General features: G+C 46.9%; 3 protein-coding genes across 13 annotated transcripts; 2 read left to right on the top strand and 1 right to left on the bottom strand.

The window, feature by feature from the left end:
• The first annotated feature begins 21592 nt into the window (after positions 1-21592).
• On the top strand, positions 21593-45702 carry Ada (adenosine deaminase). 2 transcript variants are annotated; one of them, NM_130399.2, is made up of 12 exons: positions 21593-21701; positions 34176-34237; positions 37033-37155; positions 39426-39569; positions 40142-40257; positions 41240-41367; positions 41926-41997; positions 42078-42179; positions 42467-42531; positions 44259-44388; positions 44842-44941; positions 45459-45702. In NM_130399.2, the coding sequence occupies exons 1-11, from the start codon at positions 21669-21671 to the stop codon at positions 44923-44925; spliced, it is 1059 nt and encodes a 352-aa protein (NP_569083.1). In that variant the 5' UTR covers positions 21593-21668; the 3' UTR covers positions 44926-44941; positions 45459-45702. The 2 variants fall into 2 exon arrangements, with proteins under 2 accessions (NP_569083.1, XP_038960158.1); XM_039104230.2 differs by lacking the exons at positions 21593-21701; positions 34176-34237 and adding an exon at positions 36164-36459.
• Positions 45703-46361: 659 nt separating this feature from the next.
• Positions 46362-114005, bottom strand: Pkig (cAMP-dependent protein kinase inhibitor gamma). Of its 9 annotated transcripts, none has more exons than NM_001401793.1 (4): positions 113855-113961; positions 68551-68619; positions 51247-51420; positions 46362-47095 (listed from the first exon to the last, which is right to left on the bottom strand). In NM_001401793.1, exons 3-4 carry the CDS (start codon positions 51395-51397, stop codon positions 47016-47018), a joined length of 231 nt encoding a protein of 76 aa, NP_001388722.1. In that variant the 5' UTR covers positions 51398-51420; positions 68551-68619; positions 113855-113961; the 3' UTR covers positions 46362-47015. The 9 variants fall into 9 exon arrangements, with proteins under 9 accessions (NP_001388722.1, NP_001388724.1, NP_001388726.1 ...); NM_001401795.1 differs by lacking the exon at positions 113855-113961 and adding an exon at positions 113689-113744; NM_001401797.1 differs by lacking the exon at positions 113855-113961 and adding an exon at positions 77494-77601.
• Positions 114006-114022: 17 nt separating this feature from the next.
• Positions 114023-142668, top strand: Serinc3 (serine incorporator 3). 2 transcript variants are annotated; one of them, XM_063283389.1, is made up of 11 exons: positions 114023-114204; positions 122925-123242; positions 128196-128357; positions 129724-129917; positions 131991-132070; positions 133528-133665; positions 134651-134820; positions 136414-136504; positions 137221-137401; positions 140897-141121; positions 141786-142668. In XM_063283389.1, exons 2-11 carry the CDS (start codon positions 123204-123206, stop codon positions 141922-141924), a joined length of 1419 nt encoding a protein of 472 aa, XP_063139459.1. In that variant the 5' UTR covers positions 114023-114204; positions 122925-123203; the 3' UTR covers positions 141925-142668. The 2 variants fall into 2 exon arrangements, with proteins under 2 accessions (XP_063139459.1, NP_001008313.1); NM_001008312.1 differs by lacking the exon at positions 114023-114204 and having other exon boundaries at positions 123111-123242; positions 141786-142558.
• Positions 142669-143173: the final 505 nt, after the last annotated feature.

The following is a 143173-nucleotide window of genomic DNA, read 5'->3' as shown; positions in this document are numbered from 1 at the left end:
AGTGCTGGGAATCTGATCTTCTGGTCTCTGTGTTTGTGTACCTTACCCACTGAGCGGCCTCCCCAGACCCTGGGATTCTCTATATTACAAACTTTTCTTTTGACCCAGTGTGGTGATGTACACTTGTACACCCAGCGCCACCTCAAAAGAAAAAAAAAGGAAAACTTTCATTTTGTAAATCTAATAATGCACTCTATTTGACTCAATATTTCAAAATTATCATTTTTAACAAATAATCGGTATAAAAATGTTTTCTATTCTGTGGGGTGAACTCACAGCCTTGAGATAGCAAGTGAGTACGGTACCGCCGAGCTATATCCTAAGTTCCGGTCTTTTTGAGACAAGGTTTTCCTGAACTCAGGCTTGAGTTCACAATGTAGCCCAGGCTGGCTTGAAAGACTTATTCTTTAAGCTGTCATATAAACTAACATGTTTGGGTGACATGTTCACATGTACGTGTCCTTAGACTTTGCTCACATTTACACACAGCCCAGTATGTTTTCCTGTCAAAGTCTGCTGAGGCTCTTGGGGCCGCTGGTAAGGCTGCGTGAAGAGTCCTTTTTCCTCTAGCAGCTGTATCCTCTGCTGGGGCAGGTTAGAGTTGTTGAACAGGTGGCTTCCCTCAGGCTGTCCTAATGACTGTTTTCATCCGGTGTGGGGGAGTAATACGTACGTGTGCACGTCTGTGTGTGTGTGTGTGTGTGTGTGTGTGTGTGTGTGTGTGTGTGTGTGTGTGTGAGCATTTGCCTGTGCCGGCTAGCACAGAGCCGGAAACTGATGCAGACAGCTTCCTCTCTGTAACCTGGAGCTTGCTGTTTCCACTAGACTGTCTGCTCTGCTAGCCCTGGGTTCCACCAGCCCAATGGCTGACTTCTGAAGGATGTGTTCTGAGTAGAGCTCAACTTCTATGGTCTCCACAACCCCTCTGATCAAGAGACAGGTGACTTGCTACGATTGTCACTTTCTGAGTTTTGGCCGACTTGGAGGGTAAGGGCCTTACCTTACCTGACATCTCTTTAACTTTGGAAGATCATTTCTTGTCTTGGCCTTGAAAAAATGGCTGTTGGACACTCAGAATGGTTTGTCTGTCTCCCCTCCCCCTCCTGTGCTGTGTGTATGTTTGTGTGTGTGTGTGTGTGTGTGTTTGTGTGTCTGTAGGGTTTGGCTGTCTTCTGTGTGTGTGTGTTTGTATGTGTGTATGTGTATTTGTATGTGTCTGTGTGTGTCTATGTGTATGTGTGTATGTGTGTGTCTTTGTGCATGTCTGTGGGGTTTGACTATCTGTTTTTGTGTGTGTATGTTGTATGTGTGTGTGTTAGAGTTTAAATCTTTATAACTTTAACTTTGTACAACAGTAGTAGATAAAGAAGCTTGGACACATAACACACTTATGTGCATTTAGACTTATGTGTTTACAAATATACTATTTAGGTTATTACTAATAACCTAAACTAGTATTTACTTAGCTGGAGTTATAGATTAGTTAAAAGGCCTAAAGACAAAGAGAGACACAGTGGGGAGCTGAGGGGATGCATAGCTCACCGGTGAAGAGCACTGGCTGCTCTCCCAGGGGACCCAGGTCCAATTCTCAGCACCCACATGGTGGTTCACAAGTATCCTTAACTCCAGTCCCAGGGGATCCAATGCCCTCTACTGCGAGTGCCCGAGGAACCAGGCACACAACTGGTACACAGACATACATGCAGGCAAAACAACTATACACACAAATAAAATAAATATTATTCTTTAAAGGCCTAGTTTCCTAAGTAGTAAAAGCTGAAAAAATTAACAGAAACCACAAGCAATTATCTTGTAAAAAAAAAATCATTGTTGTTTGGATCTCTCTATGTGTGTGTATGTTTCACATAGGGTCTCTCTGCATAGACAGACTTTCTTTGAGCCAGATATATAGTCCCAACTAACCTCAAACTCCTCCTGCTTCTCCCTCCCTAGGGGTAGGATTACAAGCATGCACTACCATACCCAACTGAAAATCACTGTGCTCAAACACTGGCCCAAACTAACTTAGAGAAGGATGGGTTTATTTGGCCTACACATCCCAGGCACAGTCCATCACTGAGGGAAGTCGGGGCAGAAATCCAAGCAGGAGCAGTGGCAGGAAGCAGAGAGAAAATCTGCTTATTGCTTGCTGGTTTCTTCAGTGACCTTTCTCACATAATCCAGACCCACCTGCCTAGGGGTGGCACAACCCACAGTAGGCTGGGCCCTCCCACATTAATTATCAATCAAGAAAATGCCCACAGGTCAATCAATCTGACAGATGTGGTTCTTCAGTTGAGTTTCCTCTTCCCAGATGTGTCAAGTCGCCCAAGGTCAGCCATCACAGTTTTTAAATCTGTTTTTGTGAATGTCACAAAAAGCAGATATCGTTTTGTTTGTTTGTTTGTTTGTTTTTGGTTTTATCTGGAAGCAATCCTCTTTTAATCCAGAGGTATTATTTTCTTTCTATTCTTTTTTTAAAATATATTTCTATACCTAAAATTTTTAATATAATTTCTCTTCTCCCCTGCCGTGTGTGTGTGTGTGTGTGTGTGTGTGTGTGTGTGTGTGTGTGTGTGTGTGTTTGCAGGGTTGTATGTGCCATGGTGCACAACTGGAGATCAGAGGACAACTCTAGGGAGTTGGTTCTCTCCTGCCACCTTGTGGGATCCAGGAATTTGAACTCAGATTGTCAAGTTTGTGTTCAAATGTCTCTCTACTACAGAGCCGTCTCACCAGCCTAGTTGTTACATTTTCTGCCTTTTTTCTTTTTATCTTTTGATTTTTTGAGACAGGCTTTCATGTTTAGAAATTATCAAACACACCATCTAACATATACATTGTTCCTTCATTTTTTTTCTTTTGATTTCTCGAGATAGGGCTTCCTGTCTAGATACTAGCAAACACATCATATACCATTTATAAAAGGCAGCATATGTAAGTATGTATGTATGCATGCGTGTATGTATGCATGCATATATGTACATATGTGTATATATACACACATGCATACACACACACACACACACACACATGCTGAGATTATATAAACTTTAAGCTAAAACTTGAGTCCAAAGACAAAGGAATGTGGTGAGATTAATCTCCTCTTTTGAAAAGAAGTATTGGGGGGGTTGGGGAGTTAGCTCAGTGGTAGAGCGCTTGCCTAGCAAGCGCAAGGCCCTGGGTTCGGTCCTCAGCTCTGGAAAAAAAATAAATAAAAGAATTTTTAGAAAAGAAGTATTGATGCTGGGTGGTGCTGGTGCACATCTTTAATCCCAGTATTTGGGAGGCAGAGGCAGTTGGATCTCTGGGTTTAAGGCTAGCCTGGTCTAGAGAGTGAGTTCCAAGGTCAGAGAGGGCTACACAGAAAAAAGTGTAAAAAAAAAAAAAACCCAAACAAACAAGTAAACAGATAAAGCAAAACGAAAAGGAAAGCTGGAGATGGGCGGGTAAGAGTCCTGCAACCCAGTGTGAGGCAGGGTTTGCTGAGAATTCAGGCCCATCTTACAGAAGGTGAGTCTTTGTGAGTTTGAAGCCAGTCTGGCCTTCACAGCCATGTTCCAGGACATATATACAGAGACCCTGTCTCAAAAGCAAACTAACAGTAAATAAATAAACAAATCCTGAAGTAATATAAGCACACAAATAAGTTGATTTTTAGGTGGTGTAATTTTTTTTTGTTTGTTTGTTTTTGTTTTTTGAAAGCAAGAAGAAGGGTTTATGTAACTGAGGTTTCCCCAACTCATAATCTTCCTTCCTTAACCTCTCCAGGGCTGGGATATAGACTGTGTCACCAGTCCTGGCTGGAGGCCAGTCTTAAGCAAGCCTCACAGCTGCCTGGATTTTAGACAGTCGTTTTTGAACCCTTCCCCAGTTTGAGCATTTGCTCCTGTGTAGGCCGGGCTTGTGATAACCTTGTTGAAGCTGTGTTTTCAAAAGAAACAGCAGGAGAGAATAAGCTAAAAGAAAAAATGAGAAGCCTCTCAGATGTAGCCCTGAAGATGTGTGTGCACACACACAGACGCTTACACACACACACACAGGCAGGCACACACACGTGTACGCACACATGCATACACACATATATATGCACACACATGCATGCACACACGCATGTACACAAGCACACACACACTCACAGGAGTGTCAACCTAGATATGAAAGATGAGCTCAGAGTATAAAACTGAAGCAGCTGCAGATTGGTCAATATTGCCTTAAGTCACATCAGTAGAGGCTCATTTTGATGGCTGAAGCAAGAGTCTGTGTTAGGGAAGTGTTGGGGCTCAGTAAACTATGCTGCCTGAAATGACCAATAGGTCAGATATCCTCCCTCAGATGTCTCAGAAAACCACAACACCAAGGACTCTGGGGTAGCTCAAGGTAGGGACAGCCACACTCTGCGTCCTCCTGAGGGTTGCTGAATGGCTTCTAACCCAGGAATGAGATATGTGAGGCCCTGAGAGGGGGATGCATGGCATGTGGTCAGACAATCCAATGCCTCCAGTAAGACCCTAATCACCATAGTCACCCACCCTAGGCTATGATGAGCATCTGTCTCCCTTCTTTGGGATCTGAAGACCCTCATATAGATAAGTCTCTAATGGAACCATGCCTGAACCCATCAGTCTTGTTAGCCCCCATCAAGTCAGTAGTCACATTCCAAGGCTAATGTCAGCGTAATGGCAAAATGACAGGTAAACAGGCGTGTGACGTCAGCCACGATCATGAACACAGCTAAGAAACTAACAGAACACAGTCATATTAAATCTAAGAGTCTTACATACCTGCGGAAAACATTTTAAATAACATAGCATCCCTTTTAGCCACAGAGGGGTTACAGAAAACATAAACCTGGGGCTGGGGAAATGGCTCACAAGTGCTTGCCTTGTAAGCAAGAAGGCTTGAACTTGATCTCCAGAACGCATGCAAAACAAAGCCAGGCCTGGAAGTTGCACTCACACTCCCAGCACTGGGGAGGCAGACACAGACAGCTCCCTGCGGCTGGAAGATTTGCCTGCCTAGTCTAATCCATCAGCTCCAGGCCAGTGAGAGTCTCTGCTTTAAAGTAAGGCAGATGACACCTGAATAACACTGAGCTTGTCCTCTGGCCTCCACACATATGTTCACACATTTGTATCCACACCAACACACACATGCACTAGCTCACACTGTGCACCAACACATACGTGCACACACCTACATACACACACAATTATACAACGGGAAAGCACAAACCTCAACCGTGTGTTGGAAGTCGGCTTCGTGGGAAGAACATTTATACAGCCTGAGAGGATGAACAACCCAGTCCAGAAACCAAATTATTAACAGATCCAAGAGGTCTCAGACTAGACATCAGCATTCAAGAACATAAGAGAAAAAGAAAAAATAGAGAGAAAGGCTTCCTTTCCAGTATGTGACTAGACAGCCCGAGGGGGAGTCAGCGGGTAGAGAACCCGGCAGCCCATTGTGCTGAGTATGGTTTGTGTGTGTGTGTGTGTGTGTGTGTGTGTGTGTGTGTGTGTATGACTCAAAAAAGGAGAGGGTAAAGGGGACCAAAGCACAGAGTCACTCCCAAATACGGAACTCATATGACCTTATGACCATATGACCTTACCCTGAGACTTGGAGTCTGCATTCCATTTGGAGCCTGAGTGTCCTGCATGTCAGGGCCAGTGGCTATGTAGTGGTGAGGAGCTTCTGGCCTGGTCAGGGCCCCAGAGTTCTGGTGGTGCTTCAGACAGTGAGGTGCCCTCTTGCTTGATAAAGGCTTGTGTGTGTGTGTGTGTGTGTGTGTGTGTGTGTGTGTGTGTGTGTGTGTGTGTGTGACAGGATCTCTTATAGCCCAGGCTGGCCTCACATTTGCTATGTAGCTGTGAATGACCTCAAACCTCTAGTCCTCCTTCCTCTACCTCCAAGGCACTGAGAACACAAGTGTGGGTCACTATGCCTGGCCTGGGTGAGGTCTTCAGACCAGAGCTAGCAATGGACAAGAAGTGAACAGGGCAGGTTATCTGGGGACCGGCTTATTAAATGCTCTATATTGAGAATCTGAGCGAACTGTTAAGAAGGGGGAAAACCCTTACTTCAGGGAACTGTGAGGGGAAAGGGGTCCGCGGGCTGCCTCATCAGAGACTGGAGAGCATGTGCTTGTATCTGCAGAAGTCAGAATACAGAACTCCCAGAAGGGCTTTTCTGAACCGTGAATCAAATGACTGAGAAGTTGCCAGAAGAAAGGAAGAGATGGGGGTGGAGTAGATCCCACGGTCAAGTGCACAGTACAGGTAGGGTGTGGGCAGAGAGGCACAAAGGCAAAAGAAAAGCCAGAGCTTATGTGGTCCCTCCCTGCTTTCTGGGTGATTGAAGACCCACCTAAGACTAGAGGCTGCCCTCACTTGGGAGGGTCGTGGTACAGCATGGGAAGAACTGTATGTAGCATTCCTCGTTCTCAAGGAGTCCTGGGATCCAGCCAAGAGCTGATCAATGGCACTGACTCAGCAGGGATGGGCCAATGCCGCCTGGCTCGACTGCTCTTTTCACAGTGGACTTCATGGATAAGTCTCCCAAGTGCTGGGCCCTTGAGTGAATGTGACCCAAGATGGCGGTGGGGTCTCTTAGACCCTTCCAGGCCCATGCTCTCTGCGATCACTGAAGGAGCTTCCTGTGTGTCTCGCATGTGTGGAAGCAGCTGGGGCACAGGATGAAGGCTCTCCTGTGGAGAAGGTCTCAGCTTTAGGGAACTAGCTTCCTTAATTTGGGCTCCTTGGAGAGAGACTTGGCCCAGAAAGCACTGAGTTAAGTGTGTGGTTTATGGGAGAAGCTTCTTAAAGTGTCACCTCCCGGTCAAGAGGGCCTTTCATGTGTCTGAGAAACCCTGTCACCTTAGCCTGAGATACCTGAAGAGACACGTGGACAGCCTTTGCATGCACCTCCCAGACGAGCTAGAAGTTCCCTCCACCAGTCCTTCTGCTGTCTCTGTAAGAGACCACTGCAGGTCATGGATCAATGTCCCGATTCTGTGTTCTTCTAGTCTGTAAGAAGCAGCTTCTTCTCCTCCTGGAGCAGAGCTCTCCTGTAGTAACCAAACAACTAGCAAAAGAAAACAGTGGCTCACCGACCAGGGATGTATCTAATAAGTGACTGCTTATACGCGTGTCCTCAACTGGGGGTGGCAAGGCGGTTCATCAGGAAAGGCACTTTTGCTGCATAAGCATGGTGACTATAAGGTGTGGTGGGAGAACAGGAACTAAAACAGCTACATCAGCTGCGGTGGTTGACATCTTTAATCCCAGCATCCAGGAAGCGGAAGCAGGTAGATCTCCATGAATTTAGGGCTAGTCTGGTCTACATAATGAGCTCTAGGCCAGCCAGGGCTATAAGAGACCTAATCTCAAATAAACAAATAAATGATTGAATAAATAAGTAAATAAATAAAGTTTTAAAAACCAAGATTAACATGTAAAAGAAGTTGTCTGAGGAACACTGGTAGCCCTCCCTTGGCATGCCATCATCTGAATGCAAAGCCAAAAACACAAACAGGAGGTGGGGGCCGTGAAAGACCACCTGAAGCCAGATGCTATCATGGGCTCTGTCCTCACCTCATTATCCCACTTCTACTCTTGAGAGACTGTGCTATTTCTTATTTATATTATTGTTTTTTTAAATGACTTATTTTTAACATATGTGAACAGGTGTTTTGCCTGCATGTATGTCTGTGTCAGATACTCTGGAACTGGAGTTAAAGACAGTTGTGAGCTGCCATGTGGATGCTGGGAATTGAGCCCAAGGTCCTCTGGAAGATCAGTCAGTGCTCTTAACCACTGAGCCACCTCTCAAGCACACACACACACACACACACACACACACACTCCACACACACACTCACATACACACATACTCACACACACATTCACACACTCACACACTCACACACTCACACTCACACACGCACACACACGCACACACACGCACACACACTCACACACACTCACACACTCACACACACTCACACACACTCACACACATTCACACTCACACTCACACACATACACACACTCTCACACACACTCACACTCACACACAAACACACACTCACAAACACCCACACTCACAAACACTCACACACTCACACTCACACTCTCACACACACACTCACACTCGCACACACACTCACACACAAACACACACTCTCTCACACACTCACACACATTCACATACACACTCACACACACTCACACTCGCACACACACAAACACACACTCACACACACTCACATACACACTCACACACTCACACACTCACACACACTCACACATACACACACACTCACACACACTCACACACTCTCACACACACACACACACACACACGCTCACACATGAGGGTATAGTTGTCTTTGGACGTCAGAAGAGAATGTTGGTTCCCCTGGAGCTGGAGCTACAGGTGTTGTGAGCTGCCTGATGTTGGTGCTGGGAATCAAACCTGGGTCCTCTGCAACAGCAGTCAGCGCTTTTAACTCCTGAACCATCCCTCCAACCTACCTTTTCCTTCCTAAATAATTTGTCTATCTCGATCCAATTCCTAACTTAAGCGGCCTAAGTTTCCCTCAGCCTCCTTAATGGCTGCTAGGATTCTCACCTAACCTGTACTGCTTTTCTTCTAGGCGCCAATCAAATTGTTTTTGAGCTTCCATTTGAATCTATTCTAAATTCTTTGATTAATGAGACTAAGAACTTCAAAAAGGAACCTCAGTTTCTTTGGTAACAAAGGTGAGAGAACTAACTCCACAAGGTTGTATTCTGATTTGTATTCCCTCCCATCACACACACACACCATACATACACATACAGACAACATACATACACATACACACACACACCATCTATACACACATACCACACACACATACACACCATATATACACACACATACACCACACACACATACACATACCATGTACATATACACACACCATAAACTTACACACACCACATACATACACACCACATATATACACACACATACACACCACATATATACACACACATACACACCACATATGTACACACATACACCATCTATACCCACATACCACACACACATACACACACATACACACCACATATGTACACATACACCCCATCTATACCCACATATCATACACACATACACACCACATATATACACACACACACCACATACATATCACATACATACACACACATATACAGAGCACATACATATACACACATACCATCTATACACACATACCACATACACATCATATATATACATACACATACACACCACATACTTACACATATACCATACACACACACACCACATACATATATACACACCACATACATACACACATACATACACACCACATATATACACACACATACACACCACATATGCACACACATACTACACATACATACACACTACTTACATATACACACACCACATACATACACACACATACACACCACATACATACACACACATACACACCACATATGCACACACATACTATACATACATACACACTACTTACATATACACGCACCACATACATACACACACATACACACCACATATGCACACACATACTATACATACATACACACTACTTACATATACACACACCACATACATACACACATACACACCACATATGCACACACATACTATACATACATACACACTACTTACATATACACACACCACATACATACACACACATATACACCATATCCATGCATACAAACATACACACCACATGCATATACACATACACACCCCACATATACACACATACACATAGACACACATAGACACAAACACTAGTGAATAAAACAGACTATCAGGTCCTCTGCGCCTTGTTTTTGACTTGCTCGCTGGCTCGCTGGCTATCTGGCTTTAAAGAGAGGCCTTACTTTTAACTCATTGTAATGGTAGGGAAGGACCACAGTGCCCAACCCCCTACAGAGACAGAGGCAGAACTCGGCTCCTGTTGCTTCCTCTAGAGAAAGCCCAACAACAGCACAAATATTCTGACTTCCTCCAAAATATCTGGGAGGTTTGCATCTCAGGGCAAACCCATTCCAGATTCAGTCACTTCTGTATTTTGGTCTTGTAGCCTCCAAAGCCTGGTATGACAAAGGCTTGCTCCCCCAGACAAAGGCTTCACAGTGGTTCTCCACCTTCCTAAGCTGCAACCCTTTAAGACAGTTCCTCATGCTATGGTTGGGTTGCTCTTGTTTGCTTCCTGGTCACCATGATGTGGGCCACAGGCCCCACACCTCCCAAACTGAGCCAAAATCACCAAACAAAATCCCCAAATCCTTTTGTTCTCTAGGATTCAACAGCCTGAGTAGACGTCATAGTGACAGGAAAACAATATAGCTGCTTCCCTTGAAGTTAGGAAAGACAGCGTTCAAAGCTGGTACCAATTACTTTTTTTTTTTTCGGAGCTGGGGACCGAACCCAGGGCCTTGCGCTTGCTAGGCAAGTGCTCTACCACTGAGCTAAATCCCCAACCCCGCTGGTACCAATTACTACGTTTAGAGTGGGCCACCAGAGTCAAGGGAAAGCTTTATTCCACAGTCTCTCTGTGGTCATCAGAAATCTCACCCTAAAACAGACTCTCACAAGATCCTGCAAGAAACAGAGCTACCTTTCCCAAAGTCCCTACACTTCAAAAACTGAGGCAGAAGGCGCTTTAGTTTCAGGCCAAGCTGCTGTACATAGCTAACCTCTGCCAGAGAGAAGAGAAGAAAGGAAGGATTGGAGGTCTCTGTACCAACAATGAGGGTGGCTACCTGAGGGGAAAAAAAGCACGTTCTTGATTCTCAAACTAAATGTGACAAGCGGTGCCAAGGGATCTATTCTTACAGAAGAAAGGGAAGAACAGGAATGGCTAACCCTGGTTGTTTGTCCATTGCTCAGATCAATAAGAACAGATTAGTCAATGCTCACTTCCAAATTCCAAGCAATTATAGTGATAAATGAGAACAAGACATTCTCCTAATTGTTCACACTCTAATGGTATCAGCCTATCTATAGGGACCTAGATTGAAATGGCTCAAGGTCTAGACTAATTATATGATCAGACTTTGGAATCCAGAAGGCTGTAACCACTATCCCAAGACTCATATCTTCCAGCCCAACTAGGAAATCAGACAGTTTTCTTCCTGTTTCCATAAATAAAGGGTGTGGCCTCTCTGGCTAGATGACAGACGGACAGCATTTCAACGGACTTTCATCCACTGAATCACTTAGTCCTCACGGTCATCTGCTGAGGTGGAACTTGGATTCTATTCTTATTTTGTTCATGAAGAAAGTAGAGCAAAAGTACATTGAAATGGTGTGTCTAAAGAGACACAACTGGAAATGGTTGGAGCTGAGGACTGGACCAGGCACTCTGGTTCCAGAACCCACTGTGGGCCTCTCCAGCCTTTGTCATAAAAAAAAATAGGCCATGTGGGGTGGGGAGAGGTATGTGATGGCAGATAGGAAACAGTGTGTGTGTGTGTGTGTGTGTGTGTGTGCGTGCTTGTGTGTATATGTGTACGTTTGTATTATGTGTGTGCTTGTGTGTGTATGAGTACGTGTGCCTGAGTGTGTATGTGTGTGTGTGCTTGTGTGTATATGTGTGTGCTTGTGTGTATGATTGTGTATGTGTGTACTTGTGTCTATGAGTGTGTGTGCCTGTGTGTGTACTTGTGTGTATGGGTATGTATGGGTATGTATATGTATGTGCCTGTGTGTATGTGTGTATGAGTGCATGTGTGTGCTTGTGTGTATGCATGAGTGTGTATGAGTGCATGCACCTGTGTCAATATGTGTGTATGAGTATGTATGTGTATGCTTGCGTGTGTGTGTGTGTGTGTGTGTGTGTGTGCATGTACACGTGGAGGACAGAAAGGGATTTTAGACATCTTCGTCAATCACTTTACACCTTAGTTTTTGAGGCAGAGTCTCTCACTGAACCTGAAGCCCATCAATTTGGCTAGACTAGTTGGCAAACAAGTTCCGGGGATCCTCCTGTCTCTGCCTCCCCAGGGTTGGGATTGTAGGCACAATTTCACGTGGATTCTGGGAACCGAACTCCGTTCTTCATGATTTATCAACTAAGTCATCTCCCTGCTTCCCCCACTCCCGGAGTAAGCTTCTAAGCCAGGTGAGCGCCCTCAAGACGGCGCCTAAGGAGCTTTCTCTCTGGAGAAATGACCAGTTCTGGTTCTCCACGACACAGTTTTGATTTTACATTGAAAACCCTGCCCCTGGGGAAACTCTGCAGTCCAGGAATGCCGTTCACCTAGTTCTCAGCCTCTCCCCTGTAATAATCGCAGAAGGCCACTGAGGGTTCCCCGGGTCTGAGACACATGCTAACCGTACCACAGTCTACACGTTTTCGTCTTCTTGAGACAGAATCTCACTACATAGTTTGAGTTTCCCTCAAACTCATGATCCCCTGCCTCAGTCTCCCATGCACTGTGACTACAAATGTGTACCATCCTCCTGGTTGTTAAGAGCTTCTCATAGTGCCTCCTGGGGGCATGGATACTGGATTTCATCCTTACCACAGTGGGAATATACCTCTGGAAAGGGATTAGCTCTAGCATTCCAGTTTAGAAATAACATCCTCAAGTTTAATTCATCAAAGACCAAACTGACATCTAAAGAGGGGGCTAGGCCAGAAACTCATATTCGGCTGTATGGGGCTGGCCCAGCCTCATCCAGGTTCAAGGAAGAATAGTCAGGTCCTGCCTCTTAGCAGGGGCTCAGGTTAGAGCTGGGACGCGGCTATGCCTGGGTGCAGAGAAAAAACAAATTCCTGTGTGCTGAGAATGCCAAGGGCTTCCAGAGCAGACAGAGGAAGCAGCAGCCTGGGAACACAACATAATGTTCTAGAGCCCCAAGGCTTCTCTAGGCAAGAGCATAAACCAGAGGTTACTGCCTCACTGGAGCCCATTGCAATCGCTTATCTAATGTCACTGTTCTCTAGGATTCTGAGAGAATGACAAGGAACTTGAGAGCACTCCTGTACATACACATTCATGTGCGTGCACACACACACACTCACACATACACACACACAAGCACACACACACAGACACACACACACACACACGCATACACACACACACACACACACACACACACACACAAATACACATCTGCTGACTGGGACAATGACACCCTGTGTGGTGATAACAGAAGACAGGAGGAATCAACTGTACTGTGGATGCCATAAAGCCAGTAATGAGTGGAGATGGCCAAGGAACCCAGGGCCTGAGACATGGGTGTTTTAGGGGAGCCACTGGGACCCAGCCTTGCTGAGCTCCCCAAAGGCTCAGGGGTTGGAAGAACCAGGCTTCTCTAATGAACCAGAGGTGAAGGGCAGACTGCCAGTCAAAGGGCTGGTTTACTAGTGCTCTGAGGAACAACCAGAGCTCTTTTCATAATGGGCACAGACAGGATGGGATCTTCCCCACCATGACAGGAGACCGCCCCTAAAGGTTCATAAAGGGCTCAGGAGTAGGAATGTTTCTCCTCCCACAGCCTTAATGATGTTCACACCAATGCCCTCTTTTGGCTTGCTCTCTTATTTTTTCTCCTTAGTCACAAAGAGACTCAAAGACCTGTCCAGAGAAGTCACATGGGTACCAGTGTCTGGCTTCCTGCTCCCATACTGTCCCCTTATCTCTCCTCAGTACACCAGGCCATTTGATGGGACAGGAAAGGGCTTATTGCCTTGCACTGTGTAATATCTTCTTGCTTAGTTTTCTGGATGCTGGGCACAGAACCCACGGCCATACCTGTGCTAAGGAAGCACTCTACCACTGAGCTGGGTCCCCATCATGCTCTGCTGTAGTAACAGGACCTTCCTCTCAGGCTCCATTGCATTTAAGTGTGGCCGTTGGACTTCCTAAATGAAAACTGTACAGAGATTCAGGGAACCGAATCTTTAAAAGGAAGGTGTCGGTGGCTTCTTCTCTGATCTTGGAACTGCCGAGGCGACAGTCTGCACCTCAGCAGCTACAGTGGAGCATGGGGGCTTTACACTGCAGGTAACAGAACAAAACTGGGCTTAGCTGTCTTCACAGGGACGTGGCGTCATGGCCTGCCTCTGGCTTTCATACATCAGAGGAAGAGAAAAGTGTCTTACAGTAACCACTATCATTTGGGGATTTTCTGCTCTGAAAAAAATGCTAATCCTCTTTTGTAACCTGAGGTGAGGTCCAACCTCTCCGTGACTTTCTTCCCACTCAGAGATCCTGGGAGATCAGCCAGCAGGGGACCTTGGCTGTATGGAGTTCACACATCCAGGGGCAAATCTGGAACACAGATGTTTTCTGTAGCCCCTCCGAGGTTTAAAGAATTAGGAAACACTCGAACATGTAAATGTATTCTGTTGTTTTAATTCTTGGTGAGCCTTTTTGTTGTTGTTGCTGTTGGCGTTGTTGTTGTCGTTGTTAGTTTGAATCAGGGTCTCATGTACCCAGACTAGCTTCCGGGCTACCATGTGACTAGTGATGGCCCTGATTTCTTGATCTGCCTGCCTCTGTTGTCTGAGTGCTCGAGTTACAGGCAGGCCACCACTCATGGCTTATCCAGTGCTGGAGGCTGAACCCTGGGTCTTTCGAATGTTCCAGGAGCACAGCACCAGCTGAGGTACACCTGCAGACCTTGACTGGGCCTTAAACGTTAAAGCCCAGGACTCTGGGTCCTCTCTCGTGGCTGGAGGATCTGGCTGTTGGGCCAGTGTCTCAGCACAGCATAATTCTGCCTGTTTATTCACGGCAGGGTCTCATGTGGCTCAGGCTGGCCTCAAACTTGCTGTAAAGCTGAGAATGGCCTTGAACTTCTGGTCCTCCTGCCTCAGCTTCTAGGACTACAAGTATGCACCATCAAAACAAACGTTTAGATGTGGCATCTGCTACTACCTTGGGATGGTTCCTTATCAAGTAAGGATGCTCTCTTTGGCCCAAGAACAGGATTTGCCTAGGGCTCAGACTATGAGCCAGATATGTCCCCACATCAGCCCTGCACTAGGGATGGCTCTGGAGTATCCCAGGAATTAGCAATGATGTGTCATCTCCACTATGTTAAAGAGGAAACAGGGGCTCTGGGCTTGCCTGAGGCGGCAAGCCACAGGTCATCATGAGTTTTGACCATCTGTACTCTTTAACTGCTCTGTCAGCACTGACCCTACAACCCTGGGGTTTCTGGACGTGTGCACAGCCTCTCAGGGGAAGAAGATAAACTTAATGACCTTTGTCATCATGTGTCACATTAGGAGGGGACAGTTTACCTGAAGAAGCAGAGGGAAGCATCATCCCCTATTCACAAAGCCTGGCACAGAGCCAGACTAGAGAGCTATGTTTAGCAAATGAGGAGGCCACACTCTTTAGTAGCCTCATGTCAGAGCAGAACCAACAGAATTCAAGCCTCCTGCCCAGGCTCTTCCCCCAGACCTGGCTGCTGCCTGGCCTCACTTGCTCTCCCTAAGCACCAAGCACACTGCCTAGCATGTTCATGCTCAACTCTGGTGCATCTCTCACCAGCCCCTAACTAATGAGGGTCTGGCTGATTTCGGTCCTTGCACCTTGGGACTGCAGGGCCTCTGGGAGTACTAGATGGCATCACATAAGAGACCATACTTAGGGGCTGGGGATTTAGCTCAGTGGTAGAGCGCTTACCTAGGAAGCGCAAGGCCCTGGGTTCAGTCCCCAGCTCCGAAAAAAAGAACCAAAAAAAAAAAAAAAAAAGAGAGACCATACTTAACATGTGCTTAGTAAACGGTGGGCAACCTCCCCTGCAGCCACCAACCTGACTTTCCGTAGGGCTGCACCAAGGCCTTGCTCAGATAAAACTCCACTTTGTCTCGGGGGAGCCACAAGGACCAGAGCTTCCTGTGACACTCTATCATACACACCCCACAACACACAAGCTTACTTTTCTCAGACCTGGGCCTCAGCCTGGAGATCTGGAAAAAAAATAAACCCACCCACCATCTAGAAAAAGTCATAGGGCTTTCATCTTTAATTGGTGTATACTAATTGCACAAAATAATGGGAACATGCATGCAATTCGCTTTGATAATACTCCCCTGTGATTACCTTCTCCATTTTTCCTCCTCCTGACCCTCGTCTGACCAATAGCCCCTTTCATGATAATTTTTCCTCTATATCCTAGACTTAGAGAAAAGGTGACCTCCTGTGACGTACTTTTCTCTTTTAACTTGATTTATTTAATTTAATATGGAGACTTTTGGTTCTATCTGTTTTCCTTCTAATAGTATGATTTCATTCTTTTCACGGAACATTAAAAAAAAAAGAAAAAGAAAAAAGACAAAGCCTCCTGTAGCTCAGGCTGGCCTCACACTCACTGTGTAGCTAAGAATGACCCCATCCTTCTGCCTCCACTTCCCAAGGGCTGAAATTACAGGCGCGCCCCCACCACGTTCATTCTTCACAGGATGATTTTTTTCTTAGATTGTAGTGTATTTTTAAATATATATTTATATTTATTTATAGATATGGGGGGATGCAATGGAGTGAAGTGCCTGTAGAGGCCAGAATAGGGTGTTAGATTCTCTGGAATTGAAGTTACAGATGTGAATGTGAGTCAACCCACGTGGTGCTGGAAATCAAACCGGGAACCTCTGTGAGACCAATGTGTGCTCTTGAATCCGGTCCCTCACAGGGCTTTCAGACCTCAGGAAGACAACAGCAAGTCTTCTGGGAAGGGAACGCAGGGGCTTCCCCAAGGAAGGAACATTCCAACTCTGGTGGGCTGTGGATGTTACTGAACTACATTTCCCAGCTCACTCCAGCCCCCCTACATCGCTGCGACCCCTAAACCAGCTCTACCGTGCCTACTACAGTGACCTCTACTGCAACGACTTAAATGTGCTTCTTTGGAGCCTGGCTTCCTCAATCTTCCTGTTCTGACTGGCTGTGGTAAACCTGATAACCAGTGTGACCTTGAGTCCCCAGAGCTGTAAATTCAGCAGGATCAGAGGGGACCATCCACCCAGAAGATTGAAGAAGTAGGAGCTCAGGGATCAGGGACTAGGGATCAGTATTGGGCCTGGTATTTCTTTGTTATGGCCTCTTTGCTACAGTACTCACCAGTGAAAAACTGAAGAGGTTTTTTTTTTTAATTTTTTAAATTTTTTTTTTAGGTTTTAGTTTTGAGACAGGGTCTCTCTCTCTACATAGCTCGGTTCTGAAACTCACATAGACAGGTTGGCCTTTGAATTCACAATAATATGCCTGCTTCCACTTCCCAAGTGCTAGAATTAAAGCCCAGCCTAGCAGATTATAGTCCTTTTTAAGTGGAGCACACCTGCTCGCCCTCGCCCCCCCCCCACACACTAACTTTGTTACTTTGTTACCTTGGCTGTCCGGCTATTGAGTTACCAACGTTATTAGCAAAGCCTAACTTGTCTTAGCTGGAGATCACTCCTAAGCAATTTCCACAATGCAATTTTCTTTCTTTTTTTAAAAAAATATTTATTTGAATGAGTACATTGTAGCTGTGTTCAGACACACCAGAAGAGTGCATAGGTTCCCATTACAGATGGTCGTGAGCCACCATGTGGTTGCTGGGAATTGAACTCGGGACCTCTGGAAAAGCAGTCAATGCTCTTAGCTGCCGAGCCATTTCTCCAGTCCCACAATGCAATTTTCTAAGTGGAACTGGATTGACATTTATTTGAGGCAGAGTCCCACTCTATATCCCTTAGTTTTGTGGAAATCTTGCTTCCATATCCCAAGCACTAGAAATACAGGCATGAACCACTTTGTCCTGTTTGGTGAATTAGCCCTGAGCCACTCCACCCTGGTTGGGGTGAGCCCTTGAACTTGGCTTTGCACAGAAGCTAGGAGAGCCAGAGTTTCTGTGTGCTTGAGAATCTACAGTAACAAACTGTGCTATGTGCAGAATGTGTTTAGAGGAAGGCACCTCTCTCCATTCCTCTTCCAGCTCTTGGCCTGATGTGTGTTGTGTGGAGAAGGTCAAAGCCAGTTTGTATCAACTAACAGGAAGCAAATGACACACTCAAAGAGAGTATGGAAGAAAATCTAATAGAGTGTCTACAAAGATGTGGGCCATGCCTATGTGCTGGCCAAGTAACCTGGACCTCCCTCTACATGGTGAAGCTTCTTCCCACTGACACCTGAATGTCCCCAGGTCTGCTCTGTCTCTGAGGCAGGTCCTATGCATCCACTGGAGTAAGTTTAGTTATGTTGAACTAACTATGTGTACTGAGAGAATAATGAAAGCAGTCTTAAACAATACCAGAGGGACATCAGGGAAGGGGATGGGGGAATACAGTGCTTCCCTGCCATTCAAGAAACCTGGGATTTGTTCTTTGCACAGCTGATAATGGAGGAGAGTGAGTGGTTAAGACCCTGGCTCTCTGGGCCCTCAGCTCGCAGAGGCTGAGTGCGGAGTTCAGCCTCATCACCTGCCTGCTGCTAGGTTCTCTCACGGCCCTGTCTTTCTCTGTATTCTCCTCGTGGTGCTTCCTTAGATCTCTTCAAATAAGCCTCAAACTTTGTCTCAGGGTCTGCTGCTAGGAAAACCCTAATGGAGGCAGCAGAGCCTGGAAAAGCAATCAAGCATAGTGCAGTTCTTGGGGTCATTGCCTTGGAGACGGTGACAAGAGGGGAGCTATAGGGGGAGTAGAAAGGAGGGAAGCCTGCCAGAAGTTATGGCCTTGCCAGGAAGCCAGTTCTGCTTGATGACTCGTGGGGAGTGCAGGGAATAAACAGCCTCATTTCTCCATCCTGTCACCTCCCGCTCCTCTGCCTGTGAGTTCATGGTGTTGTGGACACTGTAAGGTTGCTCTGACAGGACGGTTTGTGTATCCAGTGGTGAGGCCTACCAAAGGCTTGTAGCCTGCTGCTCAGCTATTTTCGGGAAGTTTGGTCCTGCCCAGAGTGCAGACTTTCAAACACTCCAGAATCTAGAAACTTTTCCAGGTCTGGTCAGGATGGAGTCACATAGTCTGCAGGGCTGTGGCAGGTGGGGGGAGTTCCTGTCACCAGATTCGGTAGCCGATGAGAAACACCTGCTGTAGCTTTGTAAGGCATCAGGGCTGAGCTCCCCTGGACACCGAAGTGAGCTGGGCTGCTGAAGGGGTGGCTTTACAATATCTGACATGGTGGGATTTTAGGGGTGGCTGAAAGCTGGGGCTTGGCTCAACAACCAACTGGAGAAGCTGAACATGGACTTCCCACCCGTGACAATGTCATCTCAAGTTCCCCAAGAGAAAAACCAAGAGGCCCCAGTGGAAGTTGAAAGAGCCCCCAAACCCCTCTAGAGAAGAAAGTTCAGTAGCCTCTTCTGCCATGTTCTATGAGCAAAGTCTTCAGGATATCCCAGGGCAAAAAGCCAAAACCTCATTTCTATCAGGCAATGACAGGATCAGCAAAGACTTGTCACTTTTGGAGGACCAGGAAGTCATTTTGGATCGACTTTGGTGAAGGACTTGACACCGCCTAGGCTCAGCTACAGAATCAGAACCAAATTCAAGTGCCACCTCTCTCTGCAGTGCACTAATCTTCCAGGAACCCAGTGGCCTGTGCCCTCTTGGGACCTCAGCAACTTAATCTGAAGTCTGATGATAACGGCTCCTGCTGCACAGGGTGTGGCCAGATTGAATGGGATGATGTTTTCATAGCGCCTCCAGGGCACCAGCCACCGAGGGTGTGTCCACATGTGACGGTGTTGTCATGTATCTGAAGTAACAGAGAAACCTCCCACAAAGCTACAATGTGTTAGAAATGTTTCTTTTTCTTTCATTTTCTTTTTTGAGACAGAATCTCAAAAGTCTCAGTAATAGCCCAACATCCTCCTGCCTCAGCTTCATGAATACGAAGACTGTAGGCAGGCATTACCACTCCTGTCTTAGAAATACCATTTCCATCCACCCTCTCTCTCCCACAAACAACTGAATCCCAAATCTGGATTCTGCCGCTTCCAAGAAGCAGGGATGTAAATCCATCATCTTGCCCAGAGTCCTTGTCTCTCACCTGCATCCTTCCTGGTGTACCATGCTTTCTCTGGCCCCTGTCATGCTGTCCCCTCATGTCAGGACACCCAGGCATCCTTACCTCAACCTGCACACAAGTTGTTTAAGGAACTTGCTATAATACAGTCCTGCACTCCCCCCCGCCACACACACACACACACACACACACACACACACACACACACACACACACACACACCTGTGATGTCCACCTGACTAAGTTCCTAGACTTTGAGCAGCTGGAGGATTTTTCCAAACAAAGGTCTGATGCTGTCCTGAAACCACTGACAAACTTTCACTTCTCTCCAGGCTCACGGGAAGGGCCAAAGCCCACTGTAGCAAATTCGAGGATTTAGCTTCCATCTCACCTGATGGCCCCAGCTCCCCACTCTCCTACCTCCACTACCCCCTTATTTATAAGTTTGTTTATTTACAGACAGAAATTGCATCTCACCTCGTTCTGGGATGCTGCCACCAAACTGATGCTTCTAGGTGCCCTAGTCTTCCCAAAGACTTCAGCATGCCCCACCCCGGGGGATGACAGTATGAGATTTCTCCTCCCCGATGCACAGAGCTAAACACGTCTATTTTGGGTGGGTGCCCTGTTTAATGTGTTCTAGAAGTTGACCATAGTACGAAGTTTTCTGCAACTTATAATTTCTGTCCCCATTCAGTACCGCATCTGAGCACACCTGCCGTGCTTTGTAGCTGAAACTGGCTTGACTGCTGCAGTGGACACGTTGTCTATGCAGCACACAGTCCGGTGTGTTTGCCCACAGCATTGATGTGCATTCTAAATACGTCTCCACACGTGGGCACATTTCTCCAGCGTAACTAACTGCCCCAGGAGAGATGAACTATGTGTTCCTGTCCGCCCCTGTTTCTCCAGTCGCCCTGGAGCCTGGAGTCCTTTCAGACTTAGCTCCCAGGAGACTCACTCTCTCTCTCTCTCTCTCTCTCTCTCTCTCTCTCTCTCTCTCTCTCTCTCTCTCTCTCTCTCTCTCTCTCTCTCACACACACACACACACACACACACACACACACACTCTCACACACACAAAACCATGTCCTCTGCATCCCACCCGCCCTCACCTGGTGAACTCCAGCCGTCGTAGCCTCTAAATCTCCCTAATTACACACTTCTGGCTTGTGATTCTGCAACAAGTGGATCTATCCCTCAGAATCCAGCCCCATAAGGCTTCAGGGCTCTGTGCCTCCAGCTCCTGCCTGCACAAAATAGGCGCCCAAGGAATTGTGGAAGCCTCAGTACTGAAGGGGCCCGGGAAAGGGCCAGGCTCGGTGAGGACATAGGAGTTGCGACTGCAGGGATCTCACCTAGGAGTTTTCTAGGGTGTAGCCAGTAGCAAAGGTCTGGGGTCCAGAATTCTGTGAAATGCGCGCCAGGGTTGCCGGCGAGTAGAGGGCGGGGCCCGGGTTTCGGAAGGCGGGGTCTCCAGTGTGGGCGGGGCATGGGCGGGGCTGTGCCGGGGCAGCCCGGTAAAAAAGAGCGTGGCGGGCCGCAGTTTCTGAAAGCCCTCGGGAAGTGACCCTGCCACCGAGCCAACGCGGACCCAGAGAGCTTCAGCGGAGGGAGTCGGAGCGCACGCTCAGCACCATGGCCCAGACGCCCGCATTCAACAAGCCCAAAGTGAGCATGGAGGGGCTCTGTTGTCCGGGTTCTGTCCTGGGCTGCCCCGGGGCTTAGCGGGGCCCAGCCCTGACCGCTTTTGCCCTAGAAGCATGGGGTGGCGGGGCACTTCTGCAGGCGACTCCCCTCGACCCAGGCCTTAGCTTGCTTCCGGGATGTCGAGCGAGAGACGATGTGGCAGGGAGCGTCCAGAACCTGGGGGTGCCTCCGGTCGGCCTTCGGGTTCGGCTGCTGCTTATGCGAACCTGGGAGTGCCTCCAGTCGGCCTTCGGGTTCGGCTGCTGCCTCTGCCCGGTCCTCTCTAAGTCTTAGCCTCGCCGTCTGCCAAGTGGGCATCCAGTGCGGTGGGGCTGCGCAGCTGTGTGGGACTGGACTAGGACCTGGATGTCTGAACTCTAGTAGAATGGGCCTCAAGGCTGTTAAATGTTCAATGTATGGCTTTATACTGAAGTGTTATGATTACTTTGTGGGCACCAGGTAACCTAGGTTTGTGGATGCGCCCGTGGGATCCAAACCAGAAAAGGGATAGAGGCTTCAGGACGCTGGGGAGGAGCCTACACATCCTGGCCCTTTGGCCATATGGGTTTATTCAGGGGTGGAGCCGTAGCCCTCGACCCCAGAGGAGAACCCCTTGTCTGTCTGCCCACAAGCTGTGGCTTCTTGGAAACAGGTCCCCAAGGCCAGATTTGCAGCCCTTAGAGATTCCGTCCAGCGAGGGATTAGAACCAGTAGTCAGCCAGGCAGATTGAGCTGGTCAGCAGAGTGTGTGGGACTGAGGACTCAGGGGGAGGAATCAGAGACAATCAGTCCGAGACTTACCCCTCCAAGAAACAGATGCTGAGTGTCGATGGCAGACATGGCAAAGGTGTTAGTGAGAATCCAGTGTGTATATTGTGCTATGTATGTGTGCACAGAGGAGTCCGGAAGAAGGGTAGTGGGAGTGTATCCCGCCATCCACGCACTTACCATAGGGAACCCACTCTGCCCCTCCAGCTAGAGGCTAGAAGGGCAGGGCAATTCTTCCTGCCCAACCCATGCCTGCTGTACATCTTGTCTGGTGCTCTTGACCACAATCAGTGTGCTTAGACATCAAAGGCTGTTCTTTCTTTTTTTCTTTTTTAACAGCCTGAATTCTCCCCACCCTTGGTCAGGGGAGCCACCTCTCCTGACGGGAACCTAAAGGGAAGATGAAATCCCCTGTTTGGGAGTGACTAGAGTGAGTGACAGGTCACACTTCTGTGGCACCTGCGCTTTTGTAACAGCTCTTTGGCGGAGGGCCAATATGTCATGAGCCCTGGTCTTGTCATCTGATCCATGCTGTCCTGTCATTTCTTCCCTTGGGGTCTTACACTCCACACCTGGGAGAAAGGACTTCACTTCTAGGTCTGTTAGCATTGGTGTCTGGATGTTAGGAGGTGGGCAAGCAGAAAGGTAGCATGTTGGGCTGCTATGTCTGAGGTGGGACAGGTCTCGTGTCATGGTGAGGAAGGAATGCTGCTGTGACTGGCAGAGTGGAAAGGAGCCACTGTGGTCAGAGCCTGGCCAGCCTGTACGAGAAGCTAACAAGGGCCCAGCCTGTAACACCAAAACTACACATAGCTAGTGCCTTGACTTTGCGAGGTAGCCAGCGCCGTCTCCATGGATAGATGGGGAAGCAGGTACAGAAAGCTTAGTTAGGATATAGCTAAGCTGGGAGACGAGCCGGCATTGGATCCCATTCCCTAAGCCAGGCACCATAGTATACATACCTGTAATCCCTATTATCTGGAAGGCTGGGCCAGGAGGATTTTTGAGCTCCAGGCCTGAACTATATAGCAAGACCTTGTTTTGGATGAAAGAACAAAACATAAGCAGAAATTCCATGTCCCCGTCTTACATGGGTGATCTCTGCAAATGTTTTACGGATAAGATGGCATCTACCTGAGCCAGGGACCTTTGCTGGGTTCTTTGGTTTCTCATGTCTACACCAGTTAGGACTGGAGCTTGGACAACTTCAGGGTGAGCAGATGAAACTGGCCAGAGTTTGTTTTGTTTCTTATATATGTGTGTGTGTATGTGTGTGTGTGTGTGTGTGTGTGTGTGTGTGTGTATGTATGTGTGTGTGTATGTGTGTATGTGTGTGTGTGTGTGTGTGTGTGTGTGTGTGTGTGTACAGATACAGTGTCTTGGTTGTTCACCACTGGAACTCCAGGCGAGCTGCACCGGTTTTCCAGGGATTCTTCCTGTCTCTGCCTCCCATCTCACAGTAGGAGTGCTGGGATCTCAAATGTAAGTTACCATGCCTGGCTTTTGTGTGGGCACTTTAGATGTGCATTCAAGACATCCGGCCTTAGCTGGGCAGGCTGTAACTGGGGAGGCTTGGGTGGCATTGAGATACTCTTGCCATGCCCCGCAAGCAATGGAAAACTGCTGGTCCATCAGCCTGCTTAGAGAAGAAAGACCCTAGGCACGTGCTAGCTGCTTTGATTGAGTGCTTGCTACGTGTTTGCTTCTTTAGTACTTGCTGGGCACTGTAGAAGAGGAGAGAGAGAGAGAGAGAGAGAGAGAGAGAGAGAGAGAGAGAGAGAGAGAGAGAGAGAGAGTGTGTGTGTACGTGCATGCATGACCTAGTAGCCCTTATCACTCTGTGCCCACTTGAAGCAGGACTAGAAATCCCCTGGTTCCAGTTGCTGCTGTGTTAAAGGCTCATGCTGACCTCGTACCCCTGGCTGTGATAAGAGCTGAGGCTCTTTGGAGTGATTATGAGTACCAGGAACCTTTAGCAGTTTCATTCACAGAATCAGTGAATGACTGAACAGGCTGCTGTCTGCATCCCATTCACAAGTGGGAGTTGTTGTCCAAGGAGTAGAGAAGAGAAAGGTTTGCTCAAAGCAACACCCTCTGTGCACTTTACATCTCCGACTCAGAGGGAACTGGCCCAGGTCGGGAAGGCTGTTTCTAAATGGGTCTTTCCTCCTCTGCAGGTTGACAGACAGCATCAGCCCAGTGACTCTTTGCTCTGTCACACTTGGATGTTTGTTCTGTACCAAGTGTGGTCTAGCTGATTTGTATGACTTAAGTTGCCAGGGACCAGCCTCGGCTGAGGGCAGGGTCTGGAGAAGGGTGATGTAAGAGAGCGAGGGGAAGGAAGGATCACACAGGGGATGTCTTCACTTCTTGAGACAGAGAGGAAGCACATCGAGGTATGGCTTCTCCTACTCTGACAACTTTTGTGTCTTTCAAGCTTTATTTAGATATAAAATCATTTCCTCAGAAAACTTTATGCATTGATTATATAGCTTTTCAAAATGCATTTTTTCCTAAAGTCTTCCTTGATTACATAAGAATATTGAAAGAGGAACAAAGCGAGACAGGAGCTAAAGTTAACATTATGATAAAATCAATTTTCTTTAAACTCAGTTTCTTCTTCCTTAAGATCAGTGTCATACCACTTTGCAGTTACAGAAAGGCTAGGTAGGATGGCTCTATTTTAATTTGATTCTGTTTCAGTCTGGCATAAGATTAATAGATCAAAAGTTATTTCCTGCTACCTATTATATCCAACTTGGCTTTCTACAAAAGTTCAATCTCTAACCGTATCTATTACAGTTCTGAGAAGAACAGAAAAACATTCCTAAAACCGCTTACTTTTGCCTTCAGGGAGGGACCAAGTCTTATCATAAACTTGCACGATCAAAATCTCTTCCTATGGGCTGGAGAGACGGCTCAGTGGTTAAGAGCACTGACTGCTCTTCCAGAGGTCCTGAGTTCAATTCCCAGCAACCACATGGTGGCTCACAACCATCTGTAATGGGATCTGATGCCCTCTTCTGGTGTGTCTGAAGACAGCAACAGCATATTCATATACGTAAAAGAAATTTTAAAAACAAAATCTCTTCCTATTCATACAAGTTCCTTGCTTCTAACGTTGAACATTAAAAACCTAGCAATTCAATTACAGCTCGCCAACTTCTAAAATGTCCCTAAGTTTTTCTTCTTTCAGTAATTCTTCTCAAATCCCCCATCTCATGCTTACTAACAACGCTCTCTAGTGACCTAAATGTTTATTTAAGTGGTAAGTCCTAGAGACTCAATTTTCTATGTAGCTGGTTTTTCCAGGGAGCTTTCGTACATTTCACTCTTGTTTACACTAGCTTTCTGCTATCCCTGTTCTAGCTTCGTAGGGAGAGGCCTTTAACAGTAAGAAGCCTACGTGTAGCAAAAGGCGTGAGGCAAGTATCCATCAAGGGTGGGGAGGGGTCAGTCCAGATGGCCGAACCACCGGAACTTTGTCAAACAGCGCCTTGAGGACAATTAGCATCACCACTAAGTCATGTTTCATTCACGCTAGCCTCTGGGGTAGTCCTGCTCTCTTCATTTACATAGGAGGAAACTGACTCAGAACTTGCTAAATTAGCAAGGCCAGACCGCAGCTGAGCTGGCCCACAGCTCGGACTGCCCGAAAACTGAAATTGGTGCTATTGACCGCTTAGCTAATAATCTTTCATTTTCCTTTTGCTGAAAAAGCGGGGGAGGGTAGTAGGGAATGTTACAGAGCAAGGAGTCAGAATCTGCCCCTTGGCAGCTTAGGCCTAGTCAGACAGACTAGGGTAGAGCCCCCTGCTTCTCAGCTTGGCAGCATCAAGTCCTCAGGCACACCCTGAAGCTCAGCTTCCTTCCACAAGGAGGGATAGAGAAACAACTGTTCAGGGCCTTGGGGAAAAGCTACACGCCCATGGCTTCTGCTACAGTGCCTGGTGGGTAGCACAGGCTTTCAAAGGTGTGGTTTCTTTCGGAGGTTACAATGGGTGCTTCCTGGACTCTGGGGCACCCTCACTTCTTGTCTTGTGGAGACAGAGCCCCAGGTGCACCTCTTTGGGTTCTTGGGCCTCTCTTTACCAGCGCCACCTGTTCTACCCCTGGGTGAGAGCCGCTCACCTGTTTTTTGACTCGTGTGGCAGTTGTTGGGGAGGGGACAGAAGATTTGGTTTCGCAAAAGCCTTCGTTTGACAGAAGCAGAATGAAGGACCAGGAAGGGGAAGGGGGAAGGGGAAAAGGGGTCTGTGGTCACACAGGGAGGCAGGAAGGCCAGCCAGACTCCTGATTTAATACCCAGGAAGGCTGCCCTGTGAACTGAGAGGACTCTTCATTTGCTTAGGTGACCTGAGTGTCCTGTGGTGGTACCTCCTGGGGTTATGGAAGGCAGCACTGTGGGATAGCCTTGGACAAGGGGAGCCTTAAAATGAGGTTAAACGCTATTACCATGAGGCTAGGGATATGGGTGAGCCATGCCCCAAAATGCCTGCAGGGCTGAGTATCATCTACTTTCTGGTGGCCAGAGCTAGCCTGAGCTGGCTGAGTTCTGATCTCACACTTAATTACTGGAGTCAAGCAACCTCACCTTGCTTTAGTTTTCCTGTTAAACACAAACCAGACGTGTACCCGTCTCACAGACACCACGTGTGGGCCTGCTTAGAATGGGCATGCCACTGGCAGCTGCTGTCTCTAGGGACCAGAAGCATCCTGGTCACATTTGCCCATCATCTGCCTAGCACCCTGCATTGCAGGATGAAGGAAGCATATTGCTGTGAGGGTGGGGGTGGGGGACCTTCCAGCTTTAGGGTCGTACAAGTCTCTGGCTGTGACATCCATTCGTTTGTAATACTGTTGGGACCTAAAGCAAGTTCTTGAGCCTCAGTCTTATCACCTATAAAATGGGGGTGGGGGGTGTTAATAGACTGAATTTCCAGACTGTGGAGTAAGTCATAAGACTTCCCTCAGATGAAGATACTCCTTACTGACTTGGGGACTTCTGGGGAAGCTCATGAATAGCAGTGACCTTAAGGTTTCAGGAAACACAGAGGCTCCTTGGCTCCTTCCATTCTCCTTAGAGCTATAGGAGTCCAGAAAGGGCAGAGCTTAGAGGGTTCCCTGAAGGAGGTGTGGCTGAGACAGCTCATTGGCCCAAGGAAAGGTACCTTGTTTGATAGTTTTATCCTTAAAGCCAGCTGAGAGGCCTTAGGGCATGAGGAGCTGACCCTGGCCCCACCCAGGCCATTGCCTGGAGTAGAGGCAGGAAGGAGGGACTGGGGCTGGCTTTATGGACACCTGTGGCTCCTCTGTGATCTGGCCATGGTGTTGGGGGTCTGGGTGCTCCTCCTGGGCTCTCTACCAGAGCTGCTATTGTTGACATTAAGCCTGGGGTGGTGGAGGGGGTGAATCATTGACACTCGGCAGAACTAGAGCTGGACCAGGTGCTATACTAGGCACCTGAGACACAGCAGGGTGACCCAGACAGGTCCCTGCTCTCGGAGAGGCAAAAGCAGATGAAAACAGGGGGCAGGCGTGGCCACACCTTGAATCCCAGAGCAGAGACAGGTGAGTTAGAGGCCAGCTACATAGTGAGTTTGAGAACAGCTAAGGTTATATATAGAGACCCTCTCTCAAAAAAATAAATAAATAAATTAAAATTAAAAAGAGAGAGAGAGACAGAGAGAGACAGAGAGAGAGACAGAGAGAGAGAGAGAGAGAGAGAGAGAGAGAAGGAGAGAGAGAGAGAGAGAGAGAGAGAAGGAGAGAGAGAAGGAAGGGCGGGGGTGGGGGGACATGTAGAAAAGAGAACAGGGTTGTGTGTTTTAAGGGTCTGGAAGCCTGGGGACACATTGTCCTATTGGGATAAGCCATCTATAGGCCTGAACCAGATATGGGAGTATGTAGCCAAGGTGTCTGAGATTTAGATCCCTGACCTGGTTCTGTCCTCTGTCCCAACATGTCTTGTGACCAGGAATGCTGGGAGTTGTGACTGTGCCTTTCTGGACCTCACCTATGTGGCTGACATCTCTTGGTGCTTCCCTAGTTCTTGGACACAGTAATTATCTGTTAGCTACTAAGCTGTTTCCTGTCTCCAGCAGCAGTCGGAGGGCTTCCTGCTATTCTCACAGATAATGGGCAACTATGATCCAATCTTGCAAGTGACTCCAGAGAGATGCATGACACTCCTCTCCAGGGAGGTCAGGGGGCTGGACGGAGGCCAGGCCCCAGGGTTAGGGTAGTGCTGTGGCTATGAACTAGACCTGGCCTGAGAGACAGAAAGACTTGGTTCTGACTTTGCTGTCCTGCCGTGGTTCTCAACCTCACTAATGTTGCAACATTTTAATATGGTTCCTCGTGTTGTGGTGACTCCCAGCCATGAAATTATGTCATTGCTACTTCATAACTGCAATTGTGTCGGTTATGAATTGTAATGTAAGTATGTGGCATGCAGGATATCTGATATGGGACCCCTGTGGGAGTCACGACTCATTGGTTAAGAACCACTGATCTACTGCTAGTCTGTGCAGGCCTGGGGAGGTCCTTACACCGCTCTAAGCTTCGCTTCACAAATCCAGTTGCAATAGCAACTTGGCCTAGGGTGAACCTTGCCACTCTGAAGAGAGACTCAGAGTGGGGGTCTAATGACAGTGGGGGCTCTGAGAGCCTCGGCACCATTGCCATATCCTCCTGTCTGCATGAGGCCAGCAGGACAGTTATTAGGAGCTCAAGAGAAGACTTGGGTTCACTGTCTGATTCTGAATCTTTGGAGATTCCTTTAAGCCTCAGTTTCCTCTTGTGTAAAATGGGTGTGGAATCCTTGCCTTCAAGGACACAATAGACACTCAATTGTTGAACTTCCTGTCTGTTCCTTTTCCCAGAATATGGCCAGGAGGACAGGCTTGTACCTCCAAGCTTACCCCCATGGTCATCTGGGATGGTGGATTGGCTTCTCAATGGCAGCTTTCTGGAATGTTCACTGGGATACCTGTCTGGAATACAGGCTGTCTGTGGAGATGGCCCAAGCCTCTGCTTCCCTTGTCCCCTGCTCCATATGATAGTTTCTGTGGAACGTGATGGGCAGTGGATCCATTGCCCCAACCTGATTCTCTGAGACCCTTCTCTGGGAGCTGTTGTGTGTTGGAGTCCTGCTTGCCAAGCACCTACTGGGCATACAGTGTGGCATACTCTGTGCAGCCGTAGCTGGCTCTCACATTAGCAGTCATCTGTGGAGGTTTGCTTCCAGCCTGCTCTCCACCCTGGAAGCCAAAGAAAGCTTTTAAAAGGCGCCTCCCCTCTTTGAAAATATTTCTGTTGAAAGTCCATCTCTGTGAGCAATTCCTGGCAGGTTTCTTGATTCCAACAGGCGGTAACTCCATGAGCCCTGCTTCTCTCTAGCCTGCTCTGCCCTGGGTATCTCCTTCGAACCTGCCTTCTGGACATGCATTCTATATGGTACCCCCTTTTTTTTCCTTTTCTTTCTTTTTTTTTTTTTTTTTTTTTTGGTTCTTTTTTCGGAGCTGGGGACCGAACCCAGGGCCTTGCGCATCCTAGGCAAGCGCTCTGCCACTGAGCCAAATCCCCAACCCCATGGTACCCCTTGATATCTGCTTTTCTTTTTAGCTTGTGGTTCTGGATTCTGTGGGTCATTGAGCCTGGGACTCAAACCTCAGGAGAGCTCCTGTTCTGCTAAGTGGGGACAGGGTGGAGCATACCCAAGAGGGTGTGGCTGCTTCTAGAGCTGGCTCATTGGCTATCTGCCTGGAGCTTCCCAGAGCCATTCGGTTCCCATTGGTCTCCAGGGGCACGGCAGGTGGAGCGGTCACATCCTGGCTGTTGTCACCACAGCAGGGAACACTGTGGAGCCATCTTGACATTTAAGTGCTTTTCCCCAGCGTGGCCTTACCCTGGCACCCACTGGTGAAGATGCAGGGCCCAGAGACCCTGCCTTGACCCGCTGTTTGATCCCTCAGCTCACAGGCCGGAGATCCGTGACCCACAGAGCCGGTGTGATCCTCATCTTCCCCTCCCCCTCCTGGGCTAATTGTCAGCCGTTCGGAAGTATGGTTCATAGGTTCAAGATTTTCTCCACTTCCTTCCAAATCCCTGCTGTTCCCAAATATGGAATCTGTCCTTGCTCAGGCTTCTGGCACAGGGTTCCAGCCCCCTTTCCTCAACTTCGAGTGCACGTTCAGAAAAACAAACAAACAAACAAACAAACAACAACAACAAAAGATTTTAAAAACAAAACAGGACTGAGGGTGTGACTTAATGGCAGAGTGCCAGGCCTGCGCAAGGACTTAGCTTCCATATCTGGAACCCCCAAAGTACACAGGCACACGGTTGTGCCCGACATACCCAGAGGACTGAGGCAGAACTAATCCAGCTGAAGCCCAGACTTCAACAGCTTCCCAGTGCTACTCAGTGTTCTGAAAGGTCCATGCAGCCTGCGTTCTTAGACTAAGGGGTACCGATCTGTCCTGCCAGCCTTGACCTCTGGCAGGGCCTGGCTGTATGAGATTCCTGGGGCAGCTGTAACAGGCCACCACATGCTAAGTGGCTTTGAAGCCACAAAACACACCGGGCTCCATTCCCAGCATCACAAAGACAAAATAAAGGCAGTTCCACGCCTTGCCCCCAACCCACACTCTGCCGTCCTACAGGCCACAGGTCTAAAGTCAAAGTGCTGAGCAGGGCCTTGCTCACCCCACAAGCTCAGTGGATCAGTCCTTTGGTTCTCTGTCCTCTGGTAGGGTCAGGCCTTCTGGGCTTGTGGCCTCGAGGCTCCAATCTCTGCCTCTGCGGTCACATTACTTCTTGTTTTGAGCATCAGAACACTTCCGCTACCAGGACAGGAGAGCACATTTTGGGCTTGCCCAGAGTCTGGGGTAAGTTTTTCCAAGACTGGATGATTCCATGTGCTGCCGTCTAAAATTGTGCATGAGTTCTTATGTCACTGTCCAAGGTCCTTGCTGCTGGTTCTAGGGCTTGAGATATGACTCCAGCGTCCCATGGTTGGCCCAATGTTCTGATCCATGGAGGCTACTGCTCCTCCTTGATTAAGCCACCAGGACCAGCCTCTGTGCTATGTTCTCCAGTCTGTTTTCCTCTCTGGCCTCTGTTTTCCAGATTCTGCCTCCCCTGCACTAAGTGCCGGCTTAAGCCAGGGCCTGGTCCTAGACCCCAGCCTTAAACTTGTATGTGGTAGCTTTTCTCGGCCTACCTCTCTCGATAGCTTCACACCTCAAGCTGGCCCCTCTGTGCTCTCACCAAAAAAGCCCATCTTTCTGTGGTCACACAGCTCTCCTGGGTGGTTCTGCCCTACTGTTCACGGTCTCAGTGTTTCCCTTCCTCCCAAACACCCCCACTTTGCCCTGTCACAGGCTTCTGTGCGTACTGTTGTCTCCGCTGGAAGAACAACAGAAGAACTGTCCCTTCCTCACCTTCACTCGCCTGTTGGTTCCTTTGCACACTTCAGTGCATGGCTCGGATTTTCTGGGAGGCTGTTTGCACCATTAGTGTTTCCGGTGGGAGCACCTTGGTTCACACTATACATTTATTCACGTCTCTAGATTGTCCCTTGCTGGACTGTGCGTGCTGAAGGAACAAGACTTTGACCCTCTTGCTTGCTCCTGTAGCCTCAGCAACAAGCAGGGGCTTCAACTATTTTTCCTCAAATGAAAAAGTCCTCAGTGCTGGGTGTGGCGGCTCATGCTCAGAATCCTAACACCGGGCAGGCTAATGTGGGCGAATTGCAAGTTTGAGGCCAGCCTGAGCTAATTGTGAATCTTGGGCCAGCTTGGGTAATAGAGTGAGGTCCTGTCTCAGACAACAATATGAAGACCAAGAGTTCTGGAGCGTCCTTGGCTGTCTGGTAAATTCAAAGCCGGCTTGAGCTACATGACACTGTGGTTTGTTTAAGTGATAAACGGCACAATTTTAGCAATTGCTATATGCCTGGAGCTTCGTGACCAACCATCCTTGTGGGCCCTGTTCATGAAGACCTGGAGAAAGGTGTACTATTCTCCCCATGTGACACAGGAACCCAGAGGCACAGAGTGAAATATTGGAGTGATCTGGTTGTTCTAAGGTCTTACCAGCTAGAGGTTTTGGCACCTCTGGCCCCTGTTGCCCTGGACCTGGTTTCTTCTGCTGGAAGCATGTTTAGTGACAGTTTCTAGGGGCTATCCCTTGGGCCAGAAGCTCCCAAATGTTCCTCTTTCCAGCCAGGCCTGCCAACCTTCTTATCACTGTCTGGGTCTCCCTCTGTCTGGGAAGTTTCCTTCGGGACCTGGATCAGGCAGATGACAAAGTCCCTCAAGGCACAGGCTCCCAACACCTGTGCTACTTAACAGCCATTGAAATCATCATCTCCTGGAGGCACTTATAGCTTCCTTTGGGCCACACTTCTCCACATTCACTGCCTAAAATCTTTGCCGTAGTTTTTGCACAGGAGTGAGCTATCCCACACTGTTCAGTTGACACTTAGGACTTACAAGTGCAGAGCTGGGAGTCCAGACAGATGGACTCTCTACAGAGCCCCTATGTGTACTCTCAGCTTTGTGGACAAGGCGTCATACACGGGACCGGGCAAATAAGGGCTGGTCACCAAGACCCTTTCTAGAGGATCAGAGAGACTTAGTTGTCAATATGTTGCCTGCTAAGGCAGGCCTGAGTAGCATCTGTTTGTGAAACAGAGCCTGGTACTTACGTATTTACTTTGCAGTCCCAGAGTTGGGAGCACAGAGCCTTGTACACGCAAATATGCTGTACGCCCCACTGGAGTCTTTTTTTTTTTTTTTTTTTTTTTTGGTTCTTTTTTTCGGAGCTGGGGACCGAACCCAGGGCCTTGTGCTTCCTAGGCAAGCGCTCTACCACTGAGCTAAATCCCAAGCCCCCCACTGGAGTCTTTTATTTCAGTGTGTTTGTGCACACATGTGCACACATGTGCGTGTGCGTGTGTGCAGGTATTCATATGTGTATGTAGGCACATATTCGTATGTGCCTACAAGTGGAGGCCAGAGGTCAGTACCAGGTGTCATTCCTCAAGTGCCACCCACCTTAATTTTTGAGACAGGGTCTCACATGGGGGCCTGGGGGCTAAACCGTTAGGCTAGTGAACCCCAGGGACCCTTCCCTCTCCATCTCCCCTGCTCTGGAATTATGGGTGTGTGCCACCACACTTTTTATGTGACTGCTGACTGAGCTCAGCTTGAGTAGGAAGAACCTTACGAACTGAGCTCTCTTTCAAGGCCCCAGAGCCTGTGAGTCTGCAGTCGGCTTTCTGCTAAACTCAAGAGCTGAGTGAAGTGGCTCTCATGTGGTAGTGGCTGGCCCCCGCTGCGACCACAGCTGGCCTTGTGCTTCTGATCACAAACCTTGGAGTGTTGCTGCTGCTGCTGCTCCCCAGCTGTGGGAAAGCAAGGGTTGCCTCCCCGTTTCCATTGCTTGCTTGCTGTGTAACTTTGGACAAGGTGCTTAAACCTCTCTACACCCCAGTAACCTGAGCTGTGAACTACACAGCACCTTGACCACCACCCCCCCGAAAAAAAACACATACAGGTGAGCTTCGGTAAAAGCATGCTCTTAGGTAAAGAGTTTAAGAAGTATACTGAGTAAAGTCTAGGAGAAGGTGGCTTCTGAAGGACTCTGTGGCATCTCATGCTCTTTCTCTGCCCCTTATAGGTAGAGCTGCACGTCCACCTGGATGGAGCCATCAAGCCAGAAACCATCTTGTACTATGGCAAGTAAGTCCATGAACAACCACAGTCCTTTCCAGGATTGCATAAAGCATACAGCTCTTCTTAGGGCCCTCCACAGATTCCCAGGGCTCTGTCCGTTCCCCGTGGGAGTCAAGCCGGTCCCTGATGGAAGATGGTTATGTTCTGGGATCTTTCCACTCCAGCCTCCATAGGTTGAGGTGGGAAGTGAGCATCCTTCCTCCTGAGCTGTCAGGAAAAGTGAGCCCCTCCAGCTGTCTCCCACAGTCTCTAGTGTCTGGCTGCAACTCTACCTCTGTCCATGCGACAGCCCCCCCGGGTGTCCAGGTGGCACTTGGCAATTGGTCTCCCAACTCTACAGCTTGGCTCCCACTTCCCTGGGAGAGCTCTACTAGGCCTTTTCTCCATGTTGTTCTTCCTTCTAGCAGCCTCTTCCTGTCTTGGGCACAAGCACACCGCCTTGGCTGTGCTCACTGAGTAAAGTTAGTGACTCCTTCCCACAGTGAGGCAGGCAGTTCTCTTGTCCAGCCCCACCCTCTTTATAGAGGGGAAGATGGAGTCGTGGCAGCCAAAGGCTTCCTTCTGAGCACAGTGCGGGGTTTTGGTTCAGGGGTACCGCAGAGTCTGGAGTACTCTCGGCAATAAAACCAGGGATTTCTGGGAGGTCGGCCGTGAGAAACGAGACTTGGGGAATATTTAGTTTGCCCCATGAAGGTCGCTTTCAGCTGTTAGTATCAGTATTTATGGCTCTAGTGTCAGAGGGACACCTGTGGCCTTATCTCTGTGTGGCCTTTGGTCATTTGGCTGGTAGGTATTGCCTCAGGGCCTTGCTGTGCTCATTTGGGTGGGACACTGAGATGGGCTCTAGGCAGGCATTATTAAAGGGTCAGAGAAGGCTTATTAGCCAGGTCAAGAAGGCATGGGTATCCAGGTGGGGTGGAGCCTCGGTGGGCCCTCACGGGGGAGAGGAGGTTCCCCTGGAGTATTAAGGAAGTAGAGGCCCTAGCCTACAGTGTCCAAGCCAGTGACCCCTCCCATTGTCTTGGTGACTGTCTTGGTGTCCATTCTTCCTCCAGCTCCTGGGCTCCTGCTATCCATGGTGCCTCTTACCTCCTTCCCAGGCCCTTCACCATCCTGTGACTCTCTATAGAGTATACTGAGGCCCCAGGCCCCTTCACCGCCGTGGGCCTCTCTATAAAGTATACTGAGGATCCAGCCACTACCTGTTGTTATCATTGTATAACTCGGAGCCACCACTGTCCCTTCTCTTGTCACTCTGCAGACTGTCTGCAGGTGCCATAGCCTCGCCATGCACTGGGCTTTAGGGCTGCAGTCTGACCGCTGTCTCTAAGTACAGTCATCGGTGTGTCCCTCTGAAGCCTCTCCAGGAGCACCGTGGCTGTATCTGGCTTTAGGAGGGCAGCTTTAAGGCAGTCTGGCCAGCTGCAAAAAGTTTAACCTGGAGGGACCAGGAGGGGACTGAGAACCTCCCTCTTTGAGTCAGCACCATAGCAGGGACAGGTATCCTATTCCCATGGTGCATTATGGGGACCTAGGACTGGCGAGGATTCGTGACACACAAGCTGGAGCAGGGAGACATTGGTGTTTCCTACTGGGAAATTAGAGGAACATGGGTTTGTTTAATTTATTGTGGTACTGGGAATGGAACCCAGTGCCTTCTGCATGCTGTGAAGCTGCAGTCTAAGCCCCTCAGCGCGTGCGCGCGCGCGCGCACACACACACACACACACACACACCAATAATAATAATAATGATAATAATAATAATAATAATAATAGCCATGATAAAATAGAAGAAACCAAGGCCTACAGGGATCCTATGGGCTGGATTTGAGTCACAGTGGGCAGAGACCGCAGTGCATGCGCAGAAGGAGGAAGCCTCCCCAAGTTCACACCAGCTTCCTGCAGTCCACGGGGAGGCAGAACCCGTGATGTAGGAAGAAGACTCTAAGGCAGAGGTGGTGGTGCGGGGTTGGGACGGTCCTGAGCTGAGTGGCCAGCACAGCAAGCCTAGGCTGGGTGGGGCGGGCTGCTGGGACATGTCAGCCAGGAGTGCAAAGGGAAAGGTCCTGCTACCAGTTCCTGTCCCGGGAATTAAGACACCGCACAGTAGCTATTGTGTCTGATAGCTTCTCTCTGGGCATACGTCCAGATGCCTCGGCCTGCCCCTGGACCTGATGAGGAAGTCATGGGCTCGCCACAGTCCTTGCCCTGTCAGTCCCTTAAGAGGTAGTGACTTGTTCTGGCTATTCCACCCAGAGTGCACGGGTGCATTTTAATCCTGGAAGTCAAGCAGGGCCAGCCTGCCGGTTCTTGGATGGGAGATGCGTGATTTTTTTTTCATGGCTTCTGGTCAGAAGTCTTGGGGGTGGGGGCTCTGCTCTTTCTCTACGCCTTGGAGTTTGATTTCTTCAGCTGTCCCAGGGAGGAGCTAGGTGGGAGGAGCGCTCATTTCTGACTGGGGCAACGACCAGTCTGTTCCATGCTGCGCTGGGAGGCCTGGCTGGATCCTGCCCTGGCATCTCACCGTTTGTTTTAATTTATTTTTGTTAAGTGTATGCATTTTTAAAATTTCATTTTATGTGCCTCGAGTGTTTTGCCCACAAGTATATGTGGAGCACATACATGCCTGATGCCAGCAAAGGAGGCCTGAAGGTCCTGGATCCCCAGAACTGGAGTTACGGGTGGTCAAGAGCCTCCATGTGCGCCTTAGGAAACAAGTGGCAGCCTTCTGCAAGAACAGCCAGTGCTCTTACCCATGGAGCTCTGGCTGCAGCCCCTCACCTTCAATTTTATTTTTAGGAAGAGAGGAATCGACCTCCCGGCAGATACAGTGGAGGGACTACGCAACATTATCGGCATGGACAAGCCTCTCTCGCTCCCAGACTTCCTGGCCAAGTTCGATTACTACATGCCTGCCATCGCGTAAGTTGCTCCCTAACCCTTGTGTCCCACGGCAGCATCCTGGAACCCAAACCAGGCCTGAGCTGTTCTACAAGGCACTCTGCACCTCGACCCTGCTTCTTACCACAGTGAGCACATGAGCCGATTTCTCCTGTGCCTCCTAATCTTATCCCACCCAGAGGCGGCTTCTGTCTCAGGGCGGAGGAGGCTCTGCATGCTGAAGCCCTGTACTGATGTAGAGAACTCACTGTGCTCTAGACCCATGTCACCATCCCAGATCTCATAGGAAGAGCCCTAGTCCTAGATAAACTGAGGCCACAAAAAGGCATGGGTACAGAACAGAGAAGGACCTAAGCCAGGTCCCCCATTCCCCAGGCTAGACCTTTGGAAGGGAGCCAGTGCAGACATTGGAGAGGGACATGGAAGTGGGGTTGGGTCTTTCTCTGATGTCTTCAGTCACTGGGTGAGTGAAGACCATTACCAGTGTCTGAGAAGGCCCAGGAATGGTCACTAGAGAGAGTGCCAGAGAACTCATGACTGAAACCTAAGTCTGCCTTCTGACCCAAATTTACCAACCTCTCTCTGTGTCGCTCAGAGTAAACACCAAAAACCACAGGACAGGTGCACAAGTCCGACAGCTTTGAGCTCCTGCTTTCATGGATGCTGACTCCTCCCCTACCCCTGGGTACTAGCCCCCCACCCCACCCCCACCCACCCCACCTCAGATCCTCTGCCCTTGTTCTCTCAACCTGGAATACTGTTCTCTAAAAGCCAATGGTGTCCCTTCTCAGCGGGGTCTTTCTGACCATGTTGTGGCAGGCCATATGACCTCCTGGCTTTATGTGTATCCATAGCATTCCCCTGTCATAGATTGTATGACACCTGGCTCTCCTGTCACTGGGTGATGGGAAGGCTGGGATCCTAGCACCTGTTTACTGAGTACTAAGGGTCTGGGCCCACTATGGGGGCTTAATACCCACTGGAAGAATGAATCAGACTAGCACTGTGAGAGCTGTGGGTGGCTGGGACTGGGAAAGGCAGTGAGCTCTTCACTGCGGCAGAGCTGACCCCGATCCTCCCTCACCCACTGATCCACCTCCTAGGAGTGACTCAGTGCCCCAGAGGCGGGCCCTGTCTTCTCCCCAAGGGCTGTTAGAGCACTCACTTACCATCCCTAACTCCGGAGGGAATCCTACCTAGGCCCGCCCATTAGCATTTGATCACTGCCCACAGAGGCCTTCACAGGTAACTCCTGCCTTGCTCATGGAGCCCGCACTCAGCAGCAGCCACTAAAACCCTTCCGGCACGTGACTGATCACTTCTTGGCCTTTTGGCTGAGACCGAGTATAGCATTTGTCTGCCCGTCCAACTGCTGGCCCAGGTGAGGTTTCTGATGGTCCCGTACAACTCCCGTACGATAACCCTATCGAAGGGTAACTGACCAGCCCAGGATCACACACACTATGAGTCCATGACTGAAAACCAAGTTCTCCCATCCCAGAGTCCCTCTGGATTCACCATCTTCCTGCCAGCCTTGCATCCATTATTCAACCAATACGTAGCTACTCTGTCCTAGGCACTTCCTCTGGCCTCGGTATCACAGCCATAACGAGATAGATGAAGAGACCCTTGCTTCATAAGAGCCAAGGGGGGAGGGGTATAGCCCCTAAAAGGAAGCATGGGGTATCTACTGTCAAGTGGTGATCAAGGCATGGAGAAAGGATGCCAAGAGAAGGTGGTTTGAGGAGGCCTGGGCAGAGGGCCTTAAGCTGGCACTAGGTAGGGGCAAGCAGAGTGCCAGGAGACTGTGACCCAAAGTCCTGAGGTGGGAGAGACAGGCTTAGAGGTCCTTGGCTAGAGGAAGAATGTGTGACACAAGGTGCTAGGTAAGCTGGTGACTCTGATGTCCGGGCTGGCATGGAGTCAGGTCTTTCTACACAATTGGAAGGCGTAGGGGCTCAGAAGAGAGGAACAGTGTGCTTTGGTTTCCTTTAAAAAAAATTATATATCCCAACTTTTAATCATTCTCAGTGCTTTGTGGAGAGTGGAGTACTCTGGGGCAAACTGGAAGACATGTCTCTTAAAGGCGAAGTGGTCACCAAGGGTAAGGGGCCACAATGAGTTTGTAGTTCATTAGTACAGAAGAGATACCAGGGCTTCCCAGGGGGCTTGGCTCTCCTCTGCAGGTGCCCAGGCTGGGAGAGCCTGTGAGCTGGAAACAGGCCCCTCGCTTGCTATGGAGCCCCCAAGGAGCTGAAGGTTGTTGCCAACCTGTGTCTTTCCCTTCCCAGGGGCTGCAGGGAGGCCATCAAGAGAATCGCCTATGAATTTGTGGAGATGAAGGCAAAGGAAGGCGTGGTGTACGTGGAAGTTCGCTACAGCCCACACCTGCTGGCCAACTCCAAAGTGGACCCAATCCCCTGGAACCAGGCCGAGTGAGTGACAACAGTGGAGGGGCGGGGCTGAGCGGGGCTCTGAGCAGAGGACAGAGTGCTTGGAGCCCTGGCCTTGGCCTGGTCCATGGACTCAGAGGACTCAACTCAGCCATAAGCTGATGATCCTATCCCTCTCCTTGAGGTTATGTCTCTCCCCTTGGCTAGCTGCCATGATTCTTCCTGGCTTAGCTGGTAACTTCTAAAGCCATTTGCTCAATGAATGCGTCGGGCCCATTGCTGTCTTCTGGTGGACGCCCTGCTCCTTGAACCCCTTATTCCTTCCCTCTAAGCCATGATTCTGATACACCACGTGAAAAGTGAGATTGAACAGGCCCAAATCAGCCCCCACTCCATCTAGAAATAGGGAGGGCTATCTGGCATCCTCACACTGGGATCTGGCAGTGTCCAGACAGCTCTAAGGAAGTGGGCCACTGCATAAGAGCTTAGAGTCATGTCTGTGTCTCATCGGAAGACATAATTCAGGGGCGAAGCTGCCCCTCCCTGTTCCAGTTCCGTGGCTGCCCATGGCCTTCCCTTGGCCTGAAGTCCTCCTTCCTCCTCTCCCCACACAGAGGAGACCTCACCCCTGATGAGGTTGTGGATCTTGTAAACCAGGGCCTGCAGGAGGGAGAGCAAGCATTCGGCATCAAGGTCCGGTCCATCTTGTGCTGCATGCGCCACCAGCCCAGTGAGTACCGCTGCGCCCTGCCAGCTGCCTGGCCTAGCCACAGGGCTGGACCTATTCTATCCCAGTGTCCCCTGCCTCATATTTCTAGAGCTTTCTGAAAAACACCAGTGAACTTTCGGTGACTCTGAGCCTCCTTAACAGGAAATCTGGGTCTTGACAACCACGTTGACTCAGAGGAAGTCACAGCCAAAGGAACCTAGACAATAGAGAAAACATGCAATGCCACCTAAGACTCTGTGGTCTGGCCCTGTCTTATCCGGGCCATAAAGACTCTTGATAAGTCTGATTTCTGAGGCATCTGGGAATCTTTCCTCACTACTACTACTGGTCAAACCCTCAAAGCTCAAACTGCAGAGCCCTTTCTGTGACCCTGGGCAAGTCACATCCCCCCTCGTGAGCTCGTTCACACCATGTCTGGGAACAGTCACACTCACTTCATGTCCCCACCCTAAGGATTAGTGGGAGCCAAAGCTATGGGCTGACACTAGGTTATGGGGCCTGCTACAACAGGGTATGGTCTCTTCTCTAGCCCTCAATGTAGCCTGGGGACTGAACTCGGGTCTCAGGCTTAGGGCTTTACCCGCTGAGCCATTTCATTGGCCTACATCGTAATAACTTTATGGGGCTCTTAATATAAAAGCACATGAGGTATTAGCAATAAACTAATATTCCCATGAGTTATATTCTGGGCTAAATGTTAGGCTCTAATTTTCTATCTTCTCGGTGAGGTAAGTCTGCCATGGGGGTTGGTAAGTACCAATGGACTAGCCCCTCAGAAAACACTGCCATGACCTTGTGCAATGGTTGGTGGTGTCCCTCTGGGTAAGGGCACTCAGGCTTGGGTGGGGAGGATACAGCAGTCAGGATATGAAGATACTGGATCTTATATTTTCTCTGGCCTCAGATGAAGGATTAGGGCAGGGGGTGGCTGGCAGGCCCTACTCCATTCCTGTTTGATGAGGTCCCATTGGACCTCTTTCAGGCTGGTCCCCTGAGGTGTTGGAGCTGTGTAAGAAGTACCATCAGAAGACCGTGGTGGCTATGGACTTGGCTGGGGATGAGACCATTGAAGGAAGCAGCCTTTTCCCGGGCCACGTGGAAGCCTACGAGGTGGGCCTGGGGCCTGAGAAGTGGTGGGGATGGCCCTGGGGAGTTTGGATGGTGAGCTTGGGGCCTTCTGAGGCTCCCTGTATGTCTTGGCTGAGGTTAGGGACTCAGAACAGGGTATAACCTAATGCCCCCACTAGGTGTTGGGAGAGCTGCGCTTGAATCTGCAGCTGCCTCCTGGGCCTGTGGGACCTTGCGCAGGGCTGCAGTTTCTCTGGACCTCATTGCTTTGATTCTAAACTTCTTGTTAGGCCTTGGTCACGTTAACTTGACCTTCATGAGCTCCACCCTAAAACAGTGTAACAGTGTTTGCTTTAGAATATTAGACAATGTGTCTAAATCCTTCAAACAGTATCAGTGCACAGAAGCTGCAGAATAAAAAGTTTCTACTCTATTCATGACTTGGGAAACCAGGCCACACTGTCCTGTACACTTCTTGAAGTAGCCTAGTCTGATTCTGGGGACAGTCACACTTGCCAAAAATCAGATCCCAAAGTGTAGCAGAGACAGAGCTCGCTAGAGCCCTCTCAGAGCCACACCCAACCTGTGTTCCCCTTCCAGGGTGCAGTGAAGGATGGCATTCACCGGACTGTCCATGCTGGAGAGGTGGGCTCTGCTGAGGTGGTGCGAGAGGTAAGGAGCCAGTGACCCTGGGCCTCCTCTTCTGATTCTGTTCCTGCTCCTGGACTGAGCTCATCTCTGCTTCTCCACAGGCTGTGGACATACTCAAGACAGAGAGAGTGGGGCACGGCTACCACACAATAGAGGATGAAGCCCTCTACAACAGGCTACTGAAAGAAAACATGCACTTTGAGGTGAGATGCCAAGGCAGAGAGAGAGAGAGAGAGAGAGAGAGAGAGAGAGAGAGAGAGAGAGAGAGAGAGAGAGAGAGAGAGAGAGAGGTGTGTCTCTGGCTACCCCATACCTTTCAGACAGAGGCAGGACAGGCAGGCTGAGTGGGAGTGGCCACATGGTGGAGGTTTCATGGGGCCTGAGGCAAGGAAGCACTAAAGCTGTCAGGATAGTTACCTTAGCAGGTGGCTCAGCCCTGACCCGGTTGGCCCTGGGCCCACTATGCCAGTCACACACCTGCCCCTTGCAGGTCTGCCCCTGGTCCAGCTACCTCACTGGCGCCTGGAATCCCAAAACGACGCATGCAGTTGTTCGGTGAGATCTGGTTCCCGGGACCCATCTGGTTATGATCTGGAAAGGAAGGGGAGGGAATGGGGGTCCTGGCCATCCTGATTCTTAGTAATGAAGTCACTCTGACTGGCTGGGAAGCAGGCGTTGCTCTTCTTGTCCAACAAATGAGGACTGTGACGCTCAGAGGCCACTAACTAGTAAAGTGGGGCCCCGCAGCTCACCAGCCACGAGCTTCTGCATTCTTGTCACCCAACGCTGTCTCTTAGGCTGTGGGAAGATGAGGCTAGTCTGTCTGGCTATTGCTATTATTGTGCTCCCCTGAAGGCTAGCTTCAAGCTTTTCCCCAGAGCACCTCTCCCATACTACCTGGTTCCCATCAGCAACTAAGAACAGGGCCTTCCTGTCCTAAGTCCAGGTCCCTATCAGGCCCCAGGAGAGCAAGGCAGGGTACAGATGGTAAGAACTTGGGCTGACAATGCAGGTCAGCACTGGTCTGTCAGCCAAGCTTACACAGACAGAAGGACTGTGCTGTGCTAACAAGAGGCTCATGGGCTTCCTTAGTGCATGGGTGCAATGGTGCCTGTGGGACGGCCAAATGGAAGCTCTTGTGGAGGCACACGGGTCTGTAACACGCTGGCGGGGGGAAGGTTCAAACCATCTGTGCAAATACAGGGCTGAAGAACAAAGACTGGGAGATGGGGATCAAGATGAATAGGAAGAGAACCTGTAACAGTGACATTAGGAACAGGCAGAAACAGAAGTCAAAGACATGTCAAGGTGTCCAGGGCTGCTTGACAGCTCAATGGGTAAGGGTGCTTGCTATGCAAGCATGAGGCTGGAGTTCAGGCTTCTACGTAAAAGGCCAGGCATGGCCATCACACCTGTGACCTTAGTACTAGGGAGGGGAGTGGAGGCAGGAGAATTGCTAGCCTCAAAATGGTGAGCTTCAGGTTCCATGAGAGACCCCAAGTAAGGTGGAGACTGTCAGATAAAGACACCCAACGTCCTCCTCCAGCTCTGAACATGGGCATACACACAAAAAAACAAAAGCAAAAGTTTAAAATAATTTTTTTTTTAAAGTATGGGGTCAGAGATACCTAGGAATAGTGCTTTGAGAAAAGTCAAGTGTCAAATTCTGGAACTGGTAAGATGGCTCAGTGGGTGAAGGTGCCTTCCACAAAGCATGACAACCTGAGTTTGAACCCAGGAACCTATATAGTAGAAACAGAAAACTGACAGTCACAGATTGTCCTTTGACCTCCAATCATGTTCCGTGGCATGCATAACCGCATCCTTAAATCAGTAAGAATTTGAAAGTGTTGAATAGTACTATCCAAGCGAGTAAGGTTGGTGCTAGCAGACACCGGTCAAGCTCAACAAGATGGCGGGCGGGATTGTGCCGTGCCAGGAAGTTCCCATGCTATATTATAAGAGCCATGTGGCAAGGGGCTGAGGACTGACTGGGGAGGAGGGTAGGGTGCTAGCCATGCTCCAGGACTGAGAGGGGTGAGGCCAGAGCTTAGGGGTTGTTGTTTTGCCAGCTCTCCAGACCACCTTCTCTGGGGCTGTCACCTCAGGCCATTCTGCCTTTGCCTCTGAGCTGGCTATAAATCAGTTCCCAGCATTCCTCTTTAATAGGAGGGTGCAACCCTTTGTGTTGTACAAAGGTAGAAGAGGGAGGTGGTGGACTGGCAGTGATGGTTCTTGGAGTAAAGAGTCTCTCTTTTCTTCCTGCCCGGCCCCTCCCCTAGCTTCAAAGATGATCAGGCCAACTACTCCCTCAACTCGGACGACCCCCTCATCTTCAAGTCCACCGTGGACACTGACTACCAGATGGTGAAAAAAGACATGGGCTTCACTGAAGAGGAGTTCAAGAGACTGGTGAGTATGAGTGAGCTGTGAGCTTGACACTTGGCTCGGGTGCGTGCATGTGCGCATGTGCCAGCGTAGATTGCCAGGACCTCTGGAGACCAATAATGGGTTGGCCCGACCTGCCATGCTGAGCCTAGCACCAAAAGCGGTCCACAGGGATGCCTCAGCACCAGCATCCTGGCTGAGGGGCCAGGCAGCTTAGCCTTTGCTTGGGTTGAGTCCCTTAGGGGACCCCTCTGCCAACAAAGGTGTGACTGGAGATTTTTGTGACATTTAGGTTGTTCCTAGGCTAAGACCTTGGTCTTGGGTTCAGACGTCTGAGCGAATCCCTGCAAGCAAGGCCTGTGCCCCACATCCAACACTGAGTATGAGGCCGGTGGTCTCCACTACAGTGCCCCTTGCCCTTGCTCAAAAGGTCGCTCCCTCCCTTGCACTCTGACTCCACGTTTTTTTCCCTTCTAGAACATCAATGCGGCGAAGTCAAGCTTCCTCCCAGAGGACGAGAAGAAGGAACTTCTGGAACGGCTCTACAAGGAATACCAATAGCCACCACAGGCTGATGGTATGCTTCTGCATGGGCACAATAACCACCTCACCCTGTCCCTCTTTGACTTTGTGCGTGGCTTGTGGAAGAAGCCCTTGGGAGGGAGCATACCTCTGCAGGGTTGCAGCAACCACCCCATGCTGTCTCTCCACACTCTCTGTGTAGCTTGTAGCAGAAGTCTTTCGGAGAGTGGGGACAGCCCTGAGAATAACGGGGACTGTCTGGCTTCTGGGCACAGTGGTCATTGTCTTGTCCGGTTGGTATTTCCTGAGCATTATGTCACGATGGGCTCTCTGACGATTTCTCTCAACCATCAGGGCAGCCTGGAGAGCGACCTGAACAGCAGTTGGCCCAGTCCTAGTTCATGAGTGCCTTCATTTCCTTATGGCCTTGGCAAGCCACACCTTCCCTTGCTTGAAGCCTGTCCTGCTGTCTGTGGAAGGAAGTCACTCTCTGGGCCTGGAATTCTGTACTTTCTATTATGTCTTATGTGTTACAAGATCTGACCTTTCTACTTCTCTGACTTGACCTGCAGGGCAGGCCCCCTGAAGATGGCAAGGCCGCTTCTCCGAGCCTCATCCTGTGAATGGAGTCTTTACAACTCTGACATACTGACCTTCCTTCCTTCCTTCCTTCAAGACCTTGAAGTGGCCAGGTCTGTCCTCTGATTGGATGTCTTGGCTAGGCCCAGGGACCTTGACAATCATGGGCATGAATGTGAAACCTTCCTTTCTAAAGCTAAAAATACGGTGTTCAATAAAGCAGCTGGTGACTGGGAACTTGCAGCTCATGATTAATGTGGCCTCGGGGCTGCTGGCTAGGGTGACAAGAATGGACGAGCCCGGGGCCCTACACTAAGTAGCAGGCTACGAGTGGCCAGGACCTCTTTACTCCAGAAGTGATACTTTTCCAGAGGGGCTGTTAGAGCAGATCCTCCTGAACTCTTTAACCAGTCCTTTGGGTTATTTTTATTATTTTAAAGATTTAATTATTTTTACGTATATGGGTGTTTTGCCTGCTTATGTGTAATGCATCATGTGAGCCTGGTGCCAGAGGTCAGAAGAAGGCAGGCCCCACCTGCCCTGGAACAGGAATTTAGGTAGTTCTAAAGCACCGTGTGCACATGTGCACATCAGAGGACAGCGGGTGAGAGCTGGTCTCTCCTTCCACCATGTCAGTCCCAGGGATTGGACTCAGGCTACCAGGCTTGGCAGTAAATCTCTACTCACTGAGCCATCTCACCGGCTCCTTTCAGGTTATGGCAGGTGTGGGCTGTGGGTGGGTGGGGGGAGGAAGAAAGGGCTCGTGAGATGCCACATGAGGCATTGTGTTGGTCACTACGGGACAGAGGGCAGCAGTGGGACCCTGTGGGCTGAGGGTGTGGGGATGCAGAGCCCAGCTGTGCATTTGGTGGTTAAAAGGAAAGATCTTAAGCCAGTCACACAAATCACCAGCATTTATTTCCTAGGTCTAAGTATCAGTCTCTTGGTACAAAGGGCAAAGAATTGGTCAGTTAGTTTTGAGTCCAAATCCTTTCCCAAAACTGGATCTGTGAGGCTCTGTGAGGGAACTTAGAGCTGCATAGATCATCAGAACTGAGCTTAAAATGTCTTTCAAAAAAAGAAAAAAAACCAACCAAAAACCAAAACAGAAAAAAAGTGATTGTCCGCTCCCCTCTCTCTCTCTGAAAAAGTTATGTTTTTAAAAAATGTAAAAGAGGCTTTAAAAAAGGGCTAGGAAGATCTTCTCAACGGATGGCTGGCTAGAGGGGGCTGGCTGGAGGGGTGAGTGGTGGCCGGACATCCCTGTCCAGGTGACAGCCGCTCACCTAGGGGCAGGGCCTGGCTCGAGCCCCGCCCAGCTGAAGAGATAACACCTCATGGTGCTCGTGTCTCTGAAGTGCGCCTGGGCACCCTGGGCACCGTGGGCACCGTGGGAGGTGGGAAAGAGGAGCCTGTGGTGTGAGTGGAGGACTTTACTGGAGCAGGGGCCACAGAGGACTCCATGAGGCTCTCAGTCAGCCTGGCTGGCCAGGGCTCCAGTGCAGGAGGGACAGCAGGTCTCTCTCAGCCTGTGAGGACCACAGGCAGACTCAGGATGAGGTGTTCGCGTCACTGCTCTCCGGCTGGCTGCTGGCTTCCTTGTCTGGGGTACTTCCCTCTGCCTGTCCTTCTGCAGGGGAGAAGAGGAGTCAGTTCTCTTCTTTCACACATTCATATGCTGTGAAGCACAAAGTCCTGGAAGGACCGGCCAAACTGACCGCCAAGGCCAGAGAGGCACTCGTGTCTCACTTTACCATGAGAAGGCTGCCAGGGCTGCTAGGATGCTACAAAAACTCAGGAACATCAGTCAGGATTATGGACATGTGGATGAGCATGTGCTCTCTAGAGGGGAGAACGTTAAATTCCCAGCAGGAAGTTATGTGCTTAGCAAATGGGAGTTTCTACTCAACCAGTGGGCAGCTCAGGAGTACCCACCATGGCCTGTACATCCCAAGGTAGAGGATGTCTGACTCTGAATACCACTGGCAGCATCCACTCCTGCTCTATTCCAGCCAGCCAGAAAGCTGGGCTGGAGTATGGGTCGGCAGCAGGCTGAGAGAACAGCCTTGCAGGCCTGGCCTGCAAGCCCTCCCTCCCAGCCTCTCCAAAGCCCCGCTGGAGGGTGGGGCCAGCATCTTCCACTGATGCTGGCTATGGGCAAACCTCAATAATGCGGTCTCAAGCACCAGTGACCCTGGTGCCACTGAAGGTCCATGTCATTCTGCCATCAGGCCTGTCTTTGTGCCTATGTTGAGCTCTGGGTCTGGAACTCTGTCAAAAAATCCACATAGCAACCTGAAGGTGTGGTTAGGGTCAGGACGCCCATAAGAAAGCAGGCTCAGAGGGCTGAGCTGATGACCTGCAGCCAAAGGGGAGAAGCTGCTTACCGTGCAGCGCCACTGCTTCCTCAGCTGCACTCTCTGGCACTGATAGACGGTGCTGGCAGGGCGGCCTCCCACTGCCCCACACAGCAGTCCTTGGCCCTGAGTGCTCATGGAAGTAAATAGTGTGCACAGAATTTGGCACTGTGGCTCAAGTATGTGCCAATCTGAGCCTGCCTGGCCTGAAGCTGCCTCCTCTGAGGATGGTGGCCGAACCTAGGCTGATCCACAGAGTTCTTCTGGCCTCTGGAGGCCTAACACCCATGACTGCCTCTGAGGTAACATTCGCATTTGTGAAGCCCCCATAAGCTGGGACCCTTTAAACTCCCCCATTGTCTCTGCTCTGTTACCCCACTGCTAGAGACTGCAGGCAAGTCTCTTTGCAGTAACCAACCAGGCTGGGATGAAGATATTCTGAAGAGACTCTGTCCCTTACCCTGGCTGTCAGACTACTAAAACACTGGATTCCCAAGAAATTAGATATTCCCAAGGATCTCCTGGTGAAGAACAAAAGCCTAAAGCCTGAGCCAGCTAGAGGGCTGTGTCTCCAGGAAAGAGTTCTGCAACACCGGGGCTCGAGGACAGTGGGCCTGAACAATGAAGGGTCGGTGGTAGGCAGACCACACCTTGGACAGGACAGCTTAGGTGTGCACAATGCTGGCCTCTACTTAAACCTGCCCTCATGCAGGATCCCAGAGATGAAGTTGGAGGATCACCTGACCTCTCTGTCCCTCTTCCCAACATGGCCACACTGAATAAAACTGCTTTTTAAATTTTTATTTTTACTTTATGTGTGTGAGTGTTTTGCTTGCATGTATGAATGTGAACCACATGCATGTGTAGCATGTTTAGAAGTCAGATGGTATTGGATCTCCTGAAACTGGAGCTACTGATGTTGTAAGTTGCTATGAAGTGATCTTAACCACTGAGCTTAACCACCAGCTCCTAATTTGGCTGTTTTAATTGGCTTATTGAGGACTGATGTCTGAATCTGGTTCGATGGAACACAGGCTGTGACTCTGAGTCCTCTCTAACAATCATACTTCTTCTGTGCCAGCCCCAGGTCTCCCTCAGTTGGGGAGAAGGTCCTCTCCCATCAGTCCTAGGGAGGAAAGAATGTGTGCTGCCCAGGGTCAGTACACCCTCATCTCCATGGCTGACTATGCATCCTCTTCCTGTTAGGCAAAGAAAAGCAAATGTGTGTTCCATGTCTAAGACAGCAGGGACAGATAAATGTGTGCACTGCATGCTGGAGAGTGCTGACAGATCCAGCAGGCCACAGGCTTGGGGAGACCAGGTAGCTAAGACTTCTTATGCCTACCCATACCCTGTGGGGACTGCAGTCCTGTTCCACCCAGGTTATGCATCAGCCTTGAAGGCTGTGCCAGAGAAAACTCTGGGGCCCTTGGCCTGCGGGTCAGAATCTCAGGGACAGCATTTAAGGATCTGTCCTTGGTTTATGTGAATCTGCTGGGCCCAGAAATGCCTGGAGACACTTTACTGTGAGGCATCCTCACAGAAGGCTTCTCATAGCTGGTCACCTTGCCTCAATTCTATCAAAGGTGCTCCAGTCCCTGGCAGCAAGCAAGTACTCATGTCTCCTTCATGTACTGGGAGGACCCAAATACCACAAAGACCCTCAGTAAGGGCGGACGGTGCTGTAAAGGCCTGTATGGGGGGACTAGCAGCTGTGATGGCTAAGGAGGGAAGAAGGCAGCAAACAGCTGATGAGAGCCAAACAGAGCACAGAAGCCTTGAAGAAACCCTTGGCACTGTGCCTGGGTGCTAGCTGGGCCCACTGCTCATTCAGCTGGACAGTGAGCAGCCGATAAATAGGTACCTGTCACATGCCCAACACTGCTAGTCACAGAGGGCATGAGACAGCTCAGTTCAGAGGGGGTGCTTACAGGACCATGGAGACAGGGAGAAGGGGTGCCTCTGATTGAGACAAGCTATGACCAGGAAAGGCCTTAGCACAAAAGGCACCACAGTGAGAAGCAACCACCAGAAGCAAAGCCTGCGGGCCTTTATTCTAGCTGAAGAGGGAGCAAAACGTGGGGAATAAGAGTTGGGGCTGCAAAGGAGGTGAGCATTGGGCAGATGTCCATACAAACAGAAAGCAGGGTGCAGTGCTAGGAAGGCCAACAGGGCCTCAGATGGTAAACTGAGTGAGGCTCTGGGGGTAAGAGGCTCTCTCAAGGCTTAGAGACTGTCATATTGATGATGGTCATTTGCTGGGTGAGCCTAGGAAGACTCCAGTTTCTCTTGACCTCAGTTGATCTATCACATGAGAGACTTGGTCCCTGCCCCCAACATCTTCCCTGTTCCGTGTTCCTAAGTCACTTCTGGGCAACAAGGACTAAGAACTCTAGGCTGGGGCCACACAGGTAAAGGCAAGGACCGGCTCCTGGAGCAGCACAGTAGAAAGCCGCAGTGCACCATGGGAATTGATATGGCAAGCACGGTCTCTGAGCCTGCCGCAGAGAAGAAGTGGTAAGGAAGGCTTCCCAAGGAAGTTTCGGTCTATGGCTGACTGTGGACCCACACTGAGAAGAGGCCTCTGAGGACAGAGAACAAGTGGGGAGCAGGGTGTCCCAGGCAATGCTGGGTCCTCTTGGTTTCTTCATTGGGTCATTCAGCCTGTGGTCACAAACATCCTGCCATGTGCAGGTATAACAGGGTTCCTCTGTTCTGAAACTAAAGCCAAAGAAATGAGGCCTTTGAGAGTCATGTGGCTGGGGGCTAAGCTGGCTCTGGGAGTAAAGGGACAGCAGGTGGCTGCAGCTCCACTGGGGTTATTCTAGACAGAGGTAGCAGTGAGTGAGGTGAAGGCCCTCACAAGGAAGCCCTGACCCTTTATAGAGACCCAGACAGAGATGGGTGAGTGGAGGAAAGTGTGGGTAGGGCTGGGTGGGACCCAAGGCCAGGGGATAGACAGCAGTGCATGACTTCCGGTGAGCACTGAAGAGTAGCATGGCTCTGAGGTGTGACCATGGAGTCTGGGGCAGAAGCCTGATATGGCAAGATCGGCTAACTAATCCTGCTGTCTGCTGTGCAAGAAGGGCAGAGAGTCCAAGTGGACAGCAGGTAACATGGTGGCTGTGTGGATGGGGAGAAGCTAAGGCGTGGGCTCCTGGAGGTTAGGATCCATTACAGAGATCTAACAGGATTTGTTGGAGTGGGGGCAGGAGAGAGACAAGTGCCCCAGATACTCATCAGAGCCCTTAGAACCAGGATGCTGGCACACTCTACCTAGACATTGGCTGGGCTCTGCCAACAATCGAAAACAGCCCCAATTTAAATGCAGCTGCTTCCCTGAGGAAGGTGTAGGGCCTGGAGACAAAAGCTGGCAAACTACCTCCCCGTCAGCCCACCAGGATGCTGGGGCATTGACTCTGACCTGCCCCCTCAAGTGCGAGCTCGCCCATGTCTCCAGCTAGCTTCCGCACGCTCACGGCCTCCGAGTCACCCTGGATGTCAGGGACTGCATTCCGACGGCCTGTCCGGTCACAGGAGATGAAGTCCGAGTAGGAGGACTCGACTTCCATCATGCCTGTCGCATCGCTCCTCAGGCCTGTCGGAACAAGAGCAGAAGTGAGACACTGATGTCCTTTGACAAAATGACACTGTCTTTCCCACTGAGGACTAAGTGGAAGGCACAGAAAAACAAACCCTGTGACTCCAGTTAAACAACTCCCACCCACATCCTACAGAACAAACGTGAAGCCGGGCACACTGGTGCATGACTTTAATCTTAGCACTTGGGAAGCAGAGGCAGGGAGATCTCTGTGAGCTCTAGGCTAGCCTGGTCTACCTAATCAGTTCTAGGATGGCAAAGGCTACATAGAGACCCTGTTTTATTTTTAAAAAGAAAGAAAAACAAAGAGAGGGCAGTAGGAAAAGAGGGAAGAGGAAGAGAGGAAGAGAGGGAGGACAGACAGACATGCATGAGGGTCAGAAGATGGCTAGGTGGGTAAAGGTGCTTGCCACCAAGCCTGATGCCTGAGTTCACTCCTCAGACACCATGTGGTAGAAAACCAGAACAGACTCCTGCACATTATTCTCTAACCTTCACACTTGCACTGTGTACCTTGTGTACACACACACACACACACACACACCCCAAAATAAATGTAAAAATGTATAAAGAACATGCATTCCACCTTGATTCAATTCAAAGTAAAGGTGATGATCAGCTTTGCACGCTCACCACACCATGTGCCAGCATTGTCTAGGGGCACAGAGGGAACACAGGGCAAGCCAGCACCATTCCCCTGTCACAGAGCTTAGAGTTCACTGCATACCACGTCAAGACACCATCACTTAGCTCATGACTATGTGGTCAGGGCTTCAAGGGCCAGAGGGATGGCCAGGACCCAACCAATGAAAAGCAATATCAGCCAGCAGCATTCATGGGCAGTACGGAAAGATTCTGGGCATGGTAGTTTACACCTGTAACTCCAGCACTGAAGAGACGGAGGCAGGAGGATTGTTGTAAGTTCAAGGCCAGCCTGAGCTACACACTTGCATAGTGAGCTCTGGGATAATAGAATGTGACCCTGTCCCAAGTAAAACTGTAAAATGAAGAGAGAGAGGCAAAAATTGTAATGAAAGGAAGAAAGAGAAAGAGAAAGAGAGAGAGAAAGGAAGAAAGAAAGAAAGAAAGAAAGAAAGAAAGAAAGAAAGAAAGAAAGAGGGAGGGAGGTTCCCCTAAGGAAGGGAACGGCAAGTACTGAAGCTCTGAGGAAAGAAGATGGGATGGAGCAGAAGAGCAGAGAGGTCTCGCAGGAGGGACAGTGACAGGGAGGACACTGAAGGTGAGGAAGGGCGGGTTGCACCCTGGAGAGGTTTTAGGTAAGATCATGAAGACAAGCGGTAGCTGGGTAAGATAGGAGGCTTCTGGGGAGGTCAGATGTGACGCTGCCGCAGGGGCCAAGCAGATACCGAGATGGATTTTAGACACAACCTCAAGAACAAATATGTGGGCAGTTTCTGTCTGACACGGAGTTTTGGTTTCTGACAGCTATGGTGGCATCAGGAGGTCGGGGAGAAAGGTGTGGCTACTGAAATGGGACCCAGAGGAAAGCATTTGGGATGCCAGGTGGGTGGAAAGGAACCATTCAAGGGTAATTCCCTGCTGGCTTCAAGTTCCCGTGAGCCACCCTCCCATGGGAAAAGTGGGGAGGGCACAAGGAGGAGGCTGGAGTGGGAACAAAGGTGAGAGACCAGGAATGCTCACTGCCCTGTGGTGGACAACAGTCTAGAGCAAAGAGAACCATGGTTGTAAGGAACACGGTAATTATTTAGGGGCCATAGCATACATTATATTTCAGTCAATTCTGCGGAGCAAAGATCAAGGCAGGAGCAAAATTCTGTGTGAGGGAGTCCCCACTGCATCCAGCAGATGGCGCACCCCGCCTATCTTTCTTAGCTGTGGTGAGCAGCAGAGCTATGTTGAGCCTCCACCTAAAGAACTCCGGGAGGTGGTTCCCTCTGCTGGTCACTCTGCCTCCACTTCCTTTGGGGAAACTGTTCAAAGCCTCAGTACAGCTGAATAGGCTGTTGCGATGGTGAGGACACTGCCTACAAATGCTGAGGCTGCAGCGGAAAGAGTGGTGAGGACAGTTACCAGGCGCTTGCTTCGTATCCATCGCTCTCAATGGCCCCACCCACTCCATATGTAAGCACTGTGTTTGTGTATCTTTATAACCTAACCTGACTTGGAAAGATCTCAGGTCGATCCATGTGGTTACTAGGCTCAGATTTTTCCCCAGGTGAAGTCGGCTGCCCATGTAAGGTGGGTCAAACCCTGGGCAACCCACACTATCTGTTGCAGCCTCTTTCCTCAGCTCTTTTCCAGTTAGAACGTCAGTTCCATGAAAGGGGATTTGTGTCTAGATTTTCAATGCACCAGACTGAAAGGCCTGATCTTGGCAGCTGAGTCAAACTCACTCTGCTGCTTCCTTCCAAGATGCTGGGCTCGGCACCTGCTACAGAGGAGTGTGCTATAAATACACCTGGATCACAGCTTTTCATCCCCCCCACCGCCCCCACCCATTATCTTCTCCGATCCCTATCTGTGGGATGATAGCATGATCCAGGGACTGCAGGGAAGGCTCAACCTGCCAGAGTGTGCAGTCTTATGCCTGTCTCCAGGACCTGATACCAGCAGATGGAGTTACCTGCTAAGCCAGCCTGCTAGCCTCTCACTAGGACAGACTCCCTACGGCTCTAACCTTGCTTTGCTATGTCTGACCTTTGAACCACCCAGGCAGAAAGATGATGCTGTTGGCTCGGGGAAAGATCACTGCCAAGTCCCACACTCAATTCTGGAAAGCATCCATCCTCATCCTCAGGAACCGTGATTCCAAACACAGCCCTGGGGAGTCTTCTGACAATACACACACACCCACATTCACTGTCTTCCATGTCTGTATTCTTCATGCTATGGTGGCAAAGGTCTAGATTACAGCTACTTGGGATGCCAAGGGAGGATGATCTCAGGTCCAGCTAGCCTGAGGTACATAGCAAGATGCTGTCTCAATAGGCAGACAGACAAGCATGAGGAAATGTTCATGTATATTGTAAGTGAAAAAAAATCATATAGTTACATATGAGTATTTAAACTTGTTTGTTTTTCTTTTTTTTTTTTTTTTTTTTGGGTTCTTTTTTTTCGGAGCTGGGGACCGAACCCAGGGCCTTGCGCTTCCTAGGTAAGCGCTCTACCACTGAGCTAAATCCCCAGCCCCTGTTTGTTTTTCAAGACTGCTTCTCTATGTAGCCCTGGCTGTCCTAGAACTTACTCTGTAGACTAGGCTGGCCTTAAACTTAGAGATCCACAAAGTCCCTCCCTTTTTCCTTCTCTTCCTTTCCCCTTCATTTTTTGTAAAGAAAACTTTCATTTGTCCTTTTGTACCTTACTATTACTGTGTCTACATGACATAGGTGTGAGGGAGCACAATGCTCACATGCAGATCAGGGGACGTCTTTGGGGAGCTCTTCCTATGCCATTCCGGGTCTGAATTCAGGAAGTCAGGGTTTCGAGGCAAGAGCCTCTGCCCACTAAATCATTTTGCTGGGCATCCTTTCATTTTGCTTTTTCTTCATCCAAGCATATGTCTTAAAAACAAGTTCAACTTACTCTGAAACTCTGGACGATTATATCAAAACACTAAAAACATATCAAAGTCCACTCAGCCCTCAGCTGCCATCAGCAGCTGCAGGATCCTCTGTGGTCACAGCTGCAGACTTAATTACCCTCCCCCAAAGACCTTGAGTCCCTTTTCCTTAAAAGCAGAGCACCCACATCAAAGGCTCTGCTCTTTCCTGTCCTAAACCCTGCCTGGGGCCCTCCGCACGCACACTGTTCTATTTTTCCCTCCCATTTCAAGCCACCCTGTGTTACTAAAACCAAGTAGCTGAGTCGACCACCCTCAGCCCCATGCTTCACATGAGACAGACAGGATAGACTCAAGAGTTTAAAGACCACAGTCATTCTTCTGCAGTCGCCTCCCTCCAGGGTGAATACCGTCTTCTTGTCTTTGTACCATCAAGGCTGCTCCAGTGCCTGCACACAGTGGGTACTTCAAACTTACTGAATAAATAATGAACTTCTAATAGCCCGAGTCCTACTCCTGAGGGGCCAGGCTGGGTCACTGACAGCACCCTGTGCACAGGACTCCTCTACTCTCCACTTGAGAAATGAGGAACCTGAGGCTGGGGCGGGGGGTGGAACGACTTCTCAGATCACCGCCTCCCCTTCTTCTCAGCCAGCCCCTGATCTCTGGTGCCCCCACGCTGTCCTTCTGGGTTCCCTCTTGCTGCTCAGCATCGACCCTCTCGTGCTGAGATGAGACACCTGAGTGGCACCATTAGGAACAGCAACACTGTCTTCCTTCCTGGGCAAGGGGCAACCCCAATAATTTGTTCCCCGAGACAGAACTCTATGGCCCTCAGCTCAGGTCTCCCTCAGTCTCCTCTCATGAGTTACTGCACAGTACTCACTTGGGTGCATAGACCCAAGCACCCTGGTTTCCTAAACCTGCACTTCCCCCACACAAGTGGGCCTACCTCTACCTTTGGCTCACGCTCAGGTCCTCCTCCTCTGGTGGTCTGAGGGACACTCAGGGAAGTAGTCAGGCTGGTGGTCACACCTGGCTCAGAAACGTTCAATGATTTAAAAGAGTAAAGCCAAGCTGAGTAACCGACTGTGCATGCCTGCCATCCCAGCACTCAGGAGATGGAGGCAGGAGGATTGGAAGTGTGAGGTCATTCTCGAATATACAGCAAATTCAAAGCCAGTCGGCCATAGGAGCCCCTATCGTAAAGAAATAAAGTAAGGCACACACACTGAGCCATTCATACCTACTGCCATAGGAGTGTTCTCAATCAACCAGCATGTGGGGCTGCTGCTTTCTCTTCTTAGCCCTGGCCCAGCGCAGATCTCCAGGAGAGAGGGCCTGGCCTATAGCAGGTGCTCAACAAATATTTGGTCAGTTAACAAAAAGTTTATGGAGAATTGAACTGAGAGGCAGTCCAGAGTCCATCTAGAAAAGACTGCTGCTACTTGGGAAAACTGAAGCTCAAAGAAGACGGCTAGAGGGTCACCTTTAATTACAGGAGGCAGAGGCAGTGGATTTCTGAGTCTGAGGCCAGCCTGGTCTACACAGAGACACACAGACCAGCCAGAGTGACGTAGTAAGGCCTGATCATAAGTACCACCACCACCACCACCACCACCACCACCACCACCACCACCACCACCCACGAGAGTGTCTGACCCAAAGTTCTAGAATCCATAGGCCTGAATACCTAGTGCAGCGCTCACTGCTGTCATCTGTCCCTGGTGACATCACTAAGATCAGGGCTGCAGGTGAGCTGTGGTGAAACTCATCTAATGCAGCTGTCAAGCCAGCCTCCCTACTGACCACTTGGGACACACTGGACATCAAGTGTCCTTTGCCCCTGTACTTGGGACTAACCAAAGCACCCTGAAGTTCATGGGCTCAAGTGAAGAAGAGGTGAGAATATGGGCTCAGAGGGGCTGGAAAGTTCCATGAGACGTGAGAGGTACCAATTAATAAACCATCGCTGTGTCCCACTGTGGCTGAGCTATCGGTAAACCTTCCCTTCTGACATTTCACTCAGCTCCTTTGTTTACTCTGTTTAGCGGTGCTGCAGAGCCAAAAACCTACCCCTCCTTCTCCTGTGCTTCCACTGCTAGGTGAATAGAAATTCTACTAGTAGGCAATCCTGGCCAGCATGGGCACTATTTCACCTGAGACCTAGCTCACAGGCTCAGTTTAGTATGTGATGAACTATTCTGGACTCTATGGTGGAAGGAGCAAGGGATAGACCCTTGTACCACAACAGTGGTAAAGGTCTGACCCTACCCTCACAGCCTCAGACTTGCAGACGCCCCACCCCCACCCCCCAGCTTCCCAATAATGGAACAATGGAGTCTGATCTCTAAGTCTCTTCAGCCTGGACATTTCATGGTCTGCTGCTCACCACAGATATGCCCGGCACCTTGCCCATGTGAGGTACACACCAGAGATAAGACATTCACAATCTGGGCTGGAGAGATGGCTCAGCGGTTAAGAGCACCAACTGCTCTTCCTAAGGTCCTGAGTTCAAATCCCAGCAACCACATGGTGGCTCACAACCATCTGTAATGAGATCTGATGCCCTCTTTTGGTGTGTCTGAAGATAGCTACAATGTACTCATATATAATAAATAAATAAAACATTAAAAAAAGAGACATTCACAATCTGATACAAGAAAAGGCACTGAGTGGGTATGTTAATCTACTGTGGCAGATCCTAAGACTGGCTATGGAAGGAAAGGGTTTTCTAGCAGTGCACATGGTTCAGTTAAAGGTGGGAAGGTCAGAGAGGTAGCTCTGGGGTAAAATTAAAAAGATAGAAGGGGGGAAGGTGGAGAACCAGGTGTGGAGACATCTATCATCCTAACCCTTGGAAGGAGAGGCATGAACAATTCCAGATGTTCAAGCCCAGCCTGGTCTACACATAGAGTTCCATAGGAAGATCCTGTCTCAGAAATCAGATAACCAAACTAACAACACTACCTCACACAAATGAAGGTGGCGGGACCAGAGAGATGGCTCAGTGGGTAAGAGTACTTGTTGTTCTTCCAGAGGTCCTGAGTTCAAATCCCAGCAAACACATGGTGCTCACAACCATCAATAAAGGGATCTGATGCCCTCTTCTGGCCTGCAGATGTAATGCAGTAGAGCACTCATGCATAAAATAAATGGGGGGATGAAGGCAGCTAAAGAATAAAACCAGGCACAGTCAACAGCCAATGTGTCTAACAGCTTCTATCTCAGTCTGTGCTCCATGGGGTGCTAAAGACCAAAGTGTTCTGCCTTATCCCTGGAAGTTTGGGGAGCTCTGTGGGATCTGGATGCTTCTAGGGAACCTGACCTTGAACACCCAGGTTAGAAAGGAGACACCAAAACCTCTGTAGGTGCTTGTTCTTTCTTGTCCCCACAGGATGGCCTCTCCCTCTGGTCTCTCCACTGCTTTCCTTGGTTCTGTAGACTACAGAGGCCCTGGGCTGTGCCAAGAGTCTGAGTCTGCAGCTGCAGTCCTCATTGCTAGGGCAGAGTCCATTACAACTCCTAAATGCTTCCCAAATGCATTTGAAAGGTCATTTCCTGTTTTCTTTTTCCTTTTTAAAATGATGAAACACTTTGCAGGAGTTACAGAAAAAGCAAGCAGACTATTTTTACAGAGTACACGGAGTAAAGGAGTAAGGAGCCTTGTGAAAGGTTTCTTAGAGTGGGCAAAACTGCCCAGCATCTCTAAGGCCAGAGTGGGTTTAGATATCTAATAGAGAGGTCAGGATCTACTAAACCAGCAGTTCTCCAGTCATCTCTGTGAAGGAAGCTGGAAGCAGACAGGCCACAGGGCTGGCCTCCAAGTGCCCCTCCGGAATGCCCCAGGGCACATGCAGTGCACAGTGCACCCCTGTGCAGGGAGAGGCTTTGATCAGAGGCTTTGACCAGCGGGCTCCTGGCTCATGGAAGGAAAGCCCAGGCTTTCATGGTGCCGCTGTGGGACTTGCTGTGGGAGATGTTGTAATGGGAGGAAAGGGTAGGGGTTAGGCAGACAAGGCCATCAGTTAGAACTTCTCCCCCAAACCTCAGTCCCATTGCCTTCCTTTAAATACTGTTGATAATCCCCAAAGAGTTTCAAGCCTTCTTAGAACGTGTGAATCTCCCCACTTTGTATACACATTGTATCACTGGGCTTCCTCATCAACACAGCAAACATCACTGTCAAGTTATCAGCCCTCCCTCCCCTTCCCAGTTTCCCCTGTTCACTGGTGGCTGGAGTTGAAAGCTGGGAGCTTTTCTTGATCATTCTTCTCTGCCACCTGCAGTTTGTCACCAGGTTCCATTGTTTCTGCTTGCAAAACAGTTCCAGTGTGTCCACTGTCTACCCGCTAAGTGTCATGCAGAGGCCCTCAACACAGTCCTGCAATTCCTCTTACCCCAAAACAATTTCCCATGCAGCCCCTGAGTTGTTCTTGAAACAGAAATTGGGCTGTGGGATTCCTCTGCTCATTCAACATCAACAAAACCCCAACCTCTCTTGTCAGCCCCACACTCCCCCGCTGTCCCACACTGACCTTCCCCACCGTCCTTCCCAGTCTTTCACCATGTCTACTTTCTTCATGGTCTATTTCTGCTGTCACACTGGACCCTCTAATTCTCAAACCTAATGTAATTCCTGGCCTTCCCAAGCCTCTTCCCTCTGCCTGAAGCATCCTTGGACACTCTCACCTCCTGTACACTGTAGACAGACAGGTGGCACTCTAGCCTGGCATTCTTAAAGGTTCCTGCTTTGAGGTCTGCAGGACTCAAAACCACCAGGATCCCTGTCTCACTGTCTAAGTCAATAAGGCCTGGAGCCTGGAGGCTAACACAGTGGACCTAACTAGGGTGTTGGAGGCCAATGTCTGTCCCAGAGTTGGCCAACTTACCTGACCAAGGGACGAGCAAGAAACATTAGTGCTAATTACTGCCTTGCTTGTGGCTGTGGAATTTTCAAGGCTCACCAACAGCAGAGATCCCAGTGGTGTCTCTCTGGCTGTATACCAAGTCTATGACAAAGAAATCACTACTGTGACTATTTTGCTAAAGATAGGAGGTTCAGAGAGCTCAGCAGCTTGCCCAAGGTCACACGGCACAGGAGGTTCAGAGAGGGCAGCAGCTTGCCCAAGGTCACACAGCACATGCAGAACAGGAGCTGGTCTGTTACAGCTGACGCATGGAGGTGACCTATGACATGCACTCGTGTCTAATGAGACTGTTTTAGGTTTTAGAGTCTCTTTTTTTTGTCCTTTTTTTTTTTTTTTGTCCCCTGCCTACCCAGCCACCACAGTCTCTAGCCTCAAAGAAAGAATTTCAAAAAGGAGAGCAGAAAACAGGCAAGGCTCATGAAAATATTCCACTGTGCTCGCCAACAGAAACAGCAGATGCATTCACCACGCTTAAGCAAAGTTCTCTGCTCAGTCTTCTCACTTGTGGTTTCTGGTTTCCAGTCAAAGTCTCACAATGTATCCCAGGCTGACCTCAAACCTCTGATTCTCCTGCCTCAGGCTCCCTCACGCTGAGTACAGGCCGGTAACCCCCACACCTAGTCCTCTTCATTGGATTTTGTACTTGAGATCAAATTGTTCAGTCTTTTCACCAATGTTTGGTTGAGTCTATACTTTTTTAAATTTATTTATTCAATTCACTTAACATCCAAATATTAGCCCCCCTTACCCCATGTGCTTCGAAATTCTTAATCCACAGCAATAGAAAAAAAAAAAAAGTGGGATATCAATTTTAAAGCTCCACCCTTTTAGCAGCCCTGCCCTACCCAGCAGGCTGTGTTGTGACTTCTGTGGTTCTAAGGGGCCATTGGGATAAAACAGAAAACAGTCTTGCCGGACCTCTCCGTGGCTAGGCACACTTCTCCCCAACTCTCCCCACTTGTGCCTATTTAAGCTTAGTTGGGGCTCAGCTTCGAAGCAAAACTTCCAGAAAGGGGCAGCCTCCCTCTCCTCTCCTATGGAGGGGGCAGGAAGGGAAATCACTTCCAGGCAGGCTCGCCAAGGTCCCAGGCTGGGCTAAGCTGTAGCTCTGCTGGTGGCAGGTGGGTGCCTCTGGGCATGGTTCCCCAACCTTAGGGGTCCCACGTGCAAACAGAGGGAAAGCAGCCATCTATCTCAGTAGTAGTTCTATAACACACCTACATCTAAACAGCTGGGGATGTAAGTCGGTGACAGCACTGGCCTAGCATAACACAGTCCTGGGCTGCTGTTCCAGAAAATACATACGGGCACGAGGGCCCAATTGAAATCCTTTTGGATGAGTTACAAGCTGGCTTTAGAACTAACTTCATTTCTTCCATTTTCTCTCTTTCATTTTTGGGAGGCCCTGGGGATCCAACTTGGAGCCTCCATATCCTCCTGAGCTATACCCTAATCTAATGTCTAACATAAAATGAAGGCTGGCGTCTGACTCTAGGATGAAGTCAGGGAGTCTCACTCTCCTGACTCTCCTCGGACACCTTTCTCCAGCACGTGAGAAATACAGGAAGTCAGGGGCTGCCATAGAGGAGTCAGGCACTGACCACTGCACAGACCGTGTTAATCCTGCTCCAGTCACCATCTAGGTGTGCCACAAGTACCTAGGCTGCTGCTCAAAGGCTGGCCTACAGAAATCAAGAGAGACAGTAACTTCCTACTGCATTTCCACTCCTGGGAATCAGGTGATGTGGTATGCAATAGTGGAGAGCTGGAGCAAAGGAGTCACTTCCAGTTCAGGTTTCCTCTCCAGCTCCTGTCATAGTCACCCCCCAAAATACACTGAGCAGGACGAAAAAATTTATTATTATTTCTACAATAGTCATCCATTCATCCAAAAACTTACTGATCACTCACTGAGTACTAGATTTGAGACTACATGCTATGTACACAAAACAGCAGCCAGACACAAATATGGCCTTGAAGAAGCTCAAGGTCTAGCAAGGAAGACTGAAAAAAGCTTAACTCTTCACAAGTTACAGAGTGTGAGGCACACAGGAGAATTGCTAGAAGCACTGGGTGTGCTTTCAAACTTCCTCAGTGGGTCTGTAAATGACAGATGGGATGGGACATTGGTACAACAGCCCTTGGTGACATTTTACTGATGGGAAGCATGACAGCCCATATACCTGGTAAGGGGGAAGAGTTTAGGAATACTCAGGCTTTCATATATAAACCTGTCAAATGTCACAAACATTGGCAGCTAGAAGCCATAGTAAAAAGGGATAGACAGAATGACAGAGGACACCTGGCACCTTCCTCAGGTGTCTGTGTATGAGCACAAGTGTATACACACACACACATAAATAAATCTTATAAAACCTCCTGCCCCTTGCCTACATCAGTTCCAGAGTGATCTAGATCAGACACATGCTCAGAGCTTTTAGCTAATAAAAGCATCTATAAAATACATTAGGATCAACTTTCATGTCTCTAGTTATTCCCTGGGGATGGATATAGCCATAGCATCAGGATTCTCAGGTTATTACTCAAAGTGTCAAAGCCCTCATCTGGAGACACAAAGTAGATTAGCAGTCACTTGGGACAGGGGATGGAACAAGAGGGTGATGGCAAAAGGGTGCAGGGTTTCTTTATGGGTGAGGGAGATGTCTGTCTGTAGGTGATTACAGCTGAAGGGCACTGACTTGTATTCTTCAATGGGTGAATACTATGTGGTATGTGAATTCATAAAGCTGCAGGAAGAAAACACACATTCTAATTCTAATGGAGAGAAACCCTGCTCATGTAGACACTAGTGCACTGGCATATTATGCCCTAAGCCTTCCTTCAGGATTTTAGATCACTCTTATGAACGTAGTTTCTCAGACAGACAACCACACAGAACAGCCCACAGTGTCTGGGCTGTATGCCCTATGGAAAACAGTTCCTTATTTTTCTACCTTTTCCCCTAAAAATAAGGCAGGTGAGCAGGTGTGCTTTAGTTACACACTTCTGACTGGCTCACTGGCTGTGTAATCCATGCAAGTCACTCAGACTCACAGAACAATCAGTTTCTCCACATGTAAAACAACAGCACCCACTTCCTTAGGGCATTATGAGGATTAAATATGACAGCATGCAAGGTGCATTTATTGGTACCCATGGCAGTGGATGCCAGACTGAACTGAAGCAACATTAGTTTATTTTGTTTTTTTAAGCAGGGTTTTCCCTCTTCCCTCCCTCCCCCCTCCCTCCTCCCTGTTATTATTGTTGTTTTATTTGTTTGTTGTTTGAGACAGGGTTGGTCTGTGCAGTCCTGGCTGTTCTGGAACTCACTCTGAAGATCACCAGTCTCAAGTTCACAGAGATCTGCCTGCCTCTGAGTACTTTGATTAAAGGTGCACGGTGCTCAGAACCAATCAGTGCTCACAATGTACACATCAGTGTTGCTCACAACTGTCCTTGCATAGACTCAAACCAGTAAACTCATGTCATGTTCAGAGCACGCAGGGGTTGAGAGGGATGAGGTGAGAACCAGGTTGTACATTTTATGATGAGAGTCTGGAACATCCCACAGAGTAGCTGCGAGCTTCTGCAATCCTAGGTCACCAATCTCAGCTCACCCTTGGCAGAAATACCATAATCCTGGCACCTGCAAGTGCAGATGGCCTACAGTGCTGGGAATTATCTCTAGATCAAAAGTTCTCAAATTCTAAAGGTCAAAAATACGTTTGACAATTTAAGGAAAACGATGGACATTTACCAAGAAAATGTGTATCTGTAAGCATCAAGGGGTGCTCATGACTATAGGAATCCTGGAGTCCTTCGGTCTTCCCACAAAGCTCAGCAGTGTCAAGGTGGGACAGGACTCTGGCCCTCAGTGTTCCAAAAGCAGCTGCAGCAGAGGCTAAACCCTCTTAAGCTGGACCTGGGTAGAAAAACACCCTGGGAACTAACAGTTGCAAATATGCATCTAGGGGATTCCCAGAGGTCCTAAGTCAGAAGAGGACACAGCCTGGGGTCCTGGGAAGCAGCTGGCAGGCAGGGTACACAGGCTGATGAGCAGGGTGAGAGTACTATTCTCATGGGGGCTTCTCACTAGAGACGGTGGCTCTGCAAGCAGAGAAGAGGCCCAGCAGAGGGGCTGGAGGGCGGAAATGCCTCAATCCTGGGAGTTTAGAGAGGGGAGGAGCGAAGAGGGAGTAGACTGTGCCCTGCTTACAGGAGATGATGGCACTGGAAGGAGGTGGGGGTGAGCTCTGGGGAAGAAGCCGAGTCAAGAGCTCCACATTACACGGTGCCAAGGGAGCAAACCACAGACCATCCCTCAGTCTTGGGTTCTTTACTGTAAAAACAGTGCCATGGAGGACTGCTGCCAAAGTAAAGAAAATAGGTGCTACTTTCTCAAAGTCCTCTCCATCTAAACTGTGAAGAAGCACGGAACAGAAGTACAGGATGAGGACTGGAAGCTCTCTCTGCCAAGAGTTCAAAGCCTGGTCTTAGTACACAGTTATGGAGGGATGTTGAATCTCCTCAAACCCCTAGTTCTTTGCCTGTGAAGTGGGGATAACACTTCCCCACATGCTGAACTAGAAACTAAAAATATTAAGTACATAGTTCTTGGCCCAGATAAGATATTCAAGGCAGGAGTTGCTACCATCCAAAAAATGAAGTAAAAACCTACACTTTTGAGTAGATGAAAAATAAAAGGCATAGAGCTTTTTAAGAGGCCAGAATGAAATGAAATGTTGGTTGCCACCTTCTGGCTTTTGATCGTTGGCCAACTGATGCGATTTCTAGAAGCTTAGGGTTCCCACTCTGTAAACCACAGATAACAACATGAATTGCTGAGTAAGATGCCAGGAAGAACATGGCCCACGATGCATTCTTATTTCTGTGCTAGAGTGAAAACCACTTTCTAGATGGCAAAACAGCTCACCAGGGTTAAATGACAGCTTCCAATGACCTGGATAGATGTTTAAACCTTTTCACCATTATGGTGGTAAAATTAAAAAATAAAACATTATATATTTAGATATTAAATCACCTAAATGATTACCACATTTAGCTAATTACAAGTCTATCACCTCACTTTTGTGAAGAGACAACCTAAGATCTGTTCTCTTAGCAACTGTCAGGCACCCAACACATTGTTACTAGCACTAGTTGTCATTCTGTACGTTAGACTTATTATTGTTATTTATTGTATAGCTGCAAGTTTGGGGTCTTTGGCCAACACAGTCTCATTCCTCACCCCTCACTCTGTTTCTCTAAGTTTTTTAAATTCCACATAGAAAGGAAATCATGTGGAATTTCTTTTCCCCTTGTTTTTCTAAAGATAAGTGTCTACCATATCCACCCTTTCACAAATGACAGTCTACCTTTCCACTTCAAGTAATATGCATGTGTATACAACATGGCACCCCACACACACACACATACTTTCTCTGCCCATTCATCTGTCGCTGGACACTTAGATGCTAACATATCCTGGCTACTTGAACCATGATGCTGTGGTGAACATGGGACCGCAGACATCTACTTAGAAGACTAACTTTATTTCCTTAGATAAATACATGGCAGTTTCTAGATCATGTGGTAGTTCTATTATTAATTTGGGGTGTTATCTTATTTTTGAGACAGAGCCTCACTGTGTAGCTCAGCCAAGCCTCAAACTCACAGCAATCCTCCTCCCTCAGTCTCCCGAATGTGAGGATTATAGGTGTGAACCACCAAACCTGGCTACTTTTAATTTTTTGAGAACCTCTCCAGTTCTCCATAACAGCTATGCTAATTTACATTCCAACATAATGAACAAGCGCCTCTGAGTTCTCCGAACCTTCCACAGCCGTGCTCTGAACACACGTGAGGTGGCTAACTCACTCAGTTAAACTGCATTTCTCTGACGATTGTAGGCTGACATCTGTCAGCCAACTGTATGTTACCCTAAGGAATTAATTATTGGAGTAAAGCAGTGAATGTGTAGTTCTAGCTCTAGGGAGGTAGAGGCAAGAGGACTGTGATTGTAAGGTTAGCCTGGACTAATATAAAGCCCTACCTCAAAAGAGCAAAAAAAGGAAAAATTTAAAAGGCCAGGTATTAAGAGCCATGTGTGTAGCACATGACTAGTGCCATTATTTGGGAGCAGCGGGCAGGAAGGCCAGGAATTAAAGAACCTCTTAGCTGTGGAGAGAGCCTGAAGCTAATGTTGGCTACAATGTTTTTCTTGGTTGTTGTTTATTTAAAGTATCTGTAGGGGTTTTCTGATTCTAGAGAGATATTGCTCAGTAAAGTGTTTACTTAGCATGCACTAGACCCTGGGGTTCTATCTCTGGCACCACAGAAACCAGTGTGACAGTACCAGGGAGGCAAAGTCTCAGGAGTTCAAGGCCAGGGCTCAGTAGTTTAGAGCACTTATTCTTGCAGAGGACCTGGGCTTGGTTCCCAGTACCCACACAGTGACTCACAACCATCTGTAACTCTAGTTCTAAAGGATCCAATACCCTCTGCTGACCACCAGTAGTAGTACAGGCAGTAGGCATGCATGTGGTACACAGACATACATTCAGATAAAAACTCATACATATAAAATACATATAAAATAATAAACACCTTTGATTCCAGCACTCAGGAGGCAGAGGCAGGTGGATCTCTGAATCTGAGGCCAGCCTGGTCTACAGAGTGAGTTCCAGAACAACCACAGGTACACAGTAAAGGATGGCAGTGTTTACCACAAGGCTTGCTAGTTCTAAAATCCTTCTGTTAGCCATGGCCAGGCACATACCTAGTCTTTAGTCAGCATTTGTTTGCTCCTCTCTAAAGGGAACATCATTGGAGGGAGGCCCTTAACATGGGTTGCTGGCAGCTACTGAAACCCTAATATCCTTGTGAGGATTTCAGCAGTACCTTACATGACAAACAGGTAGAGGGATTCCTGTCAAAGCCCTAACTGGGCAGGTCCTCAGAGGAAAGAGACAGGAGAGAGGGAGAGCTCACCATCCTCCAATGGACAGACGAGCAGCTGTGCTCTCAGGGATGAGGGCCTCTACTTGGACTCTGCTTTACACTGAGTGACTCTCTCTGCCCACCACCTCCCCATTCTCTCCAAGGAGATCATCTCTCCCAGACTCTGTCACCATTCCTCAGCAGGGTCCACAGGCAGGAGGAGCACAGGCCCTGAGGAAAGGCTGTGATAGCAGATGGAGAGGGTAAGAAAATTAATGTGGCCCAGTTTCCAGAAAAGTCACCTTTCTAAATCTAACTCACATGGCTCCTGGAATATCACTCGGTGACTCTTTGCTTAGAAGTAACAGGAGCCATTTGCAAACTCCAGCCCTGGCCCGTGCTCTACACGACACAGGCCCATGCACACCCCTGCCTCCCTCTCCAGGCTCTGGGCCTTCCCAGTGCTGCTCCAGAAGGCTGGAGGCCTATAGCCTGTTTGTCACACTCCACTCCAGGCCCCTGTCACCTGCTTCTGCACCCAGTGCAGATAGTAGTCATTCATCTAGTGACCAGACCCTTAAGTTTCATGAGGGCGAGGACTACTCTGCTATTTCTGCTGTGGTATCCAGTATCCACCTCACACTTGCTCACAGACTGAGATAAAAGATATTTTTACAAGACTGTCTTCCTCACACATCCCTGACTGAGCAACAAAAGCACAACAGTCCAGAAGAGATGAGCCAGGTTCCCAAATCCTTTCTGACCATTCTAGTTGTGGCTTAGACCTGGTAGAAATGGTTCAACTGGGCATGGGTGGCTTTTGTTTCTTACTCCCTTCTCAAGGACACCTTCCTGAGTGGGTAGATGTCTGTGAACTCCACACTCCCAACTTGACAATTAGCTGTGAGTCACAGGAGTTTTAGATTTGTGTGCTTTAGGTGAAAAGGTATGGTGATGTACACCTTTCCTCCCACCATTGGGAGGCAGAGGCCAGCCAGGGTAAAACAGTAAGGTTTGGGGGTGGGGGGTGGGGTAGGGTGGGAACAAACCAACAATCATGCTGTCTATTTTAGATTATGTACTGCTATACCTCTCCCAGTATGCCAGAACACCCGGCTATCACTAAAACTATGAGCACTGACCTCTGCGGCCCACTTACACCAGGTGCAGAGTTTGTCTCCAAACAGAAGGTGCCTGCCCCATCCCTCCTAACAGGACTGTGGGGCTGGGCCCATTTCTTTGGACTAGGGTTTACTTTTAGTAACCAGTCTTAAAATGACAATTCCCATAACGTGCCCTGGTTGCTGTAAACACTCCTTTATAATAGATACATGCAGAAAGAATGGAGTCACACCCAGCCTTGCTGATCAGCTATGTATGACTCCCTCTGTTTGGGCACATGGCTGAAGATGCCCACTAAGGCACCGGAAGGAAGGAGGGAAGAAAAGAATGAAGGAAGGAAGGGAGGAAGCTGTCTCTCCAATGCTAGGAAGAAACTGCGTGGATGGGCCTCATGCCTGTGGCACGGCACCATGGTATTATGTAAGCGCTGCTAGGAGCCACCCTGCCTTTTCTTCAGGCGACTATAATTCTTCTCAAACTTCATTTAGAACCTATTAGCTTTCTTTCCTTCAAGCAGGAAAATAAAAAAGGAAAAAGGTGTGTAGGCAAACTTGTGATGTGGTGTACAGAGGTGCGAACTACACAGCTCCCCACCTAGTTTAATTTCGTCTTCCTGCTTGCATCTCTTCAGAGTTTTCACTCCTGATTAACCAGTGTAGAAATCTAAGGAACCAGAAGAGATAAAACAAGGTTAGCGAGTCAGACACACTCTGGGCTGTAAAATGACCACCAAGCCATGAGCACAACCTTCAAGTAGACTGACCCGACGTCAGGAATTGATTCCATGGATACACTCAAGTGAGGAGAAGGTACTGTGTGAAAATGACTGTCTATATGGGGAATGGATTAAGTTCTTGGGGATCAGTATGCCAAGATACTATACAGCCATTTCAAAGTATAATATTCACATGGAAAGATATTTATGCTTTGTTTCTTACAAGAATATTGTGAAATTGCATATATTACTTCTGCTTTTGTGTGGGGACAGTCTTCCTAGGTAGTACCAACTAGCCCCACAATCTTCCCCCTCAGAGCTGAGGTATATGACCCCAGACATGCATATGGGACAGTAAGCTGCATTTGTTTGCAGGTTGTTTGGGGAGGGGAGGAATCAAAACAGGTCTTCAAATTTTCCTGTTTTGGTTTGTCAGACAGGCTGCTGACTAGCAGGAATCCTTTGTGTTGGCATGCAGATTTCAATGACCCTAGGTCAGCCAGGGCTACAAAGTAAGGTCCTGCCTGAAAAATACATAAAGCCTAAATCAGAACACCTCCCAACCCCCAGACCATGCCATCCAGCCCTGGGAGTGGCTGACTGCTGGGAACTGGCAACTTCAAACCACAGCATCTCTGCTCACTGGGGCTGCACCCAGCAGATGCCTTGGCTTCCACAGCTGTGAGAGCAGAAGCCCAGAGAGGGGACATGTGACCGACCACTTCTGAGCCAGTGAGTCAGAAGGAGAGCGCAGAGGCAACGCTACAATAAAGTACAAGAAGCCGAGCACTCACAACAGGCGCCCAGCCCATCAGCTCCCTGGAGGGCCTCTGTGCTCCTAGCGTTTGCTTAATTGAGAATAAAGATTTCAATAAAACAGCAGAATGCCTCCATCTCTACATTTCCTAAAAGCATATTTTGCTTTGCCTCTTGCTGTACTTAACCAATGCCCTGTACGCTTCATTGGCAGCGACCGTGTAGGCCCACATCTCCAGGCCCTGCTGCACTTTTTTCCTCTTTTCCATCATCCACCCAGCCATCACCTTGCCAGTACACGTGATGAATGAATACTGGCTGACAACACAACAATGTTACCAACATGAACGGAAGGTGTACTGGCTTCAGTGCTGCCAATTTTCTGCCTTTAGGCTTGCCACCACTCTCTGGAGCCTCTCCGAGTACACAGGACAACAGGTTTGTTTTGTTGAAACAGGGATTTTGCAACAGAACGTTTACTCCTTTAGCAGACTGTGTACAATTAAAAATCTTATTCCTGGGAGGCTGGCTCACTAGTTGTGTTCAGATGCTGAGTACACACGGCATAGTTCACAAATGCCTGTGTGTCTATAACTCTGGCTCCAAGGGATCTGACCCCCATGGGCACCTACACACACACACACACACACACACACACACACACACACACAATGTGTTATGTGTGTGGTGTGTGTATGCATATATGTATGTATGTGTATTTATATATGTTTTACTCTAAGTTAGTAATATTTATTTTTTTCTAGTCATTTACTTAGTTGAGATAGGGTCTCTCTACATACCCCTGGAAATCACTATCTGCACCAGGCCTGCCTCCAAAACAGAGTTCCACCTGCCTCTGCTGTAGGAATGATGGGATTAAAGGTGTGTATCACGCCAAGCCTGACTTCCTTTTATTTCTTTAATCCTGAGAAAGCTTTTTGTCCTGGGGGGGTGTTTATTTTTAACTTCTTGTTCTGTTACATTATTATACATTTAGTTTGATATCTTTTTTGTTGGGGTTGGGGATTTAGCTCAGTGGTAGAGCGCTTGCCTAGCAAGCGCAAGGCCCTGGGTTCGGTCCCCAGCTCCGAAAAAAAAAAAAAAAAAAAAAAAGAAAGAAAGAAAGATATCTTTTTTGTTTTGTTTTTTAAAGAATTATTTATTTATTATATATAAGCACACTGTAGCTGTCTTCAGACGCACCAGAAGAGGGCATCAGACCCTATTACAAATCGTTGTGAGCCACCATGTAGTTGCTGGTATTTGAACTCAGGACCTCAGGAAGAGCAGTCAGTGCTTTTTTTTTTTTTGGTTCTTTTTTTCGGAGCTGGGGACCGAACCCAGGGCCTTGCGCTTCCTAGGTAAGCGCTCCACCACTGAGCTAAATCCCCAGCCCCGCTTTTTTTTTTTTTTTAAAGATTTATTTATTTACTATATATAAGTACACTGTAGCTGTCTTCAGATGCACCAGAAGAGGGCATCAGATCCCATTACTGATGGTTGTGAACCACCATGTGGTTGCTGGGATTTGAACTCAGGACCTCTGAAAGAGCAGTTGTGCTCTTAACCGCTGAGCCATCTCTCCAGCTCCTTTGTTTTGTTGTTTTTATGTGCCCCTGTGTGTACACTTCCTGTGTGTCCCTGTGTGTGCAACAATGTTGTGTGAGAGTGAGAGAAAGACAGAGACAGGGAGGGGGCTACGATGCTATCATCCATACACTTTCTAGGTCACAATTCAAAATTTTTCAGTAACTGTATAGTTGGCCACCATCTTGGCTGGTAACTATATATTTTAAAGAAGCTTTTTTAAAAAAGATCTAGGCCAGGGCCAGGCATAGTGAGCATACTTGAGTCCAGCACTAGGAAGGCAGAGGCAAGCAGATCTATATGAGTTTGAGAACAGCCTAGTCTACACATTAAGTTCTGGCCAAGTCAGGGCTACATAGTGAGACTCTGTCTCAAAACAAATAAATTAAAATAAAAATTAAAAGGTCATAATATCCCCCTTCATATTCCTACCACACCACCATGCAGGAGGCCTGACACCCACTGTTTTGTCTAGGGGTCCAGACCGATAGAGGTGCAGCCCCTACTGGCTCAGATGGCAGCGGTGCCTGTAGACTGCAGTCCAGAGCATGGACTGTAACAGGAGGGAGGGAGCATCACAAGAAACACTATAGAAACAAGCCAACAGAACATCATTGATGACGTTAGACTCCAAGTCACCATCCCTATAGTCACGGTTCTCAATCCGGGGCCATCCCCAGAGGGGCCACTGCACTTTGTGAGGAAGGTTTCCTCCTCCACTCCTCTGAAGCGCAGGAGACCAGAAGGTGAAGGAACAAGTGCCTTGGCTGTGGCCACAGCTTCCAGTTGCTTCCAGCACAGCACTGCAAAGCTGTAAGCACAGGAGCTGGAGGGGCAAGCATGTGCTAAGAGAACGAGCGAGGCTCAGAGCCTCTGCTGGCTCCACTGACTGAGGGACCCACAGCCTCTCCACATAGCTCTTGTACCACTTGGCACATGGCACAGTAACTGCTCACCCCACTGCTGCCATCCCTGAATCACAGGACTTGGGAGGTAGCCCCATGATAGAGTGTTTGCCTGGCATGAACTTAGTTTAAACATCAATGCTTTGGTTAAAACAAACGATACAAACAAACAAACAAACAAACAAAAAACAACAACAACCCAGGAATCATGTGGAATTTTGAGCAGGGCCTGGTATCACATGCCTTTAATTTATAGCACAAAAGAGGAAGAGGCAAGAAGATTAGGAAAGGCCAGCCTCAGCTATCTAGTGCGTTTGAGACAGAGGGATGGGAGGTAGGACACAACAATTGTGGGAACGTGATGGCAGCCCTAACCTGAGGGCACTGTGTAACTGCTTGCCCAGGAAGAAACCACTCTGTCCCTGTCATTAATGACACTTCTTTCCAGTTTCCCTGGGTGCTCTAGTTTCTATGGTAATTTATACATGACTCTCCTATGTAGCTAAGGAATTCTGGTACCAGGTACCCCTTAAATAGCCATTGACCTTTGTCCTGAAATACATGAGAGATTCTAGGGCCCTGAAAAATGGGGTTACTGATGTGAGCTAATTAACTGCTTGCACTGGCTTCTGTAAACCCACCATTGCTGTGGGATCAGATAAAATGATAAAATGTCTCTTATAGCTGTCTAAAGGAGCTGAGAACAACTAAGGGCCATAAAGCAATTTTCTTGCCCAGCTGTGGATTCCATAGAGCATGGGATAACTGCGATGCCCACTGTCAGGAACCCTTCCTTTAGCACCGTTTGGCTCTAAGACTGCCATCCTTCTGCTGGCAATAAGAGTAAGTTCATTTCATCTACATTTGAGTCTAAGCCTTCAGTCTTGGCCAGTGGATTCCAACTCCATGCAGTAGGAGAGCCCTCGGCACACATTTACTGGATGACAGAGGCCATCTATGAAGTACATAGAGCTGACCTAGAGCCCTGGGACGTAAGTGTGCATTGACCACCAGATACTTCTTTCTGGGGGGCTCTGAAGGTCCTCATCCTGTCCTAAAGAGCGAAATGGAAGCAGTGGTTTCTTCGAGCATAAACAAAGCTTCTCTTACATTGGGAATGCTGGCTTCATAGAGTGGTAAGTTCTAATCTGTACTTCACAGCTGAGTGCAGCTCTCAGACAAACCATGCCTTTTAGAGGAAGCCAGGCCAGTGCTGAAGCATTTCCGGGAGGTGGTGAGCACAGCTGTGGGCCATGAGTAATAACTGTTCCCAAGAGTTCCCGCCTCTGTCTGTGTAGGAACCACTTCTGGTGCCTGTTATTCAGCTAAGTAGACTGAGTGTGCTCGCTTCTAAAGACTGCAGCGGGCAACAGTCTCTTCCTGCAGCTGCCAGGCCAGGGTCTTCTGCTCCCCCAGGAGAGTAGCACCGCTTTTTTTGGTCTCCATGCTGATGGCTAACTTGAAGTAGAACATTTGGTGTCTAAGTGACAGAAAGCAGCCCTGAAGCCTGGTTTGTAGAGCAAGAAGCATTCCTGTGCAGACACAGAGTCTGTGCACACACCAACACTCTCCCTGGTGTGGTAAAGCAGCAGTGTAGACATGAAGCTTGGGTTTATTGTGTTGTTTTGTCATCATCTTGGTGGTGGTGATGGCGGTGTGTGCAAGTGCATGCAAGCCCACCTCTGCCATGGCGTCGTGTATGTGGAGGTCAGCCTTCCATATTCATTCTGAGAATTGAACTCAGATGGTCAGGCTTGTGCAGCAAGCTCTTTTACCCACTGAGTCACCCTGTTGGCCTTGTGTTTTGTTTTTATTTTGTTGTTTGTCTGCTTGTTTGGGGGACAGTGTCTCACAGTCCAGGTTGGCCTAGCACTCACTCTATATAGGCTTGAGGTTCAGGATAGCCTGAAATTCACGCCCATCCTCTTGCTTTAGCTTCTCGAGTGCTAGGACTACAGGTGTGCCTTGCTATGCCCAGTGCCTCTGGAGTCTGGTAGTAATGTACAGGTGGTAATTTACTGTATTTCATCCACCCCACAGCCTGCCCTGTGGACTGACCTGAGTGTGATCCCAGAAGCAGACAGGCTCTGAAGGAGGAATGAAGAGCTGCCTAGGGCATCTGAGTTAAGAGGGAGAGAAGTGGTGTCTTTCTCATCTTCTCACCGAACTCTGGACTGAAAGCATAGGCAGACTATCAGGGATCACAGAGGCCCACAGTGGTCAAGGGCCAGGAGCCAGGCAGCAGACCAGAGGGTAGACTGGGTGGGGAGTGGTAAGAAAATGAAGCATATAGCCGAAGTCATAGATTTAGACCAAAACATCACTGCCTTCTGACTTTTATACAATACCCCTCCTCAAGTAGAGAGGGACACTGAGCCCCAAGGGGTGACGTGGACAGAAGAACAGTGGGCCAAGCTAAAGGGTGACAGCGATGGCCTATTTCCCATCACTTGCCACATGGGAGAACTAGGGCAACCCGCCATCTTTGTGCCTCTTTCTGTGTAAGAGGGGGAAATCTCTCACAATAAAAGGGATCAGCAGAGCTGAGATGTCCAGCTTTGTACAACACACATTTGAGGAAGATAGGAAACCCACACAGGAGTTCAGCACAGAAGTCCCTTCCACAGCCTACCTCTATTCCCAAGAAAAAACTCACCCCCAGGATGGCACAAAAGGGGTCAAAAAAGCCTTGTAACCACACTATGGATGCACAAACAAGAAACGCAAGCCACCCTCACCTTGCACATGAAAAAGACATGCCAACTCTTTCCACTCCAGTTTCCATGCAGGGACCCAGCAGCCCAAGCCCCATCCTTTCAGAGAAGCATGGTTCACTACCACCTTAGAAAGGGGGATGGCCTCTACCCAGAGTCCCCAGTGCTTGGGACCAGGCTTGGGGTGAGGCACAGAAGAAAGTCCAAGTTTCCCACTGTCCTTGCTACGGGTAGCTACAAGGTCACTATAGATGGCACAGCCACTGGGAAAGTCTGCCGCTTTAAGATAGGCCAACAGACTCTGAGAACTCTCCCTCTAACCCTGACCTTATTTCAAAGAGTTTCCAAACAATACATCCTCCTGAGGATTAGGGTCCCTGATGGCCTTAAAGACAAAGAATTAAGGAGACCTGGAACAACAGCTGACTTTTGCTATTGTTTCCATCCTGGCTGTGGACATCCTTTCTCTACAGCAGTGGTGGCCAGGACCCTAGGTTAAAAGAAAGGGCACATAGGCAAGGACAGCAATGATTTTTCTCCTTCTTTCGCTCATCTTTCTTGACAAACTAAAAACTAGAATGGTAGCTTTTAAGTTCAAGTGGAATTGTTGAGGCTGAGAGATGGCTCAGCAGTTAAGAGCACTGACCCCTCTTCCAGAGGTCCAGATTTGATTCCCAGTGCCCACATCAGGTAGCTCATACAAACATCTTTAACCATGGTCCCAGGGGATCCCATCAATGCCCCCTGGGGCTCAGAGTCATACAGGCATGAGTACACAGTTGCACTAGTAAGAATTAATTTAAATGAAAGCAGAATTGTCTCTTTCGTCTATGTGCCTAGCTTTCTACAGATTGTAGATCACAGGGACAGGCCAATGGAGACACAGGAATTGAAGTTACCCAATAATTATGTACATGGAGCTCGATTGACTTAAGAAAGGAGTTCAGAAGAATATGGAAAGATTTACCTCCTGTGAAGATAGGCAGGGGAGTCATAGTAACCATCTGCTATGGTAAAGGGTTGAGCACTGAAAGGGTGTTAACTAACAGTCATTTTGTCTAAGCCCCTCCTAAATGTTTGTAGACACCAACTATTTTCCTCTTTCAGGCACATCAAATCTGTAGAAAACCATAAAAATTCACAAGTAACTTAATACTGCCTGGGGTGGGTGTGTGTGTGTGTGTGTGTGTGTGTGTGTGTGTGTATTGTATGTATGTTCATGTGTAGGAGGGAAATTCACTTGTGCCTGCCTGTATCTCTATGTCCATGAGTATGTAAGCCAGAAGCCAGCCTCAAGGACCTGCCTCTGTTACACTCTACCTTCTTTAATGCAGGGCCTTTCATTAAACCTGGAGTTAAGTGGGTTGGTTAAGCTGCTAGTTGGTGAGCTCTTGGGGTGAGTCTGTCTCCATGCCCCCAACTCTGGCACTATGAATGCACTCACCAACATTTCATCAACGCTAGGCACCTGAATTGAGGCCCTTCTCCTTATACAAGCAAGCACTTTATCCACTGAGCCATGCCTCTTGCCCACTGTCCTCTTGATTTTCCCACGTGGCTAGTTTTAGCCATTTTGGAATACTAAAAACCTAGGGTACTTTGCTCCAAACACTATAATGGTCAGCCTCAAAGAAAAGAAGTACACATAGGTTCATCTGGTTTTGTTCCCTCATTTAGGTACAGCAAGAAAACTCAGGTCCAAGTGTATGAAATGCTTTCCTTGGGTGGCTCTTTATGTATAGTACAGTGGCTTTACTTTTTGGTGGTGCTGGAGAAAGAAATCAGTGAAGCCATATATATAGTGGCAAGTGTCATACCTGGGCCACACCTATTTGATCCCTGCCTTTTGCCTTCCAGGGCTGGAATATTTCCCTCTTAGCTATAACTTCTCAAATATATTTAACCTGCTTGGCTTAAACCTATTTGCAGCTCATGTTTCAGGGGATCCTGTGCCCAGTTCTGCCTCTGAAGGTACCAGGCATGAAAGATACAGGTAGATCTCTAGCATATACATGCAGGCAAAACATTTATACACATAAACAATATAATACATACACAATTTAAAATACATTAAGGATTCAACCTGCTACTTGGGGAGATGGGCCGCAGCCTGCCATAAACCACTCTAAACCAAATGTGAGGGCCTCAGCTGAGACCCAGCAAGGGACCTAGGGCGAACAAGCCCCGACCACCCCTGCATGCAGAGTGGCTAACCTGTTGGAAGTCCTAAAAACAGGCTCCAAGAGAAAGAAAACCTAACGCCTTACATGCCTCTTTACTTTCTAGACAAACAAAGCTTTAAAAGGAAGCAAGGAAAAAGCCACAGAGCCAAAGCTAAAGATCACTCCTTCACAGCCCACCTAGAGTTCCCCACACAACTGCTACAGTATATGGGAGATAGCTTCACAACCTAAGCAAACTGGCATTTAACATCTTACCAGCACTCGAGAGGCAGAGGCAGGGAGATTAGGAGTTTTAATATACCAATTTTATATATGTGAGACAAGTCTTTCTAGAATTTGCAAAACTTTTTTCATTGGAATTTTAAAAAGTATTTGTAATCAGAAAACTAATAAAATTTTACAGACAGCAATTTCTAAGATTAGACTTGGCCTTTTAGCCTGTATGTGGGCAAGAGGGTGCTCTGAAGGCTGTAGAGACTGTTGCAGCTATGAGGAGAAAGTCTCCAGTGGGGATGGAGCCTGCCTGTGAGAATGAGGCTCGCACTCTGCGGCCTTGGACAGCTGCAGGGAAGGCTGCAATGTCAGAAGCAGTCGTCCATGCACCGTAATACAGAAAAAGACCCTTTGTGGGCAGCAGGCCGGGGTGATGGAAGGTAAGGCAGCCCGGTTGTACTCACAGGAGCCAGGTCTCCAAGCACAGAGGTCCCAGGTCAGAAGGATAGGTAGGTAGAACAAGAAGCCAGAGCTCAGAAGGGCAGGGCAGGTGGGGCAGACAGCTCGCTCCTGCCCTTTCTCTCTCCCTGTTTCTCCTAAATGAAAAGCACTTCGAGGTTTTAGTGGGTGTTTCCCAGTCTCTGGCCAAGTAAGTCCCCATTTGTTGTAATCCAATTCTCGGCCTGATGATGTCAACCACTCAACCCACTTGCTCAGTTTCCACCTCTCTGTGCACAGGAGAGATCCATTTCCTTTGGACAATGAGCCAGAGGGCTGTAACTGCATCCCAGGCCCGTCACATTCGCCAAACATCCTTCCTTCAATTTTCAATGCTGCGGCCTCAGTGACAAAAAGCTTCCTATGTGGCCGGTCAGTGGCCAGGACTCCCAGCGTAAATCTCTCTGCTTCTTAGTCACTGGGAAGACTGGCAGCCTGCATGCTGCTGTGCTCCCATTCACTTCTTTGGGGTGGAATGTGCTAATCAGGCAGAAGCCCTCTCTGTGTCCCCACCTCTGCCCCTCTGCCCAGTCCTCCCAGGTGTTTCATTTCTCTAGCCTCCTAGGAGTGTGCTGGGCACGGTGTGTATGTGTCCTAATGCTCCTATGAATACACACAGAAAAGGCTGGTCACAGCACTGGTCTGTTGCCTGGAGAACTGGCTTCGGGGCTCAGCCCTGCCTCATTCAAGTCACTGGTCTTTGATTTCATCAGTAAAATGATAACATGGATGTCTTCCCTGTCTGAAACTCCACTGGAAGCTAGTGTGTGCAGAACTTATTATCAAATACATCTTGGAGTTTTTTTACTCCAGGCTAACAACCACATGCCTGAGCAGGATGAAACCCTGGCCCAAGATGCCTGGCCTTCTGGGCTCCCAGGGACCCCTTTATAGTGGAACTAAAACATTTCTCTGTGAGAAAGCCCAAAAGAATTCAGCGAAGGAGTCCCAGAGGGCATGAAACACGACAACAAAACTACTAGATAAGATAAACAAGTAAGAGAATTTAACTGTCCTTAGGGACAAACCCAGCATGGTTAGGCTACATAAGAAGAATGTTGCATGTGCAGTGTGTCCACCAAGGAGAATGGCTAACCTCTTGCTCTTGCCTGTGAGCATCAAGGAGACCTAGGCAGGGTCTGTAAGCACCGTGAAGAGTCAGAGGCAGAACCTGGGTCCTACATGGCACACCCCAACTCCTCAGACCCCAGTCTCCATCTCTCAGTTTTCCTAACTTAAAATGAGATGCTAGTGGCTTTAATTTTTTTTTTTTTTTTTTGGTTCTTTTTTTCGGAGCTGGGGACCGAACCCAGGGCCTTGCGCTTCCTAGGCAAGGGCTCTACCACTGAGCTAAATCCCCAACCCCAGGCTTTAATTTAGGATCATGGAAAACTGACACTTACAAGGGGACAGAGATAGCAGTCAGTACAGACCAAGTATGCTAGCTCACAGACACTAGTTCTCATTGTGGGATATCATCTATTTTGATTCTCACAACACCCCTAGAAGAATTATTATTATTACTCTCTTTCCTCAAAAAGAAAATGAAACAGACATTATGTGATTGGCTTAAAGTTACACAGCTTGAAAACAAAAGGGCCAGAACTAGAAACTGAGGCTCTTAACTCCTAAGTCAGTGAACATCACACATGTACCAATGCTATTTTTAAAACACATCCCACCCAGCTGATAAGAGAAGCACTTACCAGGTCAGAGGGTGGGCTTACAGGCTTTGTGACCAAAATACCAGGTAGTTTTTAACTGCCTCTCCCCAAAGGGGCATAGCAGACCTGTGTATATGCTACTTTCACGGAGATGGAAAGTTAGGTGGAACACTGTCGGTCACAGCTCTTTATGGTAGATGGGGGAAGCTGTGCCTTTGTAACTTAATAGGAATTTTAATAAGTTCTCAGAAAACTGATGTTTATCAGGACTCAAGCAAACAGTCTCTTCTTGTGTGTGTGTGTGTGGGGGGGGGGTGTTGCGATTTGCCAACCAGAAGGCTTTAGACAAGTTGGTGAACTGTGGTGGAATAAAATCCACCAGCTTGAGAGCACAGGAGAGGTGTGAGGTCCTGCAAGCCCTGCCTTCCTCCTACTGTGGATTACCTAGGGCAATCTGTCTGTGCCTTGGCTGCCCAATGAAGGGTTCGATCACAACTTCCCCCAATAAAGTCTTTGTGTGTGCTGTATATGAATTCATGTTTGTGTAGGTATGTGTATACATGTGTACACATATATATGGAGACCAGGGATATATGCTGGATGACTTCCTCAATCACTTTCTACTTTATTTCTTTTTAGATTTATTTATTTTATTTCATGTATATAAGTGCTTTGCCTATATGCATATATGTGTTCTATGTGTATATCTGGTGCCTACATGGATAGGTCAGATGAGGACATTGGATCCCCTGAAATTGGAGTTATGGCTGGCTGTGAGCCACAGTGAGGGTGCTGAGAACCTAAACCAGGTTTTCTGTAACAGCAGCAAGAGCTCTAACCACTGAGCATTCTCTTCGGCCCTTCCACATCATTTTTTGAGATAGAGTCTCTCACTGAACCTGGAGCTCACTGATTTGGCTAGGCTGGATCGCCAAAGAACTCCAGGGCTCCTGTCTCCACCCCACATTGGGGTGACAGATGCAGTCATACCTCACTTCTACGTGGGTGCCAGGGTCCTCATGCCAGCGTGACGGTCATTGTACTTACTGAGGCATCTCCCCAAGCCCTTCTAGGTTCTTGTGAGGATTAAGTGACTGACACATACTATAAGTACAAAAATATTTGTCAAAACAACAAAAACCAACCAACCAACTACAACAAAGCCCAATGTCTTAATAGGAAAGACATGATTTTCTAAGTCGGACTTTCTTTCATGGTTCTCTGCCCTCGTGATGATTCAGTAAAGACAGTGGAGTGACAGGGTGACCAAGCTGAGTAAGAAGAATCGGAAGAATGGCACCGAACTTCTCCAGAATGTCAGGCTGAGTCCTGCACAAAGGCCCTCTGAGAGCTGCTCTCGGGCAACCCTGCCTGGAGGGGCTGGAGACTGGCCCACTGCTTAGCTGTGTCTTTATCCCACAAGCACAAGGGGCATCAGGAAATAAGGTTGCATTCATAAGAAAGTTCACTTTACTGTCACCACCCTCTAGCTTGGAACAAAAATAATAGCTCATTTACAAAGCATCAGTTGCTTCAGCACGTTGCCCTGACTCTTGCCTTGTAGTTCTGTGGTAGAGTGCATGAAGACAGAATGCTAACACCACCAACCTACAGGCATGGCACACTCATGCTGTCTCACAGCTGACAACAGGAGAGACACATGTAAACCAGGAGCACACACAGCCAAGCCCCATACACAAGTCATTTCGTGTAATCCGAATGTAGATCAGATGGTCAGACAGGGGTTCTCATGTAGGACGGGCATGGCAGTGGGGGAGGGATGAGCTTCTCAAAAGCCCAGGAAGGAAGCGGCAAAGGCTGTGCTCTGTCTCAGGGATCTCTAGGGCCAGGCAGGGCCAGACAGCCCTGATGCTCTCACCCCTCATGCTACTGCCTGTGAAAGGCCTCTCCTCATTCAGCAGTATCAACCCCATGTTGGGGAGGAAAGCAAGTGCAGAACTCAGGGGCTAACAGAGTCCTGCATGAGAAAGCTGCCCTTTACACTGGCCTGCAAGGGCTTGGTCTGCCCTTTCAACACCCTCAGTGCTACCTTAGCCTTTTCTCCTGTGAGTGGCCTTCATTTCCAGGTGAGCATTACTCCTTTGCTAAAGTCTTAAGGGGAAGATCTGTTTCTAAGTGATATTTTGTATGGATCATGAGACACCAAGTAGCATAAGAAAATCCATAAACACAAACATTTGTTGGATGTTTATTATATGCAGGTGACAGTCTATGTGTCTGTCTACATCAGCTCACCAATCCCCACAGAACTCCTGTGAAGGAGGCAGAAGGGCTGTTCCCTCCATTTACACAGGCCAACTGGGCCATCTGTTCAGTTAGCAATACACTGGTATTTCTTGTGTGTGTGTGTGTGTGTGTGTGTGTGTGTGTGTGTGTGTGTGTGTGTTGGGAGTGGTGTTGCTGTTTCTCCTAATGTTTTTAGACTGGTTCTCACTCTGTAGCCCAGACTGGCCTGGAACTTGTGGCAATCCTCCTGCCTCGGGCTCCCAAATGTTGCCATTGTAGGCATGTGCCACCACAGCTGGCCACAGCTATCTCTAAACAGGAATGTATGCATGAACAGATTCTGGCTATCCCTATTCACTTTCTTGATGCACAGAGCTGATGCAAACTGCATGCTGTTTTGTTTGTTTTTTCTAGCTCTGGCTGTTCTGGAATTCACTGTGGAGACCAGGCTGGCCTTAAATTCACAGAGATCAGCTGACAGTGCTGAGATTAATGGCATGCTCGACTATACCCAGTTGTGCATGCTTACTTTTAAAAAAAGAAAAACGTGCCCCTTGTACAGCCTGTGCCCTGTCAAAGGCAGGCTGCAGATGTGACATTTACTTCTTCATTGTGCCACAAAGCTACAAGGCTATGCTTTTTCTAGATAACAGAGAAACATGCTGAGATTTACAACTGCAAGGAGAGCTTCTTGCCATTAGCTGTCCAGTAATAACAACTGCTTATGTGAAAATGGTAATCTACAGAAGAACAGGGGGAAAGACAAGAAAACTATCTGTCTGCCTAGCATGCAGACATAACCAGAGAGCCTCCTAGTGTACAGATCTCAAAATCAGGTTTGAAATCGGAAACGTGAATCATATGAGAAGCCATACAGTCAACCCTACAAGAGTCACAAAGACACCTTCAGTATTTTTACTTGAACTCAGCCATAAGCCATGCTAGCCCTTGAGTTCCCAGGGATCAATCTTCTCACTGTGGCTAGTAGGACACAAGCCACCACCCCTGGCTTTTTACATGACTTCTGGGGATGTGAGCCTCGCTCCTCACAGTTGGAAAGCAGGCAGTTTACTAGCCGTATGGGAGTGTCCTCCCAGAAGGCAGAAGGTTCTCCTGAAGCTGTACAACCTACAAGTTTAACAGGAGGCGGTTTGACGACCTTGAGTCTTACCAGTGCCACTCTGATTGCCCCGCCCTCTGGTTCTGATTAATCAGATCCCACATTAAATGTCACTTTCTTGAGGAGGCCTTGTTTGGAGACACATTAGCTCCATGCTCTTAGCTCATTCCTCCTGCTGTGTTCTCCTACCACAGTGGAAAGGCCAAAACATCTCTGATATATCCATTCCAAGAGCCTCAAACAGCTCTGGCTGGAAACACCCCCAACACACACACACACTGATACCCCACACACAACCCACACACACAGGAAAGGACAATGGAGAGGGAGACACAAGGCAAAAGGGATGTTGATTCTAGAGCAATCCTGGAAGTCCAATGTGTCACTAATTAGGAATCCCAGAAAAGAAAAGGCAAAAAAGAAGATAGGAAAGAATCCTTAAAAATTCTGAGCGGTTTCAAGAGGTGGAGGAAGACAACCTTCAAGCTAAGAAGAAAGGAGAGAGCACCAGTGACAGCCGCTGAATCTTGCCCAGGTCTGAAATCCCCACACTTGGGAAGGTGAGGCAGATGCTTGCTGAGTTCAAGGACAAGCTGAGTTATATAGTGAAACTTCTTTGTTAAAGAGTAATACAGACATATATGGTCTTGTTTAGCTCTGACTAGAAAAGTGAATATGGAAGCTAAGTGGAGATCTTTGATAATAATAAGGGCTGTTAATTATTGCATGCATGAAACTAAACATAAAAAACTGGGTTTTGTTGTTTGTGGGGGTTATTTGGGATAAGGTAGTTCAATGGTAGAGGGCTTGTCTAGCTGCTGTGAAGCCCTGGCTTTGATCCAGGCATCATAAATAAACAAACAGGCCATGGTGGAACATAGTTGCAACCCAAGCATTACGGTAGAGGAGGGAGGATCAGAAATTTAAGTCAGACTTCAGCTACACAGTGAGTTTGGGCCCAGCCTACACTATACGCGACTGTATAACTGTACAAAATAAAATTAGAAGGCAGGTGATAGTAACATAAATGGTTACCTCAGAGTGACAGGGGCACAGGAGAATGAGGCCTTTCTGGACTCAGTTTATTTTGTTTCTTAAACTGGGCTTGGCCAGGCACGGTAGCACAAAGGTTTAATCTGAGCACTTGGAGACAGGCAGGGGGATCTTTGTGAGCTCAAAGCCAGTTTGGTCTACACAAGTTCTAGGCAAGTCAATCTCATAAACACAATGAGACCCAATCTCAACAACAACAACAACAACAACAACAACAACAACAACAACAACAGCACTTGCCCATTCATTCAGTGGTATCTTACCTGTACTTTAAATGTTTATCTTGTACTATCAGTTACTAGAATCAGCTTTCAGCAGGGCCTTTTGTTAAGGCCAACATCTATGCAGCCCATGTAACTTCATGGTTAAAATCCTCGGTCACCTAAGGATGTAATGTAACCACTGCTGTTCCTGCCACTTTGCCACTGCATTCTTAGTTCTAATTGTCACAGCAATCCCCCAAGGACCCAGTCTGATATCATCACACCTTCCCTTCACATTCTGCTACTTTGGTAGAACCCAGGAAGTAATTTTACAGAAATTTTCTCATCAAATCCATGGAAACAGGGAAGTCAGGAAGTCAGGACTACCCTCATTTGAAAAATGAAGAATAAAAAAGTAAATAATTTGCTCAGGAATTCAGATTTCCCGACCCCGTCTCTCGTGTTCTTTCTAGCAGACCTTTCATCTGCTGCAACCCTGCATAGGCATTTGACTCACAGCCACTGTGAATGAATACAGTTGAAGGGAGACGAGAGCAGGCAGAGACAATGGAGAGGAGACCCCACCACAAAGGAAACAGAGTAATCAACCATGGAGTGTCCTCGGCTGCTCTGTCAGCATTCTGTATGAGTCTTGAAGGGGCTCTGGAAATGCCAGCAGCCAGAACCTGGCACATATACCAGCTGTTGGTACAGACTGCTCAGAGTTCTGATAGCTGGTACCACTCTTGTTGGTTCCAAGAGAAACAGCCATGCATGTCTCTGCTCTGAAAGATGCTGCCTGTGCCTCCTCAATCTGCTTTAGTCTAGCCATGTGGCCCAAGGCTTTTAATTCCTGCCAATAATCTTGGCTAGGGCTGGTCTAGCGCAGCGGTAAGGTGACAAAGCCCCACAACAGGAGGGGCCAGAGCGAAGCCCTATATGTTCCGGTAAATGGGCAAACACCTGATCCAGTCACTTAAACCTCGCAGAAGCTGGTGTCTCCACCAGCAGACAGGGGCAGGATTTGGGTGCAGAGCACTGAGGTGCAGATTCTGCTCCCAGCCTGCTCTGGCATGTGAATAATAGCCAAACAGCAGCTAGGGGAAGAGGCTGTTTACTTGAGTTCAGACTATTTATAGCGTCAGCAATCTGCACATATTTGGATGACAAATCTCTGCGTTTCAAGTGAGCCAAGCTTTGCTCCTGGACAATTTCAACAAACACATTCCCTCCCCACGCCACCCCCGGGTCCCCCAACACATGTTGCCCTCAGGATGTCTAACTCGAGTTGCTGAGCTTCTAAGGATTATAAAAAGAAATCACATTTCAAGAGCATGTGACTTTTAATTCACTTATTTGTGAGTTTGAAATACATAATACCTCCTTTAAGGCTTAGATCATAAATCCCAATCCATACCCATTCTTTAATAGTATCCAAAGATCCCAACAGTATCTGAATGACGATGATCAGCATGTTCTGAGTTGCTATAATGCTGTCGTGCTCAGCTCAAGACCTACACAAAGAACATTTCTTATGACAGAGTTTGTGTAGGAGGATAAAGGTTTTCAGAAGTGATCTACAAATACGTAACCACATATATGTACCAAACAAACAGTCAGTGCAGGACTGCCAAGGCCCCTGGAGCTCACTGCTGCATGCCATACAGGTGAAAGGTGGGCTGCAACAAAAGGCAGGCAGAGCCTTCTGCAGCTTTAACTCACGAACAGCATGGCTGATGAGTCCATCTGGGAAAGCTAGCTACCTCTAAAAGCTGCCTGGATTTTAGAACTAGGCGTTGCCTAACTCTGAGGTGAGAGTTGTTGTTAGGTCCATATGCAGGGTGGCTATTTATGTTAGAGGCTGGCAGTGCTGTCACACAAGGCATCCACAAAAGCAAACTGCTGATGAGTGAGGAAGACATCAAGTATGAGGATGATGCTGGACAAGCAGTGTATGGAGAGGGGACACAGCTTGTCTTCGAAAGGACTGACCTGTTTCCTAAACCTTTCCTCTTGCTAATGATACTCACTAGAAGACAAATGAAAAGGTTCAAGCAAACCTTGAAGTTTTGTTACTTTTTGAAGTAGAATTTTACTTCACAGCTCTGGCTAACCTGTAGATGATTGTGCAGAACAGTGCAGCCTCATCTGTGGCATTCCTCCTGCCTCAGCCTCCTCCAGGATGCTGAGATTAAGGTATGTGGCCCCATGACCAGCTTATACTTACTATAACGCAGAGGACAGGACCCAGGTCCTCAGGCATGCTAGGTAAATGCTCTACCATTTGCAGCCCCAGCTTTCAATGTGTACTTCTTGGCCAACTGACTGCCAATGTGGAAATTTATCACACAAAAATAACCAGACAAGAACCCGAAGTAGATGCATCTATCAGTGTTTATATAGCATAGTAGGTACACAGTGTTTTCAAGGTAAGCATCGGTGACATGTTTACACAGGTCACCAGCTATCCATAAACCTCAAGTCTACTGACTGGTAATAGGGGCCTCATCTCAGAGAGTCAAGATTAACTGAGACAATTTGAAGTTCCCAGTTTTAGTTCATAGTTTACGATTTGTTACAGTCCCCAGAGCTCTTCACCTCTGTAAAAGGATGGATGGATGGATAGATAGATAGATAGATAGATAGATAGATAGATAGATAGATAGATAGAGATAGAGATAGATATATAGTTGTAAAAATAAAAAAATAAAAAGTAATCTTTTATCCCCACTAGGTCTACACTGCGGTGCCCCAAGATATCTGCTAGATATCTTGCCACAAGCACACATCCCAATTCCACGATGGCCCAGTGTTTCTAGCCGCCGCACACTTTCTTACACTTAAATCGCTACATGAAGGACCATACAATACAATAATCTTTGATCTGATTGAAAGATATAATTGCCCACCTAAACATACAAAGCCCTGTACATATCCATCCCTTAAGAATTTCATAACAGGGGTTGGGGATTTAGCTCAGTGGTAGAGCGCTTGCCTAGCAAGGGCAAGGCCCTGGGTTTGGTCCCCAGCTCCGAAAAAAAGAAAAAAAAAAAAAGAATTTCATAACAACCTGTAAAGGTACAACGTGGAATCTTAACGTCAGCCTCCATGTTGTCTCTGCTGCTACTCTCTGTCTCTGCCCCTTCCATTCCCGTCTCCTCCCCTTCCTTCAAACTTTTCTCTTGCCCATCCTTCTTTCTCGTCCAATGACAGGCCTCATTCTAACTTGTACCTGCCTCATCTGTGACATCATCCCGCATACACACACACACACACACACACACACACACACACACACACATACATACATACATATCCACATACAATATGAAGAATTGCTAAATGAGGCTCTCTCTGGATACCTAGTTACATGAAGCATTCATTAAATTATGTATTTCCACAAGACCTTAATTTTTATAAAGTGCATATTAAGGATATAGTCACGAAAAAAATAAGATATTACTCTTTAGGACAAGAGGGTGGTGAAGGTGAAACTTGGGGACAGAGCAGTTGCTCAGCATCAACAAGGCTCTGGGTTCAATCTCTAGCTAGCAAAAAGAAACAAAGAAAGGATGGAGAGACTAAAACTAAAGGAAATTTAGCAGAGGAGAAACCATTTGGGCACAGTAATGGGAACTGGCTTAGTAGATCTCAAAACATAACCCAGTTCCTAGCCAAGTGGTGGTGGCACATATCTTTAATCACAGCACTTGGGAGGCAAAAGCAAGCAGATCTCTGGGTTTGATGCTACGTTGGTCTATATAGTGAGTTCCAGCCAGGGCTAAACAGCAGCGGCGGCGGAGGAAAAGGAGGAGGAGGAGGAGGAGGGGGAGGGGGAGGGGGAGGGGGAGGAGGGGGAGGGGGAGGGGGAGGGGGAGGGGGAGGAGGGGGAGGGGGAGGGGGAGGGGGGAGGGGGAGGAGGAGATGAAGAAGAAGAAGAAGAAGAAGAAGAAGAAGAAGAAGATGATGATGATGATGATGATGATGATAAAAACAAAGAAAACCCACAAACCCACACCACACAGTTCCTTCTGAACTCAAGAGACCAACTGGTCAGTGAGTGGTGAGGGCCTCCACCAGGCTAAATACTGAAACTCAATTCCCTAGACTCCCTTGGTGGGAGGAGAGAATCTACTCCCTCAGGCTGCTGTTCTCTGTTACACACACACACACACACACACACACACACACACACGAACACACACGTTAAAAAATTCTTTTGTTCTAGGTAAAAACAAGGTGGTCTTGGAAGTATTTACAGCTCCTATCCACTGTGAGGGCTGACACTCAAAGTAACAAAGAGCATTACCTTAAAAACACAACCACCCAGGAGATTTATTAGGGCGGTCTCATAAAGTCCAGGATGGTATTACAACATAAATACAAGAAGCTCTTTATAATCATATCTGCCTGCTAAACAGGCTTCTGTCAAATACCTGGATCTCATGGCTAAGCACAATTGAATTCAGCTCTGCAAAATGTGACAGAAATAAAAGCTGCAGGTTTCAAAGTTGGACCCAGGAGGAAAACCTAGGGTTCCAGAGTCAATCTGTGGGTTATAAACAAGAACGTGAACAAGGAGCCTTAAGGAGGGCAGAAAGTTAGGGTCCTCAAAAATTACCAGCCAACAATCCTTTCAATGCTTATAATGAGTGCTTCTCTGTTCTTGATGAAAATTAGGGGATAGTTTCAACTCAGAGCTGACAAACTAAGAATCAGAGAAGGGGTTGGGGTTCATTTGGAGTGCTTCCTTACCCTGCAGCTTCACCCCCAAAACTGACAAGAAAATTAGAGAAAGAAGGGGATGGGGAAGAAGAAAGGGTGGGAAAAAGAAACAGAAGAGAAGGGACTGAGGTGCCCTAAAGAAGCATATGCCACAGATCCAGGAAATCTATAGAAACCTGGGGAAACTTTTGGCTTCTGCGAGGCATGAAACCAGGAGTATAGATCTCATAGGGCTGGGGTACCTGGATCATAAGACATTTTTTTGAGGTATTTGTTTAGTTTCAAGATAGGGTCTCATATAGTCCACGCTGGCCTTAAATTTGCTACGGTACCTGAAGATTGCCTCATACTTCTAACGTTAGGATTGCAGGCATGGCCTGCCATAGCCCACTTTTTCTGTGTTAGGAATCAAATCCAGATCTTTGCGCATGTCAGGCAAGTACTCTACCACCTGGTTTCATCCCCGCCCTTGACTAATTATCTAAAAAGAGGGTTCAAGGGATAAACACATGATGGTCAATTCTGCTCTTTAATTTGACTGGATTAAGACTTGGCTGGGTAATGATCGAAGTTCACTCACTGTGCACACTCTCTTGAATTGTGTATGTGTATGTCTGTGTGCATTCACTTGCATTTTCAGAGATAATTAGATCTTGAGGACTCTGACCTCATAATGGTTTAATCCTTTGATGGATTCTCATGATAGCTTTACTGGGAGTTGGTGAAAGGTAGGGGTGGGGCTAGTTGGAAGTAGGTCAATGGGAGCATGACTTTGAGGCTGTATCTTGCCCTGGCCATTTCCTGTACTCCCCTCTGTTTCCTGTGTGCTGAGAATAGCTAACTTCTGCCACATACTCCTACTTCTGCCCAAGTGCAAAGGGTCAAGTGAGCATGGACTGAGCTCCTGAAATGCTGAAGCCTTCATCCCTTATGGCTAGTTATTCATGTCAGTTATTCAATCCTACGACACTAAGACAACTACTATGCTTGAGTGTGCAAAATACACTAATGAGACTCCTCCATATCAGTGAAACACGTTCCTACTTTGCAGAGATTCCCTACCCATATATTCTATAGTATGTATCCCTTTGGGAATCTAGAGGAAATGTTTGTTTTCAAACAATTTTTCTTTCAAGGGTTCAATGGAATCTGACAATTATCTTCAGGTTTGTCAGAGATCATATCCAGGAACTCTCAGATTCTTAGGAAAACTACAACAGTTTCAATGGACATTGCTTGTTGTAATGGGTGTAAAGCCACTTCTAGTGTATACAAAAGGCACCACAATACTACCAATCTCCATTCATTCATTTATAAGTATGTGCTAGGGTCAGGTATACCAGATCCCAAAGACATCAGATCTATGCAGTGTGGCCCCTTACAGGGTTAACAATGGACCGAGGGAAACAGCAGAGCAAACAGACAACAGCAAACAATATGCCAAGATGTTAGAGTACCTCATCGAGTGACCTCCTCCCTCAATTTCCTCTTTGGCTCCAGGACTTACTAGCTACAAAACAACAGGTGGAAATGACTGACAGGAACACAGAACAGAAAAGAAAGCAATAAGCAGTCCAGAGACTATAGTGTGTGGAATGTAAAACCATGCCAGGAAGTTTGGTAAGGTAGAGCAGGTCAAGACTGGAGACTCGGTGGGCACACACCTGAGGCTTAGGTGACTCCCAGCTCCCTGCCAGATTCCTGACTTGAAACACATGCCATGTTTCTCACATAGAAGAAATATGTCCTGTGGTCACGCAGGCTCAAGACAGTTCTCCATTCTAATGAGGTACCTAGAGGTACCAGAGGGCTTGGTCAATAAGCTTCCCTTCCCAGACATTCTTCCCTGCAAAAGCTATTTAATCTCAGGCACACCCTGTGAAGTAGGGTATAGTTTTACACATCCATTTTATGCCATGGTAATAAACTGTTTAGAACCCTGGGCTGTCCCTTTTCATCAGGAACCACCATGGGGAGCCGTGAAGGCCTTCACCTACAAAGCCACAGACTAATCTCCTGTAGAAGGCCTCTTTGAGCTCCCAGCCACAACTGCCACCCAAGCCTGTCTCTGTCAAGCTAAGGACAATCATCCCCATGGGACAAGCCAGAGCTCCCCCTGCCCCCAGCCCCAGGCTAGATGCTGTCCCCAGCCAGCAGTCCCCAACTCTGTTCTCTGCTCTTTGCCCAGTGGCAGCCTAGATGTCCAAGAGTCTGAGCCCTACCCTACAACCCTGGCCTTGTAGGAAGCCCAGGGACCCCTGAGACAGCCCTGGCTTTCCCACATCTCAGACTGTGCTTCCCCACCCCAGGAGCAGTGCCTTGGTGCTTCCCTACAGCCCAGTACCTGCCACACAGGCAGCATGGGGTAAGTGTGGTCAAACTCCCTGTGTTCAGCCTCCCCAACATCCATGCCCTGTGGCAGGACTGAGGCAGGCCTACAACCCAAGAAGCCTACAATGCTGCCATGGTTAAACACCCAGCCTGCTCTCCTGGTAGACTGGTGAACTCTAAGAATATCTCCAAACAAGAATAAGAATAGGTTTCTTGGGGCTCACAAGCAGAATCAGTCCACAAAGTGCTTGTTGCACAAGCAAAGGGGCCTGAGTTCAGACCCCAGCATTACCCTTAAGAGGAGAAGCCAGGGTACAAGTGATTGAAATCCTGGTGTTGGGGTCGATCTAGGCCGGCCATGAACACAGTGATCCCTCTGCTTCTGCCCCCTAGTGCTAGGATCAAAGGTGTGTTCTAACATACTCAGACTCAGATACTCTGTAAGTGGTACTTCAGGAAAAAAGAATTTGGGGCTGGAGAGATGGCTCAAGTTAAGAGGACTTGCTGCTCTTGTTGAGGACCCAGGTTCGGGTCTTAGCACCCTCATAGTGGCTCACAACTGTTCAGAGCCCCAATTCCTGGGAATCTGACACTTTCTGGCTTTCCTGGGTACCAGGAACGGTAGACACACACACACACACACACACACATACACACACACACACATACACACACACACACACATACACACACACACTCACTCTCTCTTTCTCTCTCTCTTTCTCTCTCTCTCTCTCTCTCTCTCTCTTTCTCTCTCTCTCTTTCTCGCTCTCTACCTGTCTTTTAAGCCAAAGAAATCAAATTAGCTGTCTAAAAGGAAAATTTTTTTGAGATTTATTTTTTATTTTATATGTATTGATGTTTTGCCATCATGTGTGTCTGACTCTTGAGGCTGCCAGAAGTGGGTGTCTGATCCCCTGGAACTAGAGTTTCAGACAGTTGTTAGGCTCATGTTACGGGTGGGAAACCTGGGTTCCCTGGAAGAGCAATCAGTACCTTTTCTTTTCTTTCTTTCTTTTCTTTTCTTTTCTTTCTTTCTTTCTTTCTTTCTTTCTTTCTTTCTTTCTTTCTTTCTTTCTTTCTTTCCTTCCTTCCTTCCTTCCTTCTTTCTTTCTTTCTTTCTTCCTTTCTTTCTTTTGAGACTTTTTGAGATTTCTCTGTGCAGCCCTGACTGTCCTAGAATTCATTCTGTAAATCAGACAAGCCTCAAACTCAGAGATTCACCTGCCCCTGCCTCCTGAGTGCTAGGATTAAAGGTGCACACTACCACTGACCAGCTCCAGTTAACTTAGGCACCGAGCCATCTCTCCAGCCCCTATCTTTTGAAGTTTTAATAATATATCACCTACTGTGTGGGTGTATGTGTGTGTGTGTGCAGACATATATATGTGTGGAAGCCAAAGATAACACATGTGTATATATGTGGAAGCCAGAGGACAACTTTTGAGTTAGTTTTCTCTTTCTACCATGTGGATTCCAGAGTTTGCACTTTTACCTACTGAGCCACCTCCCCAGCTCAAGAGAACCCTTTTAAGAGTTACACGTGGGGCCGGAGACAAAACTCAGTGCTCCGAGCTGCTTGCTGTTCTTGCAGAGGACTGGAGTTCAACTCCCAGAATCCAGCTCCAGGGAACCGCTCGCTTCTGAATTCCACCAGCACCTATTCACATGTACACATACACACATGCAGATACACACACACACACACACACACACACACACACACACACACTTTTTAAAATTAGGCTGGCAGTGGTGACACATGCCTTTAATCCTTTAATCACTTGGGAGGCAGAAGCTGGAAGAGGGACCCACACTGTTGGAGGAGAGAACTACTCTACGGTTGATGCCAGTCTGTCCTACAAAGTGAGATCCTGTCCTTTTTGTGTATATTTTAGATTCTGAGGTGACGAAAAGAATTTTTTAAAGAAAAATTGAAAAGTTGACTTAAAAAGCATGGGGTTTTGTAGTACCCAAGTGGATGGAATTTTTATTATTTCCCCTTATGTCTGTTCTCAGGTTGTTTGTTTCTGTGGTATTGAGACTAAATCCTGGCCCTTATGCATATGAGACAAGATCTCTGCTGCTGAGTTATAGTTCTAATACTTTAAAAATATATAAAATATTATTTTAGGGCTAGAAAAATGGCTCAGTGGTTTATAACACTTGTTATTCTTGCAAAGAACTTGGGTTCGGTTCCCAGCACCCACATCAAAGGGCTTACAACCCCTGAAGAATATATTTACTTCATAAATAAATCTTTAAAGTATGCATTATTTATTTTATTTGGAGACGGGTTTCAAGTTGATCAGCTGACCATTATCAGTCTGTATTCCAGACCCTGAACTTTAAACCTTCTACCTGGAGGTTTGAGTGTTGGGGTTAGAAGCATGAAGCCCAAACCTGTCAAGTCTCATTCTATCTGATGTTTATTTCTCTGTATTTCTTTTATTTTTTGTGGGGCTGTCAAAAAGAGAGAAGGTAAGAGTTATCATTTCGGTACATTATAATGGATGAACTATAAATGTAAATTTCTAGAGGTTGAAAATTCAGCCTTATGTTGACTAGAGTGGGTGTTCTGCTTTGAATGTGCATTATCAAAGATTTCTTTTTAATAATAATTCCTGGTGTTGTGAAGACATGGGAAAATAGAAGTCAAATGGAAAAAGCCAGGTCTGATAATTCATGACTGTAACTACAACACACGTGAGGTTGAAGCAGGCATACTGCCATTGGTCTGAAGCTAGCCTGGGCTAAAGAATGAGGCCTTGGGCTGGAGAGGTGGCTCAGTGGTTAAGAGCACTGCCTGCTCTTCCAGAGGTCCTGAGTTCAAATCCCAGCACCCACAAGGCAGCCTACAACTGTCTGTAACTCTAAGACCTGACACTCTCATATAGACAGACATGCATGTAGAATACCAATGCACATAAAATAAAAATAAATAATAAGTTTTAAAAAATGAGGTCTTATCTCAAAACCAACAAACAGCAACAATAAAGATATACTTTTTTCTTGGCCTGTTGTGGCAGTCTTGTCCTATAGCCCAGACTGACTCACCAGAGCCCAAGGTAGCCTCCAACTCACTCTGTGGCCAGCCCTGGCCTTCAGTCAATGATCTTCCTGTTTCCACTTCCTATGTTTGCAAAGCTGGGTTGGTCATGTGCATCTATACTCCCAGTGTGCCTACAGTGAGATCAGGGAACTCCTGGACCAGCTAGCCTTGTTTATGAGGCAATGAACATGAGACTCCAGTCTCAAACAGGGCAGAAGGTGAAGACAGACACTTGTCCTAACTGGAGCAGCAGTCCTCCAACCTCCAAACACTGTGTCACTGTGCCTACACTTACACGTAAATACACACATGTGGTACCAGCTGGTTAGAGTAAAATACACCTATAAACCCAGCACTTAGGACATGGAAGAAGGCAGATCACAGAGTTCCATGCCAACTTGGACTATATAGTGAGTTCCTGGGCTACAGAGTAAGATGACATCTCAAAGCAAAACTAAACTGGTTGGTGAGATGGTATAGCAGATAAAAGTGCTTGCCACAAAGAATGAAAACCAAGTTTGACCCCTGGGACCCAGATGCCAAAAGAAAAGAACTGACTCTTGCAAGTTGCCCTCTGATTTCTACTCTGTGGCACACATGTGCCCTATACACATCACATAAGAAACATGCACACAGATATAAATAAAATTTAAATACACATAGGGTTATTTTTTATTTATATTTTTGAGACATGGTGTAATTAGTCACTGTTCTATTGCTGTGAAGAGACACCATGACTAAGGCAACTTATAAAGAGACATTTAATTGGGGCCGGCTTACAGGTTCAGAAGTTTAGTCCATTACCATCATGGCAGCATAGTGCATGCAGCCAGACATGGTGCTGGAGAAGGAGCTGAGAACTCTACATCCTGATCCATGGGAGATGGTTGTACAGGGCAGACAGAGAGAAAGAGAAACAGACGGCCTGGAATGGGCCCAAGTGGCATATGTTCTCCAACAAGGCTGCACTTCCTAATTCTTCTCATCTTTCAGGTAGTGCCTCTCTAGTGACTAAGCATTCAAATACATGAGCCTGTGGGGCCATTCTTACTCCAGCCACTACACATGTGCTCACTGTATGGCCCTGGTTGGCCTGGAACACTTTGTAGACCAGGCTGGCCTTAAACTCATAGACTTGGGGTTGGGATTTGGCTAGGTGGTAGAGCGCTTGCCTAGCAAGCGCAAGGCCCTGGGTTCAGTCCCCAGCTCCAAAAAAAAAGAAAAAACAAAAAAACTCATAGAGATTCACCTGCCTCTGCTTCCTAAGTGCTGGAATTAAAGCCATACATATATAAAGTCGTTTTTATGTTCCTTTGGGCAGTATATACAAGCATGTGCACACTCTGACATAAATAAAAGATTTATATTATTAGAGTTATTTGTGATACAATAAAATGGAAACACATCTGGCTACTACAAGCTAAGGAGAGACACATGCTGCAGTATCCTCTAAACCATTTCTGGACAGTGCTCCTAGACTCTACATTCCTCTGCCTCAGTTTGCTCTGCCCAGCCTGTGCCTAATACTGCATAAAACAAGAAAGCCTCCTGGGAGTCTGAGGCAGGAGGATCTCAGATTTGAGGCCAGCCTGGGCTACACAATGAGGCTTTGTCTCAAAACAAAACAGAGAGGAATCACAAGGCAGACAGTGAAGAGGAGGTGGAGGGTCCTTGACTCCAGCCCTGACTCAGGCTGTCCTGGAAGGAAGGACCCAGACACCAAGGAGGAGAAAGAAAGGGAAAGGCAGGGTAGGTCCCAGAAAAGAAAAGAAAAGAAAAGGAAAGGAAAGGAAAGGAAAGGAACGGAAAGGAAAGGAAAGGAAAGTAAAGGAAAGAAAAAAAGAGAAGAGAAGGGGGGGGCTGGGGATTTAGCTCAGTGGTAGAGCGCTTGCCTAGGAAGCACAAGGCCCTGGGTTCGGTCCCCAGCTCCGAAAAAAAGACCAAAAAAAAAAAAAAAAAAAAGAGAGAGAGAAGAGAAGGGAAGGGGGAGAGGGGAGAGGGGAGAGGGGAGAGGAGAGAGGGGAGAGGAGAGGGGAGAAGGAGAGGAGAGGAGAGGGGAGAGGGGAGAAGGGGAGAGGAGAGGAGAGGAGAGGGGAGAGGAGAGGAGAGGAGAGGAGAGGAGAGGAGAGGAGAGGAGAGGAGAGGAGAGGAGAGGAGAGGAGGTCTAGAAAGGCAAGGTAGAAACAGTACAGAGCATGAGAGGGGACCGTGCTCCTGAGTCAGGAGACAGCCTGAGGAGTGCTGAGCCAAGGTGAGAGGGTTTACACGCCTAGATTCAAGGTCAATGCATACATACACAACTAGTTCTACACCAACATAAAAGCCTGAGTCTGTCAGGCTCTGGAGAGACAAGAACTTCTTAGAATTCCGTTATTTCCTAGTGTTTTTATTTTTTTATTTATTTTTTTTCTGGAGCTGAGGACTGAACCCAGGGCCTTTCGCCTGCTAGGCAAGCGCTCTACCACTGTTAAATCCCCAACCTTCCTAGTGTTTTTAAAATACTGTTCCTATAAGTTTTTGTTGGTGGTGTTGGTTTTGCTTTTTCCTTCCTTCCTTCCTTCCTTCCTTCCTTTTCTTTCTTTCTTTCTTTCTTTATTTTTAAGAAAAAAAAAAAGAAAGTTGAACGGTCCTGTATCTCTCAATGCCTTTAAAAGTTTGTTCATTCATTTTTAACAGAAATTGAAATACTTCCTAAGCCAGACATGGTGATGCACACTCATAATCCTAGCTATTGGAAGGTGGAGAGGGATAAGAAAGGAAGGAAGGGGGGCTGGGGATTTAGCTCAGTGGTAGAGTGCTTACCTAGGAAGCGCAAGGCCCTGGGTTCGGTCCCCAGCCCCGAAAAAAAGAACCAAAAAAAAAAAAAAAAAAAGAAAGGAAGGAAGGAAGGAGGGGGAAGAGGAGGAGGAGGAGAATGAGGAGGAGGAAGAGGAGGAAGAGGAGGAGGAGGATCAAGAAGACAAGGACAAAGCGGACAGACTGACTAGAGCTGGGTGTAGCTCAGTGGTACAGAGCCCTTGTCTGTAAGGCCTTGGGTTCAAGCCCAGTGGAATTGGGTCAAAGAGTGGAAAACATTTACAAAAATAGCAGAGTAATATGTTAATGATTTCTGGTTCCACATCAAAAACCCTCATCTTAAAACAGAACAGTAAAATGATGCCAAGTTTCAGTAAATGTACAGCTCTAAAACCTAACAATATGTTTGTATACTTGGAAAGGGAAAGAAGGAAGTCTCAGACAACAGAAACAATCAAACCCACAGTGATTCTTCTCTGCTTTGTCAATGGAGTGGAGAGGGAATCCCATCTCTGTACTTGGTCTCTCCCTGTCCACTCCTTTGGTAACTTGAGGGGGTTGGTTCCAGCCTTCTACTGTGGACACTGGGATTGAACTCAGTTCAGCCAAGTACAGGAAGTGCTTTTGGCCACTGAATATCTCAACAGCTTTATGAGTCTTTCTTCAAAATGCAGGCTCTGTGGAGGCTTTTCAGGGACACTTGAGGAACTAGTCTGTGGTGCTGCTCTGTCTGACACTTGGGCTCCTACAAAGCATTGAGGGGTTTGTCGTCAAAACGCTGACCAAGAGCCAAGAGCCTAGTGTGTTCCTAAGCAAGTATCCGTGCCTATGTGGCAGGACAGGCCCCTCTGCTCAGCCCTGTTTCCCATGGCCATGTCCCCAGTTCCAGCTATCACTCAGTAGTAAGGTAGAGCTCCTTCCCAATGGCCTTCCATAAGGTTATGTGTGGGCTGCTGGTTCCCTGGGTGCTCGTGTATTTGCCATGAGTTTTCTGTCATGAGCAAGCTTTATTCGGGTTAATGAAATTCCCCCACTTGCTTACTGGCCACGGTTTTCTTTGTGACCTGACCTTGCTAGCATCTGTGTATATATCTGTGTTCAGTGTAACACTCACTGTCACCTCAACTCCTTTCAGTTTCACCCAAAGCAAGCTCTTCCCCTCCCCCACTTCAAGGCTGCCAGTTATGGCTTTTTAAAATCTTGAACCTTCCTCAGCTATCTTACCCCTGGCCTTTACCATTTCTCAGCTTCTGTGCCTTCTCCTCCAGGAAGCCTTATTCCCTCACCTCCGCCACATACGAAAGCCCACATGCAGGCCAAAATGACACTGCTCCCCTTTACATCTATAAAGCATGTGGACTGGGGTTGTAGCTCAATGGTAGAATACAGTCCTAGCACGCAACAAGTCACTGGGCCCTACGTTCACAACAGGGTAACAGTAATTAGCTCAAAGGATGGGTGATAGAGGAGGAGACAGGTCTACTCAATTGTCAGGCATGACAGCAGGTGGCCCTGGGGTTTAGTGCATCTCAGATGATCAGCAGAACACATTTAATGAATGGTAAATGAAGAAGACATAAGGATACTGGCCATTCTGCTCTGTAAGCCCTCCCCATTTTGTTCCTCAGAAACACTGTCAGAATTCTGCTCTGCAGTCTTAAGCCCAGCACGAGGACATCAAAGCCCTGGCTCCTATCTCAGAGGAAGAAAATTCCAAGTCCAACAGAAATTACGGCGGTGGCAGTTATAAGAGAGAGGCTTCACCCATACACTTGTCCAATCACTCAGCCCACTTGTCTAGGCAAAATTCTACGTAATATGTTTGGCTACATGATCACACTGACTATACCAGGGTGGTATAAACTTTAGACTGCATTGGGATGAAATCGGTGATAGCTTTCGACCTTGTAGAGTTTTTTTTAAAAAAAAAAAAAAAAAAAAAAAAAAAAACACAACTAATTCTGAATTCCCTAAAAAAAAAAAAAAATCCCCTCCTAGGCAAGATATCCTTATGAGGCAGTGGGAAGGAAAATGAGGGTGACTCAGCCTGAGTCAAAGCGAAGAGAAAGCACTTCTGGTAAACAGTTGCTCTTTTCCAGACAGGATTAGGATTACCCAAACCCCACTGCTAAAAATACACAGATAACAGGTGGTATACATTATATAAGTGCTTCCAAAACAGACTTGGTCACTGACTCTAAAAAGAGAACAGTTAATAAGAGTCAGCCAGGCCTGACTCTCCTTGGAGGAGCCCCAGGAACAAGCAAATGTCTCCACTGAAGCGACAAAAGCCCCTGAGTGTTCCCACCGCTCTGTATCCTCACAGCTTTAACTCTTTACAACCAGTCCGACGTAGGCTACTGCACTTGCTCCCTCCTGCTGTGGATGGAACCCAGGATCCCCTAGAGCTAGACAAGAACTCTACACTGTGCTATACCCTCAGCTGTGAGACATGAAGCCCACACAGCCTGGATCTCCCACTCAAGCAGTCCTACTGCCACGCCCTCTTCTTTTTGTCTGTTTTCATTTATTATTACTGGGAGAGGCATGTGTCACAGGCTGCATTCTGGATGACAATTTTGTGGACAATTTCGTGTAGATAGGTCTTGCCTCCCATCTTAATATGGGTTCCTCAATAGGAAATTCATTTTCCCAGGCTTATATGAATAGCATTTATAACTGCTCAGGCAATGCATGGTACTCCTGCCATAGCCTCCCAAGTGCTAGGATTACAGGCATATGAAGGGTTCACTTCAAACAGAATGCTTCATCTGGTAGCAACTTCTGTGCCAAGACAAAGGAGACAGTGGACCCAATCAATTCCAAGCTACAAAAGCTATAGGATCATCAGGGCATGACTGATCGCAGTGCCACATGGTGCCACACGGTGCCTCATAAACATACCCAAAGCCCAACACATGCTGCCCTCTTTCCCTTTCCAGTAAAACCATCATTCAGTCTGGATTCCTTACTTGAAGGATCAGTCCGATGAAATTAGCAGAGGATATTTCAAAGCCCTCACTTGCCCTCCCCAGGCTTCCCTCCTCCCAGACACCCCTTTGTTCTCTTTATAACATCAGTTCCTCCTCCCTACCCTCTGCTATCTCTTGCTATCCCTCTTGCTGGTTTCCCCTCTCTCAGAGAGCCCTGGCTATGTCTAGTCTATTCCTCTTTCTCCCAGGTACATCTGGCTGTTCTCTCTCTCTAAACTATACTATGAACCAGTCATGTTAGCAGTTTCTTTATTTTGCCCCTCATATACATCTGGTGTGGAAACCCAGGATTTGACTCTCCTAAGGTATGGATCATTTGTTTCTGCTGGCTTCTGCCACCTACCGCCTAATTGACTCCAAACCCTAGACTGCCTGCCTCTTCAGCCACTTCTCCCACACCTTCTCTATCCACTTGTTTCTGCTAGCCTACTCAGAATCGTCTTGGTCTCTGGCTCCTGGACCTGCTCTGACGTGCTGGGCACTGACCATACAGAAAGGCTATGTCTCCTGTTGGCCCGGTACAGTCTGCTACATGATTCTCCACTATGGCTTAGAGCAGAGATGCTAAGGCACTGACCCCCCAACCTATCTCCTGGAATCCTTCAGGTGCAGTTCATATCTGTGAACCTCTTCTCTTAAGCCTTTCTGATCTCCTCTTTGCTCTACATTTAAAGGTTGTCTTCCTTCCTGCTTGCTCTATCCATGAGCGCTCTCATCCAGAATTAGATTCACTGACTCCTCACCTGCCTTCTCTAATATTTGTCCTCTTCAGACACAGGGATTTCATTAAAGCCTCACTGTGTTTCTGCAAAAGGTTTTGCCCCAGTACAGCTCAATGGCCAAAAAATGGCACCCTTGACTTCCAAATTTCAGACAACTATAGCTATTGCTGTTGCAGAAGCAAACAATCCCACAATCGCCTCTGAAGCCCCCTCTGCTTCCTGCTCCTGTCTTCTCTCTGAGCCTCTTTGCTCTGCTCACTCTAGCTGCTCTCTCTGACCCTAACTCCAGTTTTACAGGAATTCAAATGTCTCCTGGGGATGGGTAATATTAAACATTGTTACATGCTGTTCTAATTTAAAAAAAAAAAGCTAGCTCTGGAGTTGGGTTATAGTCCTGTCTCTCCAACCCAAGCACAGCAAGCTTGTTTAAAAGCTTCCTCCAAAATCTCTGTCTTGGATCAGGTGGGCCACCCGATTCTGTAACAGAGAAAATGAAACAGAACACCCCTCCCCCAAAAAGACACTATGTGCTTTAAAACAACCAAGAAGTAAACTATTCCCCAAAGAGATACTGCTTCTTGTCTCAAAGCCCTCCTCTGGGTTATGTTTAACTCTCTAAACTCTTGCTAAAGTGTAAACTTTGTTTTAATCTCAGGATTTGTAAGTTCATTGGGTGAAATTTAAAATTGGTAAAATCTGTAACAAAAAGTTATCTTAAAACTTGTAAAAACAGGTTGATAGCTTAAAAAATCTATGCATAGTTAATCTTAATTTCTTACACATGCTTGCATGTAACAGATCAACTCTTATTTTAAAACATTGCTCTGCTATCGCATCCTACTATACACAGGACTCAGATCCCCCTTTTATGAAAAGTAGAACTTACAAACAGCAAACAATTGATGACTGAGGCTTATAAACTCTGAAGGTTGTAAAGGTCTGACCACCTAAGCCATGTAGAGTTTATGATTGAGGTCTGTAAATTTTCCGTGTCCGTTAAGGCTCATAGAACCTGACTTGAAGGTATGTCTAGCCTGTCTGTCTTTACTGACTGGGTAAGCTTTATCTACTGGTATAAACTGAGTCATACAAGAAACCGTGTATTCTATGGAAGCAGACTGTAAAAAGGTCCGAAAAATAAGGCTCCCCGTCTTTTTATGGGCTGTATTTACAGTTTAAAGTTTCATTTTAATGCTAAAGAATCGTCTATTCAAAATTTTAAGGTGTAAACTTAACAGGAATAAAACTGAACATCCTAATCTTACAAAAGCTACTGACTTGTAAACTGTTAGAGATAATTAAGACAGGCAAGTTAGCCAGTAACCTTATAAGTGATCAATGTGCTCAGAACTATGTTTATAGCCATGCTAAGTACAAATGGAATTCATTAACAGGACACGATTTAGCCCCCTGTATATGTTGTCAAGGTCAAGCCTAAAACAAGTAACTAAAAACTGTAAAATTGGATATACAGAATCATTAAGATAAGTGGTTCTCAACCAGTGGGGCATGACCCATTTGGGAGTCGAATGACCCCTTCACAGGGTCTCATATCAGATATCCTGCATATCAGATGTTTACATTATGATTCATATCAATAGCAAAATTACAGTTATGAAGTAGCAGTGAAAATAATTTTATGGTTGGGGTCTTCACAACATGAGGAACTGTATTAAAGGGTCTCAGAATTTGGAAGGTTTAGATGATATCCCTCAAACCTCTCAGAGAGCTACTAAATATAGCATTTAAGATGTTTAATGAAAAAGGCTTCCCTGATAGAAATACCCGCTTCTGGTAGCAGCAGTTAAGGTTATCTCCAAAGAAGACAGGCAGCAGTGAACTCCACCTGGGCCTTGCGTCAAGTGTAGCAATGCTGGCCAGTAAACAAAGAACTGCCCCAGACCTCACCAGGGCCCACCCAAACTGTGGACACTGTTGGGTTGACTGCCAAGGTAGGCCAGGTCCCAAAGTCTTCCTTCACAGGAAAATCTCTCAGACCTTCTGGGTCTGGCATCCGAAGGGTAATGCTGTCCTGTGTGACAGCCGAAGACTTAATGCTGTCCTGTGTGACAGCTGAAGACTCACAACCTCTGCCCCCAGCAAAGTCATCCAGATTGAGATCATGAGGATCCCAGGCTGGCTTTCCAGGTGCTGGGCAAGTCTCTGTCGTTTTGATAGAGGCCGTTTGATTTATACTTCCCACTGAACTTTATATTCCTCAGATCTCTATGATGGGGTTGATACAATACAACAAAGCTTCATTTCGAAGCAGCAAGCCAACCTCAGCCAGTTCCTCCCCAGGCAGCAGAGAACGAGGCAAGGCACACTTCACAGAAGGTCCTTACAGCTGGGAGTGAAATGATAATTTTCTGTGCTTTTCAAAGATTACTATATGGATATATTTAAGTGTGGTAGTGGCTGATATTGTTTACATCTGACCCAAGCTCGTGTTCTGAGCACTCTTAAGAGGTGGGGTCTGGCTGGCAGAGGTGGGTCATTTGGGGGGCTGGCCTTTGACCCACCCAGGTTCTATCTTGTGTTGTTGGCTTGTCCCTCCATGTGAGGAGGCCCTCTGTATACTTCCTGTAACCATGAGCTCTGCCATGACTTCCCCACATGACAGGCTACAACTCTCTGGGACCATTATCCCAAAGGAACAGCTCTGCCCTTGTTCTGTCAGGCATTTTTGTCACAGCAGCAAGAGAAGTAAAAACCACAGTTGCGCTGCATCCTGATCATGAAGATGGACTATCGCTTTTCAAGATGTTCTTATTGAAGGAGACTAACAAAGGGGCACATGATCCCTCTCTGTCACTTCTTACAACTGCATGTGAGTATACCATTAAACAGACTCTTTAAAAAGTTTACCCCAGCTATGGAAAGAAAAGATTTGTCTATATGTACAGTATGTATGGATACAAATCTTATAAGGGTAAGACGCTAGGTATGGTGGCTCATACCTGTAATCAGCTTTGAGAGACTGAGTCAGTAAAAATGATTCCAGCTCAAATTCCTGGAACTCAGTTCCAGCAGCCTACAGACTGAGACTCCGTCTCAGTAACAAAACAAAACAGGTGTAAGGACGTATAGCTCGGCACTTGGTACAGTGCTTGCCTAGCCTGCATGAGGCCCTGGGTTCAACTCCCGGCATTCCATAACCTGTAAACCTAGCACTCATGGGATACAGGCAAGAGGCTCTAAACACCTGAAATGCCAATATGTGGGAAGGGGGAAAAGAAGAGTGAGTTCAAGACCAGTGTGAGCTATGTACAAAGATCCTGCGTCAAAGCACATTAACCAACCTCCTGGAAAGGAAGACTGAATACAAGTTCACCTTCAGGAAGACACCACTAGAGGATGACCAGAGATGATCTGTCCCAGCTCCCTTGAAAACAAGTATCCACCAAATACACCGAAGTCACAGGAAACAAAAGTGTGTGTGGGGGGGGGGGGGGACGGACAAAGACCACTACATGCCAGTGTGGCTGTACTTTTTGTTCGTTGGGGTTTGAGGAATATAAAGTTGGGGTTTAATCTCCTTGAAGTTCATAAATTACAAGATGGTATGAATGAATGACAAATGCTAAAAAGCCAAACTTATGCTATCAAAAACAACAAATCAATGTTTAAAAAGTCAAGCCTAAACAAAACAAAACAAAACCAAAAAAACAAGAAAAAAGAAAATTTTAAGACTTCTTGAGCATTTGGGTCTCATACACTGGCCTTGGGGCACGGGTTTCTGTGACCCAGGGATGTGAGGGCTGTCTTGTCCAAACAAACACTGCAGACATTTATTAGACCAGCAGAGTAGTCCACGTCTCTTCCCACAGAACCAAATGCTGCTTATCTGGGACAGATAAGTCTGTTCCTGTTTGGAAGGATGTTCTGCATAATCAGAATTCTTTGTAGCACTGAGAAGGCAGTTGGTTTAACTAAATTTTTGTTTAAAAGAAAAAAGACTGACTTTCCTACAGAAATCCTGGCTTTGGGGAAAGTAACACAGTAGTCTGTGGATTACGGCGTTATCTTTAATTAGGGGTTGACAAATGACTGTGAGAAATGTGGACAAATAAGGATACTATTTATATTTCAAAGACAGTGAATCAGATTCTGCTACAAAAATTTCCCAACACTGCTCCTTAGCCAAGGAATACTTGGAAAAATTATTTTTATTCCTTTATCAATTTGGTTGAGAAGAATTTGAACTCCAGTGCATATATGGACAAGCTGTAAAGTGAAAGTGTTTTCATGCTTTAGAAATGAACATTTTAGCAGGGCTCAGTGGCACATACCTCTCATCTCAGTACTTGGCAGCAGAGGCAGGTAGGTGGATCTCGGAGTTGGAGGCCAACCAGGGGTACACAGTAAGATTCTATACTAGATAGATAGATAGATAGATAGATAGATAGACAGACAGACAGACAGACAGAGAGAGATAGAAAACAAAAGAGAAAGAGAGGGGTGGGGAGGAAAGAAGGTAAAAGAAACAGTTAACCAGGCATGGAAGGTAGTGCATGCCCATAACTGCAGTACCCAGGAAGACTCTACCGTACATTAAGACCAGCTGGGTCTACATAGCAAATTGAGACCAACCAAAAATCCATAGAGTGACTCTATCTCATAGTTAAATAATAAAACACACTTCTGCAAATGAAAAACAGAATTAATTGTGTTATAAAGTTTATCTGCTGTACTGACAAACAGAGCTTGGGAGGAAGCTTATGAAGTCTCAGAACAGAAAACCATACAAGGCAGTAACTTAACACCCCAAACATCCCAAGGGTATGATTCCCTCAAGGTCAGAATACTCTGGAAAACTGTCCTTAATGTTAACTCAGAATGCATTTACATTACTACCTGCCATGTTCTGATGGGTTAGATGGCTTAGATACTCTTAGCCCCATTCTCTTATAAAGAAACTCTAGTTTGGGAAGGGTGGCACTTAAGGTCACTTAGTTTAGTGCCTCAACTGCCACACTTGCCTTTCTGTCTCCTGCAGGGCAGTGCTGACCACAGAGCCGGCAGCAGTGGCACCTAAGTCACACTCCCCATGCAGTGGGCGTTGCTCTTTGCACTTCTGTATCTCAGCTCAGGTAGTGTGCACAATAATCCTTCACTAAAGGCAAGCTGGCCTTTCTGTGGGCCACCAGCCTCCTCTTTGTCTGCTCTGCTCATCTTACATGCCCTGTATCTCTACCCAGATAATCAAAATGGCCACCCTACAACCCAATGTTCTCTCCACCTTCATCTCAAATCATAACTCATTCTAAAATACTAGTAATCATTAAGCTGGATAGTGGGTAATAAGGACTGCTTTTTACTATCTGCTCGTATTTTATTTAGGTTAAAAATTACCTCATAAACATTTATGGTTTTACCCTACCACAAAATTTGAGGAACTGAAGAAGCTTGATGACTAGCCTCCTAGCCTCCACTAACAGTGACTTCAAAGACAGTGTTTCTAAAGAGGGCTCTGCAGTAAAAAAAAAGGGGGGGGGGGCATTTGTCCCAAGAACAAAGATTGATTCCCCAACTATGTGTAAGGCTGGGTAAAGGTTCATGGAGGAACTCTTGTCCTCACCAAGCTAAGAATTGATTAACACACACACACACACACACACACACAGAGAGAGAGAGAGAGAGAGAGAGAGAGAGAGAGAGAGCGCGCAAATGTAATTATGGAAGGGACTAGTCATTGTGAGAAATGTTACAAAAAGAAAAGTTCAAAGTGCTACAGGAGTTAGAAAAAGAAGGAAATTCCATTATACAGAACTCTCCTGAACTCTCCAGGGCAGTCCAAACTTTTGACATATCAAGTATTATTTAAATTCAGTAAGTGGCTCACAGAAGGGTGAGTGCTAAACACAAAATCGGGTCTGGAAAGCCACCTTCTCTTTTATGGCATCCTGGTGGCTTGCAGAGAGGGATTGGGGATGTAAATTCTTCTGCAGTCTCTGGATCAAAACAAAGATTAGAGAAAACGTGTGTATGAATGTGTGTATATGGGTGTGTGTGTGTGTATGCGCCCTCGTATGCACATATAGGTGCTCACACATTCAGAAGCCAGGTTTTGTGTGTGTGTGTGTGTGTGTGTGTGTGTGTGTCTAAGACAGTTAATTGAACATGCCAATTCAGCTAGACCTGCCAGGGATTCTCCTGTCTCCACTTCCTCCGAGCTGAAATCACAGACATACGTGGCCAGCTTTTACATGGGTACTGAGGACTGCATTAAGGTCTTCAATCTTACCAGGCAAGCACTTTACCCACTGAGCCATCTCTCAGTTGACATTTAAGGGGTTAAAGATGCTCAGTTAAGAGTGCATGCTATTCTTTGACTCTCTAGCTTTTTGTTACCAGATGATGCTATTCAAGCTACTGGAGAAGAAAAGAAAAGATGGTAATGAGTTTGCCCAACACCCAGACCCTGGATGCTACAATATCAACCTAGTGTAATAGTGGCATGACTGTCACGGAAGTAACCAACCACTTTCTGATTCAATTTGAGGCCTGCTACACAAGAGGAAGTTGGTGTCTGATATTATAAAACTGGTCAAAAAGCCATGGTGGAGAGATCATATTTGTAGAACCTTCTTTTGTTGTTTTTGCTAAAATGTTCATGTTGTTAAATTGCCTTCTAAATGTCTCTATCTCTACATCCGTGGCGCTCAGCCTTAGTCAGAGAAGCTCCTTTGTAGTAGGCAGTGGCTAATGAAGAAGTCATAACTGTCTGAATGCCGAGAATAAGTGACCACGAGCACTGAACACTGAACAGACATCTGTGTCACACTCCCCATGCCCAAGGTTCGAGAACACTGCAGAGGGAGAGGGGAAAGGGGTGTTAGGAGCTACAGGAGGAGGAGGAGTGTCATGAGATGCTGTCTTCTGAACATAACATGGCTTTTAGAGTCATGCACTACAGCAGTGGATACATTGGCAAATCCTGCACAAGATCAAAACAACAAGATCAGTCAACATCCTCATCAGACAGTACTACCAGTTTTGGACTCTGGTCTCTGTCTCTGTCTCTGTCTCTCTCTCTCACACACACACACACACACACACACACACACACACACACACACACACAGGGGTGGGGGGATGGGCAGGAAGGTGGGAGGGAGCATGCTGGGGACATAAGGGGAGGGGGAACAGAGGAGCTGGGAATCCAGCATGTGAAGACTAGGGGCTCGGGGTGCGGCTCAGTTGGCAGGGTGCTTGCCTAGCCTGCAGGAAGCCCTGAGTTTGATCCCCAACACCACAGGAACCTGTATATCATGGAGCACACGTCTAGCTACAGAAGCTCAAGGTCACCTTCCCTTGCTTAGAAGTAATTCACTATCAGCCAGGCTAGAGATTGTCTCAAAAGAAGCATGGGCCCAGGGCTAAGGGTATTTATTGCTCAGCATTGTATCATTTGCCTGGCCCTGGCTCCTTCACTTGGGAAGGAAAGGTGAATGGGAGGGGAGGGAGGGAGGAGAAAAATATAGAAAGACATAGAAGGAAAGCCGAGGTTTTACACCTAGGACACAGGTTCCAGACGAGTCTCGGCATCCTCTCATCTAACGTTCCCCTCTGAAAACAGGAAGGACCTTCCCTTCCTCACAGGGCTGCTACAAGGGGAGATGAGACTATAGGCTTGTGTCTTTCAGAAATCGGAAGTGTTGAGATATTTACAAACATTAGTGTAACACCTGGCTCCCTCCAGATGCTCTGAAGCACATCTCAGGATGTAGGTCTAGAGGAGGTGATGGGGTGAAGTCATCCAGACTGAGAATTCTTTGTTCTTTCTTCATTCATTCATTCAATTTTAAGATTTATGTTTTGAATTTAATTTTTTTTTAAGAGACAGGATCTCACTATGTAGTTCTAGCTGTCCTGGAATTCACTATGTAGACCAGGCTAGCCTCAAACTCACAGAGATCCGCCCACCTCTGCCCTGAAAGTGCTGGGATTAAAGGCATATGCCACTACACCGTGCTAAGACTCATGTGTACTTTTAATTGTCTTTATGTGTGTCTAAGTGCAGCTCCTCTGGAGTTTAGCTACGATCTGCTGTGGGTCTCCGGATGTAGGTACTGAGAACCAAAGTCAGCTCCTCTGGAAGAGCACTATCCATTCTTAACCCTGAGCCCTTTTCCAGCTCAGATCCTGAGAATTCTTGTTTCCTTAAAATGCCCAGCACTTGGTAAGCAGAAGTAGCAAGATTAGCAGAGTTCAAGGTCATTCCTGGCTACAGATAGAGTCCTAGGTCAGCTATTGCAAAACTTAGAGGGTGGGGGAGGGGGGAGATAATATGGCAGCATGGCCTGGTGTGCATACCTTTAACCACAGTATTCCAGAAGCAGAGGTAAGTGGCTCTCTGAGTTCAAGACCAGCCTGGTCTACATAGTGAATTCAGGCCAGCCAAGGCTGCATAGTTAGACTCTGCCTCGATGATGGTGGTGGTGGTGGTGCTGGTGCTGGTGCTGGTACTGGTGCTAGTGATGATGATAAAATAAAATGAGGTACTGAATCAAGGGCTCTTTCCCCCATGAACTTACAGCACAGACATAAAGTGCTTCCCTTCCTCACACTCTCATGCATCACAGCAGCATTAAAGTCAGCAGAGCCAAAACACCGAAGCAGCCCAAGACTGCCATGATGGAGATGGATGAGCCAAGCACTAGAAGCACAATGAAAAAAAAGGAACCAGGGGGCTAGAGAAATGGCTCAGTGGTTAAGAGCCCTGATTGTTCTTCCAGAGGTCCTGAGTTCAATTCCCAGCAACCACATGGTGGCTCACAACCATCTGTAATGGGATCCGATGTCCCTTCTGGTGTGTCTAAAGACAGTCACAGTGTTCTCATATAAATAAATAAATCTTTTTAAAAAAGGGAAAAAAAAAGTAAAAGTAACCAGGCTTGGTGGCACATACTTTGTAGGCTCAGAATACAAAAGGCTGAGGCAGGAGGACTGCTTTGAGTTTGAGACTAGCTACATAATAAAACTGTCTCAATAAGAGGAAAATCTGGCATGTTCTAACAAGGCTGAACTTTGAGGACACTATGTTAAGTGAAATAATTGATCACTGAAAACAAAGGACGAGTGACTTCATTGCTGAGGTATCAGGAGGGAAGTGAGCAGTCAAGCAAATGGAGATTGTTTAATGAGTATAAATACGAGTTATGGGGAAGGTTGGAGTGATGGCTTAGCAGCTAGAAGCACTTGTTGCAGCTTTAATCCCAGCACTCAGGAGGCAGAGACAGGTAGATCTTGAGTTCAAAGTCAGCCTGGGATATAGAGCAAGTTCCAGGACAGACAGGGCTACACAAAGAATCGCTGTCTTGAAGAAAAAAGAAGTACATAGGTGTTTTGCCTACATATATGTCCATGGACCATGGGTTTACCTGGTCAGAAGAGTGTCAGATCCCTTGGGACTGGAGTTACAGATGCTGGAAATTGAAACTGAGTCCTTTGAGACAGCAACAATTGCTTTTCTTCCTTTTGAGGGTGTGAGGATTTTAAGACTGGGGTTCTCTCTGTAACCCTGGGTGTCCTGGAACTCCTTCTATAGATCAGGCTGACCTCTAACTCAGAGATCCGTCTGCCTCTGCCTTCCAAGTGCTGGGGTTAAGGGCTTGTGCCACCAGGATTTCTTAATTATTTCTCCAATTATCTCAGCACATAATATAAAAAGAATAAAATTACACCATCTAGGTTGTGACCAAGAGTAAAAGCTCTGAGTAGGGAGATGCTGCACAAGCATGAGGACCTGAGTTTGAACGTCCAGCACCCACAGAACAGATAGATGTCCACGGGGCTGAGGGATGGCTCCAGACTAAGAGCAGTTGCTACTTTCACTAAGACCCCAGGTTTAAGTCAGCACCCACATGGTGCCCACAACTCCAGCTACATCTACAGGTACATATGCATATGAACACACCTGAGGCAAACACACGGGAGATAAGCATAGCTGCACATGCCTGTAGCCCCAGCACTGTGGGGGACGGAGGAAAGGGGATCCCTGCGGCTTGCTGCTGCCAACCCAGCTCTAGGTTCAGTGAAAGATGGAGAGTGATGCAGTAGAACGTCACACCTGCACACACGGGTGCACACACCATGCACACACCATGCACACAAAGATTAAACGCTCTGGAGTCCTCAGCAAACCAAAACACAGAACCCAAATATTCTCTGATCTGGGGTAAGCATTTTACCCCATAGTTTTCATCCATAAGCCGAAGATCATAACAGAACGTCTCATAAGGTTTTTATAAAGATTATATTATTGAGGGATTTTAGAGTGTTTGCCTAGAACCTGCAAGGCCCTCAGTTCAATCCCCAGCAACCTGTCCCATCAATGACAAGGTTATATTGAGATCAGTGGAAGAGAAGTATGTAATAGACTAGTTTAAAAAGGCCTGCTATCTGCCAAGAATGACAGTGCCGTTTGCTCTCCACACTCACACCTTGGTCTGTGGATGTGCCCTGCCACCAGTGCACTTCTGGTGACAGTAACCTCTGCCTAAGGCTATGCTCTCCTCCCTTTCAGAGACAGTTGTGCTATCGAGTTTCCCCTCCACTCCCATGTCTTCTCAGCCGTTCCTCCCACCAGCTCTATGCCAACTGCATTTAAGTTGTCTCCCATGCTTTAAAGAAAAACCTTCCCTACTCCTCAGTCAAGCTCCAGCCTTCTCCCTCCCTCCACAGCCATCCTGCTCGAAGCTGCCTACGCTCTGTCTTCTCACATCCCACTCTTACCTCTTCCCACTGATCCATTACACCGAAGCTTTAGAAGCTGGGACATTAGAGATTCCACCCCCGCCGTTTTGCCACATCTGCTCAGTCAGGTCCCTAGTGACCTCTGGAACTTATTTACTCAGATGGCACCTTCTGACTTTAACTGTAGGCGCTGGCCACCTCAGTCACATCTAGTAAAGATGGTCTCTGCCTCTGGTCTTCATTACCACACATTCTTGGTTTCCTTTTACTTCCAGAGCCATTCCTTTTGGTGTCACCTAAATGAATGGTTCTTCCAAGACTACGCAAAGCAGCAGCCCTCAGATCTGGGTCTTAAAAATCTCTCATTATCTTCCAGTATTATTTGGGGTTGGGGTGGGGGGGAAGAGAGGGGATTGTTTTGTTGACACAAGGCCTAGCTATGTAGCCCAGGCTAGCCTCAAACTCCTGATCCTGCTTCAGCATCCTGAGTGCTGGCTGGGCTTGCAGGTGTGAAGCACCACACTTGCTCAGCACTGACAACCCACTTGAGCTGTAGTGAACTGTTTCCACATCCACAGACAAACGATGCCCAGTGTAGTAGCCTGCCTTTAATATTAGTACTCTGGAGGCAGAGGCGAATGAGCTGCTGTGGGTTTTAGGCCAGCCTGGCCTACAAAGCATGTGTCTCAAAATAAACAAATCCACGAATAAACTTGTGTGAGTGCATGTATGTGCTGAGATAAGGTCTCTTTCAGCCCAGCCTAGCCTTGAACTTGCTGCTATGTAGCCAGGGCTTAAACTCTTGATCCTCCTGCCTCCACCTCCAAATGCTAGAAAGACAAGCAGGTGCCATGCTGGGCTCAGTGCCATTGCTTTTGAATATGTTTTGAAATACTGACTTTTATCTCTCTAGATAGAGCTAATTCTCCACTACTCCTTCTCCCAACCTCCAAACCAGACCACATACACCTGATCAGAAACACCCCATTAATGCAGCCACTTGTCAGAGGCAGGATTTCCTAACTAGGCTCTGATCTCTACGATAAGGACAGCTTTCTCATTCCACACTGCCCATGCGGGCACCTCATACTTCCTATGGGTTAGATGAGGTGAGTGAAGACAGTGGAAACCACATGGACACAGTGTGTAGAGATGGGAAGGAATCAGCATTAGATAAGGCCATGAGGTTGTGATTGCATCCTGGGACTTTCTAAGAGAAGGCCAAGAGTACATAGCTCAGAGGCAGAACCCCTGCCTGTGGTGGGCAAGGGTCACCACAAAAAGAGGAATCCCCAAACCCCCCATCTCATAATTCGCTCAGCATGCCCATGGTCAGGAGTGGGTCCCAAGAATCTCCAGAACAGTAAGCTAAATAAACTTCTTTTCTTTCTAAGGCTAGCCAACCTCCGGTATTTAGTTTTAATAATGAAAAGAAGGTCTAAGACAATAGTCATTATCTGTTTTGGGTTTTTTTTTTTTTTTGAATCGTTATAAAGAACTGGCTGCAAAGTGAAAAATAGGAGTGATGAAACCAAAGAGAGTGAGGGTCTACTTCTGATCAAGCGCACGCACCCCTACTAATGAGAATACTCTTCAGTTCACATCTGTACCCTACCTAATTCAGGAGGTGGAGACACGAGGGTCACGAGTTCAAGGCAAGCCTTAGTTACCCAGCCTGTAGGCCACAAAATCCTGTATAAAACAAACAAATCCCTTGAAGGCTCGCAAAAAAATAAAAACCAAACTTCCTAAAACTTTACCCATAACGCTCCCCTTTCTCCCCACAAAAAAGTCTGTCAGGAAGAGCAGAGGCTTATCCCTCAATCAAGTAGAGACTATTTCTACCTTTTGGACTCTCCCTTCCAGTCTGAAATTCTTGGGAGAATCTCTAGAAGTTTGGCTGCCTCCAAGACCCTGTTTTCCTAACACTGGGCACACCAGCCTAGTCTTCCGGCCAACACAAAAGGCAGGCTTCATACCTCCTTTTGGAAGTAACCTTCTTGTGTAATCTCTCTCTGACCACCTCTGAAGGTCTACAACCGCCTTCACTGCATCCAGTTTCCTGCACGCGTAAAACCATTGCTCAAATTACGCCAAACTCCAACCCATAGGTCAGGTTCCTACGGACAGGAGTGGAGTTCCCGAAGGACAAGACGGCTCATTCACTTTTTTTTTTAAAACCGCTGGCGATCAGCCCGGGCCCTGGTTCTCAATAAATACTCAACGATGCTCCTAGTAGTAGTAACAAGAAAAGCGCCCATGTAGCGAGAATTTTAACTATATATACACGTTGTGATCATCTTATAAGACAGACATTATTACTACTATTATCCCCGTTGTGCAGGTGAGAAAACTGATTCAGAAATAAGTCCAATCTCGCCGAACACCACCCCCCCCCACGAAGAGCGACACCCGCAGACGTTCTCTTCAGTTCCTTGCTACTCCGCGACCAACCCTCATAAAATAACAGCTTTTTAAAAATTATTATTTAAAAGGAAAACTTTCGAGTGAGGCTCCAGAGCTGCGTAAGAATAAAAGCCGAAAGCGCACCCACCCGAACACAGCCGGGGTCAGAGGGCGTCGCAGGACCAGCTCGCCGGCCCAGGGGACAAAGGTCCGGCCCTCCGTCCTTGCCCGGCGTCCCCGCGGCCCGTCCCTCGCCGGTCGCCCGGAGGACCGCTCCTCTCCGGGTCGCGTCTGCCCGCTCTATCGCCGCTTACCTGCCGCCTCGTCGCCTCGCGGAGCCCGGGCCGACGGCGCGAGCGCCTCCCCGGGGCCGCCTGGCGCCCGCAGCCCGCCGCCGAGCCGTTGCCTAGGCGACGCGGCTACCGAACTCCCGCGTAGCTCGCGCTAAGGCGGCCGAGAAGGGACATAGTTGAGAGCAATGGGCGGAGGAAGGAAAGCAGTCCTGAGACTGGGGCCTTAGCTCTCCAGAGAGGTGGCCGGTGGAAGAAAGGCATGGAGGACAGTGAGGTTCTAGGTGAGGGCTTGTCCCTCGGATGCTTATGCCTCATTTCGTCTTTGGCACACGAAAGAGGAACATTTTGTGACTCTGACCCAAGTTTGCTAGGTTGGTAATCTATGTTGTGTTTTGTTTTGAGTTTGTCTTTGGTTTCTCCCCCTCCTCCTCTCTCTCTCTCCCTCCCTCCCTTCATTCTTCCTTCCCTACCTTCCTTTCTTATTTCAGTTTGTTTTTTAATTTTTTTTTTTTTGAGAAAATATCCCACGTAGCTCAGGCTAGCCTTCACCTTAGTCTACCTGCAAATGACCTTGAAATTCTTCATCCTTCTGCCTCTACCTCCCAACTACTGGAATTACAGGCACGAGCCACCAGGTCTAGCTTTTTTTTTTTAATTACTTTTTTGATGGTGGTAGATATGGAACTTACACACTCCCCACCCCACTCCTACCCCCACACCCCCAATCCCCCCAACCCCACCCCACCCCCAAACCCCACCCCCCCAACCCCCCACCCCCGGCCATGCTTGACAAGTACTCTACCACTGAGCTACAAGCCCAGCCTACTGACTGGAAGTAAAGACTAGAAAAATGATACAGAGTGACAAATTCCTTTGTTGTATTCTCTGGAAGGAGGGGGTGTGACAAAAAGCGAGTAAAAGGGTTTTTTTGGGGGGGGGTAGACGGTGAGAATTTAAACACCAGAATTAATTTCAGCATGGGAAATAATTAACTCATAATCAGCAATTATACTTCCTGGGGAAGCCCTGCATATATAAGGAACCCTAAGCTCAAAAGATGCTCCTAACTGGTGTGGAGCTTGAATCCACTAGGGGAGAAAAAAAACAAACAAACTAAGAATTAGACTCAATCAGAATTCAGAGTAGGTCAGTTTATTCTTACCACTAACAGAATCATAGCCTTGAATGGCAGCCTTAGAGGTAAGTCAAAAGATTGCCTTGCCAAAGGGTGGCTAAAGGAAGGGTTTATAAAGATGGATGGCAGTGGTGGGTATCACAGTTATTTCATGCTCGGTGGAATTCACAGCTGGGTAAGAGCTTGATTTCCCCCTCCTCAATTGTTCCTCATTCCACTGTACAGAGATAAAGGGACCATCTCATCTCAGTCCCAGAGCTGTATGCGGGTTTACAGAAGCCAGAGCAATGGGGTTGACTATCTCACAGAAGGACGCCATGTTTTCTCTTCCTATCTCACATAGGTAAGGCCTATAGGACCCTAGGATCACACAGGCATGTCTGAACAGAGGTCAGTGGCTATGAGGGGATGCTCGATACCAGGCTAAGTTCCTTAGCCACCACAGGGGAGTCATGTCTAAATTGCCACAGAACCTAAAGCATGCTGGGAAAATGGAAAGAAGTGTCATTAATGACGGGGACAGAGTGGTTTCTTCCTGGGAGAGCAATAACACAGTGCCATCAGGTTAGGGCTGGTTGGCACGTTCCCACCAGAGTGCTAACTTTTGAACTGAAAAAATGACACATTTACTGGGAGTGATAGCTGAGCGGTTGTTACAAATGACCTAACAACTCTCACCAAAAATAGCAATTTCAAGAATTGAAATAAAAAGCACCAAGTTGGGGCTAAGTAGGTAAGAGGATGTACTATACTTCCAGAAAACCCTGGCTCAATTCCCAGCATTTGCGTGACAGCTAACAGCTGTTCTTTAGTTCCAGTTTCAGGGGACTTGATGGCCTCTAGCCTCTGTGGGCACCAGGCACATACATGGTACACAAGACATGCATATGGACAAAACACTCATACGCATAAAATAAAATTCCCCTACACATTTGTAGCAGATGGGCAGCTTGGTCTTCATGTGGGCCCCTAACAATTGGATCAAGGGCTGTCTCTGACTCTGCTGCCTATCATTGGATCCCCTTTCCCTGACTGGTGGGGCCTCCCACCAGTGGGAGAGGGACCACTTAGCATCTGCTGAGACTTGTCCTAATTCCCCTTCTTCTCAGAGAAGGGGAGAGGATAATGGGGCGGGGAGCGGGGTGAGTGAAAACTGGGAGGAGAGGAGTGAGGGGGGCTGCTACCAGGAAGTAAAGTGAATAAATAAATAAATAAATGAGGGCTGGAGAGATGGCTCAGCGGTTAAGAGCACTGACTACTCTTCCAGAGGTCCTGAGTTCAAATCCCAGCAACTGCATGGTGGCTCACAACCATCTGTAATAGAATCCAGTACCTTCTTCTGGTGTGTCTGAAGACAGTGACATCGCTCACATGCATTAAAAAATAAATTAAAAAAAATCTGCGCTAGCATTTAAAAAAATAAATTAATGAAAAATAAGTGAAATAAAAATAGTTTTTAAAAATATTAAAAAGTTCTTTTTAAAAAGGAACACAACCTCTGCTTAGTCTGAACATGCTCACTGGGACACCGAAACTGATGGAAAGTTTAGGATCAGACTTTTTCAGAGGGGATAGCCCAGTTGGTACTGACCTTGCAAGCATGAGGACCTGAGGTCAGATCTCCAGCATCCAGTGATGTCATCTGGGCCGGGGAGGCAGAGACAGGAGGCTCTCTAAGTACAGGCCAGTCAGCCGAGCCTAAATGCTGAGCCCCAGGTCCTAGTAGCAGACCCTGTCGCAAAAAACAAGGTGGATAGTTCCTGAGAAATGGCAAGGTTTGAAAGGACAATGTAGACCCCGTTCATCTCTGTGGAAGGACCAGACCTGATTTTCAAACAAGGCCATGAGGCACCAGCTCCGAGATAACAGACTATAAGTCCCAGAAACTAGGCCATAAGATACCAGTTCCAGGAACAGACCATAAAATCCAGAACAAGATCATAAACCCCCTCCCAAAGAACAGCCTGGGGATAGCCACAAAGATGGAGAACTATCTTATCTCAGAGTGGAACAAGATCATAAACCCCCTCCCAAAGAACAGCCTGGGGATAGCCACAAAGATGGAGAACTATCTTATCTCAGAGTGGGCCATCTGCGCTGGGCAGTCCTATCCCATCCTATGGTTAAACGTCCATGACATAGGAATGCAGACCACTGACCACCCGTGACCCCCTAGCACCCACCAATGAAATTTTAGATTATCTAATCCTTCTAGAGTTCCCCCGGTTCCCTATAAGAAGGCCTGTGTGCCTTTGTCTGGGGTCGCCATTCTGGAAAATGGCTGACCCCCACACGCTGGTTGTTTCTGCAGAATAAATGCTCTTTGTTTTTGCACACTATCTGAATCTGCGGTCTTCCTTCAGCGATTTTCAGACCTTTCCAGGTTGACCTCTGCCCTCTGTGTGTACATGCCTACACATACACACACATGTAAGCAAATTTAAAGGCTATTTAGAAAAGCAGTCTTGAGAGCAGAAGGGGAAAAGAGATCAGTGGGAGGGTACTGTGTATGGCGGTGACTCTCAACCCAATGCCTCTCCTTAATACAGTTCCTCACGCCGTGATGATCACCAACCATAAAGTTATTTTCGTTACTACTTCATAACTTTGGTTCTGCCACTGTCATGAATCATAACGCAAATATCTGATATGCAGATAGTCTTAGGCAACCCCTGGGAAAGGGTTCTTCAACCCACAAAGGGGTCATGACTCACAGGTTGAGAACTACTGGTTTAGGGCAAAAGCCAAATTGTGGGAGTTCCATCTGGCTACAGGTGCCAGCACACAGAGACACATGTGGCTATGAAGAACACAGGAGGGTTGAATGAGAACAGCCCACATAGGCTCCTGTGTTTCAATGCTTGGTCCCCAGGAAGAATTAGGAGATGTAGCCACCAGTGGATGACACACGGTGGAGGAGGTGTTTCACTGGGGATAGGATTTACATGTGAAAAGCCCACAGGATTCCCAGTTACACATACACACACACACACACACACACACACACACACACGGACACACGGACACGGACACGGACACCTGCATGTACTTGTATACCAGAATGTAAGCCCTCAGCTACTGTTCCAGCATTATACATGCCTGCCTGCTTCCCTGCCTGTCTCCTTAATGATCATGGACTCTAGCCACTTCCTGACTGTGTTTTCTATAAGCTGCCTTGGTCTTGGTGCCTTATCATACCAACAGAAAAGTAACCAAGGACAAGGTTTAATAAATATGATGCATGGATAAAATAAGATAAGAGGGTTCAGTGACCCCAAGTCAGTCTTCACGGGGATGACAGGAAGTTTGAGATTTTGTTGACAAGAGAAACAGTGGGGACGGTTGGCGGGTGCAGCTGGCAAGGCAGATAATCTCAGACCGATGAGTGGTCTTGCTCGGTGCTTAGGGTTGAGCCTGGGCACAGTGGCCTAAGCCTGTAATCCTAGCACTGGGGAGGCAGAGGTAGGAGAGAATCCCAGTGAGCTCAAAGCACATCTAGTCAACATGGCACGATTGAGGCCAGTCAGGACTAAATGGTGATACTCCATCTCAAATAAACAGGAAGAGGGACGGGGAGATGGATCAGCAGGTAAGAAGGGCACTCGAGTGCTGCCCGTGCAGGGGGCTTGAGTTCTTTTCATAGCATCCATGTGTAGGCTCACAATCTTCTATAATTCCAGTTCTAGGGATCCGAGTTTTAGCTTCCCAGACACCTGGCATGCATGTGGCACATGCAGAAAAAGTAAAACTGAATGAATCTTAAAAAAAATAAAGTCAGGCACAGTGGTGCACACCTCTGTATCCAGCACTGGGGGGACAGAGACAGGTGGATCTCTGTGAGTCAGGGGTTCAGGGGAGACCTGGGAGGGGGCGAAAGAATAGGGGACAGGAGGTGCAAAGAAGGAGAGCATGTCTGTGGTCTGATCAAGCTCTCAATATTTAATTAAAAACAGCCACTTATAAAGACAAGCAGGCGGGAAGGTCACCCAGGACTCAGGACAGATCGGTCACTGCCACCAACCTCCCTATAACTCTAAACCGTAAATTGTGAGTATAGGCTGATAAGAACAGACCTCTGGAGACAAGAAGCTGTAAAAGTGATAAGAACAAACACCTGCCTAGGTGTCCCAGAGGGTGTAAGTGGGCTTGACATTCCTGAAAGATTCCTGAGACGGAGGGTGTGTAAGCGGGCTTGGCTCCCCGCAGCCAGTGAGTTCCAGACCAGTTGAGACTGCATAGAGAGGCCCTGTCTTAAAAATAAATATCAGCAGGCTTGGAGATCACTGAAGATTGGCCTCTCCCTCAAGACCTCACGATCACTTTCGGCTCCTCCTTTGACCCTGATGCCAGGTTTATTACTTAAGAGAGGAGTAGAGATAGATTGGGGGAGGAGGTGTTAAAATTTCCCCTCCATAAAATTTGAAATGCTACATGAAACAGGGTGGGGAGTAGGGGGGAAGAGGGGGGCGGGGCAGCGGGAGGCACAGGGCTTGGCTGAGACCCATCAAGAGAAGATTATTATTTTCCTCCCGGTAACACGGATTTTGTTGTTGTTTATTTTCTGTTTTCTGTTTTGGAGATAAGGGTCACATCCATGTTAGTCTAGAACTTAATATGTCAACTTCCCTGTCTCAGCCTCCCAAAAGCCACACCCAGCTCCGTGGCTACTTTTTTTCTTTTTTTAAAGATTTATTTATTATACATCAGTACACTGTAGCCGTATTCAGGCACACCAGAAGAGGGCATCAGATCCCACTACAGATGGTTGTGAGCCACCATGTGGTGGCTGGGAATTGAACTCAGGACCTCTGGAAGAGCAGTCAGTGCTCTTAACCGCTGAGCCATCTCTCCAGCCCAACATGGCTTTTTTTTATTATTATTATTAAAAAAATTACATGGATTTGTGTTCCACTGCGCACATCTGGAGGCAGAGGGCACTTCTAGGAATCACTTGTCTGCTTCCGTCACGTGGGTCTGGCAAACCACATTTAGGTTGTGGTCTGAAGAATTGGCTTGGTGGTTAAGAGCTCTGTCTTTTATAGCATTAGTTCTCTGAGTTTGAGCTTCTTCCCACGTCACTTAGAGCCTGGTTATCAAAGGTCAGTCTTTCCTAATAGCTAGAGTTAGGCACTTCAGATGTGGATAGAGAAATGAAATTTAAAAATCTTCCCTGAAATTAAAAGATAATAGATTTGTTTGAATATCCCACATATAAACAGAAATAATTTATAGAAGACAAATACACACGCAGAGAGAGAGAGAGAGAGAGAGAGAGAGAGAGAGAGAGAGAGAAAGAGACAGTACCAAACATAGTCTATCTAGTTTTTAACAAACAAACAAACAAAACAACAGAATTTTAGTTGGCTAAATTACCTGGTTCGATTACCTGCTGCCTTCACGTTGTTGGGCTAGACAATATTTTTTTTTTTTTGGTTCTTTTTTTCAGAGCTGGGGACCGAACCCAGGGCCTTGCGCTTCCTAGGCAAGCGCTCTACCACTGAGCTAAATCCCCAACCCCGACAGTATTTTTAATTATTATAACCTTAGTCATATTATGTTATGCTACATGCTAGTCAAATACAGAGAAAAAAATCAATATAGATTAAACTCAGGTCATAATGGCTAGACTTTGATGTTATGTGTAGTCCAGGAGTTTCTCCCTTAATGGCACAGATTTTTTAAAAAAATGTTTTTATTTATTTATTGTATGTATGTGAGTACACTGTTTACTGTCTTCATGCATACCAGAAGAGGGCATCAGGTCCTATTACAGATGGTTGTGAGCCACCATGAGTTCATGGGAACTCAGGAGCTTGGCAAGAGGAACCAGCGCTCTTAACCACTGAGCCATCTCTCCAGCCCCTGTTCCTGTTTCTTAAAGATGCTTTCCAGTCTACTACTCAGCCTCATCTACATCAGATCCTAGCAATGCACCTTTCAAACAATGAGGAAACGCAATGTTTTGTCCTCTGGGGGACGCTGGAAAGAAGGACACCTTACACTGAGTAAACCTTTGGAAAGGCTGATTAACTGATTAGAACTTCAGTGATTACTACAGAGAGATTGGAATGTTGCAGGTCCAGAGGCCAATTATGGTTTTCCTTGGGCTATCTTTGTCTTCTTCAGTAGTCATCTATCCCTTGAGCTCCAGCATGTCTGAACTAACATCCTGTGATTAACTTAGCAGGCCTTTGGCTTCTTAGCTCGTACCACCCAGAAGGCCAAGGCTGTCATCAGAGAGCGTCAGACCTAAAGAGATTTTTCCTTCCTCCTCTTTGCTGTAATCTGCTGTCCATAGTTTGATCTGTTGCTGTGTAAAACACCACGATCACTAGCAATTTGAGGAAGAAACAGTTTATTTCAGCTTATAGGTTGAAAATCCAGCGAAGGAGCTCTAGACAAGAACCTGGAGGCAGCATCTAAAGGAAGATCAGAGACTATGGAGAACAGCTTGCTCTCTCTGGCTTGTGTTCAGCCAACCCACTTGCCTGGGGATAGTACCAATTCTAAAGGGAACACAAAGCAAGGGGTGAGGGGTAGTGGGGAGCTGCAGTGTTATCTAGCTGTATTTTGAAATTACAGGTTAAGCAAGGGAGTACCCGTTGGAGACTGGGCTGTATCCAGGGCACCAGGCTTCACGGTCCTTACCTCAGCTTTTTCAGTGAGTTCCCTTCCTGGACTCTGGCCTGGAATTTTCGAATGACAAGGGAAGAAAGCAGCGGGCAAGCAGCACACAGTCAAATAGGGCATTAACAGGCAATGGTTGTGTATTGTTATAACCTGTGCACGTTGGCTTAGACAACAGTGGTTTCTATATTCTTTGCTGGTTAATGAAGGCACTGAGGTAGCAGAATAAACTCTATTTTGTTCTTAAGACTCCATTCTAAGTTAACTTGCCCTTAGAGAGGCCTGGCCCCCTCCCTTGAGGTCTGAGAAAAAAAATGTCCTTGGCCACTGCAAAATAGGACACAGCAGCTGCAGCCGGCTGATGGCAACAGAGTGGGCTAAGGAAACCTAAGGCTTTCCCAGGTCAAGGTACTCCTTTTTGATGGATACTCCTTCCTTGTGGTTTAACCAGATGCTGTAAAGCAATTATCTGAAAGGCCACATTCCTGTACCCTCTCATACAATGCCAGGGCTTGGAAGCCCCCACTTGTGGCTTTCCTTTATAAACCTCCTTCACTTTAGACCTGGGATGACTCCCCTTCCTGCTCCATCTGGAAGGTTGGTGGCCCAGCCTCGAACTTGAATAAAGACCCTCCTGCGATTATATCGGGTTCTGACTCCTGGTGGTCTCTTTGGGGATTTTACAATCTGGGCGCAATGGTTAACAGACAAGAAAACTTTTGGAGAAGTGGGATGGGTGTTCATTCCTAGGCCTGGGAACATGACCTTGTTTGACCCTGCCACCAAAATGAGGAAGTTGTCCCTGAAATATCTGGACTCAGACGACTGTTTACAACAGAAGCTGCTCAGCTGCAGGGAAATCCCTAGCAACCCTGGGGCCCGAGACCGTGAATTTAGTTTCTTCATATGAGTAAATGGAGTCTGAAAGCGAAACGGTTAGTACTTAGCATAAGTTTCTTTTGCTTCTTCCCAACAAAATGAGGACGTGACTGCTCTAAGGTATGGTTGAGAAGGTTTTTATTATAGCTATGAAGGAGAGTACAGCACAGGCATGTGCAAGAGTCTAGGACAGGGAGAGAAAGTGGTGGACTGAACTTTGCCAGCGGACTGAACAGGCAGAGTGAGGGGACATTACAGATCGTAACTGATTATTAAATGGCCCAATATAGCCTGTTTGCCTCTGAGTTTGCAAACATTCCATCTCTCCATAATCACAAAGTACTGCCACAATTTAAGTCTGTAGGATCTTTAATAGGGATGTAGTTTCTTCAGAGAAGTGCAGTTCACAGGGGACTTGCTATATCTCTCTGTACCTTCCTGTCTCCTCAGATCACCAGCGCCCCAAGCGAGCCCAGAGTTATATGCCTTGAACCCTCCGTGGCCTCTCCAACCCCAGCAGCCAAAGCCGGCCCTCCCCTCAAGCGCTCGGCTCCACCTTCCTCCCTCAGTGGGCGGGGCCTCTTGATGACGTAACCTGGGTGCCTTGCGAAGGGCGGGCCCTGTTTCCGGCTTGAGAATTCGTCCCGTTTCTGAGGCGACGCCTCAGCCGGCAGTTAGCCATCGCGCAGGGACCCGCTCGGAGCGGTGGGTCTCGGCCCCAGCGACACCATGGGGGCCGTCCTTGGCGTCTTCTCCCTCGCTAGCTGGGTGAGTCCCGAGGCCTCGGTCCTCCGGGGCCTTAGGCGCGCGGGGAATGCTTACCAGGCCGCCCGAGGCGGATCCAACACTCTATGAGGCTGGCAGAGAGGAGCGGGCAGGCCCGGGGCTGCGAGGGCCTTGCGAGGGCCCAGGCCCGGTAGGCGACGTCTCGGGGTCGGGGTGCGGCGGCTTGGCTGGCTCTCGGTGTTGGCGGAGGGTCGAGGGAGGCCGGGCCGCCATTGTTTACAATTTCGACGCCCCGCCCCCGCGAGCCTTCCGGACCCAGGGTTCTGGCGACCAGGCGACGCCAGGGTTCCAAGGCGGGGGTTCATGAATGGGTGGAGATTTAGGGACACTGGAGTCATTTTTCTCCATAGTTCGGCATATGCCAGCGCTACGCAGGGTGGGTTTGGGGACGCGGATTTTAAGTCAGCACCGCTGCAGGTCGCGAGCAAAAAGGGCTGGCTGTGGGCGTTTATTTAATTAGAAGCTCCGCGGCCTAAACATTCTAAGCATTTTGGGATTAAACACCCAAACATTGTCAGTAGTAAAATATTTTTAGAAGTTAATTTTAGGATCTCTTTAACCTACGGAACAATCTAACAAATCTGCCTCAGAGGAACATGGTAGCTTGAACCATTGCCTAATTGTTTCCTCCTTCCCGAACTGATGTAATGGACCAAGGACTCGTCTCTGCTAATGTCAGTGGCATGTCTCAGGGCAGAGGGAATGTCGCACATATCTTGTTTATTTTTCTCTTGCTTTGAAACCAAAATCTGAAGATATGCTATCCAGATGTTCATATCTAGAAGCTCTTGCTTATTTTGTTAATTCAGTTTTTACCCAGTAGGGGGTTAGTATACCAGAGTGGAGTGAGGGAAGAGAATAATAGGAAATTAAAGGATGTGGAGGACCTGGCATGTCAGATCATGTGTTATCTCAGCACTCGGGAGACCCCGTCTCAAAACAGGGAGGTGCAAATTATAGTTTATGGGTATGTCTTTAGAGGCTATAGGTTTAGTCTCCAATTGCCAGTACCCACCCCATCTCCTATCCCCCCCCACACACACACACAAAAAACGGGGGCAGGATATCAAGGAGCCAAATCATGAAGATACCCATTATATGCTTTTATTTTTTAGGTAATGTCTTTTGTCATTTTGAGTGTTTAAGATTGAACCCAGAACCTTGTTGATGCAAAGCTTATCTTTGATAGTTCCTCCAGCTACACCTCCAGTCTGGCCTTAAAGCCTTCAGCAATTTCAGAGGACTTCTGTATTTGTTTAATTTTTGCCTTATTGAGCTAGGTCGCCAGATCTCCCTGAGTATCCCTACTGCTTTCATTCACAATCCTTCTGATTGAGCCTCCAGAGTATTGGGATTGTAGGGGTGTGCAATCTTGCCTTGCAATTTTGGCTTTTGTATTTATTGATTGATTGATTGATTGAAATAAAGGTTTTACTTTGTAGCCCAGGTTGGCCTTGAACTTGCCACAATATTACCTCAACCTGTCAAGTGCTGGAGTTATGGGTACGAGCCCCCACTACTGGCCTGTCTTAACAAACCCTTCAAGTTATTATTATTTGGGGGACAGGATTTCACTTTGTTAATCCAGGCTGTCTGGAACTGCAGATCCTTCTGCTTCAGCCTCCTGAGTGTCAGGGTTACAGAAGTATACCGCTTTGCCTGGCTTTCTTTTTTTCCTGAAAAGAATATATCTGTGTAAGACTGAGATCTTGGTGATGAGTAACTCAGGCAGGTGATTAGGTCTTGCTGCTTGTATGTCTGACTTAGGAGGGAAAGTGGAAGAGGCAAAAAGGAATTTAGTATGAGGACAAGGAGTTTTGTCGTTTGAAAAGTGGGATAGATGTGTCGTGTTTGTTTTGCATTGGCATGAGAGTGTTTTGTATCAGCATGAGAAATGGTTCTCCCTTGCCTTTAAAACATCCCTTTAAATGGGGGTTCGTGGCCACATTTTTTAGAAGTTGTTTCTTTAAATCAGATGAGGGAGACTTTGAGGCTAGGTTTTTGACCTGAGCAACAGAAAGAGTTGAGTTCTCCATTCATGAGATAGGGAAAGGATAGAGCATATAATAACAGGGAGATTGCACAGAAGTTACTGATTGCCTACCGTGCACAGGTCTAAAGTACAGCCTCCGCTAAAGGTCATAAATACACAGAGGAATAAATAGGTATATCAGTATCTTAGGGTTTACTGCTGTGAACAGATACCATGACCAAGGCAACTCTTTTAAAGACAACATTTAATTGGGGATGGCTTACAGGTTCAGAGGTTCAGTCCATTATCATCAAGGTAGGAGCATAGCAGTGTCCAGGCAGGCATGGTGCAGCCAGAGCCGGGAGTTCTACATCTTCATCTGAAGGCAACCAGGAAAAGAATAGCTTCCAGGCAGTTACCTTGATTACAGACTGTGCCTCTGCATTTTTGGTTTGCTGGTAGTCTTTACTTTCTTTGGCTTGTAGATTTGGACTTGACAGGCCTATAATGGCCAGGATGTGAGTAATCCACCCAAGACAGAAGAGGACAATAGAGAGCTTACTATCTACACTCTAGTACAGCTGCAGTAGGCAGAACAATAGAAACTACTGTTCGGTCTAAGGGGCTACTTTCATGGGGCTGTGTCTCAAATAAGTGTAATAGTTGTGCCCTGAGTGGCTATAAGAGGTTCGTTTCTTGATTGTTAGGCAGAATTTTTATTATTTCCACAAGAAATAAATTTTACAGAGTAGTTTGAATTAACTACCTGTGCAGGATAGTCAGGTGTTCCTAGGGGTCAAGCTTCAAGCAGAATCTGAACCTACTCATTAAAGAATGGAATAGGGTGGGCATAGTCGTATATGCCTTTGATCCCAGCCCTCTGGAGGTACAGGTGAACAGATCTCTGAGTTCAAGGCTAGCCCAGCCTGGTTTACACAGCAAGTTCCAGGACAGCCAGTAGCTACATAGACCATATCTCAAAATAAATAAATAAGTGAAATGAAAAAATTTTTTGTTGTTTTTTCCAAGACGGGGTTTTTCTGTGTAGCCTTGGAACTCGATCTATATAGACCAGGCTGGGCTTGAACTCTGCCCACCTCTGCCTTCAGAGTTCTGGGATTAAAGGAATGCACCACCATGCCAAGAATGGAGTTTTTTTTCAGTGATATTTAAATGCCATAAAATTGTAGCCAGAGGTTGTTTGGGTTAATTCTTTCTGAGGCAAAAGTAGGCTTATTCTGAGATTAGAGTAGTTCCACACAGTTGTGCCTTCATATTTGACTAGCTCTTTCCTGTACCACAAGGTGGTGTCTAAATTGTTCCTTTTTCTCACATTGGTCTCATTGGGTCTTAACAATTTTGTTTTGAGATTAAGCTGCATAGTAGCCCTGGAATTTGCTTTTGTAGACCAGATTGGCCTCAAATCTTTAGCTGCTGCCTTTGCTTCTGCCTCTCAGGTTTGCCTCTCTCTCTTAGGCTTGCACCACCATGCCTGGCTCAAAACACATGAAATACAATCACTAGAGTTGAACTATAATGTGTCTCTTTTGGACTGAGGCTGACTGGTCTCGATCACACTTCCTGTTGGTTATACTGCAATATATTGACCCTTCGGAGGTCAGGAATTCTGCTGGTTACTTTATATTTTGGACATGCGTGCCATTCTTCACAGTAGCCTTGTTCAGATGATAAGGTGGCGTTAGGCTCATTTGACATCTGAGAGAGCTTTTATGTTGATCAGCTTGCTCTAATGGAAATAGTCTGATACATCTGTAAAAGCTGTAAATGATTTTTGAGACCATGTCATAAGAGTAGAGTCATCCTCTTTTTTTGTATTAAATATTTTAGATTGTTTTATGTGTAGATTGTTTTGCTACATTTCTGTATGTACACCACCTGCATGCCTGGTGCCTACAGAGGTCAGAAGAGAAGGTTGGATTCCTGGAACTGGGGTTAAGGCTGGTTGTAAACTACCATGTGGGGAACTGGGAACTGAACTCCAGTCCTCTGGAAGAGAAGCAACTGCACTTAACTGCTAAGTCATCTTTCTAGCTCTAGTCATCCACTGTCAATAGTTATTGGTTATAAATCTGTATTAACTCATTCTCCTACTGTGATTTGATAATCTCAAATATCAGTGTAAGTTGGGTAGTTCCTAACAAGCATGTAATGTTGTCTTATTTGGGGGCAGGGCAATGTTGGAAGAGGGTCTCACACTGACATCAAATTCATGGAGATCTGCCTATTTTTCCCTCACTAGTACTAAAATTAAAGGCGTGAGCCACCAAACCTGACTGTAGTAATAATGTTACCTTATGATGAAACATTACTTTGGGAGCTAACTGTAAACAAAAAGTAGAGTTGTTTGTATGTTCCTTACATTGTTCTCTCATACAATGTGTTCTCTGTGAACATACTTTGGAAGCTCTTGCTGTTTCAGGCGCAGTGTGGTAGGCTCATTTATTATAGTAAAGCCTAAAGGAGTGTTTTATTAGAGTCCATTTGACAGAGAGAAAACTGGGTTAAATACATTTTTGCTGAAGTGGTGGAAATAATACTGGTCCTAAAGCCTCTGCATTTTTTTTTTTTTTTTTGGTTCTTTTTTTCGGACCTGGGGACCGAACCCAGGGCCTTGCGCTCGCTAGGCAAGCGCTCTACCGCTGAGCTGAATCCCCAACCCCGTAAGACAGACTTCTTATGTAGTCCCAGCCATCTTCAAACTCAGGATGCTTTTCCATGAACTTCTTCCATGCTAAGAGTGTGCATGTGTGTTTGTGCCTTGGTTTTCTTGGTTTGTAGACCATGTAGCCTGGAGTGCATGGTTCTTGTGCCTCTGCCTTCTAAGTGCTGGGATTGCGGGCACATACATGCCACATCAAACCGGATTCTGTTAAAACTTATAAACCCCAGTTTGCCTAAGAGCAGTGAAGGAGCTCTCATGGCCCATGGTGTTGCTCTTACAGGTTCCATGCCTATGTAGTGGTGCATCATGTCTGCTGTGCAGTTGCTGCCCCATGAGTAAGAATTCCACTGTAACTCGGCTCATCTACGCTTCTATTCTCATCCTTGGCACTATTGTGTCTTGCATCATGATGACAGAAGGCATACAAACTCAGCTGAAGAAGGTAAGTAGAAGCCATAGTGTTTTACCAGGTGGTTATTTTTTATTACTTTTTATATTTTACAATATTTATAATTGCAACTTTTGCTGTTATGCTTGATCATGATCATTTAGTTTTTTAAAAATTTTATTTTCTGTGTATGAGTGTTCTGTCTACATATATGAATGACCATCAAATGTGTCATGGTACCTTCAGAGGCCAAAACGAAGGTGTTGTATCCCCTGGAACTGGAGTTATAAATAATTGTGAGCCTGCCATAGGAGTGCTGGGATTAGAACCCCAGTCTTCTGCAAGAGGAACCAAGTGCTCCTAATCACAGCCATCTCTCCAGTTGTAGTAATTTGGGACAGTTAGTGTTGTTGTTAAAATTATTTTTATGACATATAGTTTCTTGTAGCTTAGACTGGCCTTACTTTGAACTCTTGATCCTCCTGCCTTGACCTCTCAAGTACTGAGATGGCGGTACAGCTGGTTTAGATTATCTTTGGATCTTTTCAGGACACATGACTGCAGAAGAAGACTCTGAGATGTTAGTCTTCTTGTAGACATAGAAGTCAGAATGAGCATTGTTGGGCTCTTAACAATCCAGAGAAAAACAGAATTTAGAAATTACTCTTTTCCTTTTTGTATAAGTTTTAAGCTACATTAGTACTTTACTTTGGAAGGAGTTTACTGAAGCTGAAAAATTCTGTGGGAAAATAGAGATAACCTCAGGAAGATGGGTTACTTTAGGACTGAACCCATAGCCTCATCCTGAGTCCTGCCACTGAGCTAACCCTGTTCAGAGAAGGGCTTACTAATTGACCCAAGCTAGTCTTAAACTCACCATATAATCCCAGCTGGCTGGGAACTTGTGGTCATCTTACTTCAGCCTCCCAAACTTTGGGGTTATACAGGATTAACTATCATAACATGGATGTGTGTGTGTGTGGTGTGGTGTATGAGATTTTTGGCTGCATGTATGTATGTGTACAATGTGTGTGCTTGGTGCCTTTGGAGGTGAGAAAAAAGAAAGCATTGGCTCCCTTGGAACTGGGATTACAAATGAACAGTTGTGAACAAGCATGTGGGTGTTGGGAAGTGAATCTTGGTCCTTTGCAGAAGTACAAAGTGTTCTTCATTGCTAAGCAGTCTCTCCATCTCAGCTTTTAGTTTTTAAACATGGTCCATGTATGTTCTTATGTAATAAGATTGTAGTCGATTGGAAGTCAAGGAAAGAAATCTCATAGCCTTGAAATTGCTAAGGGGGTCTTACTTATTTTATTTATTTTAACAATTCCCTGCTTCTGTAGTAAGGTAGCTTTTGTTTGTTTGTTTGTTTGTCTTGATGTTGTTATTCTCATGGAATTGAAATTCCTTGCCTCCTCAGATTCCTGGATTCTGTGAAGGAGAATTTCAAATCAAGATAGTTGATACAAAGGCAGAGAAAGACTGTGACGTGCTGGTCGGTTTTAAAGCTGTGTATCGGATCAACTTTGCTGTGGCCATCTTTTTCTTTGCCTTCTTTTTGCTCATGTTAAAAGTGAAAACGAGTAAAGATCCCAGAGCAGCAGTACACAATGGGTATGTAAGATTGTCTTTCAATGTGTGTGGTTCCTCTCCCTCGGCAGTTAATATGCATTGGAATGGAAGCAATGAAATCTTAATCGGTGGCCAGATGCACACATGAACAATTGTTTATTGTCATAATTTTTGATAGGTTTCTTTTAGGTTTCTAGATTTTTATTTAAGTACCTTGTAAAATAGGTCCGAAACAGTGCTTAGACGTTGCATGTTTTCTTCATTCATAGATAAACATGTATTTGGGACATGTATAATCACATATGAGCACACACACAGCATACATATAAGATAAACAGTAAAAAAGGAAAAAATATATGGGCTGTTGATTTATTTAGTCTCTTGGTTCCCCTCTGACCATAGTTCCTCTCTCACATGTACTTCTCAGCTGGAAGCTGATAGGAGCTTTGTAAATACTTTGTTTTTATTTTTATTTTTTTATTTTTTATTTACTTATTTATTTTATTTTATTTTATTTTTTTTTTGAGACAGGGATGCTTTGTGTAACCTTGGCAGAACTCACGGCAGACTAGAGTGGCCTTGAACTCAGAGATATGCTTGCCTCTTCCCTAGTGCTAGGATTAAAGGGGTGCTTCACCACTACCCAGCAAATACTGTGTTTTTTATGGATGTTGTAACTGAAATTCAGAGAAGTTAAATATTTCTCTTAGCTGGGAAAGGTTGAAGATAGGAATAACATGTATGTTTGTTCTCAAAGCGTGATACTTCATGTTCTGCCACGCAAGCCCCATTGGTTGGTTGGTATGGTTTTTTAGAACAGGACCTCATCAGGTCAGGCTGGCCTTAAAATCCTAATCCTCGAACCTCCACCTCCCTAGCGGGGTCACAGGTGTGACCTCCATAGCCAGCTCAAGACAGTAACGGTTTACAGATTTAAAGTCTATTGGTCCTGGCCTTTTTGCTAATGAGTTCTGCTATTATGGACAAGGTTTTTGTGTCCTATTTTATAAATGTAGGATTGGGGAATAATTTCTACCATAAACATGACGATTAGAACGACTCTCCATGTAGAACTGCTAGAACTTGTAATTTTACAAAAAAGTATTATCTTTATGAGCTAAAACTAGGAAAACTCTAAATTTACTCATAAGTGTGACTTATCTTACATGCTAATCGTTCTCTCCCAGAAATAATCCAGCTCTTCTGACCCCCAGCTCTCACCAGAGTTCAGTTTCCTGCCTCCTACTTGTAGCTATTAGCAAGCCACCCTATCCTCAATTTTCTAGATTATTTTTATCTAGTGCCATCCTGCCTTGTGACTACTAGCCCATATACTAAGTCATGCATAGACTGGGTATTGAAGGAACCCCTCCAAAATCCTCAATAACCTATATTCTTCCAGGATTTTTTCCTTTGGGGCGGGTACCTCTTTATATTCTGAGGGAACTGAAGGGAACTGATGGCCTTTTCCCTTTGACCCTCCATTTCGCTATCCATAATTGTTGTCTCTTCATGGCTGCCCATGGTTATGCTGCTGTAATGCTGATGAAGCTCATCTGAAGGGTTATTAATAGTCTCCTCTTTCTTTCTGCTGGACCAGTATAACTTGCTCATAATAATACTGAGTGTGTGTGGCAGAGGTGGTGAGATTGAACCTAGGGCCTTGCATATTCTGGGCAACCATTCTATCGATAAACTGCAACTCAGCCTTTTTTTACTTTTTTTTTCTTTTTTTTTTTTTTTTCGGAGCTGGGGACTGAACCCAGGGCCTTGTGCTTGCTAAGCAAGCGCTCTACCACTGAGCTAAATCCCCAACCCCCTTTTTTTTTTACTTTTTTATTTGCTTTACTGAAACAGGGTTTTGATTTATTCTGTAGCCCATGCTGTCCCGGAATTTGCTGTCTTTCTACTTCAGCCTCTTGAGTAACTGGCATGTGTCACAAGGCCTGTATGAAATATTGAGTGAAGTAGATTGGGATCAAATGAAGAAAGAAGCCTAGATATATATATGTTGTAAATGCTAGTTGGGCTTTATTTTTGTAATCAGAAATGTATTTTTCTCAGTGTAAGAATGAAAATTCGCATTTCCTAAGTGAATTTTTTTTATTTTAATAGGTTTTGGTTCTTCAAAATCGCGGCCATTATTGGTATCATGGTTGGATCTTTCTACATACCTGGGGGCCATTTCACTAAAGGTATGAGTTACTACTGAGAGGTTACTATGTACAGTCCATGGTGATTAAGAGCTGCATTTCCATTAGTGATTGTACAACTGGCCTTGAAGATGTGGTATCCACTGGTGAGGCATAGTAAGACAGTGATGGATTAAAACCAGAAGGTAGTCAGTCCACTTATCAGCTTTTCTGTAACTACATGTTAATTACTATTTAATGGTTTATCTTCTCATTTGGTAAGAAAAAGTTCATCAGAGCTTTTCAATATGAGAACATTGTCATGCTGCCTTTTCTTTATCTTAATTTGCTTCTATACCATGGCAGCAGGTGGCATCTGACAGTCTCATTGGTTTTCCCCCTTCCACTAAAAATAAAGGAAAAGTCTTGTGGAGTTATTTGGATTGTGAGAACCTATTGAAGGGACTAAGTATACCACCTTGTCCTGTGTTTGTGTCTGCTTGGACACCCTCAGTTTCACCCCCAACAGCCACATCTACCTTGGCAACACATTCAGACTTTCCATGATTCTGACCGTGCTTCAGATAAGATAAGTTAACTGAAATAATTTCATTTGTGCAAGCTAAACAAAACTAAAACAATCAGATTCCTTTAATTGTCATGCGTTGTCAGGAAAATATTGCTAAGCTCTGCAAAAAGATAGATTTTACTCCAACCTCACTCAAAACACTGATGTAATTGTGGTTTTATCTTTAAAAACAACGTGCTGGAGCTGGAGAGATGGCTCAGTGGTTAGAGCACTGGCTGCTCTCCATAGCCATGAGTTCAATGCCCAGCAACCGCATGGTGGCTCCCAGCCATCAGTAAGGGAATGTAATGCCCTCTTCTGCCATGTGGATGCATGTGCAGCAGAGCGCTCATAGTAAATATTTTTTTTTTAAAGGACAAAAAAGAAAAGAAAAAAGCCCAGAAACAATGTACCCCTGAGCTTGAGCATCAAGAGACATTTTGGAGGCATTAGCCTCTTCTTGATTTATCTATTTTTAAAGGACTTTTATACTCTTAATTGGCTGATGCATGATCATGAGTAACTACCTACATCCTGTGATCAGTTCACTAGGCTCCTTTCAGTATAAACTAAAACAAGTTTTAGAAGGTCTCAAGGGTGAAAGGTAATTGCCACAAAACCTGATGTCCACCCTGAGCTTGACCCCTGTTATTTCAATTATGTAAGTCACAGAAACTGAGTCACAGAAACTGTTCTCTGATGTTTTCTGATGGCTGTGCTTGCACACACACACACACACACACACACACACACACACACACACGCGTTTAAAATGCTTCTAAAGGTGTGAAATCCAGCACAGCGTTCCTCAAATAAATGTAAATTTGAAATGATAATAATCAAACTACTGCTGGAGATAGAATCTTTTATCCTGTTAATGACTGCTCATAAAATTTGGCAGTCACCTGAAGTGTTTTTCTTATGGTGAGAAATATCTTCTCTTTGTTTACAGTTTGGTTTAGTGCTGGAATGTTAGGAGCCACTTTCTTCATTTTCATCCAGCTGGTGCTCTTGGTAGACCTGGCTCACTCTTGGAATGAATTATGGGTAAATCGAATGGAGGAAGGAAACCCAAGGCTCTGGTATGCTGGTAGGTATCTACACTCACCTCAAAGCCTCATGCTGCTTGCTACCTTACCTTAAGTAGGATGTATCATAACATCTCCAGTCTTAAATATCTTAGCTCTCAATGTAAGGTTTCTATTTTTAGAAATGCGTATGGGTGCTTTACCTGCATTTATGTCTGTGCATTCTATGCATGCAGCGCCTATGGAAACCAGAAATGCACATCAGATTCCCCTGGGACTGAAACCTATGGAAGAGCAGCCAGAAGTGCTGTTAACCAGTGGACCTTTTCTCCCGCTCTTACAGCTGCCTTTTATAAAGCTGGGTTCTGTCAGTTACGCCTGTTGTGACTTGTGTGCATCGCTGGGAGATGAGCATATTACGATCAGTCATTTATTCTCTCAGTTTATAATTAACTCCTGTTGAGATGCTAAGCTACAACTTTCAGACTTATACAGCTAATTGGTAATCATGTGAATGGAAAGGAATATTTTTGTAGATTATTTGAAAGTAGCAGATGAACTGTTTTTCCAGACCAGGGAGGTCATCTCATTATTTGTGAAGGGAGCCAGTGGCTGCCGAATGAAATTGTCCTGAAAAGGGCCTGTTTCCTTTACCCCAGACACATACCTGGCGTACAGTTACTGCCAGCTCTAACCTTGTTTGAGGAGATGAGCTCTGTGTAGCTCAAGCTAGCCTTGAACTTGTGATCCTTCTGTGTTAGCTTCCCACATACTAGGATTACAGGTACTTGCCCATTACACCTGATCCTGAACTGTGCTGTTGAAGGACTAAGAATCATCTAGAAAAGCTTACATACACATTTTTACTTAGTGGATTTTGGAGTTTAATGGTGAGTCATTTCAAAACTTAAACCTTGGGGCATTTCAAAGTTTACTATGGCTTATTGCTCACCATAGGAATGAATTCCATGTACAGCATGGAAGACAGTTAATCTTGCTTAGCTGTTCCTGAGATGGTAGACATCCTGTCCATGTGTTCCCTTCCAGCCTTGCTGTCGTTTACAAGCCTCTTCTATATCCTGTCTATCGTCTTTGCCGCACTGCTCTACATCTTCTACACTAAGCCTGACGGCTGCACAGAGAACAAGGTCTTCATCAGCCTGAACCTCATCTTCTGTGTTGCAGTTTCTATTGTGTCCATCCTCCCCAAAGTTCAGGTATGGAGGTGTTCTGCTTTCTCCTGAGAGAGAATGAATGCTAGCTAAGCTTAAATTCCAGTCAGGAACAACACTGGTTATCAGTCCTTAGTGAATCAGTGAATTTATATCATTGGTTAGCTGCTTAATATTTCACCATATCATGGTTTAAGTCTTTGTAATTATAACTTAGTAAACAGAGATGTGCTATTGGCGATATTTTTCCCCTTTTTTATTTTTAATTTTATATTTTGAGATGCTCTTACATCATAGCCCTAGCTGGCTTAATACTCGCCATACACTCCAGGCCTTGAACCTCAGGACCTCCTTGTTGGCATATGCCTATATAGTGATAACATTGATTTACTGATCATTAAAAACTAGGTAACTTGGGCTGGTGAGATGCCTCAGTGGGTAAAGATGCCCAGAATCTTGAGTTCTATCCCCTGGACCCTTAGGGTCGATGAGAACTGACTCCTGCTTATTCCCTTCTGATCTTCACACACAGCTACATATAAGACTGAAGTGTGATGATCCCCTTAAGGAACTGGAGGCCAATCTAGTGCAGCCCTTTCTCAAGAAATCAAGAGGAGGTGTCTGAGATGCTGCAGCCATGAAGGTGCTTGCCAGTTGACCTGAGTACTATGCCTGGAACCCTGTAGTGGAAGGAGAACCAATTCCTGACCTCCATACTTGAGGTCTCCCACCACACACACACACACACACACACACACACACACACACACACACACGCGCAAAATAATTTTTAAAAAGAGCATGAAGGGCTAGGACATAGCTTGGTTGGTTGATAGAGTGCTTTCTCAGCCTTTACAAAGCCCCGAGTTTGATCAGCACCAGACAAGGTGCTGCATGCCTGTAATCGTGGCATTCTGGAGGTGGAGCTTAAGGATCAGTTGTCCATGGTCATCATCTTTGGCTTAGTTCAAGGCCAGCCTTAGATTACTTGAGATCTTGTTTCAAAATAAAATTCTCTGTTCGCTCACATTTAATTACTTTCTGGACATGGTACATCTCTAACCCCAGCAGTGCTGGAGGTTGAAGCAGGATTGAGCTTGGGCAATGAGTATCCAGAAAAAAAGAATTACTATGAACAAAGAAAACTGAAGTTTCTGAGAAGTAGTGGCTCATCTAGCTATCTTGTGGTAGAGTTGAGCAGGGCTTTCTCCACACAGAGTCTAGAAGGGTAGGCAGTGGTAGTGCACACCTTCAATCCCAGCACTGGGGAGACAGAGGCAGGCAGATCTCTATGAGATCCAGGACAACCACAGCTTCATAGAGGAATCTTGTCTCCGAACTCCCCACCCCCTAAACAAAACCCCAAAACCCAGAAACTTAAGAGTCTAAAACCCTTTGTGTGATACACAGGACTTCTCGAGATTGCGAAATGCCTTTGCTGACCATTAGCGGGTGCATTGTCTTCCTTATTATTTTGTAGAGTAACTCAAGCTGAAGGGCTACCTGTCAGGAAGAATGACTTCAGTTTCTGATGATTGAATGCATCCCCCTCCCACCCCCACCCCCGTAGAGGCACACAGGCTGCAGAAGGTCATCCCTTGCGATCTGTGTGACATTGTTTCTGTTTTGATTCCACAGGAACATCAGCCTCGCTCTGGCCTCCTACAGTCCTCCATCATCACTCTGTACACCCTTTACCTCACGTGGTCGGCCATGACCAATGAACCTGGTAAGGGAACGGCCAACTCTTGATAAAGTACACACTAGAACTGGGGCGAATGTGACCCAAGCAGTAAAACTAACCTTTATGTGGTTCTGTCTGCTCGCACCAGTCCATTACATAGTGTGGGCTTTATCTAGCAAAGACTAAGTCACACAGTTAAGAGTGTTAGGCAAGGGTGAGCTTATTTGGCCTTTTGGCAAAATTTCTGTTTTCTATTTTTTTCTCCGCCCCCACCCCTACTCTCCACCCCAGACTTGACTAGGTCCCCTTTTTTGTAGTCCTAGCTGTCCTGTAGCTTTTTGTGTAGATGGACTGGTCTCACAAAGATTCTCTGGTCTCGGTCCCTTGAGTACTAGGATTAAGGAATTACTTCTCAATAGAATATTCTACAGATTCTTTTAAAAGGTACAGATTACTGTAGGATCCTTGACCTCCATGATGATGATCATTATGTTAAGCACCTGAAGTAAAATAGGGATCAGCTGTTTGGAAAGCCTGAGCGCCAAGCTACACCAGTGAGGCCACGATAGACATGGAGTTTTTCTCAAGCTAGACCATTGGTCATGCTGTCAGTACAGTATTGGCTACTGAGGCTCAAGTTGTTCTAAGCAAGCTGTGCTGTGTTTTAAACACAGCTAACCGGAGTGTGGACGAGCCCTCTGATCATTCTTGGTATGAACAGGAGTGGGCTGGAACTGATGATAACGAACGTTGCATTTCAGATCGGTCCTGCAACCCCTCCCTCATGAGCATCATCACACAACTCACCTCCCCCACTGTGTCTCCAGCAAATTCGACCACTCCTGCTCCTGCCTATGTCCCCCCATCCCAGAATGGACACTTCATAAATTTGGATGATTTGGGGGGACTGACTATCTTTGTTATCTGCCTTATATATTCTAGGTAAGAGGCACCTAATACACTATTTTCATGCAAGTGAATAATATGTTGGGTTTAAACCATTGTGAAGAGTTAAAATAATGTAGGGGTTTTCTGTGTGTTTTTGTTTTTTCAAGACAGGGTTTCTTTGTGTGCTGCTGGCTGGACTGGAACTCTTTGTAGACCAGGCTGTCCTGGAACTCTTCATAGACCAGACTGTCCTGGAACTCTTTTTTTTTTTTTTTCAAGAAGATGAGAATTATTTTATTCTCCTTAATACTAATGAACACTATAGTTAAAAGTTAATTATGGAATCTTAAAAGTTTCATCTATCTACATATTTTACTTTTTTTTTTTTTTATTAACTTGAGTGTTTCTTATTTACATTTCGAGTATTATTCCCTTTCCCGGTTTCCGGTCAAACATCCCCCCTAATCCCTCCCCCTCCCCTTCTTTATGGGTGTTCCCCTCCCCATCCTCCCCCCATTGCCACCCTCCCCCCAACAATCACGTTCACTGGGGGTTCAGTCTTAGCAGGACCCAGGGCTTCCCCTTCCACTGGTGATCTTACTAGAATATTCATTGCTACCTATGAGGTCAGAGTCCAGGGTCAGTTCATGTATAGTCCTTAGGTAGTGGCTTAGTCCTGGAACTCTTTATAGACGAGGCTGTCCTGGAACTCTTCATAGACCAGGCTGTCTTGGAACTCTTTTTTTTTTTTTTTTTTTTTTTTTGGTTCTTTTTTTTCGGAGCTGGGGACCAAACCCAGGGCCTTGCGCTTCCTAGGTAAGCGCTCTACCACTGAGCTAAATCCCCAGCCCCATTGGAACTCTTTATAGACCAGGCTGTCCTGGAACTCTTCATAGACCAGGCTGTCCTGGAACTCTTCATAGACCAGGCTGTCCTGGAACTCTTCATAGACCAGGCTGTCCTGGAACTCTTTATAGACCAGGCTGTCCTGGAACTCGAGATCTGCCTGCCTCTACCTCATCAGTGCTGGGATTTAAGGCGTGGGTCAATATAGTTCTTTTTAATGAAAAGTGGTTTACATAGCTTTGCCAACCCAGCTGTGTCTGTTTCTTAAAGTTAAGAAAATCCTCTCCTGGGGCTGGGGATTTAGCTCAGTGGTAGAGCGCTTACCTAGGAAGCGCAAGGCCCTGGGTTTGGTCCCCAGCTCCGGAAAAAAGAACCAAAAAAAAAAAAAAAAAAAAAAAAGAAAATCCTCTCCTAACGCCTCCTGCTATGGAGTACCTATCTGCACATTGATTGTAGATGAGCTTGAAAAGGGATATTTAAAATTACCTTTTAGGATAGAATACAAGGATTTGAGCAGAAAGTGTTAGTTGGAGTGTAGAGTGCTTGTCTGGGGTTTGTTAAGCCCTGGGTGTGATCTTAAGTTCTTATTTCCTCACTCATGTTAAGTAAAGAACTGTAAGTGTAGTGGTTCCTGGCACAAAACCACAAACACAACCTGCCTCATTTACCCATTCTCCACTCATGTCCTCTCCCATACAGTACAGTGTGTTAGATTACTATAGAAAAGTAAGAAATACTTAAAGTTAGCCGAGATAAATGTATTTCTATAAGTAGGCAAAATAAGAGAGACCAATATATTCTCCTTTTGAATCTACTTGTAGCACAGGTAACATTTTGGTATATAATATTTCAGACATTTGTCTTTTAGTCAGAGTAGCCTTCCAGTTTATGTATATAGATTTAACTTAATTTTTTTCTCTTTTTTCTTTTTCCTCCTATAAAGGACATTTAATGGGGCTGGCTTACAAGTTCCGTTAGCTTAATTTTTTAGCCATTTCATTTTTGTGAATGTTTTGTGGGGGAGCAGTGATTGCACCGTGGTGTGCATATGACAGTAATAGACACCTTGTGGGACATGGGTCTCTCCACTGTGTGGATCCTGGGCGCAGAGGTGAGATTATCAGACTCAGTAGCAGGCGACTTCACCCAGTGGCCCTGATTTAAAAAAAAAAAAAAAGATTGCCTAGGGATCAGCAAACTGCCATGAGTGAGGTTGGCTACCTATTTTGGGGCTTTCTGTTGCAGGAGCTCATGTCCAGGCTAGCTTCCCACTTGCTGTGTAGCTCACAAGAGGCTAGAATTGGTCCTTCGTCTTCCAGGGGTTGGTTTGTACCCGCTGTGTGATACCATGGTCACAGGACAACTTTGAGGGACGGGTTTTCTCTTTCCCACTCTGCAGTCCAGGACTTGAATTCAGGTTGTCAGGGTTGCACAGAAAGCAGGTTTACCTGCTGAGCCATCTTATTGGCCCGGGTTTAGAGACAGTCTCTCGTAGCCCAGGCTCACCTTGAATTCTGCATTCTTCTCCCGAGTAGTAGGAGTATAATTGTGTGCCACCATTCTGTGCTCGTTTGTTTTGTTACCTGCAAACAGACTTTGTGTTTGCTTTGGTTTCATGTACTTTTATTTATGTGTGTGTCTGTGTCAGCTTGTCTGTGTGCACCATTGAATTCCTGATCTCCTACATCAGCCTCTGCGTGTGGAGATTGTAGCTCCACCATGGTGTAACTTGAGCCATAGAGATAGGTGCCTTCTGCGTACAGGACCCGGCTGAAATCAGTTGCTGGCCATCACTTTTTCTTGTCTAACTTCTGTACCTAGAACTTTGGTACAGTGTTAAATAGTCAATTCAAAAGTGAGATTTTTGCTTTGTTGTTGACGTCAGGGGTGGGCAGTTTTTATCTTTCACCATTAAGGATGATGTTAAGTATGATGGATGCCAGCTCCATCAGTTGAAGAAAAGTCTATATTCCTACTTTGAGTATTTTCATCTTGAGCACTGACTGCTCTTCCAGAGGTCCTCAGTTCAATTCCCAGCAACCACCTGGCGGCTCACAACCATCTGTAATGGGATCCGATGCCCTCTTCTGGTGTGTCTGAAGAGAGTGATGGTGTATCCACATACATTAAATAAAGAGGGGGGAGACGGGTACCAATTTTGTCCCGTGCTTTTTCTGGCTGTTGAAATGATCGTGTAGTTTTTGTCGTTTCTCTGTATTTCTTATTTACTCACTAAGTTGTTCTTCTAGTGAGCATCCACAGTGCTGGAAATCCAGAGATGACTGTAGCAAGCAAGGTGGGATTGACAAGTGTTGGGGCAGGACACCTAGAGAGCTGTGAGAAGTGAAAGGAAGCTTCTCACCCAGCTTAGAAAAGGGTGATGTCAGGGAAGAATTCAGGAGGCTGTGACACTGAGACAGATGGGAAGGATAAGTAAGTTAGCTGGGAAGAGCTGGGTGGTACAGGACAAGTGTCGTAGTAGAATAGATGCTGGGCAGCGTGTCTCTGGAAGTGACCTATGGAGTGGCAGTTACTGAGAGTACCGTCCTGGAGTAACAGGCGGCAGGTTGTGGGCACAGCTTTAGGCAGGCTTCGTTTCCAAAGTAGGAACAGCCCAGAAATAACTACACATAGGCGGGCAAAAGAATGATTTCATCTGAAACAGTTCTCTTTTGATGTGACTTTTTTTGGATTACTTTCCAGCATCCGTACTTCGAGCAACAGCCAAGTGAACAAGCTGACCCTCTCTGGGAGCGACAGTGTTATCCTTGGTGACACCACCAATGGAGCCAGCGATGAAGAAGATGGACGGCCACGGCGGGCTGTAGACAACGAGAAGGACGGGGTGCAGTATAACTACTCCTTCTTCCACCTGATGCTCTGCTGTGCCTCCCTGTACATCATGATGACCATAACCAGCTGGTACAGGTGAGGCACGGACAGAAGAGCGCTCAGCCTTCGGGATGCCGGGGACATCTGCGAACTGTCCTTTTCTCTCAGAAAAGGAAGCTGTCTGTTCAGTGTCCTGCTCTGAAACCCTTTTGGTTTCTTTGAGAGAGTCTAGCTTCAAACTTCCCCCTGTTCTAGTTCTGCTGTACCGACCTTACTTCTGGGATTCTCAGCATATGCTAACATGCCCTGCTTGAAATAGAGCCCAGTTGGGAATTCTTTGCAGTTCAAATTATTGGTAGCTTTTCTAGACTAGTTATTTGAGAAAGAAAATCATGATAAAAAGCCATTCACTGTGACCTTGATAATTTTTTTCCTGTGCTTTTAGAGGGGCCATATTAAAATGTTCTGGTCAAAATAATATGTCTTAAGGAAGAACCATTTCAGGGATTATATTTCCATTTTGCCAGTAATCAGAGTGAATCAGGTGGGACTGAATAACCTTGCTGAAAGAATAGGTCTTGGCAAGAAGGCAAGAAGGCAGAGTCCTTTGGCCATAATAACTAAAAGCAGCTTCCCGGCTCCCTACTAGTGGTGCCAGCCTCTTACTGGGCTTTCCTGCTGCTGGCCAGGGTGGTGGATTGGGAGGGATGCAGCTTTGCAATACTAATCTTTCTCCCTCCCTATTCTCTTGTTTTCTTAGCCCTGATGCCAAATTCCAGAAGGTGTCCAGCGAGCGGCTAGCTGTGTGGGTCAAAATGGGCTCCAGCTGGGTGTGCCTCCTCCTTTACCTCTGGACTCTTGTGGCTCCCCTGGTCCTCACAGGTCGGGACTTCAGCTGAGCTCAGTGTATGGAGGATACTACTAAAGCTGACAGAGTTCCTCTCCTGGAAATGCATATCCATTTTACATTTCATCAACTAGACTACTAAGTGAACACTTTGCAGATTTGGCTGTCTTCAGGTTTATATCAAAAGGCAAGATTGAATAATGCTTGCTGCAAAGTCTGAACTTCATATAAATGCATATATATATTACGTTTATTTGTAAGGCTATAGCACAAAGGGAACATTTTTGTGTTTTAACATGAACAGCTGTGCTGTGAAGAGAATTCTTTATAAAGACCTGTAGATTCCTACAACTTTGGTTTAAGTTGTAAGTCAGAAGATTGTTGGATATTTAAGGCTATCTTTAATATATTTCTATTACAGTCTCCTTAAAAACCAAAAAGGAATGCATTAATCCACATTTCCCTCCTTCAGAGGTCCTGGTTCTTGGCAAGGAATTACTATGTGTGTAGGTCCTTCCCCAGAAATGCAGCTGCTCATGAGGCTGAAAGAAGAAGGCTATTTTGTTCCTTTGCTTACTTTTTATACTACACTGATGCTGCTTGATAGAAGTCTGTGGCTTTGTCAGAAATGTCATCCCAGTAAATGCTTTGTAGATCTGATTAAAAAGAACACTTGACTTGGGAAACACTGCAGTGTTATGTAATGATCTTGTTAATGAGTGTGTAGAAGTCAAAGGCATGTCAGTTTATTACATCTGCAACATAAAAGTGCTTAATTAAAATAGATATTTAGTTTCTTGTTTGTTTGTGTATTTGTTTAGAAAGGGTCTTAGCCATCTAACCCAGACTTGCTCGGAACTCAGATCGTCCTGGCTCAGCTTTCGGGTACTGAAATGTAGGTCTGTACCCCCATAGCTAGTTTCTTACGGCTCCATCTCCAGGTAGGTTTCCTTGTGTTGTTTGCTTGTTTGGAGAGTTCCACGTCAATCTGACATTTCAGGCAGGGTGCTCCTCTTCTTACACTTAAAATCTGACTAGTAAAGTTTTAAGTTCATTTAGAAACTATCTCAAGTATTTTCTCTGGGGAAGACCACTGTAGGGAGGACATAGTTTAGACACTGTCAAAAAATATATTCCTGAAAAGCAGTGTGCAAGGGAAGTATGATTAAAAACAGGCTTTTCAACAGAAACTCACCAAGTATTGGGTTTGCACTGGGTCCTATTGGGGTGTAAACAAGACTGATGACATCCTTCCATCTAAGGAAATGAGCTGATAGCTGGTGAGTTAGTGCTGAGAGCTC

Source organism: Rattus norvegicus, chromosome 3, assembly GCF_036323735.1.
Source record: "Rattus norvegicus strain BN/NHsdMcwi chromosome 3, GRCr8, whole genome shotgun sequence".
NCBI lineage: Eukaryota > Metazoa > Chordata > Mammalia > Rodentia > Muridae > Rattus > Rattus norvegicus.
This window is presented reverse-complemented; position numbering and strand designations above follow the sequence as displayed.

Coding starts and splice junctions, on each gene's coding strand:
- Ada (NM_130399.2), top strand. CDS start 21,669: ATGGCCCAGACGCCCGCATTCAACAAGCCCAAA. Junction 37,156..39,425: donor TACTACATGCCTGCCATCGC/GTAAGTTGCTCC, acceptor TTCCCTTCCCAG/GGGCTGCAGGGAGGCCATCA. Junction 42,180..42,466: donor AAGAAAACATGCACTTTGAG/GTGAGATGCCAA, acceptor TGCCCCTTGCAG/GTCTGCCCCTGGTCCAGCTA.
- Pkig (XM_063283174.1), bottom strand. CDS start 77,842: ATGTTTGGCGAATGTGACGGGCCTGGGATGCAGTTACAGCCCTCTGGC. Junction 51,421..77,493: donor TGCTTGGAGACCTGGCTCCT/GTGAGTACAACC, acceptor TTGTTCCGACAG/GCCTGAGGAGCGATGCGACA. Junction 50,544..51,246: donor GCTCGCACTTGAGGGGGCAG/GTCAGAGTCAAT, acceptor CTTTGGCTTTAG/TTTCAGAACAGAGGAACCCT.
- Serinc3 (XM_063283389.1), top strand. CDS start 123,204: ATGGGGGCCGTCCTTGGCGTCTTCTCCCTCGCTAGCTGG. Junction 133,666..134,650: donor CCCAAGGCTCTGGTATGCTG/GTAGGTATCTAC, acceptor GTTCCCTTCCAG/CCTTGCTGTCGTTTACAAGC. Junction 134,821..136,413: donor CCATCCTCCCCAAAGTTCAG/GTATGGAGGTGT, acceptor TTGATTCCACAG/GAACATCAGCCTCGCTCTGG.